The 144179-nt window shown below is 46.7% G+C and overlaps 2 protein-coding genes, 1 long non-coding RNA gene and 1 pseudogene across 3 annotated transcripts in view; all 4 read right to left on the bottom strand.

The window, feature by feature from the left end:
* The window catches only part of LOC146894176 (uncharacterized), a 14208-nt gene extending 8627 nt beyond the window's left edge, over positions 1-5581 (bottom strand). The window contains exons 1-2 of the long non-coding RNA XR_015002006.2: positions 5158-5581; positions 783-893 (exon numbers count right to left, since the gene is read on the bottom strand). This is a non-coding gene — a long non-coding RNA (uncharacterized LOC146894176). The remainder of the gene's footprint in view (positions 1-782; positions 894-5157) is intronic.
* A 12717-nt stretch (positions 5582-18298) lies between these two features.
* Pole4 (DNA polymerase epsilon 4, accessory subunit) lies at positions 18299-23605 on the bottom strand. Its single transcript, XM_048416577.3, has 4 exons — positions 23318-23605; positions 22786-22870; positions 22068-22109; positions 18299-18999 (listed from the first exon to the last, which is right to left on the bottom strand). Exons 1-4 carry the CDS (start codon positions 23531-23533, stop codon positions 18986-18988), a joined length of 357 nt encoding a protein of 118 aa, XP_048272534.2. The 5' UTR covers positions 23534-23605; the 3' UTR covers positions 18299-18985.
* A 38696-nt stretch (positions 23606-62301) lies between these two features.
* On the bottom strand, positions 62302-62523 carry LOC125388549 (large ribosomal subunit protein eL38 pseudogene; annotated as a pseudogene).
* Positions 62524-72796: 10273 nt separating this feature from the next.
* Hk2 (hexokinase 2) lies at positions 72797-124108 on the bottom strand. The gene is made up of 18 exons (XM_048416542.3): positions 123594-124108; positions 107313-107475; positions 95280-95428; positions 91035-91154; positions 90219-90314; positions 89585-89684; positions 89088-89271; positions 85584-85739; positions 83912-84145; positions 82698-83002; positions 81448-81596; positions 81060-81179; positions 79258-79353; positions 78672-78771; positions 78392-78575; positions 77267-77422; positions 76468-76701; positions 72797-75055 (listed from the first exon to the last, which is right to left on the bottom strand). Exons 1-18 carry the CDS (start codon positions 123654-123656, stop codon positions 74911-74913), a joined length of 2754 nt encoding a protein of 917 aa, XP_048272499.1. The 5' UTR covers positions 123657-124108; the 3' UTR covers positions 72797-74910.
* Positions 124109-144179: the final 20071 nt, after the last annotated feature.

The raw sequence follows: 144179 nt of genomic DNA, 5'->3' as shown, positions 1-144179 counted from the left end.
GAGTAAGGTAAAGGACTAGGGATGAGAGATAGATCTCCCTAAGAAGGGAACATAAAATAGATGGTTATAGATGGAGGGGGGACTGTAAAGGAAGGGTCAAATGAGGAGGGGGAGGGAAGAGGGGACAGGAGAGAGAGAGAATACAAAGAGGAGCAGCTAAAACTAAGGGTCTTTTGAGTGTTGTATGGAAACCTAACATAACAGAAGCTTCCTAAAATACAGACATATATGAAGTTGATCTAAATGAAATTGACAAATAAAAGGAAAGACAGGGCACCAGCAGGAAATCTCTCATTACCAAATGAAGTTTTCAATACTGAGAATGGTTTATTTCTAAACAAGTGTTGGCCAAAAGGGGACCCATGGAAACCCCGAAACAACTCGGGCTATTACCAAGGCTATTGGTTGCTCTCTACAAACTGCGGGTAAGGCCCTATTGCTGAAGACACCTACACAACTCATTGAATATGATGAAGTCCTGACTAACTAGTGTTCAGGGTCCTGGAAGATACTCTACATGCTACCTAAGGAGAAAGATAAATATCAACCCAGCTGCAAACCTTTAGATCTAGAGTGACTTGCCTGCACGATACCCTGATGCCACAGTGGGAGTAACCAACCAAAATCTGACTTGGCGTAAGGCCCACTCCATGAGATAGAATCCATACCTGACACTGACCTGAGACTAGATAGGCTACTGACCTGGAGGGAAACCAAACACTACTGTTCTGCTAGAGGAATGCAGCCATAAAATGACTCTTACAACATTCTGCTATACTCACAGACCAGTGATCATCAGACGCTTCCTCCTGCAGTGGATGAGAAGAGATCTAGAGACCCACAGCCAGACTGGGATGTCTCCTTTAACTCCTTCCCTCGGGGCTCAGGGAAGCCTGCAGAAGAACAGACAGAAAGATTTTAAGAGCCCAGGGGATGGAGGAGATCAAGAAAACTAAGCCTGCTAAACTCAGCAAGACTGACATATATATGAACTCACAGAGATGGAAGCAGCATGCTCAGATCTGCCCTGGGTGGGGTCCTAAAGCTCGGAGGAGAAGTGGACACAAGCCCCCACCTAGTCTAGAAGGTAGCTCCAACTGATAATCATTTGAAAATGAAAACTTCCTTTTCTCCAAGGGAGTCTCACTGGGAAAACAATCTCAAGTGTAAGGCCCCATGCCCAGTAGTAGACAGCCAATACAAAATGAACTCAATGGCGTCTTTGGAGTCTCTTTGTTGCATAATGTTGTATTAGAGCATTCTTTTTTTTTTCAATCTAACAGGTCCTTTGTGTATATGTTATGACTTAATATTGTTGTGTTTTTATGGGATTCCTGTGTGTACAAACCTGTGTGTCTCCGCATCTATGTGTTGCTCGGGCTTTTTCTTTGGCTCTCTTTCTGCCTGTTTTGTCCTATTCCAACTTGCTTGCTTTTTTTATCTTGTTTTATTTTATTTTATTTTATTATTATTCCTTAGATGTCTGTTTGTTATCTAATGAGAGACAAAAACGGTGTGGATCTCGGTGGGAGGGAAGAAACTGGGTAGAGCTGGGGAGGGAAAACTAATCAGAACATATTGTATGGGTGGAAAAAATCTATTTTTGATTAAAAGATAAAAGCAAAAACATAAGACATTCTTGGCATAATGGTGCTGAGCAAACCAAGGTGACTGGCAGCAGTGCCTGGTGGGAGAAACTAGGGATGGCTGTGCTTCTCTCCTGCTTTTGTTAGGGAAGTGAGGTCATGTAGATCAAAGGCTTTTCTTCTGTTTCTTGCAGCAGGATTTACTCTTATTTCAAATCTGAATGCTGAGTAGCCACCCCACTTCTCTCTGCTATTGTTGACAGTCTTCTGTAGTGAGGAACTGCGGGCAGGCCTGCTTTTTGTCCCGCATGGCTCCCACAGGGCTAGCTTAGCCCCGGAAATAACAACACACAAATTGTATTCATTTAAATACTGCCTGGCCCATTATCTCTAGAGAGTTAGTTACTGTACTGGCTAACTCTCACATCTTGATTAACTCATTTCTAATAATCTGTGTAGCACCACGAGTTGGTGGCTTACCGGGAAAGATTCAGCATGTCTGACCTGGTGGCTGGCTCCATGGCGTCTGCCTCATTGCCCTCTTCCCAGCATTCTGTTCTGTTTACTCCGCCTACGTAATTTTCTGTCCTATCAGAGGGCCAAGGCAGTCTCTTTATTAACCAATGAAAATAACACATAACAGAAGGCCCACCTACATCAGTCTTCAAAAGGTTTCTCAGGCTAATTTTGTTAGAATTATTCTATTGATCTTTCTGGTTTAAACTTTTTATCAAGAGGAAATGATGGCCAATGTGAGAACCATAAGAAGACAAACACATCAATATAGTAATTCAGGTTATTGTGGTATTAGAATTAGTGCCCGGACAAATGGATAGAACTAGAAAAAAATTATCCTGAATGAGGCAGCCCAGACACAAAAAGACAAACATGTACATACTCACTTGTAAGTGAATATTACCAACTGAGCAAATGATAACCGTAGGTCAGGGGCCATGAGTTACAGCAGGTGACAACTCGTATTCAGATGACCACCCACCAGAGAAATGATTACCCGGTGGAGGTTAGTCCTGTCCAGACAAGGTCTGCAGGGCCATTGACCCTGGAACTTGCTCACTTTTACTAAAGCAGCTTGGTGTCTCCCCAATACCTGCATTGTAATCTCATGTGATGCGGGCACATACATCTGTGGGTGATCAGGAAGATGGCTTTTCATTTGACTGTATATAATTTTGATATATAGAATGCACACTGGGACGTGTTTTATAACTGGATCTATTTGTCCCACAAAGACTGCTAACACTTAAAAGCTTGCCTCTTTCTTTTGCTTATTGGGAGGTTTCCCCTTTCTCTGTGAGACCCCTGGTGAGAGAATTTAGTCATGTTGTCAAAAACCTTGGTTCCCACAGTCAAATCTCTTCTCCATTCCCTGAGAAAAAACTTAGAAGCCAGCTCCCTACAATTATCTTTTGTTTAACAGGACATTTTGGTCAGGAGAGGAGTCTTTCAAAATAGACCACGTTCAGGACCTTCAAATATAGGGGTCTGGCACATCCGAGCTTGTTTGATTCATAGTCCTTCCTGATAAGGAGACCAGGTGTACCAAATTCACCGCACCCAATTTGGAAAAATGCTAACCTCAGTTGACCCCTGCGCTAGCCCTGAAAAAGCTATTAACTCCCTACACCTACCCTCACCTGGGTTTATTGACACAGGATTTTAACCTAGAAATGTAGTTGTTATGATATGGTGCAAGAATGACCTTGACCTCACCTGGGTGGGTGAGGTCCAAACCGTGGCAGGTGATGGAATACGCCATGCAGAGAGAGCCTGAGTGTGGAGTTTTATTAAAGAGGGAGAGAAGGAGCAAATGAGGGGAGAGCACAGGCGAGGGAGGGAGGGAGGCAGAGACCTGCCTGCCTCTTCAGAAGAAAAGCAGGGAAGGAGTGGGGAGAGCTGGTCTCTGAAAGGGACCTGTGCACCTGCATGCAGTCAGGGAACTGCTTGCCACATGCTGCGGGGTGACTGTGCCAGGTTCCCAGGTGTGCCTGAATACTAACAGTAGCATCATGCATTAACTCCCTTTCTCCCTTCTTAGAAAGCAAAGCCTCCTAAATCAGCTTTTTTGTCTCTCAGTACCTCCTGGGTGTCTTTCTAGCCATGCCTCCCAGGGCCATCAAGATGCTGATGGTGTCACTCAGGACAGCTGTTATCTGCTTTTTGACCCTCAGAAACTCAACTCTGTTACTTGCGATTACCAGAGAATTGCCTTCGTTTGTGGGTGTATAGATAAACTGAAAACCTTGCAGCATGGGGTGGCGGGGGAATAAAGAGCAAGATTTAAACAGCACTGTGTGAACTCACTCCATACTTCTTTTCTTGTTGTTGTTTTGTTTTTGTTTGTTTTTCAAGACAGGGTTTCACTGTGTAGCTTTGGAGCCTGTCCTGGCACTCACTCTGTAGACCAGGCTGGTGATGTGGGATTCTCCCCGTATGCTGTGAATATCATTGGTTAATAAAGGAACTACTTTGGGCCTATAGCAGAGCTGTAGGGGAACAGAGTTAGGCCAGGAAAACTAAACTGAATGCTGGGAGAAAGGAGGCAGTCAGAGAGAAGCCATGTACCCCCGCTGAACACAGACCCTGGATCTTTTCCTGGTAAGCCACAGCCTCGTGGTGATGTACAGATTAATGGAGATGGGTTAAATTAAGATGTAAGAGTTAGCAAATAAGAAGCTAGAGCTAATGGGCCAAGCAGTGATTTAATTAATACAGTTTCTGTGTGGCTATTTCAGCCAGAAATGAACAAGCAGCATTCTTACTACAGGCTGGCTTCAAACTCACAGACATCCACCTGCCTCAAATTTTCTAACTTTTTTGGCTATGCTGAGGCAACTGAACCTTGACAGGGAGTCAGTAGAGCTGGACTCTACGGGCTCCCAATAATCATGCTACAGTCCACAATCTGAGAAAGACTGAGTAACAAAGAGGTCTCCAGGAGAGATGCGTGGATCTCCTTAGAAGCTTTTTGTCCTTAGAAGTTTTCTATTTTTTTTTTTTTTTTTTTTTTTTTTTTGGCATTTCAAGACAGGGTTTCTCTGTAGCTTTGGAGCCTGTCCTGGAGCTAGCTCTTATAGACCAGACTGACCTCGAACTCACAGAGATCCACCTGCCTCTGCCCCCGAGTGCTGGAATTAAAGGTGTGTGCCACCACCGCCCAGCTGAAATAGAAGAGACTTTGAGGTGGACTGGGGACAGATGGGAATGGGAACAGGAGGGATCACTGCAGGGGGCAGGGATGGAGGGAGAGAGTACAGAGACACACACCTGGAACTGGAGGGCATTTGAGGGGTGATGTGGAAACCCAGTGCAGCAGAAACTCCCAGGAACCTACAAGGTGACCTAGTATTGACTCCCAGTAATAGAGGATACAGAGCCTGAACCGATCATCTTCTATAACCAGGCCAGGCTTCCAGTGGTCGGACTAGGACACCAATTCAGCCACAAAACCTTCAACCTACAATCTATCCAGCCTGCAAGATGTGTGGGGCAATGGAGACACAGAGCTTGTGGGAGTGGCCAACCAATGACTGGTCTAATTGGAAGCCCTTACCAGGGGAGGGAGCCCATGCTGGAGCCTGCCTGGATGAGCAGAAACCTGAGGCTGGGTAGCCCAGAGACTGTCGCGACCACTTCGACCAGCAAGGAAGACGCAACACCGGAGCTCTTCTTGCAAGCAGTTTAATCAGGACCTTGTTACAATCGCTTCTCTTCCCGGGCAAGCCCCTCCCAGCCCTTAAGTAGACCTGGGCCGCCAATCCTGGATTGCCACGTGGGCACTGTCAATAGGCCTCCTTATACGCAAGCAGCTTGCGATCACCGCGTGATTATCGCGATTATCGCATGATCCTGGCCTTAGCCAAATAAGGTATTGTTTACCACGGAGAGCACTCGCTTTCGGGATCGTGGAAGGCGGAAGCCGGCGCCATCTTTCAGGCGCTGCTCCACGCAGCTCTCTACAGGAGACGTAGGATAAATCAATAGAAAAAAAAAAGATCAATAAAATGATTCCTAATGATATTCTGCTACATCAGTGCCTAGCCCAGTCCTCATCAGAGAGGCCTACCCCAGCAGTTTATGAGCAAGAGCAGAGACCCACAGCCAAGCATTAGACAGAGAGAGAGTCCAAATTGGAGATCTCCATTGGTCCCTCCCCTTGGAGCTTGGGAAACCCTATGAAACAAAGGGAGGAAGAATTGTAGGAGCCAGAGTGGTTTACAACACCAGAAAAACAAGACCCAAAGAATCAACTAAGCTGGGCTCATTGGGGCTCACAGAGACAGAAACAACAACCACAGAGTCTGCATGAGTCTGTGCTAGGTCCTCTACATATATGTTATGGTTGTTAGCATGCTTCTTGTGTGTGGAACTCCTAACAGAAGTGGTAGGAGGGGTGATTCTTTCGTCTGCTCTTGGGACCCTTTCCTTCCTCCTGGGTTGCCTTGTCCAGCCTTGATGTGAGAGCTAGTGTCTAGTCCTATTGAATCTTGTTATGCTGCTGTGTTCAGCTGGTATCCCGAGGAGGCCTGCTCTTTTCTGAAAAGAAGTGGAGGAGGAGTGAATTGGGGGGAAACTGAGGTTGAGATGTATTGTGAAAACAAAAAAGAAAAAAAGAAATTAAAGCTGGAGAGAGATTTAGGAGAATAAACTGTAAAGATGCTGTTATGGGTCCCATAGAGAATTGTCAGAAGTGGCAGCTGGTAAGAAGATGGAATGGGAATGTCTGGGTAAGCTGTGGAAAACCTCCCGCATTCCTCTGTGGCGTTGGTCTCTTTCCTCTCCAGTTGTGAGAATTGACTTTAGGGCCTCACAGTCGGCAAACGCTGCCCTACTGAGCTATGTTCCCAACCCTCATCTGTGATTTTTGACCTAAAACAATAGTAGTGACCTTTAGTTCAAGAACAATATATCCTATTGCATGTTTCCAAATCAGTTTGGAAAAATAAATGAAAAGCAAACAGTTTTGATTAATAAATGTTTATTCATCTATTTTATAAAAAAGACACGATGCATAGAAATGATGCAAAGGGGAAGTGAGAGGACCCGAAGGAGAAGGAAATTTTCTTCCCATTGTATTCCTTTCTACATATTTTAATTATTTAATAGTGTCACGTATTACTTTTATAACCAAACTAAAACTAATTAATACATTTTAAGATCTGAGGGCAGTTTAAGCACATCAAGTTCAAAAGACTTCGCTGACATAATAGTTAATTAAAATGCCACAAAGCTCCAAAGCATATTAGATGGAATGGTTTTGTTCACAAGAGCAACTAGAGGGATACAATTCAAGACACAGGCAAAATCTACAAGAAATTCTACTGAGGAACATAAAAAAATAATTGGATAAATCGAAGAGCAGACCCCATTCTTGAGAAACTCAATAATTTTAAATTGTCGATTCTCCCTAAATTAAACTATAAATTTAATGCTGTCTCAATAAAAATGACAACAGAGTGGAGGGATGTGGCAAACTGTTTATAAAGCCCATACAAAAAAGAACGATGGAAAGCTCTTTATGTAAATATGATGGGGGGTGTGTATGTGTTTCTATAGATGTGTGCACATGTGCACAGCAGCTAGGAGCTGACCTCAAGTGTCTTCCTCAATCACTTTCCGTCTTCTTTTTTGAGACAGAGTCCTTAACTGAACTCATGGATTCAACTAGTCTAGCTGGCCACCGAGTTCCAGGGAAATATTTGTCTCTCCATCCCCTTGCTGGGGTTGCAAATGTATGCTATCCTCCTGGATTTTTATGTGGGTGCTGGGGATACAAACTCAGGCCCTTGCTTGCACTTGGTCCACTAAGCCATCTCCCTAGCCCTAGAAAAACGTTTAACCCTCTAGAGAGAGCACTTTGATACTACATGTAGTGGCTGGCCTCAAATTCACAAGGGTCTGCCTGCTTCTGCCTCCCAAGTGCTGGAATTAAAGTCACGTGCCACCGTATCTGGCTGACAGCTCCCATTATTTTATCTATTTGCTGAAATACTAAAAGTTCCTGCAGCGGGCTGGGGCTGCAGCTCATCTGAGTGTGAAGGTCAGGGCTGAATCCCCAGCACTGCCTAAAGCCAGGTGTGGTGGCACACACATGTAACTCAGCACTCCAGAAGTGAGAGCAAGACCAGGCGTTGAAGTCCATCCTCAGCTGCATATCAGTGTCAAGGCCAGGCTGGAAATTTTAATAAAATAAAGCAAAGTTTCTACAGTAATCATAGACTCACGTGCTACTCATTTGAATGATTTTTTCCCGTGTGTGTGTGTGTGTGTGTGTGTGTGTGTGCGTGTGTGTGTTCCTAGTGTGCAGGAAGACCAGAGTATCACCTTGCTAGTTGTGCCTCAGGCACAATCCACTTTATTTTTTTAAGATTCGTTTGCATTATTTGTAATTATGTATATTCATGTGTCTCTGAGTGTGGGTTTGTACACATGCGTGCAGGCGCCTGTGGAGACCAGAAGGGACGGATCTACTGGAGCTGGAGTTACAAGCAACTGTGAGCCATCTGACACGGACGCCGAGAACGGAACTTGGAACTTGAGTCCTTGGCAAGGGCAGTATGTGCTCTTAACTACTAGGCCATCTCTCAACAACTCCCCTTTCTGAGATAGGTCTCTCACTGGCCTGGAGCTCAGTCAGTCAAGCAGGCTGAGTAAGCCCCGGAATCCTCTTGTTACCACCACCTCCCCAGCTCTGGGATGACGAGTGATATATATATATTGCAGTTTTGGTTTTTTTTTGTTTTGTTTTGTTTTGTTTTGTTTTGTTTTTTGTTCAAGACAGGGCTTCTCTATGTAGTTTTGGCGTCTGCCTTGAAACTCTCCGTAGACCAGGCTGGCTTTGAACTCACAGAGCTCTGCCTGCCTCTGCCTCCCAAGCACTGGGATTGAAGACATGCACCACCACCACTCAGCTACATTGCAGTTTCTAAACTAACCCTCCACTTGTCTCCCACTCTATCTTAAGGGGAGCCATAACATGAGAATCACAAAGCAGACAAACTCATTGCTACCCTCATGAAAACAGCTGTGTGAAGAGAGAGAGAGACACATTATTGTACAAAAAGATGTGTACCAGTAAGGAAGTCAGACACACAGACCCATGATACAGCCGCCCTCCTCTAGAGGGACAGAGAGAGTTTCTGTGTGTCAGACTTAAGCTTGAGTATGAACAAGACAGTAGGTGGGGAAGTGGGTAAGACGGATCATACACTAGGTAGGGGTGTCTTCTGGGTAGACCAGCGCACTCTCAAGGAAAGAGTGGCTGGAGAGAGTGGGGAGGTGGGGGTGTACTAGTATAGAAAGGCAGACAGGGGGATGGGTTTACAGTAGGTGTAACTGAATAGAAAAAAAGGACTAGATACCCTCCAACACCTGGACAGTCTTACTGGGTAATTTCAGTCTGAGTCTCAAAGCAGCCACAGGACAACAAGCAAAGGCTTTTGACTTGTCCTTTAGAATAATGAATCAGTCACCATGTTCTCAGGATTACATTCAGTCTCCAACAACTGCCAAATCCTCTTCTTATCTTTTAGGACAGTTGGTAATGTGCTCCTGGGGAGCAGTCGAGGAGGAACCCATCCATCTGTGCCCAGCTATTGACTGCTGGCTCTCAGAAGATGCCTGCCCACTACCCTCATCCCAACGCAGACTGTATACTAGTTTTCTAAATTGCTACAAAACTCTGAGAATCAGCTAGGCACGGTGCCGCACACCTTAAATGTCTGCAAAGAGGCAGAGACAGGCAGAGCTCTGTGAATCCGAGGTCACCCTGGCGAGTGACTCACGATGTGGTGAGTTCCAGGTTAGCCAGGGCTACCGAGTGAGAATCTGTCTCAAACAAACCAACAAGGAGAATCAGACGCTGGAGAAGTGCAGTCCTTTCAAAAAGCCTAGCACAGGAGAGGGAAAGCCGCACTATCAGTAAGGTGCTCACAACACAAGTGGAGAAACCTGAGTTCAAGCCCAAAAACCCACATACAAAAAGCCGTTACAATGCCTGGAATCCCAGAGCTGGGGAGGCAGAGACAGGAGGGCTGTGGCTCCCTGGCCCACCAGCCTAGTCTACTTGGCCAGTCCCGGACCAATGAGAAAAGCAAGCCCTTGCGGAATGGCCCCCAAGGTTGTCCTTTGGCCTCCACATGTGCACTCCCACATGCACTTATGTTTACACACACACACACACACACACACATGCACATGTGCACAGGCACACATACACAGTGTTTGCTGAAGAGCCCTTGCAAAATTCTCCTAGGACTGATCTACTGAGACATTCCAGGCTCTGCTGGGCCATGAGTGCATATGGCTATCAGAACCCACTGGCCCTTGTTGCACACAGGAACCAATTTTCTCTCACCTGCTGACATGGTTGCTTCTTGGTCCTAACCCCAGTGTCACCCCAGTGAAGGGCTGCTTCCTACCTTGTGTCCAAGTACCTGTTTTGAAGGCTCGCCCGCCCGCCCTCTCCCCCCCCTCATCTCCCTCTCTCCCTCCCTCCTCCCTCAACTTTTTACTTTTACAGACTGCTTGATGAAATCACTGTTTTACGTCGCCAGTCATTAAGAGTGACCTTCAGGAAAAAGCTAATTTTGTATCTCTCTTTTGGCATGCAACCATGTCCTAACAGTACAAAAAGGAAGCCTCCAGAAATAATCCTTCAACACCTAGCCAGCATCCCCCTGGCATTTTACTATCCCAAAGCACAAAACACAGAGTCTCTCAGAGCAGGTGAGAGGAGTCAGGAATGCTGTCAGCAGCCTATTGTTTCGAAATAATTTTTCAGAATAATTTTCACTTGTCCTGCAGCGATGCGCATTTCCTGAAGACACCTTGAGCATCTTTCGAGAATTCATTATAGTGACTTGTGCTGTCTGAAAGGCTGGGTGTTGACCTCTGCTTCATGACACGTGGGTATGACAACCGTCAGAGGAGGACGGCGAGCCCAGAGCTCCCTGGTCAGTTTCTATTTATCTTCTCTAATGAGGTAGAGATGTGTTCATCACCAGCTCATTGGAACTATGCCATGAGCTGACCGGCATAGATGCCTCTTTAAAACCAAGTCTTTCTCTGTGACACTGGACGCTATTAGGAACAGGAAGTGAAAGGGACATGTTGTCTGTCTTAGGTAAAAGCTCTCCCGTTGTCTCCAAAGAGGCCCTTCAGGGTGACATTAATAATCTCTGAGAGTGCCTTTCAGGCTAAGAAACCTGGGGTTATTAGCACATCACAATGAGCCTTTTCTCAGGAAGGAACACTCGTTAGCTGACTTGGTATCTGACATGCCAACAAGTCTTCGCTCATGAATTTCCCTTCAGAGAGTTAGAAATCACCCTCATTTCTTATGTTACCACAGGCCACCCACATTCACAACGGGAGAGTCCGAAATACTCCGTAAATAAAGACAAGACCAAGCTAACAAAAGCCCATTACAGTGTTGCATTTGCTTTCTGTCCTAACAAATATCCATGATGTATTTCCTTTCCATTCCAAAATATACCATGCGATTCTGTAGTGACTACCTTGGTTGGCTGGTTCATTGCTTCGTTCATTCGTTTGTCTGAAACCCAGGCTACCCCCAGCTTGTTGTGTTGCTGAGGGTAACTTCAAACTCCTGACCATGCAGTTTCCATGCAGGGTGCTGGGATTACAGGCTTCCCCCACCACATCCGGTTTGATGCAGGGCCAGGAGTGAAGGACGGACACACACACACACACACACACACACACACACACACACGCTAGGCAAGCACATAACCTGGTGAACTACATCCCCAGCCTTCCACTGCCTTCTGAACTACGTGGCGCTGCGATCTGTTAGACTCATTTCATTACTGAAGCAGAATACTTCACTAATGAACACGAAACTAGAGGGAGGGAATTACCCAGTTTTAAAATAGGCATTAGAGAAAAGACCACAATGCATATCTCACACTCTTCTCAACCAAGCACAGTATTCGCTCCCGCAGATCAGCAGGCATTATTTATTTGTTTGTTTTGAGACAGGGCTTCACGTAGCCCAGGCTGGTCTCAGGCTCACTAGGTAGCCTAGGCTAGCCTAGCCTTCCTCATTCTCCAAACTCCACATTCCCAGTGCTGGGAAGACAGGTGAGTCTCACCTGGAGGCAGCAAGCTGTTCCTTGAAGAGCCCTATCTGTAAGCTTCAACACCTGGCTGGCATCCTGCACGAATAGATAATTCTGCTCTCAGAAGCCACAGGTCATTAAACAAAAATTCCAGGGCCTGCTGTGGGATACCTGCCTGAGAGCTGTTAGCCAGGGAGACATACAAGAACGAGATAAAAAGACCCCCATTGCTGAAGACACCACATACTCTGGAAACACAGACAAATCAAGTTGGAACTGCAGCTTCCTCCACGCCGACGAGCATTCATAGTACTGGAAGGTGTCACGCTGACTGCAGGGGAGAAAAGGCATTAGCAGACTTTCCCAGCTGTGGACCCTGGTACTAACAACACTGACCTGCCAGACAAGATGCCATAGTGGTATGCGTGTTTGGAGGACAGCCAGCCCCTTTCTAGTTGGCTATGAGGCCTTTTCCTTGGGGGTGAACACCTACCCAGTACTATCCACGGCAGGAGGAGGTCGTAGACCCTAGGGGAGAACTCACTATGCTGAGTAGACAGGCAGCCTAACTGTTTTCTACTTCTCAGATGGGAAAACTTCTTTCTGCGGTGGGAGACAGTTAATGCAGAGACCACTGCTCAAAGGACAGAACAAGGGACCCCTCAGTGCTCAGTCCTGCTGAGGACATTTATAGCAACCCTTCCAAGGCCCAGGAGACAACACAGAAGGGGGGTGGAAGGATTCTAAGACTTAAAGATTAGGAAAGAGTGATGTGAAATATTGTCTTCTGGATAAAACATGGACGATGTAGTCATGGACACACAGCAAGTGTGTGCACAAAAAATAGTCAGGCAGTGGGGGCTCATGACTTTAATCCAGAGGTTTCCCAACCTCGCTAATGCTATGGCCCTTTAGTAAAGTCGCTATGTTTTGGTGACCACCTGTCTTAGCTAGGGTTTCTATGGCTGTGAAGAGACACCATGACCATGGTAACTCTTAAAGAGGAAAACATTTCAATTGTGGCTGGCTTACAGTTTCAGAGATAACATCCAGTCCATTATCAGCATGGCAGGAAACATGGTGGCATGCAGGCAGACACAGTGCTGGAGAAGATGCTGAAAGTTCTACATTTTGATCCACAGGCAGCAGGAGAGACTGTGTCCCATAGTGGGTATAGCTTGAGTCTATGAGACCTAAAAGCCTGTCTCCACAGTGACAAATTTCCTCCAACAAGACCACGCCTACTCCAGGGACAATGTCACACCTCCTAATAGTGCCATGCTTTATGGGCCAAATATTCAAACACATGAGTCTATAGAGGCCATACCTATCCAAACCACCACACCAACCATAAAATTACTTTTTTTGCTACTTCGTAACAGTAAATATGCTACTGTTACAAATCATAATGTAAATATCTGATATGCAGATGGTCTTAGCCAACCCTCTGAAGGATCTTGCCCCGCTGGTTGAGAGCCCCTGCTTTAATCCCAGCAGAGGAAGAGGCAGGAGAATTCAAGGCCAGCCTGGTCCACAGAGCAAGTTCCGAGGCCAGACAGAGAAACCCTGTCTCAAAAAAACAAAACAAACAAATAAAAAAAAAACAAGACATTAAAATGGGTGGGGGATTACTTGGGAAAGGGGGAGCCGCGGCGGTGGAAGGAGAGGATAATGGGTATGAGCGTGTATATTGTATACTTAAATGAAACCATCAAAAATAAAATTTTTTAAACTTTAAAAATAACAAATTTTTTAAATGACTAAGACGGGCTAAACTTGCTTTGTAACTGTGTCCGTCTTTACAACATGAAGAGTCACATGTGTGCTAACGGATCTTGTCCTGGAGTCACATGTATGCTAACGGATCTTGTCCTGGTTAACCTGACTGTAACGTGACACACTCTAGGCTCATCAGAAGAAAGCCTCAAGTTGAGAAAATGCCAGGATCAGCTTGGTATACGGGCACATCTGTGGGAGAGGACTTTGATAATTAACTGATGGGGGGCTCAGCCCACTGCGGCAGGTTGGGACCTAGCTAAGCATGAGCCTGAAGCAAGCCTGCAAGCATTTGCTACAGGGTTTCAGGTCCCTTCCTTGACTATGATGGACTGGGACCTGGAAACATAAGATGAAATAAACCCTTTCTTCCTCCAAGTTGCTTGTGGTCAGGGTTTTATCACAGCAATAGAAAGCAAACAAGAATTGACCAAGAGAAATATTGCCTCTTTGAGAACGTAGAATTCTGCTAACATCCTTTCAAATACGAAACAAACATACTGCAGCTGACAAAATTAAAAGAATGGAACAAAAAGACCTCCTCGAGAAAAACAAGTTTCTATGAGAAAGGAGGGAAGAAATATAAAAGCCAAGATGAGACAGAGAACATTCTAAACCAATAATTAGAAAACATAAAAAGGAAAAAGCCTTACATTCGAGCTGCTCTGAGCTACTTAGCATGAAGTGGAAGCATCAGATACAAACGAAAAACAAGACTGCAAATTTTTCTAACCTTTGTTATGAGATGCTCTTTATACACTAGACCTCAGGGCTAAGGATGCACAAGGCACTGGGTCTAATCCCAGCACAGCATGAACATGGAGTAGCCCGTGATCCCAGCACTTGAGAAGGCAGGATTAGAACTTCAGGGTCACCGTCCTCTACACAGCAATTTCAAGGCCATCCTGGAACACTTGAGACCTTGTCTCAAAAAGCTATGTTGAGGTTGGAGAGATAGCTCTGTGGTTAAAAGAGCAAACTTCTCTCACAGAAGACAAGAGTTTGATTCCCAGAACCATGTCAGGCAGCTCACAACTGCCTATAACTCCAGCTCCATGGGGATCCAATTGACACCTCTGACCTCTTCAGACAAACATGCTTATGTGCACTAACATGCATATGCTGACAGGTAATAATTAGGCTTTATAATGTTAGCATCAGGTTTTAGTGACTCACGTTTTCCTCCATCTAGCTCCCAGAATAGCATGCCCAGACAGACAGACACACTGGAAATGCCCAACCCCTTCTGGTCCATTAGTCCATGACTGACACTGAGAACACAGGAGATCCTGACAAGGGAAGTCCTGCTGCTCCAGTCTTAAAAAGATAAGCAAAAACTCAGGGAGTCCTGGTAGTCCAAGAGCCTCATTTAAGTCAACTCGCCAACAGAGCGGAACACAAGTAAGAATTACTCCGCAGACATTAAAATATATATGTGGTGGGACTGGGACTAAGTATTTGCATAATGCATTTGATAAATGCAAATTAAAACCCCAGTGACATGCTGCTAGCCATGACAGTGACTGGATGTTTCTTTTATATTTCAAGAGCCCACTTACTTTTCTGCCAGTAATAGAACTTGGAAGCCACATGCAGCAGGGACAACAGTTCCCAGCAACAAAGCACTACCCAGAACATGAAGGCTGGGGTGGGTCAAGGGGCTGTAGCAAGCTCACTAGATTGAGATCAGGAGAGAAAGCCACCACCAAAGCTAGAGGCTGGGGCCACAGTGACCAGGATCATTTCCTGGAGAACTCGTGACTTGTCATCATGGCAGATCTGTGAGCGACTGAGTGAGAGTCTATCTATGCAGGGCACCAGTGATCTTAGTCTCAGGACACTGCCCACAGTTCTTGACTCATTGTCCCCCGTATCCGCAAAACCTGCAACAGTTAAGAAAAAGGCCTTTTCTCTCCTGCTTGACTTTGACATCCCTTTTACCCTTGGCCAAGAGAAAGCACAGCTGCTTTTCAGGGAACGTGTAATTTATTGGGGCCTCCTGAGGCACCCCAGGATAATCAACTTTAAAGTCAATTGACTAGTCAACATAAATTATATCTACACTTTTTGTTTTATTTTTTGCTTGTTTTGTTTTTGCCTGTAATATGACATCACAGGCATGTCACCAGGGGAAAGAGGTCTAAAGATCAGGAAATAAGACACTTGTTAGTCTACATGCACTTTACATGTAGATTTTACATGCATTTTACATGACCTGCACTCAAAAGAAGAAAGGAAACAAAAATTAAAATGTCCTAATTGAATTCAATACTAACTTTTTTATTTTTTTGAGACAGGGTCTCACTATGTAGACCAGGCTGACCTCACACTTGGAGATCTGCCTGCCTCTGCCTCACGAATGCTGGGAGTAAAGGCGTGCGCCACCATGCCTGGCTCGATACTACTTTCTAAAATAATGGACATTGCTTTTGTAACCTATTTTATATGTAAGAGTGTTTTGCCTGCAGGTGTGTAAGCACACCAGTCGGGTGCCTACAGAGGTCAGAAGAGCATGTCAGATCCCCTGGAACTAAAGTTAGGGATGGCTTTAAGTCATTATGTGGAAGTGGGAACCAATCCGTGTGCTCTGTAAGCGCAAGTGTTCTTAACCACGAACCAACTCTCTAGTCCCATATGGGATGGTTCTATCTACCTAATCTTGTTTATTTATCGATTTATTTATTTATTTGTTCATTCATTCATTTATTTCGAGACAGAGTTTCTCTGTGTAGCCTGAACTGTCCTGGAACTCATTCTGCAGAGCAGGCTGGCCTTGAACTCGGAGATCTGCCTGCCTCTGCCTCCTGAGTGCTGGGATCAAAGGCGTGCATCACTGTGCCCGGAAATTTCAAATGTATTAACTCATACCGTTCTAGTGACAGTATCTAATACCCTTTCTGTTTATATTTTTAGAGAGTTTGCCATCAATACGGAATTTTTATTTTTCAAGAATGTGGACAAAGCAGATGGCTCAGCAGGTAGAACTATTTGCTGCATCCAACAGGAGAAGCAGAGTTCAGACCCCCAGCACCCACATAAACGCTGGGTGTGCATGGCAACCCACCAATAAGCCCAACACAGAGGCAGGTCGGAGCTGCTGGGACCAGAGCTAGTTGGCTAGATTAATCAAACTAGCAAGTTGCAAGCTCGGAATTTAACTTAGAGACCCTGCCTCAATACATAAAGTGGAACGATTAAGGAAGACAGCCAAACTCTGACTTACACACATATGTGAACATACATGCACACACCACAACACATGCACACACACAAATGAAAATAAATACCCACATTAACCTTGCTATAGAAAGAAATGCTGATAACATACACTTATTAGTCTCTCCCACTATTGGCCAAAACCTGTCATTTTAATTTCCTCTTGAACAAAAGTGTGCCCTTTCAAATATTTGTAATAACAGGCCTATTGGTGGGTTTGTGTAACATTCAAAATTATATGCAGTTACAGGTTTAACTAGTCACAGAAAAAAAAAATACAAACCGGGCTGGGGAAGAGGCTACAGGGTTCTTGGCCAGCACTAGTCAAGGCTGTTAATGGAATAAAAAAGGGCCAGCAAGATGGCCCAACAACAAGAAGCACCTGTTGCAGGGCACCATGGAGCTGGCCTGGTCTAACTGCCTTGAGGCAGTCGTCAGAGGTTTTCAGGTTAGCGTCTGTGGCTCCTGAGCACTGTGTGCCTTCCAGTTCCTGAGAGACTGGTACACTCCCTCAGGCAGTAGAGCGTTCAGGCCACTCTGTGTTTCCCTGTATGTTCCCTCAGAAGCCAAGGAAGCATGGAAACTTGACAGGACAATTGGTCTTAGACATTAATCTTGTATACCCTGTATAGCTTGCAAATTTCATTGTATTCTGACAATACAACTGTACTGACCCTGGCATTGCCATTATGTTCTGTTTCTGATAAAAGTATACAAAGTCTGATTGCTCTCAATAAAATTGTCACTGCCTCAGTTGTGCTGCGGCCCCTCCAACCAGGCTGATTTAATTCCTCACAACCGTATCGGGTGACGTTGTCCAGGTAAGTAAATACTGGTACTTACAATCTGTTCCTGCTCCCATAGGCACAGGCACACACACTCACAGGTAAACAAAGAGACAGACAGACAGACAGACAGACAAGGAAACAGAGCTGGCAAGATGGAACAGCAGGTAAAGCAGACACTCACTGCCCAACCATTTGGGCCTGATGACCCGAATCTGATCCCTGGGACCCACACAACAGCAGACCTCTGCGTGTGCAACCACACACATATTAAAAACAAAACTAAGACTTGAAAGACTGGGGAGACAAAAGAAGCAAGAATAATTTAATACTCTGGATTAGCTCTCCAAACAAAGGATACTAATGGAAAAGTAGCAAAAATTCAAATAAAAACCTGAACTGAACAAACAGTAACCCATTAATGTCAGTTCCTGGTAACACTGAAATGTCCACCATGGGGACTCTGTAAGCAGGACCCAAACACACTTTTCTATAAACCTAGTATTTTTCTGAAAGTTTATTTTTAACATGTTACAAAACTGAGTTTATTATTCTGGAGAAAACAGCCTGCAAACTTGGTATTAAAAGATATCTACACTGTAGAATACTATAAGAAGCACCAGCCAAGGCTTTCTGTTGCCTTCCTGAACATTCTAAGTACTCCATACACACCACCCACACCTCACACAGGCACAGGAAGGGAAAGGGAAAGGGAGTCCCTGTTCCATGTACCTGATGTTCCAGGCTGAGAACGTTACTACAAAGCTCCGGAGGCGAAGGAGGACGACGGTTGACACTCTGATATAGTCAATGCCACCGAGCAACACACTGGAAAGCAGCTCAAATGGGAAGCTTTATATTATGTATATCTCACAACTTAAAGGAAACGGTACAAATACATACGATAGCATAGATAAAATTTAAATAACATAATCTAAATCTTGTCAAACAAAAGACTCATGTGAATCTGTTCACAAGATGTTCAAAATGTCACTATATATACCTATGAATATTAAAAAAACACTGAACTTTACAGTCGAAATTGTTTATGACACATGAATTACTGATTTGTACTCCTAAGAGTACAGTATCCCATAAATTATAGACCCACATTCCAATGATATGCTGAGAAAGAACAAAGTTAATAAAAACGTTGACTCAGGATGGTTGGTAGATGAGGAAAAGTCTGTGCCTGACCACAGGGTTCTCCGGTCACAGGGCAAGAGCAAAGGCAGGACCATAAAACACAGGAATGAAGCTGACCAAAGACCTTTATTCTGGTCTCCTCACTCACTGAGCCACACTTATGCGGAACAGTCCTCTCATGGCTGCCCCAAGCAGCATCAGCTACATCCAGGCTGTGGAAGACAGACTGAGGAAGGGAAGACTTTGTGGAGATCTCTGCAGCTTGGGGAAAGTAGAAGAAGATTGTGTGCACGCGCAGACTCTCTCCAAAGCTGAGGCTTGCACGGGGAAAGATGAAGGACGCAGCAAAGGCTCACCAGGTCATCCAGCTCCGTAATCAATCCAAGGTACCTAAAGCAGAAAGGGCAATGTGTGAAGCACAGTGTCTCAGTCTGGGGGGTCACACACTGGGGAAAGTTAAAGCACACAGGCATTCCTGGTAACGGCAGTTCCAATCTGAGGAATGAAGAACACCGGTCCAAAAGACCCACGGGGAGATGTCATTAGAGAAGGAAGCCATTTGGGACTAAGCTACCAATGCACAGAACTGGACTTGGAGCTGGAAAAGAGCTAAATAATTGATGCATTACTCAGTGAACATTAAAAACTGATAAAGATTCTCTAAGCAAAACATTTATAATTTGAAAAGATTCCCTTTTAATTACATGTATTTTTGTATGTGAGCATGTATATACAATGCCCATACAGACCAGAAGAAGGCATCAAGATGCCCTGCAGCTGGAGTTACAGGAGCTGTGAGACACATTGTGGGTACTGAAACCGAACTGGGATCCTCTGCTAAAGTAGTCTTAACTGCTGAGCCATCTCTCCAGTCCCTCTAATCTTTACACTGGGCACCTGAGCACACAGGTCTGCATACCCTCCAAGATTCTATTCAAAAGAGAAAAAGCTTTTAAAAAGACATAAATCCACAACAGAGAACCAAGATGCAATAGCAGCTGGACAAATTCAACAACAGAAAAAGAATGATCAACATCTCACTGAAGCGTATTTATAAATAGAGCAAAAAAGACTTGAGCCTAATAGAGAAGGGGATGCAAGAGAGAAGCACTAGCTCCCACCCCAGAAACAGAAGGCCCCAGACCAGTGGTTCTCAATTTATGGGTCACAACCCCCTTGGCAAATCTCTTATCTCCAAATATATTTAATTACAATTTATTACAGTACAAAGTTACAGTTATGAAGTCACAACAAAAATAATTTTATGTTTGGGGTCAGCACAGCTGAGGAACTGTCTTAAAGGGCTGCAGCATTAGGACGGCTGAGAACCACTGCGTTAGACCCAGTTACCAGGACTGACACAGAAGTGAGAGGAAAGGAGCTATGACCCACATGACACAGGCTTGCCTCCCCACACGCCTCTTACAGTCTTCCCTGTATGCAGAAGCTAGGGAGTTAAACATATATGGAAAAGAAGAAGAAAAAAAATTAACAGGAGTTTCATCAAAATAGTCAAGTGACCTGCCTATGTGGGGAAACATGCCAGGGAGCACTCTGCACTCTGGCTTGTAGGGCCTCAGCAGGACATCCACTGCCTCTTCTGTTCACCCTGAAGTAAGGCTGTAGAGCAATAACCACACCACTTTCCAGACACACAGCTTCCCAAGAAGCCTTATTATCCTCCCATGTTGGCACAGGAAAAGCACTGAAGGAGCCTACACAGTACAAGGAGAGGCCAAAGTTATTAATTATATAATAAAGCATAATTCAGGGAAATAAACATTAGAAAGATCAAAGCAGAGACACTTCTAACTAAAAATTTCATAACTTCCTTTGGGATTTTGTGTTGTTGTCTGAGGCAGCAAGTCACTGATCAGGATGGTCTGGGGTTCCTTTTGAAGCACAGGCTGGCCTCAAACTTAAAGTCCTCCTGCCTCAGTGTCCTAAGGTCTGGGATTTACAAGCATGAGCCACCATGCCTTGCAACTTTGGCAAATCTCTGCTGAGAACAAGGAACAAAGCTAAACTTTTTATAAAAGTAAAATTTTTTAATAGTTGAAAACGAATCATCACGCAAATCCACAACTTAGAGAGGGCCAAGTCACAAAGTTAGGTTGGCCTCCAAAGCTGTGGTGGCCCTGAAGGCATCTGCCAATCTGAGAGAGGGCTAAAGTGGCTGTTTGGCAGGCTGAGGGAATCAATAGTCAAACCTCAGAGTCTGTCCAAATGGAAGGTGGAATGACAACACCCTTTAAGCAGGAGTCTCAAAATCAGTACTAGAAACAACAACAGTCAATTTATAAATTAAATATTGTCACAAACAATATTGAACTTTTATAAACTTAACCACATGATCTTACATAAAAAACAGAAACAGAATTTTAAGTGAAAATAACCTGCATCTGTGACTGAAGAATTTAACAGGCAATTCTTACTTGGTAACCAATAAAACGAGTAAACAAAACAGAATACCTGCACAGTACCCCTTGGCCTTGCACCTAGCAACTAGAATACTCTCTTCAAGCGTATACAGAACACTGCCAAGGATGACCATACACTGAGTATGACCATTAACAGAAGTTATTTTTAAGACAAACCAGTGGAACAACAAAGATCTACAACTTAAAGAGAATTCTCAAAAAATCTAGACTTGAAGCAGACACTGGGAAGGGATCTTAGAAGACATGTGAAAAACATATATGAAAACATATAGAGTGTCAGGACATAGGCTGACACAGAGAGGCAGAACAGAGTGAAAAGTAAGCAAATATCATTAGATCATTATATTGTTGTTGTTGTTGTTAATATTATTATTATTATTTACTAGCACATGGGAGGTGATGAAGAAAAGGAATTCAAGGTTACTTGAAGCTGAGTTCAAGGTGCTGAGCTACAGAAGCCCCTGTCTTTAAAAGTTAGGAACTGGGGGTGGAGAGATCACTAGGTGATTGGAGTGCTTGCTGCTCCTCCAGAGGACTGGAGTTCAGTCCCAGCACCGTTTAGCAGCTCGCAATGACCTGTAACTCCAGCTCCAGGGGATTGGATGCAGGCTTCTGACCCTGTGGGTACCTGCACACATGTGGCATATCATATACGCAAACAAAAGCACAGACACATAAATAAAAATTAATCTTTAAAAAAAATCTACAAGTTGTTTCTAATTCCTAACAGTATGGCAAGGGACAAGACTGATATTTAGGGATGGAGATTTATGTAGGATTCAAACTCTAAATTCTGCTAACTCCGCCAGTGTTTTTATACTCCTCCCTTCTCCTTTTACGCTAGCAATTTCCCAGTAGAAACTCTAATTCCCAAGAATGGAAAATGTTTTTTTTCCCCTAAAAACAGGAAGCAGGGAGAACTGTTTCCATGTACAAAGGAGAAGCAGGCATCTGTTCCTGTAAGGTTTGAACTCACATCACCTGCAGGGAAATGATTTGTGCAGACAGTGAACTCACCTTCTAGAAAAGCAAACTCATCCACAGCTTCTATTGCATTATCTGAAACACAAGAAAAGCGGATATTGATTAGCTCTTGGCATTTGGACCTCAGACCCAAAACTGCACAGTCCACAATCTTTATTTGCATAAAGATATTGGGTTTTATGCAAATGACATCACTTTTAAGATATATCCCTTGATATTGTGAGATCCATTTTTACACTATTAATTCTCACATATTAATGTCTCTCTATAAAAGCCCACGCAAACGCTGTCTAGTAAGACCTCCTACAGTCCTGTTTAATACCTAAATCCACTTTTTTCTCCAAAGTTACTCTCTTTCTAAAAAAAGAAAAAAAAAGAGTTTGGCAAGATAGAAAGAAGCGAGAGATACAGTCTGTAAAAGCTGTAACAGCTGATGCATGTGCAAGGGTTTCCAGCTAGATGAATAAATCAAAAATCAAACTTCCCCAGGCCTGTGATGCCTTGTGAAGCAGGTGTAAGAAAGTCTAACCAGCAGGCAGTGGTGGCGCACGCCTTTAATCCCAGCACTCAGAGGCAGAGGCAGGTGGATCTCTGTGAGTTATAGACCAGCCTGGTCTACAGAGCAAAGTTCTAGCTAGGCGTTATTACACGGAGTCACCCTGTCTCGAAAAACCAAAACGAACGAATCAAGAAAAAAGCCAACCTAGCCCATGGTTCCCATGTCCACCCTGAGGAACCCCAGGGGCTTTACCCAAATCTCTCCTCTGGAGGGTTTTCCTCTTTCCTTGTTGAGCACAGCAGTAGGCATCCTTTGCGATGGTCTCCACGAACAGTTCCTGCGAAGCAAACAAGCAAAGGAAAGATTAGTTGATTCTGGGGGAGGGTGATCTTGTGTATAAGCGGAGCACAAGGGTGAGAGTGCTTCTATCATACAGGAAAGTTCTAGAAGCTAAGGTTGCCCTTAACTTCATGAAGATACTTCTGCTATTCCTTTCCCTAATAGGCTAGCCGGTTCATTCTCCTCCCGCTGATACTTATGAATGCACCCCACTCAATCACTGTGGACCCACTCGGGTTCGACGTGAGCCACCGGAGACGCGCACTAAAGTTGAGTGGGCCCTAGTTAAAACACAAGTGGCCGACAAACTCAAAGGGCCCTGCAGCAGCCTTCCCAGGCAACTTGACAAGTCAGGTCGGCACACCTGGGCCCGCCAGGCCACGCCCCTCGCCACGCCCCCGTAGTCACGCCCCCCGACCCCGGCGCCCTTGCTTTCCCGCCGCACCGCGGCACGCGCCAGGATAAAGATGGCTTCCTGTCCCGCGAGCGTTACGTCAGGGTCCGCCTTCACCAGAGCCTTCACTCTGGCCAGAGGCAGCCTGGAGAGCCGAGCCCCGGGCGCAGTCGTCGGGGCTTGGGCCTGCGTAGCCGCGGCCTCCCCTCCGGGAGCCTCCTCCTCTCTGGGCGTCCCGCTCCCAGCCGCCGCCGCCGCCGCCGCCATCCCCACCCCGGACGTGCTGCGCGCTATCGTCGGCTGAGCGCGCACACGCGGCGCCGGCCCCTTTCCCGCGCCGGCCGGAGCCCACGCCCCTCTGTGTGGGCGTGGCTGAGCCTTCCCACGCCGGAAACGCCCTCTCTGGGTCTTGGGTCTGGTGTGGCCTTCCGGGCGGTTGCTGCCTGGAAGCGGCCGGGTGTGGCCTGGCGGAGCCGGAAGTCCGGGTGCCTTCCCAGAGCCTCAGTCGGCGCTGGGAGGTTAACTCTGAGCTGGCCTGGGGTTACCATGGGAGTCACCACATGTTTTAGATGGACTGGGACGTTTGACGGGCAGAAACGGGAGAAGTTCAGTCCAGGGTGAGGTAACCACCGCAATAAAGGTGTGTGGACTTGGAGAGCAAGTTGTGTCTGTGATTGTTCAAATATGGATTGCATTGCATCAGAGTTGCATCAGAACAGCTATCGCCTTACGCCAAAAAAAAAAAAAAAAAAAAGGCTGAATGAATTTGTGTTTCCGTAGGGTATATCAACATTAATTGCATTGGATTTATGTCTAAATACATGACAAGTAACTTCAAAAAATTGAGTAAGAAAACTAATGTCTCCTTTTGAAAACCATTGGATCGTCTAGCTGCTTCTGAGTTTTGGTACTGTCTATTTTTGAATAGTTATGGACAGTCCCACCACACTTTGAGAGAATGAGAATAACCTCTGGGTATTAAGAAAATACTTTGGTGGGCTGTGGTGGTGCACACCTTTAATCCAGGCACTCACATAACAGAAGCAGATCAATCTCTGTGAGTTTGCGGCCAGCCTTGTCTACAGGGCGGAGTGCCAAGCCAGCGGGGACTACATAGGAAAACCCTATCTTTAACACAGGAAATAGCTTTGACCTCACAGACCTCCAGAAAGGATCTCCAAGAAGCATCTTCCTCCCACTTCCCCATGGGTTCTCACACCACACAGAGACCTGGCATGGAGGAGCAGTTAAAATTTGTAACAGGCAAGGGAGATGGCTCAGTCAGTAAAGGGCCTGCCATCATCAAGGAGCAGAGCTAAACACACCAGAACACAAGTCAGAGCCAAGGTGACAGCTAGCTCCTGTAACCTCTGCTCTGGGGAGTGGGATTGCTGAAGCCAGCTAGCCTATCCAGACAGTGAGCTTCTGGTTCTGTGTCAGACACTCTCAATAAAGGAGGACGGAGAGAAGACATCCATAGTACACCTTAAGCCTTTACACTAACAAATACATGCAACACAAATTTTTAATATAAGTCATAATAAAAATTCACTTTTGAAATACTGTGTGCCTAGTTGACTGCTTTGTATGAATATCATTAGCATTTAGTCATAATACTTGTACAAGTGAGGCAAGATTGAGCCACAGAATGCTCAGTTGTGTACCTGTGGAAGAGTGGGAAGCCACAGTCACAATGCATTGGGTAATAACCTGAAATAATTCACTTCCAAATTTAAGTAATAAACTTTGACTGGGCCTCACTAGAGCAGAATGAATCTTGGCCAGAATTAAAAGCTCCAGAGGAGAAGAGATGAATCCCACTCTACCGGAGGGGCCTTTGTCTTGAATCCTCCCTAGTTTGCATTTGAGAAAAGAGAAACCAACATACCAAGGAACTTCATTCTCCTTGCTTGACTGTTTGTAGAAATTGCCTAGATTTCTACTCTTTTCACCCCAAGTTTGAAATGATATAAATCCAGTGTAACCCACAATGACCTCTGCAGGTGGGCTCTCCTCCATTTTGTAACCCCTACCAGGTCTGCACCTGGACCACGCAGGTTGTGTCTTTAGTTCTGACCCGAAGTTTTTCTCAGTTTAAATGCCAGCCTCTCTTCCTTGGGGAAACTTCTCTTCCTGTGCATGGTTCCACAGTTGAAGTTAAATCACTCGTACCACTGAACATGTCCTTCAGAGTACAGGTCCCGGTAGTAGCACCCGGCCTCTTCCCTATTTGATTCTGTTTTTTTCTTTAAATCAGTATTCAGCGTCTCCAGCTCCATCTTCCCCAAACTGAAAACTGAAGGAAGGTGTCCCTATCTGGTTTTGTTCACTGAGTCTCCAGACTATGATAAAGTGCCTGAGGCTTAATAGGTATTCAGTAAGTATTCATGGAGTCAAAAAGTCATAATAGCTCATCTGAAATTGACATCTCAAAAAAGCAAGTTAGACTCTGAGGACAAAAGTTATTATTTGATAATGCCTGCTAAGGGTGTTTAGTCATTCCTGTAATTCCTGTCTGGGGCAATCATCAAGTGCTGGGTTACCAGCCCGAGCCTTCACACTCAGCTTCAAGGAATCAGTTTGACATTTGCTTATGTAATTTGTTTAACAAAAGGCAAATATACCTGATAACTTTAAACCTGAAAATCAGCTAAGAGAGTGTAACGACTCCTTTGGCTAATGCCTCCCTTTGTTTCTGTGAAACAGCGTTACACAGCGGCAGAAGTCAGGACTCAGCTGGTCCTGTGCTCTCATCTGTGGAATCTAGCTGCCCTTGGCATGGTTTATGAGTCACTCTGAGTAGCCATCATGAAGGACCAAAGGCTATCCTAACTCATTCCCAGCACATTCCTTTTCAGTTCAGTGATCTGGAATATTGGATTTTCTTACTCGCAAGACATAATGTGAAGAATGGAAACTGTATACATTCTATAAGAAGAGAAGAGAGTCTGAGATTCGAAGCCTTATCATAGACAATGAGAAGTAAAATAACATGCAGTCATAAGTTAAAGTGATATATAGAGCTGAGTGTGGTGGTACACACCTCTATTCCCAGCACTCAGAAGGCACAGGCCAGAGGATGGCCACAACTTTGAGGCTAATTTGATCTACCTGCACACTGAATTCCAGAGCAGCCAGTGCTATATAATGAGAACTGGCCTCAAACACAATAAACATAATGTTTGGAATTATTTACCAAATAATCATACTGTTAAGAATTATTTATTGCTGGGCGATGGTGACAACTTTAATCCCAGTACTCGGGAGGCAAAGGCAGGCGGATCTCCTGTGAGTTTGAGGCCAGCCTGGACTACACAGTAAGTTCCAAACCAGATAACCGCTGTCATGCAGAGAAACCCTGTCTCAAAAAAATCCAAAGAAAAAAAGATCATTTATTAGTCTTTTACTACTTGTAGTTAGAAGAATTTTTTAAAATATCTTCATTAATTCCTTGGGAATTCCATATAGCATATGAATATATTCACCCCCAACTCCTCCCTTTAGCTCTTCCCAGCTCCACCACACCTTCCCTATGCCCCAATTTCCTGTCCTCTTTTGTTTTTGAACCTTTTTTGTTGTTGTTGTTGTTGTTTGGTTTTTTGAGACAGGGTCTCTCTGTGTAACAGCCCTGGCTGTCCTGGAACTCACTTTGTAGACCTAGCTGGCCTTGAACTCACTGAGATGCCTCTGCCTCTACCTCCAAGTGCTGAGATTAAAGGTGTGCACCACCACCATCTGGCCGTTTATTTTTTAACCATTTTTTAATGCTAAGGTTCGTTCACAGTGAATATGTTGGTTGTGATGTGGTTTTTTTGCTTTTTTTTTTTTTACTTTTAGTACGTATATGTGTATGTGTGTGTGTAAGAGTTCAGAGGATTCGATCCCCTTAGAACCACCTAATATGAATTCTGGAGATTAGACCTGGGTCTTCCAGAGTAAGTGCTCTTAACCACTGAGCCATCTCTCTAGACCTACCCCCCCCTCTCTTTTCTCTCCTTTTTCTAGATCCCTCTTATGAGTATTTTTCATTAATATTAATGTTAACACTGTTCTCTTTTATGTTGTTTTGTTTTGCTTTAGTTTTTGACACAGAATTGGCCTGGAACTAGTGGCTATCCTCCTGCCCCAACCTTCTGAATACTGGGATTATAATTGTGGAGCCCAAAAAATGTGGGCCCATTTCCACTTTGTCTGATGGTCAGAGAGTTTGAAAATGACTCAAAGATTAACAAGCATAGTTGCATGTCCCAACTAAGGATGTGACTGCATGGTCCTCTTGACATTAAGATAACTCCAATAACTCCATTCAATCCTGACAGATGGTCAGGATATGCAAACATACTTCTGCTCCTTCTTTTGTAACTATGAGGTCACCTGGGGAAGGACGGTCTTCAGGATATGTGATCTAGAGCACCTTTGCTACCTAGACAACAGAATGCTAATGATTTGATATCTCGGAGTAATAAAAAGTTGACTGAGCTTTCCTTTGTATCATGTTAATGTATTATGTTAATAAAGTCTTTTATTACCCCCACCCTGGTTTATGTTGAGTATAAAAGCTGTGGAAAAATAAATGCGGGTGATTTCAGGATTTTGGTCACTGGAATGCCCTCCCGATACTTTCTATGGTTTCTGTCCTGTTATTTCTTTATGTGTCTTCATATTCTTTACTAATATTTCAAAAATTCCGACGCCCCTACCCTAGTTAAGAATGTTAAGTTTTTTTTCCAGCCCGACAATGATCCAAATCAGACCAAATTAGAAGAAGCCCAGATTGAGTGGACGCCAGTGCTCCCGGGTGCCCAATCCCCACCCCAGGGAAACATGGAGAGGAGGAAAAGAGAACTGAAAAGACCATGTGTTTGTTCTCTGGGGGCCAATTTAAATAGCCTGTGGGAGTGGTCTTGACCTTCTCTGGAGAGGGGTCATTGTTGGTGGGCTTCTCATAGATAGAGTTTGGACTGAGGCAACTCCCAGGGGAAGGGGCTTGAAATGGAACTTTCCACTCAAACATTCCAAAGTGAATGTCAGGTGATAAGGGATTTCCCACTTATGCTGTAATTACCACTAATGAATAAAGAAACTGCTTTGGACCTATAGCAGGGCAGAACTTTAGGTAGGTGGGGAAAGCTAAACTAAGTGCTGGGAGAAAGAAGGTAGAGACGGAGAGAAGCCATGTAGTCCCTCCAGAGACAGATGCCGGTTGGAATCTTGCCAGTAAGCCATAGTCACATGGCAATACACAGATTACTAATGGGTTAAATTAAGATGTAAGAGTTAGCCAATAAGAATCTAGAGCAAATGGGCCAAGCAATGATTTAATTAATACAGTTTCTGTGTGGTTATTTCAATTCTGGGTGGCCAGGACGAACAAGCACCCCCCTGCAACAGTCAGGAACTGGGGTGACACTTCCAACCAAAGAGGTGATTTTATTGAGACCAGTCCTTGACATATAATCCTATAACCTATAGGTGTTATAGTCCTATAACCTATGGGTGTACAGCATAACACCCAGCTGAGACTTCAGGTGGTTTCACCATTTTGAACTTGCTACCTATGTTGATACAGACTATGAAATTTAGGATCCTATGAGCTATATGATCACTTTGCCAGCATGGAAAATTCCCAGATAAGCTCAGATGAAGCTGGTAGCAAGCATCATCAGGAAGTCAGTTTTCATAACTGTCATTCTGTTCACTTGGAGAAAGAGCAATAAGAAGCTTTATCACTTGAAGAAGAAGCAAAATTTCCACCCTACTGTCAATATCACATGGATTTGGGTGAAGCAAAGAAGATCACTGCTGCTGAAATAGGACTAGCCGCCATCATTGATGAAGCAAATTGCCAACAGTTGTAGGGTGAGAAGAGCTCAGGAGGCAGCCAACAATCATGCAGGCCAAAACTCAGCAATAGACCTAAAGAGGAGATGAAAGATACGGAACAGCCAGCCTCCTGGGGACCAAATGGGAGTAGGATTATTGAACCTGTGTTTGCAGAAAGAAAAGGGGGTAGAGACTCTAGAAGAAAGGAGAGAAGGATGGGAACTATAAGCAGCAGCAAATCCACACCTGTTCTGAATAAGGCTTCATTACTTTACTCTCAGAAGTTGGTTTGGTTAGTCATTTTGAATTTTTTATAGGGTCAAGAAACCTGCTTCAAATTAGTTTCTCCTGATAGAGGCTGATAAGAAGTCATTCTGATCCAGGAAAGCATAGGGGATGACTTAACAATCTGGGACACCACTTGAGTTGGGCTATGCACTTACACCTCTGCTAGCAATGCATCTAGCAACCTAGGAGTCCAACCTGCATGTACACCCCACTTCAAAACAGAGAATAAGTTGCACCTTTCTAACAATTTGGTGATTACTTCCATTTTATTGTTGGTGTCTTAGTTATTTTTTTTTCTATTGCTGTGAAGAGACACAATGAGCAAGGAAATTTGTTGGCAGAAGTTTCTCCCCTGCCTGGTCCCACAGCCATTCAGTCCCAAAGAAATACACAGAGGTCTACATTAATCATAAACTGGTTGGCCTATTAGCTCAGGCTTCTTACTAACTCTTCCATCCTACATTAACCCATAATTCTTGTCTGTGTCAGCCACGTGAGTTGGTACCTTTTATCAGTGAGGCATTCTCATTTTGCTTCCTCCGCATTTGGGTGAGGGCTAAAGACTGAGTCTTTCTCTTCCCAGAATTCTCCTGTTCTCATCACCCTGCCTCTACTTCCTGCCTGGCTACTGGCCAATCAGCATTTTATTAAAGCAATACAACTGAGAATGATAAGGACTTTTGAAACTTCAAGGTCCCAGTGCCAGGAATGGGTTACGTCTAATCAAGTTGTTGGACAAAGGGTCCCCTTGGAAAGTAACTGAGCCAGATGGGGTCCCAGTGCTGAGAGAGGAGGTAGACACAAGCCCCCCATCCCAACCCAGAAGCTATCGCCAGTTGACAACTACTCAAAAGAGAAAATTGATTTCTCCGAAAGAATCTCATTGTGTATGCAAACCACACTTAAGAGCAGGCCCCATGCCAGCAGTAGATGACCAACCAAAAGTGAACTCATTGAGTTTTTGGAGAGTTTTTGTTTTATTTGGGCATTTGTTTAACCTTACAGGCCTTTTGCTTACTTATTATGGTTTCTGATTTTGTCTTTATGTGTTTTCTGTGTGTGTGTGTGAATGTGTCTGCAGGGTATGTGTTTCTAGTGCCTTTCCTTTGGCTCTTGTTTTCTGTTTGTTTATATTTTATCTTACTTGATTTTTGTAGATTTCTGTCAGTGTTTAATTGCTGTGAAGAGATGCCATGATCACGACAACTCTTATAAAAGAAAGTATTTAACTGGGGCTTGCTTACATTCAGAGGTTGAGTTCATTGTTGTCACAGCAGAAAGCAGCATGCAGACAGACATGGTGCTGGAGAGGTAGCTAAGAGTTCTATATCCAATTAGCAGGCAGCAGGAAGAAAGAGACACTGGACCTGACTTGAGCTTTGAAACCCTAAAGCCCACCCCAATGACACACTTCCTCTAACAAAGCCATACCTACTCCACCAAGGCCACATCTCATAATCTCTCTCAAGTAGCACTATTCCCTAATGATCAAGCATTCAAATATTTGAGCCTTTGGGGTCCATTCCTATTAAAAGTACCACAAGGCCTGTTCTCTACTGAGGGAGGGGAAGATTATGAATTTAGGTATGTGAGGAGGATCTGGGAGGAGTGGTCATAGGGGAAATAATAGATAGATAATAGAGTATTTTCTCTAATTGTGCCAAATACAAAGGAATATTGTAATTGTAATTTTTACTTGATAACTGTTTTTGTTGTATATAATTTTACTATGTTAAAGTTAAAACCTCCCTTTTAATTAGACAAAAGGGGGTAAATGCTGTGGAATAACCCTTCTGTATACTGTGTGAATATATGTCATTATGATTGGTTTAATAAATAAGCTGACTGGCCAATAGCTGGACAGGATAAAGTTAGGTAGGAAGTCAAACTGAGACTGATGAGATGAAGAAGGACAGAGTGAGAAGAGTCACCAGTCAGATAGAGAACAAATCTGACTCACAAAATGGGATAGAGATAAAAGTCACAAGCCTCAGGGCAGCATATAGATTAACAGAAATGGGTTAAGTTGTAAGAGCTAGTTAGTAGCAAGCCTGAACTATCAGCTGAGCATTTATAAGTAATCTTAAGTCTCTGTGTGGTTATTTGGGAGCAGGTGGTCAAGACAGGAAAACTCTGCCTACAATAGTGTCTCTTCACAGCAATAAAATCCCTATGACACCATCCTCTTATGCACATATGTGTTCCCAACAAGTCCAATGTGGTTGTGACCTGTTCACTTGGTCTAATCAGCATAATGTCATAAAGTGAACCAATGTGATATTTTGTGGAAGAGTGATGATCAAAATCACTTCAAATTAAATAATAACCCAGGGTTGAAGAGTTAAGATATTCATCTTTGAGGCAAAACTGTAAAGGTATACTGCTGGCCTTGCCAACTGAAAACAAACTGTTTCTGCTGGTTCTTAGGGACAGATACTGAGAAAAGGATTTACTATTGATTTACTAGATCAATAGCTGCATAATGTGTACTATGTATGAGTTGTGTTAATCTGCTCAAGTAAGGATGCCCCATCTGGTATAGCAGATGTAATTGGAGTCACTGCTTGATTGAGTTTCCAATAATCAACTGTCATTCTCCATGATCCATCTGTCTTCTGCACTGGCCAGACAGAGTTAAAGGGAGAGGTGGGTGGTGGTTCCTGCTGTAGCAGCTTTCAAATCCTTGATGGTGGCACTAATTTCTGAAGTTCCTCCAGTGATGAAATATTGTTTTTATATTTTTTCACTATTTTTCCTGGCAGTGCCAACTCTAAAGCCTTCCATTTAGCCTTTCCAATCATAATAGCCCATAATAGCCCTCACTCAACAGGTTAGGGAACCAATGTGAGAATTCTGCCAACTTCTAGGTATATCTATCCCAACTACACATTCTGGGACAGGATGAGTTCAAGGACTTACCAGGCCTACCAGACCAACTGTAAGTCTAACTTCAGCCAAATCTCCATTAATCACCTGACTCCTCTAAGTGCCTCATTTAGCTGGAGGGCCACAGTGTTTGCTGGAGTCTCCTGGAATCAGCATTATTCAGAACCAGTACCCAAAAGATCACAGAAAGTCTGATTGTTTTCTTTCCCCCAGCATAGTTATCCTTATAAAAGGCCTTAGGTCCCTCTGGAGAAAAACTAGAGAAAGCTAACTGTAAAACTCTTTAGGTTCTTCCTTGGGGAAACCTTTCTTCTTCTTCTTCTTCTTCTTCTTCTTCTTCTTCTTCTTCTTCTTCTTCTTCTTCTTCTTCTTCTTCTCCTTCTCCTCCTCCTCCTCCTCCTCCTCCTCCTCCTCCTCCTCCTCCTCCTCCTCCTCTTCCTCCTCCTCCTCCTCCTTCTTCTTTTAATAATCTTATTTTATATACCAATCCTAGTTCCCTTTCCTTTCTATCCTCTCACTCCTCCCACCTTCTCCCCACTCCACCCCCATCCACCCCTCAGAGAGTCTGTCATATCACTTGTCTTTTGCTGGTTCCCCAGCTCTCAGTTCAGGGTCAGTGAGTTCCCACTGGCTCAAGTCATTTGTTTCTGTGGGTTTCTCCATCATGGTCTTGGCCCCTTTGCTCATAATTCACTCCTCCCTCTCTATGACTGGTCGAGTGCTTAGCTGTGGATCTCTGCATCTGCTTTCATCAGTTATGGGATGAAGGTTCTATGATGACAATTAAGGTAATAATTAATCTGATTACAGGGGAAGTGAAGTTTAGGTACCCTCTCCACTATTGCTTAGATTCTTAGCTGGGATCATCCTTGTGTATTCCTGGGAATTTCCTGAGAGCCTGATTTCTTGCTAACTCCACAATGGCTCCCTCTATCAAGATAGCACTTTCCTTGCTCTCCCTTTCTGTCCATTACCTAATTCGATCTTCCCAATCCCTCATGTTCTCCTTCCCGCTCCCCTTCTCCTCTCCCCACTCCCCTATCACTGCCCCCAATACACACACACACACACACACACACACACACACACACTGCCAATGTATTAAGGAGATCTTTCAGGGGATTCTGGTCTGCAAACCAACTCAAGTCTAGAAATTGGTTCATGGGCTGAGATTTTCTTTTGTCAGGATTCAGCGGAGCCTTTATTTTGTTTATTTGAGTAATTTTTACTTATACAGATCAAACAAAAGTGCAGTGAGTTTCTTATCTATTCCGTGCCTGGAAATACATAGGACCCAGGGCAATTTGGTGCACACCTGCCAAGACAGGTCCTATAGACCAATAGGAAGGTGTAGGCCTGAGTCTCAGTTTACCCTAAAACAATACCTAGTTCCAAGAAAGACCACAAACTGAGACCACCCATGCTCCACCAATAAAGAGACCATCAAAATGTAAATCTTTTAAAAGATAAAATTAACTTGAAAAAGAATGAAATGTTTACAAGGTGAGATTTCAGAGAAAGACGGGATGATAAATAAAGAGCAGCAGGTACCTCAACAAGGCCCTGTGAGTAAAGGTACCTACATGCCACCAAGCCTGAGGAACCCACATGGCAGAAGGAGAGAACCGACTCCCAATGTTGTCAGATCTCCACACAGGCACTGTGGCACGTGCCTCCCTCTACAGAAAAACAATAAAGAAATGTGATGAGGACTGACAGGGCATCACTCTGCATTTGTGTACCCAAAGATACACCCAGGGAGTAGACATGCCCACACAGACCACAGACCGTGGAGACAAGACACATCCCCTTTCCTTCCAGACCGCACTAACACTGGAGGATGCTGAGAAGTCACACTGTCGCTGCAGGGGAAGCACGGCTGACCTTGCCCTGGGTGACTGAGAGGATAGTTACCTCACAGGAAGCAGTCTGTACAAATTCCACTGACCTGATGGCCTTAAGAACAGAAAATCTTCAAGGCAAATTATCTCAAGTCCCCTTGAAGATGCTTCTTGGTTTCCCAAGTCAGAGCCCATAGCACTGAATGGATTAGCCACTGAGTGAAGAGATGTATAATCATGTGTGGCAGAAACTTTATGATTAATATGAATATTGATATGGGAATTCCTTAGGCATTAATCTCACTGCAACCTCTCTCCTTAAGATCTCATTAGCAATTCTCATACCGCTTGAGAAGATAATATTTACCTTTAAAAAGTTTTCTTTAGGGACAAGAGAGATGGCTCAGTGGTTTAGAGCAATTGTTGCTCCTGCAAGAGGACCTGTATTTGGGTCCCAGCACCCACTGGTGGTTGTCAGCATGGGCACCAGGTATGCACATGGCACACGTACTTATGTGCAAGCAAATCATTCATACACAGAAACATAAAATATCCCTTTAAAGATGTTTCCATGGGAGTATAGAACAAATTATTCAAAATAACCAAGTTCTAATGAAAATTGGCCCCAGGACTGTGGGAACGGCTCAGCTGTGCTGTGCAAAGATGGGGAGCCAAGCTCCATCCGCAGAACCCATGTGAAGAAAAGCTGTCTGTGAGCTGCTAAACCACTGCTTCCCCTGTGGCAACTGCCTAAATTCTTGCTCTACCTGAGTCCTGCCCAGCCTACACCTCAGATGACTACCCCCTTGTCCTACATTGTGCATGCATGTGTGTGGATGCATGCACACCTGTAATCCCAGACCCAGGAAGACATAGAAAGTTGGAATCCCGGGACTCAGTGGTCAGCCAGCCTACCAGTGAGCTCCTGGCCAGGCCAGGGAGAGCCTCTGTCAAAAAATAAAAAGAGAGACACTTCAGTGATACCCAGGTTGCCTTCTGGCCTCCACACATGCACACATTTGTGCACTCACACAGACAGCACACACATGCATATACATGCATGCTCACACATACAACCACAAAAATAGCTTAAGTCATTACATAGCATAGTTGTCACCTGTCCTGACTAGTTTTCTGTCAACTCAACACATGCTAGAGCCATCTGGGAAGAGATGCTATGTCGATGAGAAAAGTGCCTCCATAAAATTTGCCTGGAGGCAAGTCTGTAGTGTGTTTTCTTTTTTCTTTTCTTTCCTTTTTTTCTTTTCTTTTCTTTTTTTTTTAATAAATTTTACTTATTTTGTGTGTAAGTGCTTTGTCTGCATGTATGCCTGCATGCCAGAAGAAGACATAAGATCTCATTATAGATGGTTGTGAGCCACCATGTGGTTGCTGGGAATTGAACTCAGGACCTCTGGAAGAGGAGCTAGTGCTCTTAACTGCTAAACCATCTCTTCAGTTCTGTATGCATTTTCATAATTACTGGCTGGTGTGAGAAGGTCCAGGCCATTGTGATGGGGCCACCCCTAGGTAGGTAGTTCTGGATGCTGTAAGAAAGCAGGCTGAGAAGTCAAGAGAGAGAAAACCAGTAAGTAACGTCCCTCCGTTATCTTCGCTTCAGTTTCCGCCTCCAGTTCCCATTGTGAATTCCTTCATTATGGACTATGATATGGAACTGTAAGCCAAATAAGCCCTTTCCTCCCCAAGTTTATTCTGGTCATGGTGTTTTTGTCACAGTAGTAGAAACCTAACCAAGACACACCTCTACCAGTGATAATTTGTCTGCTCTCAGAATACGAAGTCAAATCCAGACTAAGACCTAAGTTTCTCCTGAGCAGGAAGACTGAAGTTCCTAGTATTATATGGAGAAAAGGCTGCTGAAGCTGTGGAGGCTGCAACTATCAGAACCCTACAATACTTCTCATGAACACAGTCAGTGAGCAGAGCGGGAGAAATGAGGACCCTTGGCAGGTGAGAGGATAACTTGAGCGAATCAGTTCTCTCCTTCAACCATGTCGTTCCTAGGGCTCAAACTCAGGTCTTCAGGCAGCAAGTACCTTTACCTACTGAACCATCTCACAGGCCCCTAACACACTTTCCTGACCGCCATTTCAAGTATTTCAGCCATGGCTCCTACCTGGGTCTCGTTGCAGCTGGTCATCCCATTGCACTAGACCTTCATTGACTCAATCATCACTTCTGTGGCAACTGCCAAAGTTCTCACTTTACCTGATTTCCCTCCCAGTTAACACACCCTGATGACCCATTCCACTACCCTGCACATTGTGTGTGTGCAAATGGATATGCACAATGGGAGGGTCCAGCCCATCGTGAGTGTGGCTTCCTGGGCATTAAGTCTGAAGCATAGCCCCAGCCCCTGGCATTCATCCCAGCCCCCTGGCCTGGGAGTTGCATTAGTCTGGACTCCAAATCCCAGCATGCCAGGTCCTGACCCCTCCCACAGGGTATTTAAGTGGGCTCCCAGAGGAGAAACATGTAGTTCCGGGTTTACATGTGCTCCCTGCTTTACTGTCTCCCTGCCATGTGCTTGACCACCCGAGAGCACCATATTCAATAAAACAATGGGCATTTTAATTTGGTTTGATTTGACCTAATTGGATTTCTTTGAGTCGGTAGAGCTGCCCTTCTTAGGAATTTGTTTTCCTAACATTGGGTGCTGTAAGGAAGGTGGCTGAGCAAACTGGGAGAGAGAAAACCAGTAGAGAGTGCTCCTCTGTTACCTTTGCTTCTGTTTCACCGTTGTGTGTTGTTCTTGGGGCCATTTGCCTGTTTTATAAGTCATGATCCCTCACTGGGACCTAGAGTTTGCTGATGAGTTTGCCATTGGGCCCTAGGGAACTACCTGTCCCTGTCTCCCCAGTGCTGAGTTAACAAGAATGTGCCATCACATCTGGCTTTTTTATGTGAGTGCTGGGGCTCAGGACCTTCTGCTTGTACTGCTGACTAAGCCATCCCTCAAGTCCCTCTTCTGCTTTCTTTCTTTCTTTCTTTCTTTCTTTCTTTCTTTCTTTCTTTCTTTTTTCCTTTCTTTCTTTTTTTTTAAGATATCTAGATTTTAATAAGGTAAACAAGGCAATGAATCACACTGGTGAACAGGAATGGGAAAAAAATTGTTTTGTTCCCTCAGCTTTCTCCCAGTCACGTGACTTTGGGTCCTTTTTCTTTTTAGAAGTCATAGCAGACCCCAGGATCCTGTATAGTTTGGAGGTTGCTTTGTGTGTCTCACTTGGGTCTTCCCCAAACACAAAGTTCCTTGAGGCTGGAATGACATCCTGGCTCTGGTGTATGCTCCCAACAGAACCTAACAGATGGTGTCAAAGTCGCTTAATAGATGCTTTACTGGTTCCTTGGTTGGTTGAAGGGTTGATTGACTTAGAATTCAATTATTTTGTACTCACTAAGCATACCCACCAAGAACTTGAACACAGCATTTAAATATCACTGAGAAAACACAGAGGGATAGATTGTTTTGGGTCACGCCTGAATTATCTTGAAGAATGCCCCACATCCAGCATTAATTTGCATTTGCATAAGAACTATCCTGAGGGCTGGGGATTGGCTCAGCAGTGAGAGCACTTGCTTGTCTTTTAGAGAATTGGAATTTGGTTGAAAGCTTCTCACAATCACAGCTCCAGCTCCGGGGGATCCCATGCCCTCTTCTGTCTGTAACTCCAGCTCTGGGGATCCCATGCCCTCTTCTGCCTATAACTCCAGCTCTGGGGATCCCATGCCCTCTTCTGCCTGTAACTTCAGATCCAGAGGATTCAATGTCCTCTCTGGCCTTAGTGAGCACCTGCACACATATGTGCTTTTGCAAAGGGAGAGATAGAGATAAATAAATGAATCTAAAAAATATTTTAAAATATTACAAATATCCTTCACAACTATTCTTATTGTTTTTAAAACTTGATTCAAGCACAGGATGCCCATAGCAAAGTATATGCATTCTATGGGCTTGTGTTCATTTATTGACTGCATCAGGAAATGACCACAGTCCATGTAACCAACACTCATTTCGAGAAGCCTCCAGCAGCCTTGCAGCCTCTCCTTCTATGTAATCTCCACCCTGACTCTAACATCCCAGATGAGATCTCACTTGACATATATGGGATGGCAGGCATGTGTCCTTTGGCAACACACTGTGTTTTGGTCATTTGTGGTTCTGATATTCTTCCTACCTGGCTTCCCATCCCTTTCTTGATAAGGATCCACACTTCACTTGGTGTTGTATCTCTCAAGTGCCCAGAACAGCCCCTGGCTTCAACAACCTCTCTGTGTTTTCATTTAAGAACTGAACAAATGAAATTACACAGCTACACAAACTTTCCCTTCAGACATTCTTACTCTGAGCAATTCTGTCTTTTATTTCTATTAAAAAAAAAAAGTGTAACAACAGTCTCATTTGATCCATACAAGAACCCTTAGAGAATCTGGATGCTTTACCCTCAGACTAGTCAGAACAGAAAGGACATAAGTCTAGTTGGAGTGGTGTGGTAAGAGTTTGAACTCGGGCTTTATTGACGCATGGGAGGTGCAAATGTGAGCCCGGCAGGCCATAACTGAGGAAACGCCCCGATGAACAACTTAAAAAGAAGGAATGCTTGATTTCAGCTCACAGTTCCAACTGTTTCAGTCAAAGAACTTTTGGCCCTGTTGCTGTTGGCCAATGGTGTAGTCCGTTGGTTGGTAGCCTGACCATCATGGCATTGGTACATGGCAAAGGAAGCCTGGTCATGTCTAGGCAGCCATGAAGCAGAGAGAGAAATGAGAGGAGCAAGAGTCCCAATATCCTCCTTCAAGGGCGCATCCCCAGTGATCTAATTTCTTTCCAGTGGGCCCCACCTCAAGACTCCATCACCTCCCAGGAATATCACAGGCTGGGCAGTGTAGTTCTTAAATAGATGGGCAGTGCAAGGCATTCCAAATGCAAACTATCAGATGATCATCTACTGACTGTCCGGCCTCTCTTAAGAGAGTTAAGACAAGAGTCTAGAGGGATGGCTCAGTGGTGAAGAGCATTGGCTGCTCTTCCAAGGGACCTGGGCAATTCCCCGTACCTGGATGGCAGCTCACAGCTGTCTGTAACTCCAGTTCCAGGGAATCTGACACCCTCTTCTGACCTCCAAGGACGTCAGGCACACATGTGGTATACAAACATACATACAGGCAAAACACCCACACACATAAAATGAAATTAAATTTACAAATATTTTAAAGAGTTAAGACTTCACTAAGCTAGCTCCTTGAAGAAGTTCTGAGCTGAAGAGCTGGCTCAGTGGTAAAGAGCGCTGACCGCCATCAGAGGACCCACAGTGGGTGATTACCAAACTCTTGTTAATTCAACTCCAAGGGATCTGATAGCCCCTTCTAGCCTCTCTGGGCATCCTTATCCATACACACACAGAGACACACACTAAAATAAATCTGTAAAAAGAGAGACGGGCAGATGCTCTGAACAACTTCAGATCTAGAACCCGCTTCATGTGTGTATCAGTCCCCACCAGTACCTGATGATGAGATGGACTCATGGCCTCACTGAGCACAGCAGTGACTCCCTGACTGCACCTCTGCTGCTGGTGTGCATGCTAACTCCCCCATCCCACCTTTCAGTGAGGGAGCTGGAGTCCCGTGTTCTATTATGGTCAGGATCTCTCTACCATCTGAAGACGCATGATCATGATCATACCTATGTTCACCTATGTCTTAGGAACCAGGTGGGAAAATAGCACGCTTCCAGTCCCACTTCTGGAATGAGAAGTTTAATCCTCTGAAACTCAAGGCCAGTCTTGAGCACCTTAGTAAGAACCGGTACTTCACTGTGAAAGCTATGGAGAGCGGCCAGGTGACCGTAAGCATGGCAAAGACGTAGCTAGAGCTGTGTCCTAGGACGATCTCTCTGGTAAATAAGATGGGAGCAAAAAGGAAATCAGGGAGTTGAGTAAGGAGACCAGTAAAGTCTTCTAGGTGAGAGGTGAATGAAGACCTAGGGTAAGACACCCAAAACGATTAGGGTCACCAGGGTCATAGTTGGCCTTAGGTAGGGATGAAAGAGCATTCCAGGATACCTGGAATACTTACCTGGATAGGAGAGAACATATGGATAAATCCCATGACTTTTCCTTCTTAAAAAAAAGAATAGTGTTTGTGGTATGTGTGTATGCATGTTTGCAGACACACTCCCTTGTGTGTGTGTGTGTGTGTGTGCATGTAAAGGCCAACACAGAGTGTCTCCCTCCATCATCCTCCACCTTCGTTTCTGAGAGAGGGTCTCAGCAGATCTGATGCTCTTTGTCTGAGCTGGGCCAGCTAACCAAGCTGTGGGGTTTCCCCTGCCTGCACCTGCCAGCTCCAGGGCTGTGGGTACTCACTGCGATGTGTGGCTTTTATGTGGGTTCTGGGCATGCAAACTGAGGTCCTAATGTCTATATGGCAAGTACCCACCGGCTGAGACATTACCCCAAGAAAGAGAAAGCGATGGGAACTGAACTTACCGTCCAGTATTGGAATTTGACATGAGATTGGCGATCAGATGTACAAACCACCCCTGTGGTCAGATGAAGCCTGGGGAATGTGAGGTACAGGGCCCCCACCGAAGTGATCTCTATCTCAGGGACAGAAGACTGCCCAGCAAGGACAGGGAAACTGCCTCTTGAGGTGGCTTTTTTAGGCTCTGGGACACAGAATGATTTGGTTTCTTCAAACCTTGAACTAATGAAGTCGGGTTGTTTTAATTACCGATTTGCCTATTACTCCAGGCAAGGTTTCTCAAGAAGCCATGCAGAACAACTGTTCTCAGAACTCAAATATGCAGAAGACACAGTGCTGAAATTAAAGATTCAGCTGAGAGGCTGAGAAGAAAAAAGAAATAACAGTAAGGTTCAAGCTTGAATAGGACTAGGAACTCACGGGTAGATGTGCCAAAGGCCCTGAAGGCCACACATAAAAATGTCAGGGGCAGAGAGCTTGGGACATGGGTGGAAGGGTCGAGTGTGTTCACCTAGCATGTGTGAAACCCCAGCGCACTGCGTGAGCCACGTATACATGGCCTGTAATCCTTGCACTAAGAAGGTTGAGACTGGAGAATGAGAAAATCAAGGTCATCCTTGACTACACAGTGAATAATGAGGTAGCCTGAGCTATATAACGCCCAGTTCTTTGAAATAAGAAGGAAGAAATGGTGGCCATGAGCTAGCCTATGGTTTCCATTTCACCTCTCTGTACCCCAGACTCCTTTGCCATAAAATACTAACAGAGTTGAAGGGTTTTTCCTTCCCTGAAGCCTTGAGTAGAACCTTCCAGTGCTTCTGACTGAGGGAGGAAAAGCACTGTGCCTAGTGGTTACTGTTACTATGAGGGACATGGTACCAATAAAAAATGGTTTTGTCGGGCCCTCAAGCATTTTCACATCCTGGTTCTCTCCGTCTGGACTCTACATTCCCTAAGCGACTCTCTCCTATTGGCCTTCCTTAGAGGTCTGTCGTCGGGGGAAGAATGTGGGAGCCCAGACAAGGACTTCAGACACACGCAGTCCCAGGGCTCTTAGGAATCAAGAAATTGGCATGCTGGCTTCACACATCAGCTCTCATAGCTTAGTTAACTAGAGAGGAAGCTACAGGGGGATCCACACTCAGTGTGCTGACCGACTCAGTTCCTAAACTCAGAGGCCCAGACCCTGGGCAGAGCAGAGGGACCCTGGGAGGTCTCTCAGAGAAGCCAAATGCTCATCCCACTCATCCCGTGATGCTCGCCTGGCCTTTGGCAGCAAAGCTCCCTAGGTTTTCTGTCTTTCTGCTGACTCTGAGAACATTATAGCTGAGAACAGCAAATCTCTGGTCCTGATTAGAGAGAGTGAAAAGCCATAAATCAGGGGAAGCAGCTTCCCACTGGCTAGACTGACGGCTGTGGAGTCTGTGGCTGGAGATAGTCTTTGGTCCTGGTCCACTTTCAATTAACTCCGATCCTGGAAATGCCGTGTGTGTCCCCGGCTGACTAAGTGTGTGTTCAGAGTTGCCGTCTTCACCGCTTTACGGTGAGTGTAGTAGTCCCTTCCCAGCCATTGGCTGCTAATCACTCTTTCTGTTAGCAGATAATGATCGGACACTTGCCACGGGAGAGCCACCAAGATAAGCACATTGGTACCCGGGGACACAAAGATAACGAGTTTGTGCCCTTTAATAGGGAAAACAAAATTTAAATCAATTGCACGAGTGTGCTTTGCCAGTATGACAAAATGTCACATACTGGGACATATCAGCAATAGTTCTAGAGGCCAGCCAGTCTAGAATCAAGAGGGAAGCTGATTTCGTTCAAAGTGAGGACCTCTTCTTGTGTGTTTTCTGACTTTACCTTCACATGAGCTTTTCCTTATGCTTTCTCAGAGAAAATGAGAGAGACAGAGATAGAGAAAGCTCTTGGTTCGCCCTTCTGGAAGGCCACAATCCTGGTATAGGACTGAGGTCCTACCCATACAACGCCTCATCTAACCTTAATTACTAAAATATAGATCTTATCACAGAGTCTACTCACATTGAGGGGTGGCTGTTCAACACACGAACTGGAAGGAGAGGGCACACACGCTGCGGTGACCGCAAGAATTTCACTAGTTCACTCCAAGGTGCGCCAGTTGCAAAGGAGAAGCAAAGCAAACTCGTTTCTGGAAGGATTCTATGAGACTGCCTCCCTCCCTGTTCTCTGCCCACTGTAGTTCTTGGGGGGTCCATTTTTAAAACTCGGGCGATGCACAGAACGATCTCCCACCAACTTATTTAATTTGTTCTTCTCAACTTCTTACTCATTCCCACGAACTTAATTCCCAGCCAAACCTGAAAGAATAGCTCCCCGTTGGGATAAAAAATTTGATCCTAAGGGCTCCTGCAGTGTGAGCATCCGGTGGAGAAGCTCGTGAACTTCTAATTTGAGAACCCACGGGCCTCTGCTGTGTCCCAGCTGGCCCCTGAAAAGAGTAACCAGGGCAACCATGGCCACTGGAGCCTGCACACCTGCCACTCTTGCTGCCGCCCGAAGTCAGCAAGGTATTGCTCCTTTGGTGACAGCTCGGTGTGGGCTTTTTGTTTGTTTTAATTTATGTCTTTCTTATTTGGGGAACCTCAGAATAAATCCACTGGAGTCCTGGACAGAAAGATGTGCGGCTTTGTTCCACACAATGGGAGTTGATTATCTATTCAGAAGACGGTTCCATTCTGGTATTGGGAGCGTTGCTCCTCTCTCCTGGCTTCCCTGAAATAATAATCCGTGGGGTTGTGGACTGAATTGTGTCTCCCTATCCCCAAAAATATTCCGACTGAAGTTTATGTTGGAAGCATATAGTTTGCCTTTTTGTCTTAACAGCACACACAGTTAAGAAAAATCGCCCGGTGTCTCAGAAGAGACTTTGGGCTTTTAAAGGGAGCTGTGACTGTGAAAGACTACGCGGACTTGTAGAGTTGGAGTAGCTGCATTCACTACAGGGCCAAGGGGTGAGTGGAATGTGGTGGCTTGAATGAGATACAACCCCCAGAATCTCAGGCATTTGAATACTTGGTCCCCTGCTGGTATTGCTATTTGTTGAATTTTAGGAGGCCTTATCAGTGGAAGTGCGTCCATTCCAGGAGGGTTTTTAGAGTTTAAAGACTCAGTCAGGTCTAGTTTGCTCTCTCTGCTTTGTGCTTGCCGTTCTCACAAGCCATGAGCTGCTGCTCCAGCCTTCGGGCCTGTTGTCTGCTATCACCGCCCCTCCATCATGCATCATGGACCACAGATTCTAACTCTCTGGAACCATAAGTTGCTTTGGTCATGGTGTTTTATCACAGCAATATGGTTTTAACTTGACATCCCTCAACATGTGGCCTTATTTGGAAATGGGGGTACTTAGAGGGGAGATTAGGTTTAAACAAAGTCATTAAGGTGATCATAAAATAATTAGTGTCCCAATAAAAGGGAGAACCGTGGGGGCAGACGTGCAAGCACGAAGGCCACATGAACAAGATGATGGCCACATACAAACCAAAGGAATTCATCCCTCACAGCCTTCAGACACAGTCAACCCTACCAACACCTCCACTTCAGATGTTTAAATTCTAGAGCTCTTGGTCAACTCATTCCCGTGGTTTAAGTCACCAGGTTTGTGTTATGTTCTTACAGAGACCCTGGTAAGTGACTGTACCTGTGTTCTAAGCCCGACTTCCCCACCAGTGTCCAGTTACTTGCGTAACTAAGATTTCTGAATGACTCGCCTGATATGCCAGGACCCCTGGAATGTTCTTACGGGTTAAGCTTTCCTTTTTCCACGGTGTCCCTTCATAAAGAAAGTGTCCCAGTGTCTACAGAAAAGCCACTTTTTCCCGAGGGTCTAAGGACTGATTCTTTCTTAACTCTTCTTTTCCAAATCTTCACCCCATAATGCGCACCCTGGTCTCCCATCCCATAATACTCACAGCCCTGGTCTCCCATCCTATAATACTCACAGCCCTGGTCTCCCATCCCATAATACTCACAGCCCTGGTCTCCCATCCCATAATACTCACAGCCCTGGTAGACTCGTGTTGGGATAATCTTTTTGTACACTGTGTGAAGATGTGTCTCTGTTTAACCTCACCTTCCTAAGACACCTTCTGATTGGCTTAATATTGGCTAAATAAAGAGTTGAATGGCCAACAGCTAGGCAGGAGAGGATAGGCAGAACTTCTGGGAAGAAAGAGGAACGAACCCTGGGCAGAAATCAGAGGCAGGGGAAATTTGTCAGCCAGATGTGGAGGAAGTCAGACATATGGTACTGAGGAGAGGTAAGGAGTCACGTGGCAAAATGTAGATTAACATAAATGGGTTAATTTAAGTTTTAAGAACTAGTTGGGACCAAGTTTAAGCCAAGGCCAAGCTTTCATAATTAGTAAAAAGTCTCCGTGCCCTTAGTTAGGAGCTGGCAGTCCTGAGATAGACCTGCTACCGACTCAAAGTTTTACCTTGTGTGTCAAATCAGCGAGTTTTGCCCTCGCGCTCCTGTCACAGGATCAGCTGCCCTGTACACGCAGATGCTAGAACTGTTACCTTCCCAGTTCCCTGTCACATCCAGGCTGCCGGTGAGTCCTTCCATTTGTTCCCCCATGTCTCCAGCTGTCTTAGTCGGGGTTTATATCGCTGTGAGGAAACACTACGACCACAGCAACTCTTATAGAAGGAAATGTTTAATTAGGGCTGCCTTACAGTTCAGAGATTTAGTCCATTGTCATCACGGCAGGAAGTATGGCCACATGCAGGCAGACGTGGTGCTGGAGAAGGAATTCAGAATTCTGCATCTGTATTCAACAGCAGCAGGAACAGAAATTGACACTGGGCTTGACTTGCGCATCTGAAACCTCAGAGCCCACCCCCGTTGATGACACACTTCCTCCAACAAGGCCACACCTCCTAATAATGCCACTCCCTAAGAAGCCTATGAGGTCCATTTTCATTCAAACCACCACATTAGGACATCCTCTTCACTTTATCTCCAAGGCCAACATTCTCGCCCAAGCCATCACCATCTCTCCTTTGGAGCACTCCAATAGTGTCCTTATTGGGGCTCCTTCCTCATCTCAACTCAGTCTAAGCATAGCAGCTGGAACAATCCTACCAAGACATGAACAGAGGACTCAGGAAAAGGCTCAGGGACTAAGTGTTTGCCACCCAAGAACGAAGACCTAAGTTTGGAGCCCCAGAGTCTACATGAATGCTATATGGGTGTGGCAGCCCATCCACATTGCCAGCCTTGGAAGGAAGAGGCAGGGGATCCTGGAGCAAGTTAGCTAATGAGACAAGTCATATCAGTCAGCTTTGGGTTTGACTGAAAGACCCTGCCTCAATGAGTAAAACGGAAAAGCAACCAAGGACCATTCAGACATCAACCTTGGGCCTCCACATTTGAATATGGTCATGTGTTTCCACACACACGTGTTTCCACACACATGCAAAAACAAACACCAGGCATAATGCAAATAAAAATAGAAAGATAAATAGAAAATAAAAATAGAAATATAAGCATTAAATCTTGCAATGCCCCCTCAACACACACACTGCACACAAAATAAAATCCAGGCTTCTGTAACCGCCTGATACAACTTCCAACCACCTCTAACATCGTCTCAAATGTTCCTCTTCGCTTGCCGTACCCCTGCCTTGCTGCCCTTTCCTTACTCAAACACATCACTCGCCGTCTACCCTCAGAGACTTTATTTAGCAATCTCTTCCCGAAATGGTGTCCCCCCCAACTTCTTTATGTCAGAGGCAAAAGCAGCTTTAGAATATGTCCTCACGGTCCCTGGATTTATCTTATCAGAAAAGTAAACTCAAGTTCCTCTCCCCTTAAAGTTGTCCTGTCTTGAATGACTTTACAAATACAATGTTGTGTGATTCCTAGACTAAAAGCTGCTATGGTTTCTATCTGACTCTTTCTTGGAAGACGCAGGCCTACAACTCAGCCACCATTCTGTGGCATAGACAAGAAGCTGCCTGCCCGTGTCTCAGCTAACACTTCTCCTGAGACCCTCTCAATCAGTCACCATCAACTACTAAATATACAAGGGGGAGAGCCCTCAGTTATTTCCGGCTCCCCCTTTAGTTGACTGTGTGGACTAGAGACATGTCTCCCTTCCCCCTGCCTAAGTTGAAAATTCATAGAGGACATAAACACCATGGTCAAATGAAGTCATTAAACTTTGGGTTGGTTTGCTACACAGCAATAAATAACTGGAACACAGCCAATGAGTCCCCAGTTCAGAACTTCCCTCCCCTGCCATCCTATCTAATTACTCCTTGGCTTCAGCTACAACCAGTGAATTACTATCTCTCTTACTCTCAGCACTCAGCCGACTGCCTGGCAAACAGGAAGCACTCAGTGAATATTTGTAGACTGCACAAATGGATGAATCCTCTTGTCACATTAGAATCATTAATAGGCTGGGAATTTGCTTAATTTTTTTTAATGCAGTAATGGTAGCAGATGCCAGTTCAAGTCAACTATGGTAGTGCCTCCTATAATCTAGCACCTAGGGGATAAAGGCAGGAGAATCAGGAATTCAAGAGCACCTTTGGTTACAGAGCAAGTCTGACGCCAGCCACGTTACATGAGACCCTGTCTCAAAGAAACAAAATGGGGGGGGGGGGCTGGGGAGATGGCTTGGTACTTTAGAACTCAGACTGCTCTCACAAAGCACCCCACTTGAGTTTCCAGCACCCACGTCTGATGACTTACAACCCCCGTAACTCCATCCCCTGAGGACCCTCTTCCGGTCTCCTCAGAAACATACACACAGACACATTCATGTAGAATAAAATTAATGGTAATACTTTTTTTTAAAGATTCAAAACAGAGAGAGGCATGAGAGAGAGAAGTTGTGGGAGAAGAGGGAGGGAGGGAGGAAGGGAGAGAGAGAGAGAGAGAGAGAGAGAGAGAGAGAGAGAGAGGGGACCAATTTGGAGAAAAAGAAAGAAACAAGTAGTAACAATAATAATAAGTGATTATAAAACAAACTTCCTGATTATCAGCTCCCAGAGATGTTGTGTGGATTCCATGACACCGGTTAGAGGCCAGATGACCAGAAGACACTGGGACCTGGGTTGGTGTACCCTAAGATGCTAGACCCAGGGCCAACACAGCAGTCAGCCTGTCTTATTTGTCGGGAAGCAAGCAAGCACTCTTCCCGCTATTGGTCACGCCTGCCAGAACATGCCTCTCAGAAGCAAGCAGAGTTTTAGTGTGGGAAGCTGAAGATAGCAGGGGATTGGGCAGGAGAAGGTTGGAGAATTGTTCCTTCCACACTTGGGCCCAGTTGCTAATGACAGACTTGTCAGGCAGCTGAGTTTCTAGCTGGTTCCTGGGGGTCCTTTTCACTGATGCGTGGTTTCCTTGGTGACCGGATGGCTGCCATACACAAGCTTTTCTGGGGACACTTGACTGGTTCTGATGCTAACCAGCTCTGACAGCTTTGATTGGGATAAAAAGATAAAGGGTCTCCACTGGCTTTCTCAAATTAAACATTCCTTCCATGCTCATATACAGTTTTAGACTGGGGAACTGTCCTGGGCGAGGATTTTTTTTACCTTGTAAATTGATGTACTGGGAATTCCAGCAATGTTTCTGAGACTGGGTACCTTGAAACATCCCACGGAGGAAGCTGCATCCTGGCATGATTCTCAGGTGGTGACTTCAGGAGCATGCAGTGGTCTTAGATCTACTGGTTGACCAGGAGTAGCTAGGAAGACAAGGCCTGAGTTACTACAATAAAAGGATTTCATCTAGGCTGTTGGTTGAGCAGGCACTGGAAAGGCAAAGGGAAAATCAAGATAAACAGAGGCCTGCGAGATGCTCAACTGCTAAAGTGCTTTCCTTGCAAGAATGAGACTCTAAGTCAGATACCCAGGACCTGAAGAGGAACATGGCTCAGAACTGAGTAAAATAAAAGGGTTCTTTATATATGGGGAACTCACAGATCACGGCCCTCTGCATGAATGAGGAACAGGAACAGAATCCAGCATCTGAGTGTGAGAGCGGGGAGCAAGAGAGAAAGAGGGCAAACCTGTGTAAAGGGGGGCAGCAGCCACAGAGGGGCTCTCCCACAACAGACACTGCCTACCATACCACATGTTCCAGATGACTGTAACAGGGCAAGTTTTTGTCTGGGTGTTTTCTGTTCTGCCTGGTTTCTGTCCTCCCACCAGGTCCCACAGCCGTTTTGCCTCAAAGAAATCACACAGAGGTCTATATTAATGATAAACTGATTGGCCCATTAGCTCAGGCTTCTCATCAACTCTTATAACGTATATTAACCCATTGTTCTTATCTATATTAGCCACATGGCTCGGTATCTTTTTCAGTGAGGCAATCACATCTTCCTTCTTCTGTGGTGGGGACAGGACTCCAGAGAAAGTTTCCCTCTTCCCAGAATTTTCCAATCTCATTGACCCGCCTCTACTTCCTGTCTGGTTGTCTTGCCTATACTTCCTTCCTGGCTACTGGCCAATCAGTGTTTATTTAAAACATAATTGACAGAATATAGACAATTGTCCCGCACCAGCAGGTACTCCAGTCTTCCAGAAAGACTACAGACTACAGGCAAGACTGTGCAGAAAGCTAAGAGAGTTGAGAACAGCAAAGGTGACTGGCTCCTGGAGAGGACAAAAGGGTCCGCAGGTGATCAGATAGCGCTAGACACTGTGAAAAGATCATCTATGATCAGATACAAAGACTTCCTGGGTGTGTAACCTGTACTGTCACAGAGGATCTCACCTCAAGGGAGTTCTTAAAGTGTGTGTGTGTGTGTGTGTGTGTGTGTGTGTGTGTGTGTGTGTAGTAGGCATGTTTGTAGGCAGAGAGGCCAAAGCAGCTTCTTTATTAACCAATGGTAATAAAACATACTCACAGCATACAGAGGGGAATCCCATATCAATGTTCATGTGCACACGTGCAAGCACCTGACTGTGTGACTGTGAATGCCACAGATAAACCTCAGGTGTTCCCCATTTACTTGCTACCTTGTGCTTTATGTAATCTTTCTTTACATTTATTTATTGTGTGCACACGTGCTCAGAGGTCAGAGGACACCATGCAGGAGTCAGATCCCTCCCTCAACTGTGTGGGTTCTGGGAGTAGAACTCAGGACGTCAGGCTTGGGCAAGCACCTTTACCTGCTGAATCATTGTCAAGACCTCTCCTGCCCTTTTGAGATGGTCTCTCTCTGGTTTAGGGAACACCATTGGCTAGAGAAGCTAGCCTGTGAGAGCCCAGCATTCACCTGTCTCTACCTCCCGGGCCTGGGATTACATGCCACACCACATCAGGATGGAAGTTCTGTAGCATTTTTTAAAAGATTTGTTTTAGGGCTGGAAAGATGAGTCCGCAGTTACAAGCACTTGCTGTTCTTCTGGAGGGCTTGGGTTCATTTCCCGGAGGCCACATGGCAGATCACAACATCTGTAACTCCAGTGTCAGGGGATCTGACTCCCTCCTCTGACCTCTTTGTGAGCTACATGCCATGCATGCCATTGGTACACAAACGCACGTGCGTACGCGCACGCGCATACACACACACACACACACACACACACACAGGCAAACCACTCATACACACAAAAAAAAATTTTTTTAAAAAATAAATCTTTTTAAAAAGTGTGTGTGTGTGTGTGTGTGTGTGTGTGTGTGTGTGTGTGTGTGTGTTTGTGGTTACTGACAGACTCCAGAAGGTTTCGGGTCCTCTGGAGCTGGAGTTACAGGTGGTTATCACCCAGTGTGGGTGCTGGAAAGTGAACTTTGGTCTCATGCAAGAGAAGTAAGTGCTCTTAACCACTGAGCCATCACTCCAGCTCAAAATTTCTAAATGTTTTAATCAAGGAACCTGAGTGTTAGTTTCACATGGTCCGCTGTCCTCCTGGCGCCCCCTGCCGACTGTGAGCTTCTGCGGGCTTTCTGGGCGTGCCAAGAGAGGGCAGAGACAGATGACAGAGAGGTTGAGGGCTAGTAAGGAGGGTGTGAGGCTTTCCCCACAGTTATCCTCTGAAATTTAGCCACCCCATAAAGGGCGCCTGCAGGTGGCAGCACCACCCCACCTCCCCTCCCCGCCCAATTCCCAAGGAGCTATCCTAACACACCTGCAGAATACAGTAATAGGAGGTGTAACCCATCGTTAGTCGCTCATCAGTCAGTCAGTCACTGCTAGCCTGTGGTTCCCAAGACAGGGTTCCCAGCACTCTCTGCTGCACAGCAACAGGTGTGGCACACCACCCTCCCTAGCTCGGCAACGCCCTTTTACCTGGCTCTCAGCCTCTCTGAGTAGCAGGCATCACCTGGCAGCCACTCTGAAATAAATGGCGGTCATGTGCTCTTAAAGAGCAGGGGAGGGAAGGAAGCAGATTTAGCACTGGGAAGGTGTAGGCAGGAGGATCACGAGTGCAAGGCTAGCCTTGGCTACCTTGCAAGTTTGGGGCTAGTTTAAGCTGTGTAAGACCCTGTCTTAAAAAATAAATAAATAAATAAAAAAAAACCAAAAAAAAAAAAAAAAAACCAATGGCTAGGGAGAAGGCTCAGTGAGGAATGTGCGCAAGCATAAGGACCTGAGCTAAGATTCCCACACCTACATAAAAGCCAGACAGCCATGGCTGCCTACCTGCAAAGCCACTGGATCCCCAGAGCCACCTGGCTGGTCACGATAGCCTAACCAGCGCGCTCCAGCTTCAGCAAAAGACCCTGTCTCAATATACAAGACCTAGAGCAATTGAGGAAAGTTCCCAGGGCATATACACAGGCTTGTGCACCCAAACGAATGTGAGCACTCTTTCACACATGTAAATGCAAGCAAGCAAGAAAGAAAGAGAGAAAGAGCGAGAAGAGAAAGAGAGAGAGAGAGAGAGAGAGTGAAGAGAGAGAGAGTGATGAGAGAGAGAGAAGAGAGAAGAGAGAAGGAAAGGGAAGGGAAGGGAGGGGAAGGGAGGGGAGGGGAGGGAAAACAGGAAGAGGCAGAGTAAGAAGGCAATTATGCAACAGAGGTTGAAGTGGGGGTGGATATGGATGACCAGAATTCCTTCAGTTCTGGGTTTGGGCAGGAGGAGCAGCCCCATTTAAGAAGCACAAGGAAAGGGTAGCAATGGGGAAGTGGGAAAAGTGTCTGAGGTTCAAGGATCAGAGACCCCCTGGGGCACGGAGCAGGCAAGGAGTTGGGACCAGTAGAGAAGGGCTTTGTCTAACAGGTGAACAAATCTGCCCTATTGGGACTGGCTGAGGAGCTCAGAGAATGAAAGGTGAGTCTGACGACAAATACCCACCGTGCACATACATCGCACATGCACACACATAAATCAATGGAGTTTTATAATAGTTTATTTAATCTTGTTCACAAGCCCAGGAACGATACTAGGGGTTCTAGAGTAGAGACTTGAGACCCGTGTAGTGCTGAATACTTGATACTCACTTCATTTATTTTGAGACAGAATCTCTCTATATATCCCTGGCTGGTCTAGGACTCAAGATCAGGTTGAACTCAAACTCCCAAGTGCTGGGATTAAAGGGTCACACCTCCCTATAATTTTTTCCTTTTTTTTATTTTTTTATTTTTTTGGAAACAATGTCTTATGACATAAGGTTGTCCTTGAACTCAGTATGTATTCTCCTGACTCCACTTTCCAAAAGCCGGGGTTGCAGGCATGCTCCTCCTCACCCAGCAGTACCCACTATTATTTTAGTCCTCTAAGTGGGCCAAGGAGATAAGACATTATTAGCCCAGCTTTACCAAGAGATAGTACGGCTTAAGTCATTTACTTGCCACCTACGGAGCAGGCAGTCATTAAGTTCCCACCAGATCCTAGATAGGTCAGTCAGGGGCTCCGATGGTGCCTCCTGCAGGACAGAACCACTCACCCAGCAGTTAGGCAATCCTGACCAGAGGTAAGTCCCTGTTGGTCAGAAGTCCCTGTGACCTGATTCAGAAGAGTTGAGGACAAGAACACAAAGCAGGGCGATGGTGGCTGTACCACTCTCATCTGCTGAAGAAACTACAGTCAGGCCTCTGCCTGAAATCTGTGTGTGGACTTGACTTGATCACGACCTCTCTCATGGAACGCTGGGGAGCTGGGGCACTTGTCAGCAATGGTTTCATTCTCTGCTTTCCTCTCTCACCTTTTTCCTCCCTCCTATTCCTCCCTCCCCCCCCCCCATCCCTCTCTATCAGGCTCAGAATTTCTCCCATCTTGAAAAAAATAACTCCATTAGCTTCACAAACCTCCCCTGTCTCTCTCACTCGCAGCCTCTCCCCTCTGTCTTCCAGAACCTAGACCACTAGGGGTCCTCCCCTGGCCTACCCAAAAACTTTTGGCCCAGGTCATCAATGACCTACACTTAAGTCAAAGGCACCAGCTCTCAGCATAGGTACTTCTGATCCTATACAGTGTTATGCCCAAATCCGTGAAGTCCCCCCACCCCGAAAGCCAACAAGGAGACTGAATCCTGTATGTAAAAACAAAGTCTTTATTTTATGCAAGTTTGCAAACTTGGTCTCTCTGCATGTCCGGTGTACTGGAATAAACAGAGAGCCCCAGCTCAGTTAGAATAGAGTTGTTATAGTAATAAAGGTGGGGGTGAGGGATTTCTGAGGTTCAGGACTCCTGATTGACTGACATTTGTCTAGTGGTGTCCTGGTGAGTGTGCTGGCAAGTAGTCCTATCTACAGTGGTTGAAATATTAGGCATTTCCTTTGGATGGTCTGTTTTTGGATGGTGGTCCGGTAATCTCAGTTTGTGGTTCTTCCTGTAGCCAGGTATTGCTTCAGGGTAAACTACTGAGACTCAGGCCTCCATTAAACTTATCGATGGCTGAGTCCTACTGTGGCAGGTGATAATGGTTGGAAGTAAAGAACTCCCTTTGGGTGATCTGTTCTTATTTAGCTTATCATGGCTGGCTCCTACATACAGCCCTTGACAGGAGTGAGCGTGTCCCATCCAAGTGCCACACAGTCCCAAGTGCCAGCATGTCCCCAGAGTGCCAGCGTGTCCCCAGAGTGCCAGCGTGTCCCCAGAGTGCCGCTCTCTCCTCTTCCTCCTCTCACTTCCTGGAGACTGTGCGCCTTTTCTGCCTCCTCCTTCTGCTTTCTCTGTTTGGGGGATCTCTAAACTTAGTCTGTAAAATGCCAATTTTTCAATTATTATTAGCATATATTAATTATACATAATCATTCATTCATCGTGACATTTTCATACACGTAAATCGTGTGTTTTAATCGTATTCACCTCCTATTCTCCTCTGCAGGAAGGTGAGTTCCTCCAACCTCCTGGTGTGACACAGAGCAGTCCAGTCGTGGTTGTTTTGTGTTGTTTTGGCTTTTGAGGCAGGGTCTCATGGAAGCCAGGCTGGTCTCAAACTCACTGCACAGCCAAGAATGACTATATGGGTTTGAATGATAAATGTCCTCTCCTAGTCTCCAGTATTTGAAGACTTGCCCCCTTGATTACAGCACTGTTTGAACGGACTTAGGTGTGACCTTGAGGGAGGAAGTGTGTCACTGGTGGCAGGCTTTGAGAGGAAAAACCCTTGCCTGTTTCTGCTTTGCTCTCTCTGCTTCACGCTGGCAATTCAAGACATGCGCCCTCAGCTTCTGCTCCATGGGCTCATGCCTCCCCACCGTGATGAACTCTCATCCCTCTGGAATTGTAAGTCTAAAGAAACTTTTCTTCTCATCTGTCTTATTGTCCTAGCTCCAGATGTGGCCGAATGTGCCCTGGGGCCTCCTGTAGCCCATCCCACCCTCCTCTAAGTTACTGGCATGTTGATCTTTGGACTCTAGGTAGGGGCATAGTTTCCCATTGGGGGGAAACATGTACTCCTCTGTCATATTCAGCGCTCTTTCCGCTCCCTGCCTGAGCCCATTACTTCAGTAAGACTGCCAAATGGTGGCACCATCAAACTCCACCCTCATCTTACTCATTAGCTGGGTTACTGCTGTCCAGACCCTTGTCTGCTGTCTGCCCATGCGACCCCCGCCCTGGCATAGTACAAACAACAAAGACAAAATAAATGCTTACTCCTTCTCTCCACCATCGACCAGGTTTTGGAATAATGATTTTGCCTCCATAATTCTGCAACCGAGGCTCATTACAAGATCAATTTTAATATCATCAGAAACTCACTTGGTGACGGTGTGGTCCTACTGCTAAAGGTGCCACATCATGGCAGTCTTTAGCAAGCCAGGGGGCAGGACTGGGGAGGTGTGAGCATTCAAGTCGCCTGACTGTTCTTTGGACAGGACCTTAACCATCTTTGCTTTCTGGGCTGAGTGGACTAGCAAGCAGGCCTGCCTTCGGGTTCCTGCTTGAGTGCTTGCCCCCACTTCCCTCAGCAATAACTGCAACCTGCAAACTACGATCAGTCTTCCTACCTCTGAATGACTTTTGGCCAAGTGTGCCATCACGACAACGGACAGGAAATCAGACACCAGCTGTTCCCATGTTGTTCGGTTTCTGCCATTGCCATCACTGCTGGCCACCAGGACGCCCAGCAGAAGTGTGCCCACTTCATTCAGCACCGTATCCCAGAAGTTCTCATGGTTTCTCAACCAGTGTTTGCTGAATGAATGGGTGAGTTTGGGGAGGGAAAGGAAAGAACCAGGTGGAAAGGATGGATATCAGGTTTCCAAAACACCTGAGAAAATCCATTTCAAGACCAGGTTTTTTTTTTTTTAAAAGATTTATTTATTATGTATACAGCTACAGCATTTTGCCTCCAAGAGGGCGCCAGATCTTATTATAGATGGTTGTGAGCCACCATGTGGTTGCTGGGAATTAAACTGAGGACCTCTGGAAGAGCAGCCAGTGCTTTTAACCTCTGAGCTATCTCTCCAGCCCCCAAAGACCCGGTTCTTACATCTCACAGTTTCACAGGGCAGCCAAGCCTAAGGCAGGGAAGACTGAGAACTGGAGTTTGCAGAGCGAGAGAAAAGCCACACTCATGGCAAAGATTCCATAAAGCCGATGGATTAGAACTCTACAGTTGGGAGGAGCTGGAGTGCTCTAGGAGGTCTGGAGAGGAATTATCCTGGGACACATTTGATAAGCATCCGCTGGCCACTCTTGTATCCTACCTAACATCCTGGTGACCAGATAGGAACCTCTGGAATCATTTAAGCTACTACATTGTACCAAGTCACAAGCTAAGAACGCCCCAGACGGCATCTGTGGTCTGTGGCAGAGATCATTCCCCTTGGCTGTGACCCGCTGTTGCGATCTGAATGTGAAATGCACCCCCTCTCCAACTGTGTGGTTTAACGCTTGGTCCCCAGCTGGTGGTGCAGCTTTGGAAGGTTGTGGAAACTTCAGAAGGGAGACCTTAGGAACAAGTCTTGAGGTCATACAGCCTGGCCCTCTTCCTGTCCGATTTCTATTTCCTGTCTGCCAGAAAATGAACGGAGGCGTCTCAGCTGCAGGTTCCTGCAACCAGAGAGCCATTCACTGCTACGCTTTCCCCTCCGCGAGGTATCCTGTCCTAATTAGCTTTAGCAGTCAGCTTGACACAGCCTAGAGTCATTTGAGACGGGGTCTGAATCGAGTGACCAGTTGGCCTAGGTGAAAGTGGCCTATAGGCATGTCTGTGGGGATCATCTCATTGTTAATTGGTATAGGAGGGCCCAGCCTACTGTGGGCGGCACCATTCCCTGAGAAGGTGAAAAGCTGGCTAAGCCAGAACCCGTGAGCTGAGCGAGCTGGCAAGCAGTGTTCCTCCACAGCATCTGCCTTCAGTTCCTGCTTGACTTCCTGTCCTGACCGTCTCTCCTCCGCTTTGCCCTCCTCCCCCATTCCCTTCCTATTTTCAGTCTTTTTTCTTCCATTTTCTCTTTTTTATCCCTCTTCCCTTCAACTATTGTCTAGCCTTAGAAAGCACACATGACTTTAGCCTAGTCTATTTGTTTTAGGAATCTAATGGAAAAAAATCTCATCTAGTAATATCTAAGACGGTCTCCTGTCCTTCAGGGATCAGGGACAACGATGCAGTGTCCACAGAGGCCACTGGAGGGAGCCTCTGAGACAAAGTTACTGTGGACACTGGTAACTTTTGCCTTATGCAGTGTTGAGGTCCGCCTTCAGGGGTGCCATCTCTCCACATCTCTGGGCCAAGTGTTGCAGATGGGGTGGGTACCAACTCCTGATAAGTCCGAGAGGATGGGGCGCCAAGGCTGTCAGGAATGGTGAGTTCTCCGACATCCCGGCTTGGAAAGCGGGGGAGCTGTAATAAACTCTGGACTGGGACTGGAGAAATGGCTCAGCGGTTAAGAGCATTGACTGCTCTTCCAGAGGACCCAGGTTCAATTCCCAGCACCCACATGGCAGCTCACAACTGTCTGAAAATCCAGTTCCAGGGCATCTGACACCTTCACACCTATGCACATAAAATAAAGATAAATAAGTCATAAATTTAAAAAAAAAATAAATTCTGGACTGGAGCCCCTTTCTCAAATGCCTCTGGCCTATGTCATTTCTCGGGGGTTCCTACTCTGTCATGAGTAACGTGTTGGACATATCTTCTGTCTTGGTGAGGAAGGCTCAAAACTGGATTTAACCTGATCTCTTCACGGTCACATTTCTTGCGTCCAATTGTTTGTCTGCAACCTCATACTCACCTCGTGTGTAGTACATACAAGCTGAATAAAATCGGGCGCTTTTTCAATGCTTCCATTCTATGACCCACGGACAAATGCCTTCCAGGCAACACTGGGGCTAAGAAATGTGTTGACCAGGGGCTGGAGAGATGGCTCAGTGGTTAAGAGCATTGCCTGCTCTTCCAAAGGTCCTGAGTTCAAATCCCAGCAACCATATGGTGGCTCACAACCATCTGTAATGAGGTCTGGTGCCCTCTTCTGGCCTGCAGACATACACACAGACAGAATATTGTATACATAATAAAATAAATAAATACTTTTTTTAAAAAAAAAAGAAATGTGTAGACCACTTCCAAAGAAGGGGTCGGCTGATCCTGTTGGAAGTAGGGCCCTGCATGGTAGATGATAGAGCTGGTCTCCGCGGGCAACTCTGCAGCCTCAGGGCAAAACCATTTTGAGCACCATTGAGCAGTGGGGAAACAGACTATCCAGAGGTCCCACATGCCTGCCTTCCCAGTCCCCAAGGTTAGCAGGAAGCTGCTGCAAATGGTTCTGGCATTTCCTAGCGCTTATTAAGATGAAAAGCATTTAATAAAACACAATAGATGTTTGTCCTTCAGAGGACCCGAGGTCCAGGAACCGCAGGGGATTCAAAATTTCTATTTATTTCAACACTCTGATTGTGTTTCTTGCCTGCTTGCCCTGGAAATGGTCCCTCAGCCCCAAACACCAAGCCTGGAGTGAGAGCCGTGGTTATTGCTCAACAAAGGCAGTACAAGGCCTCCTCCGCTCTCATTTCCCACCTGCTCAGGCTTGGGCTGCCCCACGCACTGCATCTGAAGCCACCTTTGTGAGCGGTTCTGACTGCTGGCACCCAGCAGCTGGACCACATCCCAGACTTCCCCGATTTTCAGGTGAATACTCCGGCAGCAGATGAAGCTTACAAGCGACAGAAGAGAGGTAGCGATTCAAGCTAGGCCATTCAAACACCATCAGTTTTATAGCTCAGGATGGCAAACTTGGAAGGCAAGTGCCATGCTTTGGAGATGGTCAAAGGCCATTTGTTAGAAGTTTGGTCCCTCCCCGATGAAATGACACAGAAAAATGGGGGCATTTCAAGGGTGAGGTGGATTAGACGGCTGGAGATGCACCTCCAGCACAGATTGGTGCCCTCTGGGCTGGAGGGCTGGCGGAAAAGAGCATGCTCAGCTCCTCCCTGCCCCTTACTTCCGCTTTGCCCACCTGATCCTTCGTACATGCTCCTTACGGTGTCATTGCCACACTGTGACCCGGCAGAGCCCCTTGGCAACTCAATCTAGCAGCCAGAACTGTGTGTGAAATAAGCCTTTCTCTGTATAAGGTATCCAGACTCTGGTGTTTCATTACTACACGAAATCTGGACTAAGTCAGCCACCAGGGTGGTCTCCATGATGAATGTTAGCCCTGGTCCAAATCATTCCTCTTTCAAAATCTCCAAGATAGTTTTCAAGACTGTTTGCAGACATAGGTAAATGAAGACTGGGGAGATGGCTCAGTGGGTAAAGTGCTTGCCATGTAAACATGAGGATCCGAGTTCAAATCCCCAAGTCCATAAAAAAAAGTCAGGCACTGTGGCAGGTATCTGTAACCCAGTGCTGAGGAGTGGAGACAGGAGGGTCCTGGAGCTGGTAAGCCGGTTTAGCTGAGTCAGTAAACATCTGATCCCCGACATTAATCCAGGGTCTCCACAAGTGCTGCATAAACCCCCCAGCACGTGTACCCACACATGTGAACACATACACACCACACACAAAGACATACAACAAAAAACACTACTGCCATAAAAAATACAATAAATGTTTGTTTTATCTTAATATATTTTGTTATATTTTATTATTATCTCCTAGAGATCTGTTCTTTTCTAATAACAGAAAGGGGGCAGATCCAGATAGGAGGGAAAGAAGGGGAAATGGCAATCAGGATATATTATGTGATAAAAAGAATCTATCTTCAATAAAAGGAAAAAAATATAATAAATTACCTGGAATTCCATCATTAAGAAACTCAGAAATAACTTGTTAACATTCTAGAATATAGCCACAGTCACCCCGCCTCAGGGTTTGTCCCTTCCCCCTCTCTTTCTCTCGCTCAGTGCCTAACATGGTCTTCAAGTGCACACAGAAAGACTGCATCAAGGCCTGGAGCGAGCTCAGCACTTAGGAGCACTGGATGCTCTCAGAGCTCCTGGGTCTGGTTCCCAGCACCCGCGTGCGGTTCACAACTGCTCATAACAGAGCCAGAGAACCAAATGGTCTCTCTTGGACTTTACAGGTACCCACACAGACATGACACACATATGTGCGAGCACACATGCATGTGCACACACACACACACACACACACGCACGCGCGCGCACACAAATGTTGCATTTGTAAGCCATGTACCAACCTACAAAAAAGCACCTGACCAGTTCCCAGAGATCAAGGTGAGTTGTTTCCTTGGAACAAATGCCAGAGTGAAAAATGCAGAGCAAACCGTTAGTTAATAGAATACATTGTTGGAAACAAAATGGGAGAGTATCACACTTAAGAAAAGCAAAAAAGAAGACGAAGAAGGAGGTGACAACATGCAGCAAATCATATGTGTTTAGAGCATCACCAAATGACTGTGTATTACACAGAACAGGTGTGAATGAATCCATATTGCTAGAACTTAGAGACCAGCAGGGAGCCGGAAGTCTGTAACTTCAGAGATCGTGCTCAGTGTGAGTTTGAGAAAGTAAGACAAGAGCAAGGGAGCAAACAAGCAAAATACCAAGAAGGAAAAATAATGATAAACAAAGCTCGGCAGTGGTGGTGCTCACTTAATACCAGCACTAACGAGGGAGAGGCAGGCAGAACTCTGGGTTTCAGGCCAGCCTGGTCTACAGAGCAAGTTCCAGGACAGCCAGGACTACACAGAGGAACCCTGTCTCAAAAACAAAACAAAACAAAACAACAATAATATAATGAGAAAGAAAATGGAAACAAATTTTTAAAAAAGACAATCAAAACTTAGTTCTTCTGAAAGACTGATGAAATAATGTTCTGACCCAAAAGGGGCAGGGGAGAAAGAAATCCCGGCAAGATGGAATGTACAATAAAATGGGAGAAACAACAACAGACACAACACAGACGAAAGAACAACATAACCCAAACATCTTCGGGGATGTTGCTACTTGAACAAAATCTGAACTGGAACCCAGACTTGATGACCCACTTGTAGAAAGACAGGAGAGCAGGAAATGTCACTAAAGATGTCACCCAGGGCAACTCCAGGCAAATGACCCAGTTTCCTCCGAGGTAGAAAACAGCTGGAGGGGACCAGAGGTCAGGAGAGCTAAGAAGGCGCATCAGCCAAGCTGGACTCCAACTCGATCTGACAAGCTTTTTTAAGGGGACACTGTGAAGTGAGCGGAAGCTTAAACACCAGTGGGGGCTCTGGACGGCGAACAACAGTGCTCTAGAGGAGATTACGGCATGACGGACGGGCTGAAAACATAGGGGCTGCTCTGACAGTCCAGTATGGTTTCCCCATCAATGCAAGGGTTCACAAGAGGACAAAGAAAGATTCTGCATAAACCTAGAGAATAAAGAGGAAGGGCCTGCATTATTGCAATAAATGCAGATAAGCCACTTAGTAAAATCCAGTAACTCTGGAGAGTCTTTGATTAAAAATTCAGCAGCACCAAATGCTGTAGACTGGATGTGCCCCCATCACAGCCCCACTCCAGATTCATACATTGAACCCTAACTCCCAGTGTGATGGAGTTCAGGACCTGGACGCCTCCTCCATGGGACTGAAAGATCAGAGTTCCTTTCCCATAAAAGGACAAAAAGACGCTGCCTGGGAATCTGGGAGGGGGAGCCTTCACCAGACACCAATCCAAACAACATCTAGACCTTGGTTTTCTCACCAGGATGGTAAGGAATAAAGTTTGAGTATCCACTTAAAGCCCTCTGTGTGTAGTCTGAAGGGCCTCATACACAAGAACAGAAAAGAACCTTTCTGAGTTAGAGAGATGGCCCAGCAGTTAAGAGCGAATCCTGCTTTTGCAGAGGATCTGAGTTGGCTAACTCCAACTCTGGGAGAATCAGTGCCCTCTTCTGGCCTCCATGGGTACACATACACACATTCATAAAATTAAAAATATACACACGTAAAATTTAAAAATAACCACACAGACATATATATAAAATCAAAAGTAGTAAAATACAAGTCACAAAAGAGAAATTCCTTACATTGGTACCAAAAACCTGTAGCAGTTGTGTTTTGGGATGGAGTCAAAACAGGCCAGGCTGCCTTCAAACTCACAATACTTCTCTTGTTTTAGCCTCCTGAATGCTGGACTTTAACACCTGAGCCACCGCTCCCGGTTTGGCTGATAGTTCTCTCATAAAGGAGAGGGAGACACATTCCCTTCAAGATTAGGTATGACACAGTAGTATGTGTTACTACTGCTTCCATCTGACCTAGCACTAAAGACCCCAGCAAATGTGGTAAGCTAAGTGGGAAAGGCTGGGTTTAATGATTAAATGGAAGGAAAAGTGAAAATGTCACCCTCTATAGTACTATGACCACCTACATACAAAACCCAACAGAGCAAAGTACCTCTTGCAATACTCATGCTTGCAAAATTAACACTCGGGGGTCTGAGGCAGGAAGATTGCTAAGTCTGAGTCTAAGCTGTAACATCATGAGCGTCCAGCCTGCCTGGGATGCACAGCGATACCCTGTCTCCACCCAACCGATGACACAATATTTTGAAAATCAATTACAGCAAGCCTATGAGAAACAGAATCAGTTTGCAAAAATGTCTAATATTTTTCTCAATAGCAGAGTGATTTTGTCCCTAGAATATGTTTGACTAATTTAGTAAATAAAGGTGATAGATTGGGCTAGGTGGTGGTGGCTCATGCCTTTAACCCTAGCACTCGGGAGGCAGAGGCAGGTGGATCTCTGTGAGTTTGAGGCTAGCCTGATCTACAGAGTGAATTTCTGAACAGCCAGAGCTACACAGAATAAACCCTGCCCTTTTTTTTTAAGATAATCAAACACAGAGGTCTGCTTCATTTCAGCTCCTTTACTGCCAAACCAGGGGGCAGGGACTGTTTCAACTTCTAAACTTTCTCCTTGTCTGTGATGACCAGGGTGTAAAGGTACCTGCTACAGCAAACCTTGAACTTCACATTTTCCTTGTTCTTCTTGATCTTGACATATTTGGCATCCCCCCGGCCATGAGTAGGAAGTCCTTGATTTCCTCAATTTTCTGAGGCATGGTGAAGGGTGCTCATGCTGGAGACCCTACCTGTGGGGAGCAGTCCTCTGCGAGCCTGCCTCCCCACACTCCCTCCTCCTCCCTCACGAGCTCCCCTCAGACCTGAGCTCCCCAAACCCTCAACCCTGTCTTAAAAAACAAAAACAAAAAGAATGATGGGGGTGTTGTGGTGCTGGAGAAATGGAATCTTGCTAGCAGGCAAGTTCCTGGTAAATCTTTTATTCTGTTACAATTTCCTCTTGTGATGAAGTTCTTTGTCCAGCACATCATTAGAAAAAAGGGTGTAACATGAGGGCCGGTTTGTTGGGGTTTCTATCCCGCCCAATACCCCACAACCAGCAAGCCCCAAAGAAAATCACACAGAGTCTACATTAGGTTATAAACTGATTGGCCCATTAGCTCAGTCTTCTTATTAGCTCTTGTAGCTTATATTAATCCATTGTTCTTATCTATGCTAGCCACATGGTTTGGTGCCTTTCACAGCAGGGCAGGTCACATGTTGTTTCTTCAGTGATCTGGGCAGGAATGGCAGAGGAGCTTCCTGCTTCCCAGAATGCTCCTGTTCTCTTTGCTCCACCTCTACTTCCTGTCTGGTTGACCCGCCTATACTTCCTGCCTGGTCAATCAGCGTTTATTTAAAACATGATTGACAGAATACAGACAATTCTCTTGCACCAAAAGGGTTTCTCAAGGACTCCATCATGGTTCCAGGGACTGGAGTCCATCGTGAAAGGGACAGCATGGCAGCAAGCAGTCAAATCACAAGCTAAGAGATCACACCTCCAAAGACTACAGTCTGGGTGGCCCAACAGTGACTATCCCACAGCCAACAGGCCAGTTCTCTGACAGTTGTTCTGACCTCGGAACTAAATGTCTCAGTTGTCCCCTTCTGACAGTGGAGTCTTGGGGGATTCCTGGAAACCTACCGATCTGCAGTCTGCATCAGAATCCTGAGGAAGTTGATTTCATGCCGGCTATAGCAACAGTCCTGATGAACATGTTAGCGAAAGTGGCAAAAGCAGGCCAAAAGGAGAGCCTCCTGCTGGGGAGTCCTTTCACGTGGGCTGCATCGGAAGATGTCTTCTCGCTTCAAATAATCTGACCAAGAAACCCCCTCCCAAGTGTAGGTACACAGGTTCCCCATTTTTCCCCGAGGTGCTATGCAGGGCTGTTCTGCTTCCTGGTTCCACTGCATCAGCTTGAGGGTGTAGCATAGAACTGCCCTCTCCTGTTATGTTAATTTTGCCTACAGCCCAAGGGTGTAGCTTAGAGAGAACTCTCCCTTTACTGTTATGGTAATTCCACCTGCAAGCAAGGTTCTCGCCCACAGGCAAGGTTCCCGGGTCAGCTTTTCTCTGAGCCTGAGCACGCCCACCTGGCTTCCTCTTTTCTCTGTTCAGCTGCTCTCCGACCTTGGGTGCGGCCCCCTGACTTTTCTCTTTCCTTGTTCCTGATGGGGGGCTGGTGTCTTTCTGCCCCACAGTATATATTTCCGACTTATGCTTAATAAAGCTGCCATTTGCCACTTGCTCTTTGGCAGATGAGCCGGTCTCTTTGTATGTGTGTCGTCTGTTCAAACCCCTAGGACATGCGTCCGTTCTCGTGGGCTCGAGTCAGGAAAGCGCGCGCCTGTTTCGAGGTTCGGGTGTCCACAGAAAAGTGCGGAAGCTTACAGATGGCGTCCCTGGGTGGGCTTTGAATAAGGACTGAAGAACAGCGTTCTGCCGTCTGTGGATCTACCACGAGAAACCCAAAGAGGTAGGGGTTCCCCCACGATCCGGAATCTGGCCAGTGTTGTGATGTGCAGTTGTGCACATGTGATAAGGGGGTATTGAATGAGTTTGATTTTTAGAAGTATGGGTGCCGAAAGGTCTGATCCAGAGCTGAAGGCCAGTGGGCAAATCAGCTGCTAAAATTTCGTAAAGAGACTAGGTGCCAGGATTAAGATGACACACCTCAAGAGACTGTTTAGACTATTTTAAAACTCAGTCCCTGACTCTCACATGCAGGGAACTTTAATTTTTGCCAAGGAGGACAGGCTGGGCGCAGCTAGCTCCCGGCTAAAATCCGTTTCCAAGGTTACAGGACCCAGCTTAAGCAAGCACGCTAGCAATAGCCGATGGCCATGTAACTGCGGGCCTCAGGCTGAGAAAATATTCAAAGGTGTGTCTAACAATTCTATTAAAAGTTTCTGAGTAACTAAAGGCAAAAGAGCCAAAAAGAGAGAGAGTTTTGACAAAATAAAAGAGCGCAGCAGCCTTGAGCCCCAAGCCGTAGATGGAGTTGGGTATTACCCGCAGCTAATGAGCTACATGCTAGGCGGAATGTGATCCACCTGCGCGGAGGCCGACAGACCGTACAAGGTCCGTACACGGGACTCTGGCAGGCTGCACGACCGCGGCTGGCAACTCTAGGAGTCCCAGGAAACTGGCGGCCAAGGCGCGGAACGCTGCGGTGGCAAAAGGTGCCTGCCACAAATGGATGGGCTAAGGGCAGGTTTACGTTGGAGGCTGTATGTAACGTTATGTGAGGCTCGGAACAACGCCTACAGAGCAAAGGCTGCGCACGCCCATGACTAAGGCCGAGCCAGACACAAATGCCTTTAAGCTGACAGAGGCCACGAGCCTACGGTTTTCTGGCAGACAGTTGCTACCTTTGGGTTAGCTCAGAAAGCGTGCCATAGCTGGGGAGCTGCTTCAGCAGGTTGCCGCTTCAGCAGGTTGCCCATATCCTAGATAACAAAGGCAGACCTATAGCCTGGGGCAATGACAGACAACGTTAAGGTGTTAAGGCTGCTAGGTCAAGGATTTTCCATCTCAATAGAAAGCTAAGAAATGGGTTGAATCTAATCGTCAAAGCCACGGGTCTCCATATTGCTTAGTAAATTAAAGGCTTATGCAGTCAGAAAAAGGAAAATATACGGTAAAAAGAGATTCTAAGAGGGAAAAAACCTCTAACTGGGTTAAAAATATATGCAGGCTAAAAGTTAAAGTTCTTTAAGGAAAAGAGTAGTTGGGTGTGGTAGTACACACCTTTAATTCCAATGCCTGGGAGGCAGAGACAGACCTCTGTGCGTTAAAGTTGTTGTAGCACACGCCTTTAATCCCAGCATTGGGGAAACAGAGACTGTGGAACTCTATGAGTTCACGGACAGCCTGGTCTACAGAGTTATTCCAGGACAAAGATGTACGTTTGAGGAGCTTATCTACAAAGAATCATAACTTCCCTCTGCTTCTGGAGTTGGATGAGGAAGTTTGAGTGCAGGTAATTATTCCTTGATCCCTTCTGGGGTCAGGTGAGAGTCCCTCCGTGGCTCCCCATTTGGTGCCATGGTAAAAAGCTAGCCCCAGCAGAGCAATAAGCAAGCTGCTGTTTCTCCTCAACTTCATGCTCTAAGGATTTCATTCAACCTGGACACCCTCCGCCGAGACTCGTAGACGAGATCGGAAAGATGAGGATCGTGAACTGGGTCATCCTGTTGTGTGGCCAGGATGCATTGTGGATTGAGATATAATTAAATAAGAGATAATTAAAAAATGGGAATACCCCGGGTAAATCAGAGTTAAAGAGGTTGTTGTAAGAAACAGTTGTCTGGTTTTAAATCTAATGTTTTCCTTTCTAAGGAAAGGTTGCTTACACATTTTTAGAGGGCTCCAGGCTAGGAGCGGGAGAACGGGTTTCTCAAATTATATTTTTGGAGCAATAGCTCAACTATACCAGGTTTAAAACAATTTATTTAGGACTTAAGTCTAGACAGTTTTAAGTTAAGGATTACTATAGATTCAAAGGTTCCTTAATTATACAGGATTTTAAGTTTACATTTTTTTCGTAAGGGTAATAATTATTTTATTCAAAGTCTAAATTTTCATCATAAATTTGATGGACATTTACATTAAGTTCATGGATTAACTTTCAATAATATTGTTGATTTGGCTTATTTGATACTGTTTTCACGGATGAATAAAGATCTCTCCATTGTCTTATGGCTTATAACTCTTATAAGGTTTAAAGTCTTGTTATACAGGTTTTTTAATTTACATAATTAGAGTTATTCAAAAATGTTTTATAACATTTATGGCTATCTCATTTATCAGGCGTGTTAGAGAGATACATTTGGGTTGTTTTCAGATTCTATATTAATAAAGTAATTCTGCTATATACATGGTTAAACACATGTCCTTATGACATGGTTAAACATCTTTTATATTTAGGCCCTAAAGAGGTATAGCTAAATTTTGAGATGGTATGTTGCCTAATTTTCTAAAAATCCAGACTGTGCCAATTTACATTTCCACCAATCGTGGAAAGGTTTCTCTTAAGTATAAACTGTGAACAATGTTTGATCTTGGTCATGTCATTTAAAATAAGATAGTCTCAAAAGTTATTTTGATTCACATTTCTCCAATGATTAAAGATGTCATGCTTAAGGATTTTTCAAAATGTCTTTCAGTCATTTTTAAGTTTGTCCATTGAGAATTTTCAGTTTAGACTTGTTGCATATATTTTAATTTTATTAATTGCTCTTTGGAGGACTATTTCTGGAGTCCTTATGTTTTTTTTATATGGATTGATGACTGACAAAGATTTCCAAATCTATAGTCAGATATGTCGATCCTATTAATTATTTCTCAAAATGTTGGCGGGAGGCAATGTGCCCCCATAAAGATAACAATTTAAATAATTCTATCCAGTTATGTAAGTGCTCACATACTGGATCAGATAATTATTTTCTGCCCCTGGAAAAGTTCCAGGCGAAACTAATTCCAAAGGATGTTTTGGGGTTCGCTATGCAGCCCAATATTTAGGTCGGTTGCAATGGCACAGGCCAATGAAATTTGCTCTTTGGAGCAGAGACCTGTAGGTCTCTAAGTTCAAGACCAGCCAACGTCAATACTGGCTGAGCTAAGTTTTCTGAGTATTTGTTACTCCCAATATGTAATATGGTCCAGTTCATGTATTAATTTGGGGTAGAGGAATGGTTTGTGTGTTTCCACAGGATGCAAAGCAATCCATTTGGGTCCCTGAATGTCTGGTGTGGACCGTGGATTCCTCTATTCAGAGACCTGAGGAGAAGGCGAGATCAAGAGACCCCGCAGGCGCGGCAGAGGCGGCGAGGAAGATGACAGATTCCTGAGAGATGATCCAGCGCCTGCCTTTGCCCCTTTCCCAGCTTCCTATCTTTGCTCTGCCTTGATCTGCCTGTTTAGCCAAGACTGCTCTACCCCCTGAGGGGAAGCAGCTACTTCCCCTACCCTAGATTGCAGCGGCGAGAACCCTGCAGGTCAGACAGAAATACCATGGACATTCGAATTAATTTAAATTCTCGATTGGATGCTTTTGTTGATCTTTACAAACTGGATGTGGATTTTGACCTCTGTTGGTCGCTGGATAAGATTTTGCTGCTTTTCTCGGACCCCGGAATACAAAATTGCTAATTGGCTTTAATTTAGTATGGTTAGTCATTCCAGGGGTCCCATTTGCCGGTGCCGTAACCTTACTCAAAAGGGCTCTATTCAGAGCAAAACGTTTCAGACACTGTGCAAGCACAGTCTCTCCCAGGATTGCTCATGTGTATGCTAAAACATTTTCACCTGGCCAATGGCTTCAGGTCCGCCACGGCCTGGCCCTAGTAGGCATTCACCTCGGAGTATCTTTCAGCATAAATATGGCTGGATTCAATGTATGACTAGTAAGCAATGACGGGTTTATTGCACGGGGGGGGGGGCAGTCTTGCCTAAGACAAGGGGTGCGTTTGGACCTGAACACATTCCCGTAGACGGGTTTAGGGATCTGACCCAACGACCGACATGCCTAAGACAGCTGCTAGTCATCATATTTTATATATATTTAAAGGGAGACTTGTAGGTACACAGGTTCCCCATTTTTCCCGAGGTGCTATGCAGGGCTGTTCTGCTTCCTGGTTCCACTGCATCAGCTTGAGGGTGTAGCATAGAACTGCCCTCTCCTGTTATGTTAATTTTGCCTACAGCCCAAGGGTGTAGCTTAGAGAGAACTCTCCCTTTACTGTTATGGTAATTCCACCTGCAAGCAAGGTTCTCGCCCACAGGCAAGGTTCCCGGGTCAGCTTTTCTCTGAGCCTGAGCACGCCCACCTGGCTTCCTCTTTTCTCTGTTCAGCTGCTCTCCGACCTTGGGTGCGGCCCCCTGACTTTTCTCTTTCCTTGTTCCTGATGGGGGGCTGGTGTCTTTCTGCCCCACAGTATATATTTCCGACTTATGCTTAATAAAGCTGCCATTTGCCACTTGCTCTTTGGCAGATGAGCCGGTCTCTTTGTATGTGTGTCGTCTGTTCAAACCCCTAGGACATGCGTCCGTTCTCGTGGGCTCGAGTCAGGAAAGCGCGCGCCTGTTTCGAGGTTCGGGTGTCCACAGAAAAGTGCGGAAGCTTACACCCAAGAGCACCCAGAATCTTGGGTTTTAGTTGTTTCCAGATATTGCAGAGTTAGCCACCAAGATCAGCCATTCCAAGGGGCTCAAAGTCATTGTGTTTGTGTAGCCAGAGTTGAGTCATTGTGCTTGTCCACCCATGAGGAACCAGATGGGAGACAGGCTGGACACAGAATGAGACTTTTGTAGCTACTAGAAGCAGTGACGTAAACAGAACAATGTCCGTGGCCTTTGAGTGTGCTAGACCGGCCGGATGGCTCAGTGGGTAGAGATTCCTCACCTATGACTCTAATGACTTGAGTTTGATCGTGGGATCCACATGACGGAAGGAGGGTATTGACTCTAAGTTGTTCAGTGACCTCCACGTGTACACACACACACACAAGTTAATAAATAAATGTATAAGAATCATGTTTGAGGGGCAGAAAACAAAGAGGTTTTTTAGCTGACTGTGTTTTGTACATTTCTAAAGCAGCTCGAGGGACCAAGGACCTACAGTTCAGTGGTGGAACGCAGGCCTAGGCATTTGCAGGACCCTTATCATTAGAAAGAGAAATAAAGAAAACCAACGACTGCACGAAACAATGATGCTTCTTCCAGGCTTGTACAAGCAGGGTGCTAAGACTGCCGATTGGGAAGGGAGAGCAGAAAAGGAGAGGCTTAAAGGGGGTAAGAAAATAGAAAAGCAAGGCTAGAAAACACTCAGAGCAGGGGAAGTGCCTGTATGCCAGCCTTCCGCACCTGGGGCTCAGCTAAAGGAAACAAAACAACAAAGAGAAAGAAGGGGGGCTGGGTAGAGTTGATGGAGGCTGGGAGTGCAGCTTGAGTGCAGGCAGCCTGCTTGTTTGAAAGGAGGTCATTTTTCCTTGGGCGGGGGGGGGGGGGCGATGAAAGATGTGGGACAGGGCAGGGTAGGAGCCCGAAGGAAGGGGTGAGCATGTGCCATCTGGGACACCAAGAGCCTCAAGTGTGGAAATCTACCCGAAATTACTCTAACCCCCCTCCCTGATCATCCAGTGTCTGTCAGGGTCTGTGGGGGAGCTGTCTGCCCACTCTGGAGCCTCCCCAAGCCCCATGCAAAATAACACACATAGCTTTTCTCTCACACTGCCAGAGAGGCCAAAATGACCCGGGAAGAGAGGTGTCCACACTGAGCGGTAGGGCAGATTGCAGACAGCACCAAGCCAGCTGCAACACAGAGGCCCAGAGTGGGGAATCTGAGGGAATCTGCTCTGAAAAGCCAAATAGACCCAGGGGCTGAAGTGGTGGCACATGCGCAGAACTCCACACTGGAGGAGTGGAGGCAGGGGGTCAGTTCAAGGTCATCCTCAACTAAAGTTTGCTTCTCACTACTATTGAGTCAGGGGGATGCACTTCAACAAACAAGGCTGGAAGGGAAAACAGGATCCAAGTGTGCATAACGTAACTCTATCATCTCACCTCAGATTTTGGGTAGGATACAAAGGTCCCCTCCCGCATTTGTGTGTGTGTATGTGTCTGTGTAGATCAGAGGACACCTTGTGAGAATCAGTTCTCTTCTAAGGTGGGCTCCAGGCTTGCATATCAAGCTCTCTCTCTCTTTTTTTTTTAAAAAAATGTATTTATGAATGAGTACTCTGCCTACATGTAGGTCTGCACACCAGAAGAGACATCAGATCCCATTATGAGTGGTTGTTAGATGCCATGTGGTTGCTGGAACTTGAACTCAGGACCTCTGGAAGAGCGGCAGGTGCTCTTATTTACTGTGCCAGCTCTCCAGCTCCATATCAAGCTCTCCCATCTGAACTATCTTGTCAACTGTGGTGATATTTTATTTGTGTTGTAACAAATAAAACTTGCCTGAGGATCAGTGGGCAGAGCTAGCTGCTACTTAATCACAGAGGCAGTTCAGGGACACACACGGGAGGTGGAAGCAGGAAGATCAGGAGTTCAAGGCCACACTGTGCTACGTGAGATTTAACCACTCTAAAGAGAAATAGAGCTCACACCTTTGATCCCAGCACTTGGGGTCTCTCACAGCCCTAGAGAAGTGGAGACAGGAAGTGGTATGGCTGGGTGGAGAGAAGATTAAGGCAGGAGGAGACAGGAACTCAATCTTTTTAGGCTGAGGAGTTGGCAGGGTAAGAAGTGATTGTGGTTCGCTCCTTTGTCGTTCTGATCTTTCAGCTTTCACCCCGATATCTAACTCCGGGTCTTTATTATTTTTTTTAAATATTTATTTATTTATTATGTATACAATAGTCTGCCTGTGTGTATGTCTGCAGGCTAGAAGAGGGCACCAGATGTCATTACAGATGGTTGTGAGCCACCATGTGGTTGCCGGGACTTGAACTCAGGACCTTTGGAAGAGCAGGCAATGCTCTTAACCACTGAGCCATCTCTCCAGCCCCCCGGGTCTTTATTATTAACACCAATTGGAATTCACACTACGGTCAACCATATTACATTTTTAAGGCAATGTTTTCAGAAATGTAAAAGCTAAACACACATACACGCACGCACACACACACACAGAGAGAGAGAGAGAGAGAGAGAGAGAAAAGAGAGAGAGAGAGAGAGGTGATCTTAGATGTCTTTCCTCAACTGTCTGCCTTGTTTTCTGAGACAGAGTCTCTCAGTGGCCTGGGACTTGCTGAGTAAGCTAGGCTTGCTGGGCAGTGAACTCCAGGGATCCACCCGAGTCTGCCTCCCCAGCCCTGGGATTACACGTGCATACCACCTGGGTCCAGTCTCCCCGTTGCTCAGCTCCTCAGCTCCCTGTCACCTCTCTCTCTAATCAAGGTGCTTACAGCGGCTCAGTTGTCCCGCGAGTTCTTGGATGGATAAACAGGACGATGGCCACAGGTGTATTACCACCCGGACATAGCAAGGTGCAGGCCATCCTGGGGTACACAGTGAGACCGTCTCAAACAACAAAGGAAATCTATAAATACTCTTTACTCGGAGATTGAGACTGCAAGATCCAAAGCCTGCTTGGGCTAGAGGGAGTTAAGGTTACACTGAGCAATTTAGCAAGGACCCAAGTCTCAAATATAAAAAGACTGGGGCCAGGTGTGGTGGCACATGTCTGTCCTCCCAGCACTTGGGAAGCTAAAGCAGGACCAGGAGTTCAAGGTCAGCCTGGGCTACAGGAGATCCTACCTCAAAGAGGGGTTTGGAGGAAAACAAGAGATGTAGCTTAGTGACAGGGTTGCTTGGTTGGCCCTGGGATCAAGTGCTGGGGGTACTTAAAATTATGTACATATTTGAAATAGTTTAGAAAGAAACTAAATTTGCACCAAATATGTATAGACTTTTACTGTGTGTATAGTCTCTGAACCCCAGTGTAGGAACCACTGATCCAGCACCTCTAGGCAGTGTGAGGCACCCGGAGCCAGAGGATGTATGTTACAGGCTAATATGAGTTGCTTTACATAAGTGATTTGTGATGTTTTGAATGAGATGTGCCCCATAATCCCAGGCATTTCAATACTGGTTCCCATTTAGTGGTGCTGTCTGGAGTGGTTTAGGAGCTGTGGCCTTGTTGGAGGAAGTGTCACTGGGTGCAGGTTGAAAAGTTAAGGATTGACACCATTTCTAGTCCTTCCTTTCTGCTTCCAACTTGAACTTCAGCTTCTGCTCTTAGCATTGGGTTCCTGCAGCCGTTCCTGGCTTGTAGTGTTTATCACAGCAATGGAAGGTAACACAGTGTCCGACCACCTACAGGCTTTAGTATTCCAGAACCAATCTCCATGGATACTGAAAGATAACATCGTACTCCTAATGTATTTACTGATCCCATCAGTGATGGGCAAGTGCTAACTTGCCCCAAAGACGACCACACTCTAAAATAAGTGCCCATTTTTAAGATCCAATCACACACTAAATGTTTTGAAAAAAAAGTTAAAATTTATTAATAATAGTTAACATCACATGGTTAATCCGACTAGTTCTCTATTGTACATGGTGACAACACATTCATTAGACTGAGTGTCCAGGGATTTGAGATGAGCCAAAAGTTCACTGAACATCACACAAAGCAGCATTAGCAGAGGGCTGTCAACCCAGGGCGAGGAGCAGCTAGCCCAGTGCCAAGAACACAGCACACTGCCTCACGCTCTGGACTGGAAGCCAACACTTCCTCAAAAGCTAGTCACACGCCCATCTCCACCTAAAAAGTGTCCTCTCTCAGAGATGGTGCCTGATTTTACAGTGTAAAATTTAAGATTCAAAAATGTCGTCAAAATCCGCCTGCACTCTGGCTGCCCTCTAGTGGTTCCCACATGTATAGGTGGCTTTGGCTTTCAATGGTCTGGATCAGGTCGGGGCAGCGAGGGTGCCACACACCACACTGGCAGCGCCAGCCTGGTACAACCTCAGGAGGACCTGGCAGCCTTCAATCCTTTGTACCCCACCCTGTTCAGCTGTAACCAGGCTCTGCTCTGCACGACTGAAAAATGCGCACAACTTGGTGTACCAGCGGTGACTTTCTCTCGGTCTCTCTGTTTTGACCCCTGCACCCTGCTCATTAGCACTGCAAGGCTGTTCCCTCTTTATTCGGTCATAGCCAGGTTTAATGTTGGTGGTCAATCTAGTATTTTTAGAGTAGAAGTGAACTTTTGGAGTCAGAGCAGAGGACAGGCAGGGCTTTCGAGACCTCCTCCTCCTCCGACAGTCTGAAATAAATAGCATGTATAAAAAAGTGAGTCAGCAGCTCAGTGCAGCTCAGTCTGGGGGGCAGACGGACAGCAGAGGGCAAAGGTACAAACACCCCACAGCACCCCTGAGGTTTTGGTTGCTTCACTGCTTCATTTGGTTTGTTACGACAATCAGATAGAACTTCAAGGACTTTTTTTTTTTTTTTTTTGGGTGGTTTTCTATAGTTTGCTAAACCATTTTAAAACACTGACTGACCTACAGATGGAGACTGCAGTGAGTATTTGAACAAGTCCTTTTCGGTTTCCTTTAGCTAACATCCCAGGAGATATCACTCAGGAAAGCGGTCAGAGCAGCCGGCTGCTGCGGTTTCCTCCGTCCGGGGGCCGGCCTCAGTCTCCATCCTGCCCTGCACTCGCTCCTCAGACTGCAGGAAAAGGCTGGTACTCTGCCGCCTGCCCACCACATCTCTCCTCTGCCCGCGGGTGAATGAGGTGTTTCTAGGAGTCAGTCAGTGTCTCCACCTCATATCCTGAACTACACGGATTTACTACCGAGGCCGAGTCACGAGACCCTGGCCAGCTATGTACAGAACAAAGGAACATATAAATACATTACTTACAATTAACCATTACACAATGAAGGAGAGAACTTGTTTCACAAACTAAATAAATTCCAAACATAAATTAAGAAACAAAATAAAACAGTGTTTCCACTTCTGCAGGGGGGAAGAAACTTAAAAAGCTACCAAAAGTCACCCCCAACCAAGGTCTGCTGTTCATGGATGATGCATTCAGCCATGTGAGGTAAAGCCACAAACACTTGGAGGAGGTGGCAACTCTTGGCTTTGGTTTGGATTCTCTATTCCAGGACAGCAAATGTTAGAACCAGCAGGGAGATGCTTATGGTTGAATCGAAGAGGGTCAGCCATAAGGCCACCATGTGGGGGGTGTCCCTCTACTCTGCCTCCCTCCCAACGTCCAATCTGACAACAAAAGAAGCAAGCACCCTTTTGGTGAGATGCTGTCCACCTACGAATGTCACATTCACATCCAAGATGAGGCAGCCATGTCTTTAAGACTACCTCCATCCCATAGGATTGTACCGGAAGTAGAACGGGAGAGAAATGATCTCAGGAGGTAACAGGAGCAACTGAACAATTCCATACTTCTGATTCTCAGGAAGGCCAAGGATCGGGTGTCAAACTCTACAGTGAATATACAGAGACAAAGTCTCAGTCTCACAGGGTCCTCTCTGTGCAGGAAATGACAAGGGGTCCATCCATCCTCATAACTTAAAGCAGGAAGTGGCCGCGCAGCAGAGAAGTCCCGTCTGGTCTCCGACTCTACCTCTGCCCCGCCTCCCGGATGCGGCAGGCCACCGCAGTGATAAGAGCCGCTCCCTTCCCACTGCCATCCTCGGATTCCAGGAAAGACACATCACATTTCGGAGCCAGATCTCTCACGGTCTCATGCATGACTTTGGCAAAGCTGGAAAGAGAGAAAGAACGGATGTGACTGGTTCGTGTCCTCAAAGGACGCTGGAAACAAGAATGAAGATGAGAAGCAAGACACCTACAAAACAGCAAACACTGACTGGGGACTGGGTGCCAGACAACAGAGTCTCGGGGGCCACAATCTAGTCTTACAATAGAGTGGCCAGTCAAGTTTGGCACAAATATGTCTTGAGATGCTGATGAACTTTTTTTCAAAATAAATCAGCTGTTTCTGGGATGTAGCTCAGTTGATGCTTGCCTAGCAACACAAACAAGGCCCTTGGGTTTTATCAACTGAGTGTGGTAGCACTTGTCTGTAATCCCAGCAAACAGGAAGCAGAGACAAAAGAATCAAAAGTTCAAGGTTATCCTTGGCTACAGAGAAAGTTAGAGGCTGGAATACAAGAGATCAGCTTTAAAAACAGATGTAACAGCTGCCTCACACAAGCACTGCACACAACTCTTGACACAACTCTTGGTTCCGTTCCTAGCACCCATGTGGTGGTTTACAGTGGCCTGTAACTCCAGCTCCAATGCCATCTTCTGGCCTCTGTAGGCACTGTACCCAAGTACACAATTGCCCCACACTCCCCACCTCTACCCATATACAAATAATTACAGGGTCAGTTATGGGTTAGAGAGATGGCTCTGTGGTTAGAGCGTCTACTCATCCACTGTTCTTTCAAGAGACAAATGCAATTGGCAGCATGTCAGGCTGCTCACAGCTGCCTGTAGCTCCAGTCCCAGGGAATCAATCCGTCTCCAAGGACACCTAACCCTGTGTGCACACCCCTACATAGACACATGCACATACATGCTTCAGTGTTGTGGGTTATGTGTCCTCTCATGACTATTCTGCCCTCTGAGCATGAATAAAGTCTCTGTCAGCACATAGACACAGGCATGGCTGTGCGCCTCCAAAACCTTTATTAGCACAAGCCCCGAGTGGTACTGTGCGATAATCCCTGGATCACAGGGAAAATCTCTCTGGAATTGTAGAGTGAGGCAACCAGAGTATTCCCAGCAGCACTGTTCACAACAGCTAAAATGTCAAAACGATTAAACAACACAGAACAGCAGTGATCACATCACACCTGCCATCCCACCTTGTGAGGTGGAGAGGTCAGAGGGTTAGGAGTTCGAGGCCAGCCTTCGCTACATAATGTGGTCAAGGCCAATGCAGCTTACACAAGTCTCTGCCTCAAAAACCAAAAAAGCTGCTGCCCAGCCTTGAAAACGATCAAACCACAACTGCACAAAGACTCTCAAGCCAGCAAAGGGGCCATGATCATTAATCTCCAAACTAACTCCAAACTAAGCACTAGACACTCTTTGGAGTGGCTGAGTCAAGGATAGAAGTGCACCAGGAAGGGAGGACAGGGAAGGCCTCCAGGGGCAGGTACTCACTGAGGATGGAGCTTGTAGAGAGTCCCATCTACACCCACTGTCACTTTGAGGCTGTCCAGTCCTCGGTTTTCTCGTATCTTGTCCACCACAGCAGCCATGCCTGCGCCGCAAAGCTGAGCGGCGCGCCGGGCGACCACGGTGCACACCTCCTTCACGATGATGCTGTCATCGCAGGTGCTCTCCAGCCCTAGGTGGCGCAGGATGGCGCGGACTTGCAGCAGGGCCAGGCAGTCGCTGCGTGCGAGGGAGACAATGGATGGTCAGGTGTGCCCAGGAAGGCAGGTTCTGGGGGGTGGCTTGGGGGAGGGTTCGTTATCCGACTCTTGAGCAGTACTCATCTGCTCGTTCTTCCCACGGGCGACCGAGCTATTAACAAATGGCCCTCGTTCTATCTGACACCCATGGCAGATCATGGATACCACAAAACTGATCCTCACGGGCAAACTGACCTGTAATCCCAGCTTTCAGGAGGCTGAAGCAGGAGATTGCCAAGTGCAAGGGCAACCTTGGTTGCATAGTGAGACCTACCTCAAGAAAACCAAAACCAAACTACACTAAAGACAAAGGAAACTCATGCCCTACAAGCAGACTAGCCCTGATATTCAGTTTAAACTCAGCAATACCACTTTTCATGACCTTTTTCCATGTTCAGCATGGTTCTCTGGGGGAGTGTCAGTCAGGAAGGGGTCACTCACTGTCAGCAGACCTCACAAGAGCCGGGGAAACCCATGAGCCTGTCCATTCATGAGGAGAAAAACGAGCACACGATCCTACCTTCTTCCCAAGTCCCCTCCCTTACCTCTCGATCTGAGACAGGAACTTGGTTTCAAAGATCCCCCTCGTCTTGAGGCGCTCTGAGATGCGGCCGCGGAAGAGCAACCCCCTCTTAGTGAAGTCGATGAGGATGTTGCGCACGATCTCGCCCAGGTACATGCCGCTGATCATCTTCTCGAATCTGCAGTGCGACAGCGCCCACAGGAGTCAGAGGGGCAAATGTGTCCAGGCAAAAAAGAAAGCAGGGAGTTGACAAACTCCTCTTGCGGGAAAAGAACGGCTCTTGAGTCGTGTGAGCCACATCTAGGAATCTTCTCGAACATTCACCAAAACTCACCACCTGGTGGTTGACAGCTCCTTAGCAAGAAACATACTCACAAACCCGATACCACTTTCAGGATCGGGAGAGGATGGCTGAGTCTTCATCCTTAATTCCACTGGACAGCTTACTTGCTTCCCTTGGACCTCAAATAACTGGTGTCGACACACACTTTTGGAGCCAGCCATGACTATGACTATGCACAACGCCTTTTCAAACAGCTAAAGCCCAAGGGTCAATGGCGACACTACTGCTGGCCTACCTCATTTGGTAGCCTGCTTCAGTCATTAATGGTGCTTGCCTGGCTTGCACAGGTATTTTAGTCTGAGCCCTCTAATTTAACTAATCATTTGCGAAGTGTTGTTTAAAGGACCAAGATCTTTGACTAATTCAGTCTAGACACTGCAGATGGCATCTTCCTAATGGGAAGGGTGGCAGACCTTAGGACTCAGCTCGGTTCTAAGCCTCCACACTGCATGAGGCTCTGTAACACTGGGGATGCTCGTCCATTTTGACAATAGAGGCACTAGATGCTAAGTAGCCGGAGAAAGGCTTCCTTCCTGTCAGGGCCACGCCAACACCACTTCTTCACCTGGGAGCTATAAAAGCTAGCTGCTAGTTCCCACTGGCTTTCCTCAGTCTCAGACCTAGCTTCCAGTGCACTCTCTCAGACCTTGTTGGTGTGTTTAAGAAGCTCTTTGAAGGAGAAACCCACTAGGGTCCTCAAGAAAACAGGTGTCTGGTGGTGGGGGGGGAATGCTGTGGTGGAGAGAGCCCAGCCCACCGAGGTCTCATTCAGGATGTATGTTCCCAACACAGGTGAGTGCTTACCTCTGCCTGCCAGGGTTGAGAGAGAGCTCATCCACAGCAACATCAAACTCTGTGCGGAAGTCATCCAGGCAGCCATTGTCCCCAAAGGCTCCCCACTCCATGTTGACGCACATCCGTCCCTCCTCTCCATCCACCAGCTCCACATTGCGCATCTCTTCCATGTAGCAGGCATTGCTTCCAGTGCCTGTCAATCAGAGGACACCGGCTCTCCCTTAGCACCAGTCTTCCATCCACCCGAGGCCATGCATCCCCATTCGGGAAGGAGAATCAGTGTCCTTACCAACAATGAGGCCAACTTCACAGTGAGGGTCTTCGTAGCCGCAGGTCATCATGGTCCCAACTGTGTCATTCACGACAGCAACCACGTCCAGGTCAAACTCCTGATGGCAGAAGCAGATGTCTGTCTAGTCCACAAATTCCAATATCCTCTGCTTAGGCACTTTAAGACACACACACACACACACACACACACACACACACACGCGCGCGCGCATGCACGCAGCCACTTATCTGCTCACACCTCTGCTCTCTCCCCATTCAACTTCACTTTTCCTCAAAGCCTCACAGCAGCACTTGCCACTGGATCAGGGGCTTCTGTTTATAGAGTAAGACTGTTGTAGTCAGCCCTGAGTCCCCACGCCCAGTAGTTAATCAACCATTGCTGAGTGATGAAGCCGATTTCCCGCCAGCAAAGTAATAGCATGTGATATTGCCCTGACTCTGAATACTGCGGTCACCTTGGGCACTGGGGGACCAACACATCAGGATCTGTACTATGTCTCCTCCGGGGGTACCAATGCATCGGGACTTGCACTATGTCTCCTCCGGGGGTACCAATGCATCAGGACTTGTACTATGGCTCTCACCTCTCGCCGGTGAATTGCTTCCTTCAGCAACGTGACCACATCCTCGCCCTCACAGCCAGATGCCTTGAAGCCTTTTGTCCACTTGAGGAGGATGCTCTGGAAGAAAACAAACAAATAAATAATGCACAGGTACACAAAGAGGAACATCAGAAAGGGGATACTGGTCATTCCTGGAGCCCCACTTTGCAAACAGATTACCCACAAGTGACCCTGTGCTTGTATCTATGGTACTGACTTGGTTGTATCATTGAATTCTCACCACCGCTTGTGCGTATGTCTTAATTTCCAGACTTAGTGAACAGTGAGCTGGGGAACAACAGGGAGAAGTCACCAAGCTCCCCAGAGTCTCTACAGACTCGTAGACAGAGAAAGAACCAGATTGGGGGTGGAGGAGATGAAGTGCTTCTGTTCATGTCTGTGTGCACAAAGCTGTGCAGGTGGCAGGCATATGGAGGCCGGGGGCCGATATCTGACGTCTCCCCCATTTGCTGTCCACCTTATTGTTTTCAGGAACTTGTCATTATACCTGGAACTCACTAATTCAGTTAGATTGGCTGGTCAATGAGTGCCCGGATCTGCCTGGCTCTGCTTCCCCATGGATGGGGTGACAGGCATATTATTGCACCCAGCTTTTATATGGGTGCTGGAGATCTGAACTTAGATCCTCATTCTTACAAGGCAAGCACTGTACCATCTGAGCCATCTCTCTCCCCTTAGAACCCCTTTAACGTGCCCTTCATTGTGTGGGGGCCATCTGAACAGATACCCATTGGCTTTGCATGTGGGAGAAAGGTTTGTTCCCTATTGCTCTTGATACTGTAGCCGCCATCACAAACCAGCGCCCTCAAATCCCTTTCCCAAAAGGCTGGAACCACGGCCACCCATACACACGGTGTCTCCGAGCCTTGCTCATGGGATGTGCCCATCACTTACATATTCTCTAAACCTGGATGTGTCACCCTGTGATCAGATCCTAAGAGACTGCAAACAAAACAGCCCCGTGAAGACCTGGTTTCACCCACACACAGACAAAGGCGTGTTTGTCTCCTCTACCCATCTCTCATCTACTGGTGAGTTTTGTGCCTCTGGCAAAAGTGTTTCTAACCGCATTTCAGATGATCATTACAATCAGACAATGCTGGGCTTCAGCAGCCAGGGAGACTTGCCCAAAGTCAGTGGTGAATAAATGTGGCCAGAGATCTCCAGGTCTCCAGGTCTCCTTAATGTCTACTGAAGCTCATTCAAAAGGTGATGTCAGAGCCAATGGCCACAGCTGGCTCCTGCTGTGTGCACTCTTTATTTTTACAGTTCTAGACTTAATACACAGGTCTCACAGAAACAGACAGGAAAATTCAGCAAGTATCTAAGATGTTACAGTCCTGATAGGAACAGTCAACAGTGTCAGGTTTCCCTGATGAATGCACAAAGATTACACAGGTGTTGGCGTGAAAAGATAGTGTCTATCTGGGTGCACGAGGACCTGAGTCTGATATCCAGTACCCACATAAAAACCTGGGAAGGTGGAGACTGCAGAATCTCTAGGGTTTGGTGTCTAGACAGCCTTGCAAAATTAGTGAGCTCCAGGCTAATGCGAGACCTTGTCTCAAAAACAGGGTGGACACCCCTACTAGAACATACATGTGGCACCCCAACACACACAAATAAATTAAATTTTAAAATACAAGTTCCCACTAAGGTCCCCAACTAAGGTCACTCATACCCTCTTTCCCTCTTTGAAGAGCAACTCTCCCCCCCCTGTAAATTGAAGCCCACAGGAGAGTCTTCCCAGAAGGCAACGCTACCTGGTCCAAGCTGTTCTGCTGGCAGGGGAAGGAGAAGGTGAAGCCCAGAGGTAGAGACACGCCTTTCATGCCCATGTACTCAAGGAAGTCTGCGATGCACTGGACAATGTGGTCAAAGAGCTGTAGGAAGAATGGGCATTGAGGGAAGGACCCGGGCCAAAGGGGGATGCCCCCAAACATTCAACCCAGGAGAAATGCAAGCTGGTATCACCTGAGGAGCAACACTGCCAGGGCCCTGAACCCTTGAGCCCTCCCCAAGCCAGTAGGGAAAGGCACGGGGAGGAGGGTATCTTTGAAGTTGGGAAGGCCGCTGGATCCTCCCAGAAGCTCATGACCTTCCCTCCTCCCCGGCATGTCACCTTCTTTTCTCTCCTGTCCCAAGCCTCACCTCTTCCCCAGTGCCATGCATGACATCCTGTGGGATGGAGTAGATCTTGTTATGCATCTCCACGCCCTTCCGCTTTCCGTTCCGCACGCGCACCAGCAGGACCCGGAAATTTGTTCCTCCAAGATCCAAGGCCAGAAAGTCTCCTTTCTCTGGAAAATCAACCCAGGGTGGTAATGAGTTGTGGTTGACAGAGAGTCAGAGTTTATACACCTGCCCTTTGTTAGGAAAGACGGAGCGTGAGCTCCACCTAGCAGTTAATGAAGGAAGAGCCTCAGGACCAGACCAAATGGTCCTACCTGACTCCAGAAGTCAGCTCTTTAGAACATCGGATATACCAATACAGTATGCTTAAAACTGTCAGATGTACCATCTGAGCCAAGACAAATGCTACAGAGATTCTGTAAGAGAGAAGGAACAGTCGAGGGACTCTTCAAAGGAAACTAAAGTCAGGCAATGTGGCAAACCTGCAAACCTAGCATTTGGGAGGTGGAGGCAGGAGGATCAGACATTCAAGGCCAGCCTCAGCTACACTGTAAAATTAAAGTCAATCTTGGGCTATACGACCCCGAGGCAACCCAACCCATTTTGTTCCCCCATATAGATGATCTTGAAGGTATGACTGAATGGGACAAGGCCACATCACTAGGAGGTGACCAGCGACCAAACCTTATTTAGTTTCTTCCTCTGGAGCCCATGCCAACTATGAAAGACCACCATGGATCAGAAAGTTTTTGTGGGGCCAGGTAGGAGTTACATATAGACCCAAACTAACACAGTGTTTGAGAGCTGACTCTTGACCCCAGATCCCTAGGTCTGAATGTCGCTGACACTGTCTGATTGTATGACCCTGAGCAAGATTCTTAACTTCTCTCAGCTGCAGTTCTCTGCCAAACAGCAGATTTTTAACAAAATTGGTCCAAGTGTTGGCTACACCAATAATCGTAGGACAAGTATTTAAGGTCACATCAAGCTACACGAGACCCACACCAAAAAGCAAAACAAATGGGGCCGGAGAGATAATTTCAGAGCAGACATTTTTCTTGCAGGTCATGAGTTCATTCCCTAGCACCCACATCACAGCTGCCTGCATCTCCACCTCCAGAAGACTGGACACCCTCTCGTGGATTCAACCAGCTTACGCATACTGACAGGCACGAAACTTCACATAAATCTTTTAAGAAAGGGCCACGACAAATGTCGGCAGCAGAACAAACCCCACAGGCCGAGCTGAGGGCACCCGTACTCTGTACCTGTCCCATCCGGGGTGGCGCACACGTAAGTGGGCAGCATCTTCACAGGGGCTACCGCATGTGTGTCCTTGCTCAGACCTTGCTCCATTTCCACCTTCATCCTCCTTTTGACCTCCAGCAGCTGCTCCCGGCTCAGCTTCAGAGCCTCCAGGGTCTTCTGGCGGGCACGGTGTTGGTCAGCCAGCCGGTAGGCCACCGCTGTCACCATAGCCGCCCCTTTGCCGCTGCCATCCTCGGACCGGAGGAAGCGAACATCGCAGTCAGGCACCAGCCTCCTCACTGCCTTGTGAAGACGCTTGGCAAAACTGCAGCGGCACAGAGTAAGAGACAGGTGGCCACGGTTACAGTGGTACAAACGGTCGCAGAGTAGCTTCCACCTCAGAACCGAGCCAGCGGCCCCAAATCCATGCCTCCTCTCTCCATTCTTCCATCTTACTGTATAAGAGCTGGGATGCGATTGTGACGGCCCTAGCTGCTTCTTCTAAGGCTACCACCCGCTGTATGCAGCCACGACCCGCTCTTTCTCATGGAACACATCACAGCTTCTCTGCTTAGCAGATGGAGCCATCCTCTGCTAGGGCAATCTGCTAGAATCAAGTGTTTCCGATGCTGCCTGCTCCTGGAGGTTTGTCTCGTTTCATCCAATGCCCAGGGAATACCCAACAGGAACAGTTGGTACTGCACGTCTTTAATCCCAGTATTCAGGTGGATCTCTGTGAGTTCAAGGCCAGCCTGGTCTATAGAGCGAGTTCCAGGACAGGCTCCAGAGCTACAGAGAAGAAATCTTCTCTTGAAAAAACAAAACTAAAAGATGGAGACAGCTGGGGACGATGTCTAGCTGGCAACAACGTGCTGGCCTACAATGCACGGAGCACTCAATCCGACACTACATAAAGGTGGCACAAGCCTGTAATCTGAGAACTTGGGAGGCAGAGAAAAGAGGATCAGAAATTTAAGCTCCTTCATGGCCACATATTGAGGCCAATCTAGAGCTACACGACAGCCTATCTCAAAACAGCAAAAACCAGAGAGTAGAGGAGGAGACAAGCCAAGCCAAGGACGCAGCAGCCAGGACCTCTGGACAGAGGGCAAAGCACCAGCTGCCTTCAGAAATCAACCCCACCCAGACCGACAGTGCCTGCCGGGAAACACAGAGCTGGCTCATGGAGTCTCCAAGGGGCTCCATTGCTCCCACGCCCAGGCTGCTCACTCACTGGGGATGTTTCTTGTAGACGGAGCCATCAACACCGATGGTGGAGCGAAGTCGCTCCTCGCCCTTGTTCTCTTTGATGCGCCACAGGACCGCAGCCAGGGTGGCTGCGCACAGGCTGGCCGAGCGCGTGGACACAATCTGGCAGATTCGTTGTGTGGCCACGCAGTCCTCCTGCAACGGACTCAGACCCAGACGCACCAGGATCTGGTAGGCCTTCCGTAGTCCATCCTTATCACTAGGAAACAGATAGGGTGTGAGATAGGGTGTCTAACTCGCTGTGACCAGTGGGAGGGGCTGTGGGCTGGCTAGGGAGCCCCCTTCAAGGGAGGGTTAACTCCTTCAGCAGTAGGGAGTAGAGCCCAACACAGCAATTCCGAGGCTCCTCTCCCAGAGCCCCGCTCCCCCTACATACACACAGGAAAATACTAGTAACTCCTCTACGTGTGCTTTATAAAGACAAGACCCTGTTTTTGCTGCTGCACAGGCTACACGAACAAGTGTGCGGGTTCCTCTTCTGTTCCCCTCAAAGCAGATGAATGGTGGGTCAGCTGCCAGCCACCTCTGAGTGCTTGAGTTCAGTGTGCGGCCCACCTATCGCTCTCTAGAACAGCAATAGTCAGACTGTGCCTGCAGCTAGGGTCAAGGAAACTCGAATGGGCACATGCCTCTCATGTCCCTGAAACTGTAAGAACCCTTCAACCACGTAGAAATCTCAAGCACAGAACAGTAGAGTTAAATCTTGTGGCATTGTTATAAACGATAAAAACCAGGATGTCCTTGCTCCCATCTCTGCCAAGCTTTGAGTGGGTACGTGTAGCTATGGGAACCTGTCCTGGTTAGCCTTAATGGTCAGCTTGAAACAGTCCAGAGTCATCTGAGGGCAAGCCTCAGTGGAGGAACTGCCTGGATCAGGTTGGCCTGCGGACATGTCTGTAGGGGACTGTCTTGATGCTGACTTCCCTTAGTGACGACTGTGACCCAGAAGTATAAGCCAAACCAACCCTTTCCTCTCCAAGTGGCCTTTGGTCAGAATGTGTCATTGCAGCAAAAAGAAAACAGAGTAGCATCCAAAGACCACTTTCTTTTCCTGTTGTAAAACTGGGGTCAGCACAGAATCTTTCCTCCAACATCAAGCCCAGAGCAGCATCCCAAGTCCCTACATTTGGAGACCAACTGTTTCTAGCATCCTGAGTCACCTTGGTAGTGTCATTCTCAAGTTAGCAGGAGCAGAGACGAGTAAATGAAGTTGTAGGGCAACCCAAAGACACCTGTATCCTACTTGTGATCCTACTTCAGACCTTAAAGCCCTGGCTGAGGGGACACTCAGAGGGTAAAGTGCTTGCTTTGCAAGTATGAGGACCCGAGTTCAATCCCCACAGCTCATGTAGAAGTCAGATGATATGATGTGTGTCTGATCCCAGCACTGAGGAGGGGGAGACAAGGAGAGATCTTGGGGGCTCCCTGGCCAATCAGTCTAGCCTACTTGGTAAATCTAGGCCTGTGAGAAAAATCTATCTTAAAGATAGGCAGCCTGTAGAACATAAAGTCTGACCTATAGCACACACATTCACACACATAGTTCAAAGCCAACCCCCTCATTTCTCCTCCACCCCAGTTCCCACCCAAATCACAGAAACTGGGTGAACAGGGGGGCAGAGGGTTCAGCAGCTTACTCTTCAATATCTGATACATCTTTGGTCTCAAAGGAGCCGGTGGTAAGGAGTTCCGGGCTGAGCTTCCCCTGGAACAACAGCTCTTCCTTAGCCATCTTCACCAGGATGAGTCTGACCAGCTCCCCCATGTACATCCCGCTGATCATCTTCTCAAACCTGCAGAGACAGACCAGTGACATTCCAGCAACAGACGGACGCCATCCCTCCTCTAGACGCCGGCGATGGAGGATTCGCTTAGACTCACAGAACACAGCGGTTCTGTTAGGAGACGTAAGATACAGCACTGGCCAAGCACCCATAAAAGTGAGTGGGTTCATTAAGCATCCCAAAGAAACATAGGGAGCATGAAATAGTCTGGAACAAAATCTGGGGTAACTTAAGTTTCCCAGAGAGTGATTATTTAAAATCCAACTCAGAGCTAGGCATGGTGGTCCACACTTGCAATGGCAGCACTTGGGAGATGGAAGTAGGAAGGTCAGAAGTTCAAGGCCACACTAGGCTACAAGAGACCCCACAAAAAGTCTAAAGCAGAAGAACAACAAAAGTATTTACTGTTACTCTACCCCACAACAAAACAAACAACAACAACAACAAAATGCTTTTGTCTGTGGTACAGTTTCTCCTGCGACTGCTTTGCCATTCTGAGACAGGGTCTCCAGGCTGGCCTCGAACCCAGGCAACCTCCCAAGTACACGTGCACTACACTACACCAAGCAGGAAAATGCTCTTCTAAAATAAAACCTTAAAGCCAGTCATGGTGGCTCACACTGGTCACACTGAGGGGCTGAGACAGGAGTGCTATGGTTTGAGGTCACTATAGGGCATGCAGCAAGTTTCAACCCAGCCTGGTGAGATGCTGTCTCAAGAAAAAAAAAATAATAGTAACAATATTTTTTTTAAAACTAGCCTTATATCGAGCCCCAACAGAAAACTGAAGTAGCTCTAATTAGATCTAGGTACAGGTCTTCCCGCTCATCTACAGATACTGCCTTCCAAAGTTTGTGGACTCAAGAAAATGGGTGATAATAGCTCGGGCAAGTAGAGAGCTCAAGAATCTGGGGGTGAACCCTGAGAGCTTCTGGGGTACAATAGACAAAGGAAGGCGTGACAACGGGAGAAATCAGCTCCGGAATCGAGTCCAGTAATTTGACTTCCCACCACTAGGTGTCACTGTTTTCTTTAGTGATGGTTTTTAGCCTAGGATCCTGGGATCACGTGACAGAAGAAACCAAGCCTTGTGGATTATCTTTTTGGTAAAGAAAGCCCATTGACGTCTCAGAAAGGAAGCATAAAGTGTACTAACTAGGAGGGGCCATATCCCAGCAGGGGTGTGACAGCAACACTTAGCAGAAGTTGAAAGCCAGGTTCTCAAGCAGCAAGATGTGACTTGCTAAAACAGGATAAAGCTAAAAGGAGAGCTGGCAGCTTGGCTTCAGACACCAACGGTGCATTTGAGAGGCTGAGGCAAAGGCATCAAAATTTCAGGCCAGCCTAGGCTACACAGTGATCCTGTCTCAAAAATAAGAAAATTAGAGCTAGAGAAACAGTTCTATAGTTAACAATGGGTACTGCTCTAAGTGAAAATCTAAGATAGATTCCCAGCACCCATAACTGCATGGAATTCTAGTTTCAGGGGCTCCAGCACTCTCTCTTCTTTCTGGCTTCTTCAGCACAGGCACGTGTGCACACAGTGAGGTCAATATATGCAAAAAAATTACTCATGCACATGAAATAAAAATCAATCTTAAAAAGAAAAAAAAATCATGCCAGACAGTGAGTTCAAAGCCAGCTTGGGCTGCATGAGACTGTCTCAAAAATGAATAACCCAAAGCTCCAACACGGGGACCAGCCCGAGTAGCAGCCTGGCCTCAATTCAACGCTGTAAAATTCAAATGTCTACATCACACTATCAACTAATAGGGTACCACTCCTCCATCAGTGGCTCTTCACAACATGACGTTGTCTAGCATGACTTAGGGCCACCCCAGCTGACAATTTGGAAGATGCCCTCCCAGTCTTTGTCAGCCATCTATGGATAAGGCAGTACTTCTGAAGACACACAGCTCCTCAGTGACAAGGGTATGCCCCAAGAATGTAAGCAGGGACCGAGTTAGTGGCTTTTCAGCGAATAAACCTCTCAGCACCCACAACAGACACAACCAGAAGTTCCTAAGAGTCCAAGTGTACAGACTGCCATTTCAACATGGAGAGAAGCCTGTGACTAAAGGCTCGCCACCTCTGCCCTAGTTCAGAGCTGGGCTTTCTGGGCTTCCTTTCCACATAGAGGTCAGAACTAACAACAGTTTTTCTAAAACACAGCACCAAGAAGACCACAGAGATGGTGCATTGCTCAAAACGGTTTTGCAACCACCTTTCAGCCCTTGCAGCAGCCAACCCTGTTTCAAGATCCTCAACAGAGAAGTTTAGCAAATTCAACAACAAAATAAGGTTGTGTAAGAGTCAAAGAGAGACGGCTCAGCAGTTAAGAGCACCGGCTGCTTGCTCTGCAGAGGACCCAGATTTGATTTCCAGCACCCACATGGTGGTAACTCCAGTTCCAGGGGATCCAATGCCCTCTTCTGATCTCCTCCGGTCACCAAGTATGAATGTGGTACAATACACACGCGCTTGCAGGCAAAACACCCACACCCACAAACAAAACAAAATGAATCCATCTTATTCAGACTTCTTAAAAAAGTCAAAAGTAACAGAAAGCTCAAACTGGAGCATAGAGGACTCAGGATCTAAATGCTGAACCTCCGATTTCCCCAGGACACAGCTGAACCAGAGGCCTAGTATGAACGAAGGCTGAAAGACCTGGGACTCTGAGCAAACAACAACAACAAAAAGAACCAACACCGGGCAGCACACACCCTTAATCCCTTAAGAAGCAGAGGCAAGTGGGCTGGTTTGTGAACTTGTGGCCAGCCAGCTTGGGTCCATATAGTCAGCCAAGGACTAAACAGTGAGAAACCACACCACGTCTCTAACAAAAACAAATCAAGGCCAGGGATGTAGCTCGGTTGGTGGAGTATTTGCCTGGGTTCAATTCTCCTCATCAAATAAAGCAGGTGCTGCAGTCTTGTCCCCCAGCAGTGACGTACTGAAGGTCACAAACGGTGCCTTTAAGGACTTCATCTCATTGTCGCTGTGCCTTTTCTAAGGGGGCTCACTGTCTATAGGCAAAGGCAAGTATGTGGAATGTGACCTCCTAAGATAACCTTTCTGCTCAGCACACCTCTGATCCCGGCACGTGGGGGAGGCTGAGGTAGGGCTTTTGCTCATCAAGATTCGGTCTCGGAAAGAACCCAAGACAGAAAAAGTGACCATCCTGAAGGGCAGCAGTGTGTTTTTATTTGGTGACTTATGACCTTGAGCATCCCCATAACTGGTGTGTGCCACCACAACTCTTTGGGGACAACGCAAAAGCATGGAAACAACAACCCTTCCCTGTGGCAGTGCCCACCTCAGCCCCACACCCACCCACAGGAAGGCCCCACTTACAGCTGCTTCCCAGGGTTCAGTGAGCCCATGTCGATTTCTCGGTCAAACTCGGTGCGGATGTCATTGAGCGTGCCATCGTCCCCGAAGGCCCCCCACTCCATGTTGATGCACATCCGTCCCTCGTCGCCCTCTACCATGTCAATGTGACGCATCTCCTCCATGTAGCAGGCATTACTGCCAGTACCTGGTCAAAGGAAGGAACTGTTCGTCCTCTGCCTACTTGCTCCCACCCACCTCCCTCCTCACCGCTGTTTGTCTGCCTAGGGGCTGAGATTCCTCACTGCAGCCTCCTGGGACAATGCACAGGCGCACAGGCGGGCCAGGCCGCTAGTACACTACACTGCTTAGCTGCACAGGTCCTGGCTTGGCCCAAAGTAGCTGCACCATTATCTTTACAAAGCAGGAGAAAACGCCAGGGCTAAGAATTCCCTCCTCACTCTCAGTGCCCATCGCCACCCGCTGATTGGCACCAGCTTCCATACCAGGGGCTCACTCACCCACAATGAGACCAATCTCACAGTTCTGATCATCATAGCCACAGGTCATCATGGTCCCAACCGTGTCATTCACTACGGCCACAATGTCAATGTCAAAGTCCTACAGAGGAACAAAGGAACTTCATCATCACAAGGTGGAGACAGGCAGGAAGATGGAGAAAGCAAGATGCAGGTGTGTTATGAGGTAGAGATCGCCCCATCTGTCTTCAGTAAGGACAGTTTCCCAGACAGCAGCAAGAATTGAGTCCATCTTGTCTTGTTCCTCCTATGCACAATTGAGTCCATCTTGTCTTGTTCCTCCTATGCACAATCAATAGACCTAGCCTGTCACCTCTCTGCTCCATTCTTCCCTCTTGTCAACCATGTCAACATTTCTACTTGACCACAAGTCTTCAGGTTAAGGATTGAAGGGTGTTTCTTGCCACCTTCAAGGCCAGAGTTACTATTCATCAAGCAAATCTCAAAACCCCAAAGGCATCACATACAAAAGTCCCTGAGAAGCATGGCAGGAATGCTCAACACTTATCCTTGAGTCCTACAAAACCATCTCATGCTGAGCCCAAGAGCAGACAGGGAAAGATTCAGAGTGCAGCTGACAGAGCGGGCAGCCCGAGAGCTCCCACCGGCTACTCACCCCTCTGCGCCGGATAGCCTGCCGGATCAGATTCACCACATCTCTGCCTTCCACGCCGCTGGACTTGAACCCCTTGGTCCACGAGACCAAGAAACTCTAGAAGAAGACCAAAGAATGATTTCCCACAACTGAAACAGTGACAACAGCGCTCAGCAGAGCCCTGTACACCTCAGGGCTAAAGCCATGGCTAAATCTGTACACTGTCTCCGGACTAGCCCGGGAGAGTCAGCTCCCCAAAACACACCAGAAGAGAAGTGTGCATACACGAGCATGCCATGATTCCCTGTCTCTGAGCAGTGGAAAGTGGTGTCAAACAGGACACACGGCCCTCACATTTCTGATCCTCTTGAGGGCTGGGATTATAGCATCCGCTGCCGTGGCCAGTTTATGCAGTTCTGGAGATGGCACCCAGGGCACTGTGTCCGCGAGGCAAGCATTCTACCAGGTGAGCGCATCCCCAGCCTCCCAGGTGTGTTTGTTTCGTTCACAGGTCTTTCTCAAGGCCCTTTAGACCCAAAAGAGATCTTAATTTCTCATTACTGCTAACCTGGACAGGATACGGATACCACAAAGTATGTCCTGGGGTGTAGAGGAGAGTAACAGAACACCCCGTCTTTCGTATGGCATTACTGTCCTCTGCACTGACACATAACGCATACTCACAGGTTCCCAGAAGGACCAAAGTCTCAATACTGAAAGCTCATATGCAAAATGCCTCAGCGCCACTGCGACCACAGCTGCAGAGGGCTCAGGAGTCCTCCCCCGCCCTCACAACCCCAAGCCCGATGCCACTGCAAGCATCTCAGGCTGCCATACCTCATCTAGTTTCGTCTGGTGGCAGGGGAACGAGAAGGTGAAACCCAGGGGTAGCTTCTTCGCTTTGATTTGTAGCTTGTCCATGAAGTTGGCCAGGCACTCGGCAATGTGGTCAAACAGCTGAGGACACAAACAGGAAGTGAGCAGGGAAGCAGGATAACACAGAGGGAAAGAGACTTGGTGTGGTGGTTTTACACTAATTGCCAATTTGAATCTGACGTGACCTAGAAGACAAACTCTAAGCATGCCTGTGAGGGTGTTTCTGAATTAGGTTCGTTGCCGTGGGAAGATCTACCCCAAACATGGTGGCACCCTTGCAACAGGCTGGGGTTCTGGATTAAATAAAAAGGAGTAATTGAGCTGAGCACCTATATCCATCTCTCTGCTTCCCGACTATGGACACAATGTGACCAGGCTCCTGACGAAAACAGACTGTATCCTCTAACCTCAAGGCAAAATAAACCCTGACTTTCTAATGTAACTTGTTACAGTAACGAGTAACTTATACAAAGACAAACTACTAGAACTTAAGCCATCCACTCTCCTGTTAAAAGGATATGATATCTGCACTCAGTCTCCATGTGCACAAAGGTATAACGCTAATTAGTGCTCATCAGATGGAGTCTTCCACTGAAGGCTTTTATGTGACTCTCAGTCAGAAGAGCCCATAAGTCAGGGGAAGTAGCAATCAGAAAGTCCGAATATTCCCCGAGGACAGAGTATCCCCCACTGGCCATCATGGAAGTCCGACTTATCTTCCCCAAATAGAATGCCAACCTCACTGCCAAGAGTGCTTTGGCACCCCTGACTCTTGACGGAGGAGGGACAGAATACTTCCTGCTGGCTCTCGATGAACCAACTCAACAAAAATAAGCAACCTTTATATTTCCCTCTGTAATAGAAAACTAATTCCTTGGGTGCAATTCAAACAAGTTATTTTTGGTTTTGCTGTTATCTTACTCTAATTTATTTTCTATCTGTGTATGGATGTGTGTTTGTCTGCCCGGGAGGCCAGAAGAGAGTGACCCCTTAGAACTCGAGTTATAGGTGTGGTCGGAGGCCTGCTGTGGATTCTGGGGTCCACACTCTTGTCTCCTGATAAAGCAGCAATGGCTCTTAACCACTAAGTCACTTCCCACAGTCCCTATGCTTGTTTTCTGGTTTAAAAATGAAAGCCAGGGCAGTGAGAGCAGAGCGTGGCCCACACATCATTGAGCCTCGCAGAGCTGCGCTCCTGACAAGTCAGGCCTCCAGCAGGCTAGAGCTCACCACCAAGCAGGCCCCTTCTCACCCACTCAGAAGAGAAGCTGGTAACTCTCCAAATGTTGAGAGACCAGGGGCCATGTGATATAAAAAGGAAGCAGAAGCCAAAGAGGCTGAACAGAGTCCAAGGGCCAAGAGGCCAGGTGGCAAAAACCTAAAAGCCAAGGAAGCAAAGTGGCTGGTGAGATGGCTCAGAGTTAAGGCACTTGGCGCCCAGCATGTGGTCTGAGTTCAATCCCTGGGACCCACATGATGGAGCGAAAGTGGGACTACCCTATGATATCCTCTAGCCTCCACACACCCCTCTGGGAGACTTAAGTTCACTGTGGAATCCTGAAGCAGTAAGGGATGGGGGTTAAAAGGCCACTGGTTCCCTGAAGTCTGGGGTGATGAGCAGGTGTGGAGTCAGGAAGGAAGCCAGCCTAATCTAGGAGGAGCAAGCCCGCATTGAACTCCCACGTGGATCCTGTCCATCTGTTTCATCCTGCCCAAGGGTAACCACAGCTGATGCTGAACTTTGAACCTCCAACCCAAGGCAAGCACGCGGACAAAGCTCTGTCACCAAGAGGGTCATCGGCAAAGACAGGCCATCGTCCCTTGAAAGTTTAATATACAGACAGGGCGGGGGGGCGGGGGGGAGGGAGCATGCAGCAAGCTCTGCCCATGCTGAAACAAACATGGGGCATATTACACATATTCATAGAACCCTATTCTGATGCTCATTACACTTTTTCCCTCTGCTGAAGACAGAACTAAGACCTCGTGCATGCTGTGTGTGTGCTCCGCCACAGCTCCAGCCCCAGCCTTTAGGGTGAGAACCTTTATCCAAAGAGAAGTCACAGAAAAACCAAGCAATCATGGGGATTGGAGGGACTTTTATCTGGGGTGGGGAGCAAGATGTCTGCCCAGTTCTCAGCCCTGACCGCTGTTCCTTCCCCAGCAGCCTTCCCTACAAAAAGCAAGGAAAAAAAAAAAAGTCCCTACACTCAGGGGCCTGAGACAGGAGAATGGAGAAATTTGGGCCTGCCCAGGCTCTCTCTCTCTCTCTCGAGCCTGTCATGAAGTTAAACTAAATCCAGCTTGTCAGTCCCATCTTAAGTTTGCCATGCTTCAGGTGACTCATGGCTTTGCAATACGGCAAGTCTGTTGCAAAGAGTTCTGAGTTGGTGTCAAGATCAAACACCTACAGGCTTTCTAGAAGGAAAAGGAGACAACTGCTCCCTTGGACTGGAAGACTAACTCTCTCTTCCTGCTGTCTGAGGATCAGGATAGGATGCTGGGAAAGTCAACACTTTGCTGCCATAAAAAGGCTCAAAGGGCACAAGCCTGCTAGCCTGTGCTCCAAACTTTTCCTTCTTCTTATTGACAGAGGACCAGCTCACTCCTCTTCCCAAGAGCTACACCTCATAAACCCCAGCGGGGTGTGGCAGAAGGCTGAAGAGGAAGGGGTTATCAAGATTGCTCTGAACGGGAAGTCAGTGACCAGAAGACAGGCGTCACACCCTGGACAGGTAGATTCACAGTTATTTGGGGACCTTTGCAAGTTTGAAGATCTACTTTTTATCTAATTAAACTGCATTTTCTTAAAAAAAAAATTCATTACTTTTTTTTTTTCCTTTACTTAAATTACTTAAATTGGGCTGGTTAGATGACACTTGCTAAGCCTGACAAGCTGAGTTTGAACCCCTACGTGGTGGAGAGAACTGATTCCCACAAACTGTCCTCTGATCTTTACATGACACACACACACAATAAATAAATACAGCTAAAAAGGAAAAAAAAAGAATAGAAATGAGTTTCTTCATGCCTTCTAACTCAGTAGTTTGAGATTTTTTTTATTAGATGTCATATTTTAATTATTTTCATTTGGAAACAATGTCAAACTATATATAGCCCAGACTGGCTTTGAATTCTCACTCCTCCAGGCTCAGCTTCTCAAAGCTAGGATTACAGACGAGTACCTGGCTCTGCCAGTCTGAGCAATTTCAAAGTCAATTTTAACTTCTTGGATCCTGAAACAGATTCTTTCTAGGTTGACAGACACAGTGCAACTGTCACCTCGCATCCCAAGCCCTAGCCAGGCTCCTGGGGGGAAAGCTGCCAGGACCATGGGGTACCTGGGCACTTCATGTGGTTAAAGAGTAAGTAGCCATCTACGGAGATGGGAGAATCATCCAGCCCATTGTTAGGACATTGAAAAGTCTTTCTCACCACCACAGTCAAACTTCTGGTACAGTTTTGACTTTGTCTTATTTGGTTCTCAAATATTTATCATCTGGGAGCAGGGCCCAGAATGAGAGACAAACTACACGAAGAAAAGGTGATCACATTCTTCATGAAGGGGAACAACGCCAGTGCTGGCCAGAGACTAAGGCCAGGAAGGAAATGTGAAAAAGAGAAAAACTCCCATGGAGAAACAGCAAACACCAGTGTGCCCGCCACTTGTGGCACTAACTACACCCCTGCCCTCTGAGCAGCCGCATGACCTAACTATTACCCCACCATCTCTCTCTACAGACTGGGGCACCATGAGGTGTTATCATTTGCCCAGAACACGCAGCAAGACTGTCCCACTGCAGGACCTAATCTTCCTGACATCGCACAACAGCCACGTGACGCCTTCAGCAGAACCAAAATGCCCACAATCCCAAGTATCCAGCTGCCAAAGGATTCAGGCTGACCCTCAGAGCCACGACCAGAGACAAACAAAAGACAAACATCTCCTTGCTTCCTCAGTTCTCCATCAGCACGCCTTCCCCAGGAGTGGTCCGGTTGGAGAAGAAGCCCAATTAGCCAGCTGAGGGTCCCAGCCAAGTGCCCTCTGGGCACAAAACATGGCAATGATAGTCAGGGCTCTCACCATGTTCCTTACAGCTGGAACAGTATCCAGGATGTCCTAGGGACTGTCCTGTGGTGGGAGAGGGTGCAGGGTGTTCCATGGGTATTGGTAGCTCAGCTGCCGTCCCAATAGGAAGACTGTACCTGGGTTCCACTGCCCCTCATGATGTCCTCAGGGATGGCATAGATCTGGTTCTCCATCTCCACCCTCTGGAGGCCATTGTCTGTCACCCTTACTCGAAGCACACGGAAGTTGGTTCCTCCAAGGTCCAGAGCCAGGAATTCTCCATGTTCTGTAGACAAAGGAGGGGCCACTGTCAATATGGGGAAAGACAAGAGCAAACAGCCTCCAGGAGACCAGTCAAGGCTTCAACCCTCGAATCCTCCATGAGCATGGGTGAGAGCGGTCAATTGGTTCACTTTTTCCGGACACATATATCTCTTTCTTTCTTTGAGACAGTCTCATAGAGTAATTCAGGCTTGCCTCCAGAGCCCTAGGATTATGGGCATGTCCCATCACACCCAGTTTCATGCTTGGCTTGCTTTCTCTCTCTCTCTCTCTCTCTCTCTCTCTCTCTCTCTCTCTCTCTCTCTCTCTCTTTTCCTTCCTTCCTTCCTTTCTTTCTTTTTTCCTTCCTTCCTTCCCTCCCTCCCTCCCTCCCTCCCTCCCTTCTTTTCCAAGACAGGATTTTTCTGTGCAGCTTTGGAGCCTGCCCTGGAACTCACTCTGTAGACCAGGATGACCTCAAACTCACAGACATCTGCCTGCCTCTGCCTCCTGAGTGCTAGCATTAAAGGCGTGCGCCACCACCACCCGGCTATGTTTGGCTTTCTTAATGATAAGATATTTTTTATTGCTTTGCAATTCACACAAACAAAGAAACAATTTCATACTCCAGTTGGCCTGACTGGCTTGTCAATGAGTTAAAACTGGAGTTGTCTGGGAAGAAGAACCTCCATTGAAAAAGCAGATTGGCCTATAGGCTTTATCCCACCAGACACTAGCAGAAGGGAGAGGAAGCACCCCAGAGGCAGGTCATGACACAGGGAGCCGCTGGGAGGCAGGGCAGTAGGCACAGCATGAAAGTGTGGAAGAGGTCTGGAGGCCACAGGAGAGCCAGAAGAGAGAACACTCACCCTCTGTAGCCTCTCCCGGCCACCTGCCTCACCTCTGCAGGGATAGGGTTTGTTCTCGGTGGGGGAGGGGAGACTCACTTAGTGTGCTGGTCAACACTGATCTTGTCTGGTTGGGGGGTCAAAGACATGTTCTGACTAAACAAACCAAAGGATTTCGTCTGTATTCTGGTTCCCTGGGCTCTCTAAGCACCTTGCCTCCCTCCCCCAAATGGTTACCCCCTTCCCCCCAGAATAGCCACATCTTACCAGCTCCCTCAATACAATGTCTATAGTCTCTAAAATGCAAAGCAGAGAGCAGTCACTTGGGGTAAGTGTCAGCCACCTGAGATTCCTCAGGACTCACACACACACACACACACACACACACACACACACACACACACAAGGTCGGGCTTAGAGCTAGTGAAACCCACATCACATGTGAGAAGCCACACCTGACTACATTTTAGCCTAGAGCCTCTTTTACTCCAGGCACACAGAATTTGGGTCCTTGGCCTCTGTTCTGTAAAATAGGAGTATCACACCTCCCACGGTTGTCTTGAGAGAATTAGGTAATGTTCTTGAATCATCCAGAACTATAGCAAGATCTTAAAAGACACAGTAAGCACCAAGCTCGTGGCAAAGCTGGTCTCACACCTATTAGGATAAGTCTCCCAGACCCCGATTGGTAAGAGAGACGACAGACAACTTTCCGGGGAAGGCCACTGGAGTCAGAGGTGTTCTTCCTGCAGGTACCAATTTTCCATTCACTACTGGGCTTCGGAGGGCATCGCCACACTGCTCATACCAGGTGCCAATTCCTTTGGCTTACTAAAGCAATGCCAGCCTTGTCTGATGGTGGGACACATTCTATCCACCCACTCCTCGTGGCCTCGGATGACTTTTCTAGACACTCGAGTACTAAACCACCACCAGCCATGGGGCCTCAGCCAGAGTCTAGGAAACACTATGTGGTGGTTGTCAGGGGAATGAAAGAGAAAATCAAGGGTGAGCTGCCCCATCAGCACTTTGAGGTCTGGGATACACATGATCCGCTGAATCAGTGACCGCGGAGAACGGTTGGTTATGAAGACCGGCCCAGCTGGATTCAGCCCAGCATGGCTCCATCAGGAATGTGATTCAGCTGTATTTTCTGGTGGACTAAAGAGGGACACCCTCCTCTTCCCTCCTCTCCTCTCCTCTCCCCTCTCCTCTCTTCAGCACATGCTCCTCACACACTCGCGACCAAGGACTGGATCCTCTCAGTTCAGAGCATGAAGCAGTGACTCCAGAAACCACATGATGACCCCAAAGGGCAACAGAGGGACCCAATCTCCGTATGGCTCATGACCGTTCCTCACAGGGCAGAGATTAAGTGACAAACTTTACACCTGGTGACCAGGATTCACGAAATCTCGCTCAGCAGTGGCCTGGGCACTGCCTGGGGCCCTCTGGGTATGTTCCTCACCTATAGAACTCACAGCTTATAATGCTGACTTCCCACAGCGCTCGTGAGGTTTTGATGAAATACGAACTAGGTTATATATGAATGTATGGGTACACAGATAGCCATCGGGAAAGTGCCAGGGTCCTTGTCATCCATTATCACCCTTGGTCTGAAAGGTCTTCTCCTAACTCTTCTTGGTCACTCTGAATACTACTAGTTATAGCTCAAGCCCGACCTCCACTGGGATCCTTCCAAGACATTCCAGCATCCCAGAATAGCGTTCGTGGGAGCATGTGACAGGCTGTGAATGTGAAGGGCAAACACGTCAGTGGGACATGGTAGGGAAGGAGAAGGTTCTGATGCAAGGAAACACACCAAGAGCAGGTTTCCTAGCCCAGCATGGTGGTATACTCCTGAAACCCAATACTTAAGACGTGGGAGCCAGAGTTAGTCTCAGCTACATGAAACACAATTAATAAAAACCCAAGGTCAGAAATTGGGGTCCAACATGAAGACCCGAAAAGCAAAGCAGCCAGTCACTGGCTCTTACCCCAACCTCAGTCCAAAATAGCGATCCTGCCTCCAGGAATCTCAGAATGAGATTGTGTGTCATTGTGGCAACTGGGATTCAAGGTGTGTGTTACCATAACCTGATGTGTAAGGCTGACCAGTGGGACTGTCTTACTCTCTGGTCTTCAGGCAGTCTTGACTTATCTAAAAAACATTTGAAATGCCATCACAGCTACAAACTGAGTCTCAGTTCAGTGGGGGAAGAGATTCTTTAAGAAATCACAGCCAGGGTTGAAGAGATGGCTTGTAGGTTAAGAAGGGCACTGATTGGGGCTGGAGAGATGGCTCAGTGGTTAAAAGCACTGGTTGCTCTTCCAGAGGTTGTGAGTTCAATTTCCAGCAACCACATGGTGGCTCACAACTGTCTGTAATGAGATCTGATGCCCTCTTCAGGCATGTGGGCATACATGGAAGCGGAATGTTGTATACACAATAAATAAAATCTTGAAAAAAAAAAAAAGAATACCGATCTTCCAGAAAACCTGAGGTTGGCTCCCAGCACCCACATTGGGTTGCTCCCCACCATCTAAAATTCCTGTTCTGAAGGATCAGACACCCTCTTCTAGTATCCACAGGCATACAAGCAGGCATACATACATACATACGAATAAAAATAAATTTTAAGACCGGCATAGTGATGCAGAACTCTAATCTGGAGGCAGAGGCAGGCAGATCTCTGTGAGTTTGAGGACTGTCTGGTCTAAATAGTGCATTCTGGGACAGGATAACTGAGACTCTATCTCAAAATAAGAAAATAAAATTTAAAAAAACCCCAGTAGGCTCACCAGAGAATACCAAGTAACTGCAGTTGGTTTCTGAGGCGACTCACTGCGTACAATACTACCTCACACTGAATTCGTTCACTAATGGCTCACTCCTTCAGAAAGACGTTTGTCTGCAACTACAAGGGTTTTATGAGATCTGGTCCGGTGACTTCTCATACTGTTAAGCAAGCTGTTATCACTAGATCTTAACTTTCACTTTTTAAAAACTAAAACATGAGAGCCGATGAGTTGGCTTACTGGGTAAAGGTGACTGCCACCAAGTCAGACAACCCGAGTTTGATTCCCGGAACCCACATGATGGAAAGAGAGAACGCATTCCTGCAATCTCTCCTCTGACCTCCATATTCACTCTGGCACTGTGTGGCATTCCAGCACACACAGGTGCGCACACACACCAAACAAGCAAATAAGTGTAATAAAACATTGAATACGCTGGGAGTAGTTAGTGGCGGATGCCTTTGATCACGGCCAATATTCAGGTCCAGAGCTGCCGAGCCAAAGGATTTCTCGACGATGAGTAACAAGGCTGCTTACTGGAAAGCTATAAACCCTCAAACAGGGAATTCTTCACTTACAATGCCAAAAGTATAAAACCTGGAGGCAACAGCATCCCCGAGTTGGACTGTGTGTCAGGAAGTGATGCCTCTAAAATTGAGTCATTTGGCTAAGGTCACAAAAGGGTGAAAGAGAGGTAGGGTTTGATGCCAAGGCTTCCAACTCTAAAACCCGTGCCTGTTCTTCAGGTCTACACCCTCCTCTTTCGTGACTCTCATTCCTGGAAGCCATAGAGTAGCAAGAAAGAGAAACAAGGACTCCGCCATCTACCAGGAGCCTAGCTGATCCGCTGGAGTGATCTTCCGTACTGAGTGGAGGGATGAAGGCAAGCGAGACGGTGAAGAGAGGTAGGCCCTTCCCTAAGCAGGATCTGCGGAAGCACGCTGATGTGGGGTCGCCTGTCTATGCACAGGATAAACTGGACCTCTTTTGTACCATACCAAAGCTCTGTACCCACCTCACAGGCCTCTCTGAGGAAGATGCTCTTTTTTTTTTTTTTTAATTATGTACACAGTGTTCTGCTTGCATGTTTGCCTGCAGGCCAGAAGAGGGCATCAGATCTCATTACAGATGGTTGTGAGCCACCATGTAGATGCTGGGAATTGAACTCAGGACCGCTGGAAAAACAGCTAGTGCGCTTAACCTCTGAGCTATCTCTCCAGCCCAATACTCTTCATTTAAAAACACCCGCACACATAATACATAAAATATAAATCAGAAAATAGTTCCACCCACAGTACAGGTACTGGTGACAGGGAAGGGTGGCACCACCTCCATCCAATTGCGGGGTGGGAGAAGGGCGAAGCTGCTCCCTCCAGCCTCTCACTTGCTGACACACTTCCCAGCCCACACAACCAACAGTCCACTTCCGGTTTGGCTCTTATCAGATTCATAAGGTCAGTGAGATAAAGGATTCCAGCTTCTCCTGGGAACTCACCTGTCACCAGGAAGGCCAGGCACTGAAATGGCAGTTGGCTAGCCATCTGAAACAGGTAGTCAATGTCACCTTAGGTACCATGACATCCGTAATTGATTTGGGCCATTCATCACTCCAGGGTTGTTTAAAAACTTCTACCAGGTGATCTGGTACCCAATGACCTCTGGGTTCTTGTTTCGTTTGTGCTTTGTTTTATTTTGTTTGTAAGGTTGAGGGACAGAGGCCAGTTGAATGTTCCAACAGGGTCTATTTTCAACCATTAGGTACTTGCCACTAATTAAAATAGATCGCCACCTGCTTCTCCCATCAGGCACAAACCACAGAAGGCCCAGTCAGAGCTCTTTAAGAGTGCCTTGCAATAAAAAGGTGATCGGCCTCATGGTCTGAAGCCATAGTGTCCTGGGTCAGGGTTGGGGCTGGCGTGTGGCTCCTAAGCCCCAACAGCAGGTGATTAAACAGGCTACTTAGAAATGGTGGATTCTGGGAGCCCCTTCTAAACAAGGGGTATCCCACTCAGTTCCCATGGTTCGAGGCATGCTTCAAAGTGACAAGGTCTGCCTGTAGCAAGGGTGAAGGAGAGACTAACTAGTAGCTCACTCTACCCCATCTCCAGTTTTATTTCTCCTCACTGCTTCTGTTTCTTCTGTGGGGTTTTGCACCATAAGATTTCATTCAATTAAATTTAGAACTAAGATATATTCTCCAAAACTAGAGGCGGGGTCACTTAATGAAGTATTTGCTTTGGTTTTGTTTTGTATGTACTTATGTATGGACAGCTGTCTGTCACCTCCTTCACCGTGCTGGCCCCTGGAACCAAACTCAGGTTGTTGAGTTACCTTTACCCACCGAGCCATCTCACTGGCCTTTGTTTTGAGTTTATGAAGCCTCATTCTGTAGCCCAGGCTGGCCTCAAAATCACGCAACCCTCCTGCTTTGGCACCTCCCCCAAGCCCCAAAGCACTGTAATTACAGGTATGAGCCACCATACCCAGCTGAAAGTCACTACTTTAGTGGTGGTGGCTGATCACTTAGGCCCCAGTTTCACACTGGACCCTGCCCATCTTCAATAGTCTATTTATGATGCCTTGGCCTGTTTCTAGACCCACCCCCCTCTTTGTCTTTGTCACTGATGTGGGGCAATGGACAATCATTAAAAGGCATCAACTTTATGTTTTCGACTTTTCACTCTATTAAAATGGCTGGTCAAAAGCGTATGATTAAAACTTATCTTGAAAATTAAAAAACAAAAACCGGGGGGTTAGAGAGATGACTCAGAGGTTAAGGGCATGTACTGTTCTTCCAAAGGGCTTGAGTTTGGTTCCTAGCACCCACACACAATTACTTTAACTTCAGCTCTGGGCAATTGGACACCCTCGTGGCCTCCCAGGGCACCGACTCACGTCACACTCTAAAGATATATATACTTTAAAATAAATAGAAGGAATGGGAGTCATGGCACACATCTTTAATCCCAGTACTCAAGAGGCAGAGGCAGATCTCTGTGAGTTCAAGACCAGCATGATCTACATAGCATATTCCAGGCTGGCCAGGACTACTTGGTCTTAAAAATAAACACAAAATGAAACTTTAAGAGAGAGAGAGAGAGAGAGAGAGAGAGAGAGAGAGAGAGAGAGAGAGAGAAAGTGTGTCTCATGTTAGAGCAAACTGTGCCTTCTAACCATTGCCCCGCCCCTGTGCCTATAGGCTGCGGCCACTGAAGTGGGACACACAGTAGAGGAAAAAAACCTGAATCCACCATGAGTCTGTGGCTCATCAGTTGCTTCAACAGTGAGATTGAAGACAGCTCCTCAAAGCTCCACAGTTGTTCTGACTGGAACCCAGCCTCTGATTGCAACCCAGCCAGGAGAAAGGGTAATAGTATAGATGAGCACTTCTGCCCATACAAGGATACCGTTCAGGCACAGGCAGCAAGACTTAGCATGAAGAAAATGGGTGAGCACACGTGAAGCTCAAGGTATGGCGGTGTCAGCACGTCAGGACACGGGTCTGGTATAACTGTATAACGCCAAAATACGTCGTGGCGAAAGCAGTTACAGGCTCATCCGGGGCTGCCAGGACCTCCAAATGTCACTGTCAAAGACTCTTGTTCCCAAACAGGCCAATCGTGTCGTCGCAAGGCTGGAGTGTGAACAGCACTGCAGAGGATGGTCCTCGAGGGTGCATGGCAGCCCAGCCAAGCAGCAGCGGGCGGCGGTGTTCTAGGGCATTGGACTACCCAAGTGGTGAAGCTGGGAAACCTAGACAACTGGATTGCATCGGCTTCACGAAACACAGGGCCATTCCTGGCCACCCAGTGCCAGAAGCATCTAGCCATGAACTTCCAAGGTCCCTCACTCAGTCCCCAAGTAGACGTCTACATTCAGTTTCTGAACCGGCCTTATAACAAATTCTACACTCCCAGAAAGGGACCTGCTCCAACCTGTCCTATAGTACTCAACACCAGCGGCCTCTGGGGACTGCTATACACGGGCTATATATGGCCCTTTCTAAAAAAACAACAACAACAAAAAAATCAATACAACAAATGAGCAGGTGTTTGACCCAGTACCCAACATATGTAAATGCCACCCACTATGCAGAGGCTATCAGCACAATCTTTGCTTAGATTGGCGGCACCACAGAAACCCACTTATTAACTGGCTTGTGCGCCCGCTGTTGACTCAGGCCTCCATGGCATAGATGTTGGTATAATACACAGCAACCAAGATAAGGGGCTCCGGCAGCTTCCACGCAGCCTATTGCCAAGCCGGTCTCCCCTTATCGCACCTGTGCTTGCATTTATATGGCCCGGTATCACTCTCTAATTGTCTCCTCTGCGTAAGCTTTATCTCCCCGAGGACAATTTTCACTCTTCAAAGGCATGACACGGGAGTGTGGCACACCACTGCCTCACAGGTGACGGGACCATGGAGGACTTTGTGGATCCAGCTGAACCGGGGTTCCCAAAAGAAGAATGAAGGCACTGTTGTGCTAGGCGTGTGGGAGGTAGATGGAGAATAAAGCATGTCATTGGTGGTGTGCTTCAGGGCTGGGCATTGGCGCTGAGCTGGCCAAATGGAAATCCCAAGGCTACCACCTGCCCGCTACGGCATTATTATTCCCTGCAAATCAATTTTCCTTCTCTGGAGTACCTGTCACTGAGGCTCAGAGAGTGCCTTATCATGGGACTATCTGCTGTCCGGTACACACAGTACAGTTTCTGTCTCAGTGACTTCAGGATGGATGTGACCGTACCTCGTGCAAGGATGCTTTGAAGCATTTGCGTTTTATTTGTATCCAATGACTAGGGGGTTATGTGTCTTCTGACAACTCATTACGTTGTGAGCTCTGTACGTAGGCATGCTCATTTACATAAGGTAAATGTTATGCATTGTTCCTTCGGGCAAAGATACACTTTCAGTACGGTAGCATTATAAACAACATGGCTAGGAACATAGCAGCTTACTCAAGGAACAGAGTTGAGCTGTCCTATATACCACTTGTCACCTGCCTGTCATACCACCTAAACCACCAGCACAATCTTATTTCAAAAGCTTGAGCTGAGCACTTGCTATCCACACAGACACAGACACACACACACACACACACACACACACACACACACACACACACGCACCTGGTAACTCTGGCATATTCATTGTTTGATTCCTGGCTCAGCCTGTATTAGTGGTGTGAACTTGGGCAAAGTATTTGACCATCCAAACCTCATATTCTAAAACCGAGGATAAAAATCCCCTTTAGGGGCTGGTATGATGGCTCTGATGGTAAAGGTACTTGTTGCCAAGCGTGACAACCTAAGTTCCATCCCCAGGACCCATATGGTAGGAGAGAACCTACTTCAGCAAGTTGTCCTCGATACTCACTCAAGTGCCCCCAAACACTAAATAAACATACATGAAAATAAAATAAACATACCTTATAGAATTTTTGTTCAAGTAAACGAATTGGAGTTAGAGAGGTGGCTCAGCAATTCTGAGCACTTACTGCTCTTATAGAGGATCCAGATTCGGTGCCCACACGATGGCACAGTCTGTAACCCCAGTTCCAGTGGACCCAGTGCCCTCTTCTAACCTCTCGACAGAACACCTGGCAGACAGGTGTGCAAACACAACACTCATACACACAAAAATAAATACATCTCTCTTTTTTTGGTTTTTCGAGACAGGGTTTCTCTGTAGCTTTGGAGCCTTGAACTCACAGAGATCCATCCACCTGCCTCTGCATCCCAGTGCTGGGATTAAAGACGTGTGCCAACACTACCCCGCTAAAAAATAAATAAATCTTAACACGTGTAGATGCTCAGGATTAGTCCCTAGCTCATAAAAGGTATTTCAGTTTCTTAGCGAAATACTTCTGTCCTTCAGAAGTCAATCCATTCATCAGAAGGTCACATTGAACCATAGATAGGGGCAGAGTTTCCCATCAGAATGAGGACTGGTAAACATACCAATCTAGAGGGCACAGGACAGCAGAGCTCCCAGCCCCCTACCCCCAACACTTCAAGGGGCTCCTTGCAGGCCTGGAAAAGACCCACATTCATTCAGACAATGACCCTGAATTCATGCTCACTGCTGGGGCCAGGCTGGGTCAAAGGCTTTTAGGAATTGTACAAAATCTTGTTAAACCAGATCTCAGAGATTCTCAAAAGGTGTTCCTCAAGGACACAAAGCCAGTCAAGATCAGGTACAAACACAGAGCAGGCTTCCACTGCCTGATCCCTGCATAGCCCGGGGAACTACAAGTGGACCAGTCACGGACCCTGCACAGCCTGGGGAACTACGAGTGAACTGGCCACAGCTCACTTCTTAGAGTTGGCTCCTCCCTCAGGTTCTGAGTCCATTTCTTGATTCTTCCAATGGCTTGGCGCTCTCCCCACACCCCCAGACAAAGAACTCACAGAGCACCCTACCTTTCGTGAACCTCAGAAGTACTAGTCTAGAACATAGATAGTTCCGGGGACAAATAAGTAAGGTCTCTCTGCCAATGCTCAATCCCACCTCTACCTCCAGGGACACTGCCACCAAAACCAAGGTGTGGGTTCAACCTCCTGGCACTGGCTTTGAATCTTCTCTTCCCTATCCATCACGTCGACCCCCGAGGCCATTGACTATGTCTCCCAGACACCCCAACCTGTGCTGATGAGCTAACATGGGCCTGAAGATTCTGTTCACAGCCCTCCAAAACTTCCATCACCTCCACCATATCAACAGAAGGAAAACTCTACATTTCAGGGGCCCACATGCAAGGCCCTCTGGGATCTAGCCTCACCCAACTGTCATGCAGCCATTTCCTGTCATTGGAAGGTTCCCACCTGGATGAAGTTGGTAAGACTCAGGAGGCTGGTAGATACAAAGGGTTCAGGAAGTTAACTAAACTTAGGAAGACCAGGAAGCCACAAATGCAAAAGGCCTCTCCCCTAAGGCTGTACCAACAGTAGCACGTGCTGTGGTGAGGAGACCGCGGAGCTGCCGGCAAGTTGGGCAGGGAGCTGTAGGGCTGCAGCTTTTCTAAGTGGTCACCTATGCTGGGGTGGGCTTTGCTGGTCACCCATGCTCCCAGAAGTGACCCCAATAAACTCATTTGCTCAGCAGGCTGGACTTCGGTGAGGTGGTTTCTTTGGTTTGTGTCGGGGCGCCTGAGTAGATGGATGTTTGTCTACTTCTCCCCAGAAAGTCAAATAACACTATCTTTTCCATATCAGTCTCCATCAGGGTAATAAAAACCTCATTGCTTTGTGGCATCATAAAAGAGATTATCCAAACAGGGCATGAAACAACAGCTCCTTATTTCCACCTTAGGGACTAGAGAGACAGATGCCTCAGCAGTTAAAAGCACTGGCTGCTCTTCCAGGACCAGATTTGATTCCCAGCACCACATGGTAGCTCCCAACCATCTGTAAATCCAGTTCCAGGGGATCTGATGCCCTCTTCTGGCCTCTGCAGGCAGACACACATGTGGTGTACAGATATACATGCAGGCATAACGCTCATTCACATTTAAGAATATTGGGCCGAGTGGAGGTGGTGCACACCTTTAGTCCCAGCACTTGGGAGGTAGAGGTAGGTGGGTCTCTGTGAATTTGAGGGCAGACTGGTCTACAGAGAGAGTTCAGGATAGCCAGAACTGTTTCGCAGAAAAACCCCATCTTAAAAAACCAAACACACACACACACACACACACACACACACACACACACACACACAACTGGGACATATACGATGGCTCTTCACATTTTTTTTTCCAGTTTGCTTGAACTTATAGCACTTTTTTTGTGGAGCTCATAGACAATCTAAACGCTGTGACTGGAACTAGGTACAGGCTGGACAGACAGTGGCTTCTATAGCCCACCGCTGTGCCCCTCACCCCATGGTTGTCATGGCTAACCACCAGCACGGTGTACTATCTACGGTGGGACTGGGAAAACTAAACTGAGCCAAGAAGATTTGCTCAACTCATGAGCAGAAAACCAATGGCTGTCAGCAGGCTGACAAAGAAGAGTTCTGACCCCGGCTGTCCAAGCTGTTGGATGGCCATCCCATTCCCACAGCAGCCTTCCACTCAGCCCCTGGTGTTTGCGTCAGCCTGCGTTGACTTCTAAGGGTAAAACCAAGGTCTTGGCTGAGACTAGTTCTCTGTGTCCCTGAACAAAGCCAACCAAGTTGACTCCTCCAGGGATTTTTCGAGTGATCACCCCTCCCGCTCTCTCTCTCTCACACACACACACACACACCGCATACACACAGTACCTGTCCCATCCGGAGTTGACCTCACAAAGGTGGGTAGCATTTTCACAGCTGCAGTAGGGTGCGTGGTGGCTCCCAGCCCTTTCTCCATCTCCTTCCGGAACCGCCTAGATATCTCCAGAAGGGTCTCATCTGAGAGACGCATGTGGTACAGATATTGGTCAACCTGGAGTGGGGACAATAGACCAATGGGGTAAATGAACTATATATAATATAGCCATAAATAGTACAGTATTGTATGTCATGAGATATCACCTAGCCTTTCAAAAACAACCAAACTTAGGCTTGTAATTCAAGCATTCAGGAGCTGAGGTGGAGGCAGGAGAACTGCAGTTCCACGGCAGCCTGAGCAACACACTAAAGCCTGTGTGTGTGTGTGTGTGTGTGTGTGTGTGTGTGTGTGTGTGTGTTCTCTGGAGCTGACGGTTGAACTCCAGTTAAAGACACGTGTTGAAGCACTTCCTAGCATGTACAAGACTCCAGCTAAATACCAACACTGCAAGAAACAAGGCAACGCAACAAAACCTATCAGGCCTGGTGGGTCCCCAAATTCTAACACTTTGGAGGCAGAGGTAGTGGGATCAGTTCAAAGTCATCCTGTGACACACAAGCCACTTAGGCTACACATGACTCATCAAAATGAACCGAAAAAAACAAAAAACAAAACAAAACAATTAACAACTTAATTTCTAGGGAATAGAGAACTAGAAGGAGACAGCTGGGAAAGAGAAGTCATTTTCAAACAAATCAAATGAAAGCAATAACATCCTGTGGCAGAGACTTGTGGCCTCCCTCTTCTCTTGCTGCCCAAACTGGCCTCACCTCACATGACCAGTCCCGTCAATCAGATCACCCCTCACGCCAGCAGCCGTCACCTCCTCCCTGGTTTTTACACAATCCCTGGTTCTATTTTTAACCTTTCCATCAGCCTTCCAACCCCCACCCAGACGCTTCTGTACCTGTGTTTAATTTCTGCGAGGGGTATCCCACTGCGGTGGTTTAGATAAGGATGGCCCCCATAGGGTCATCTATTGGAATGCTTAGTCAAAGGGAGGGGAGCTGCTTCAAAAGATTAGAAGGATTATGAAGTATAGCATTGCTGAAATAGGTGAGGTCTTGTGGGAGGAAGTCTGTCACTGGGGGTGAGCTGAGGTTTCAGAAGTCCATATCTGGACCATGTTTCTCCTCTCTCCACCTCGCCCTCTTCCCCCCACCCCTCTTATCAGGGTGGAGCTCTCAGTTACTGCTCCTGCAGCAATGCCTGTCTGATTTGACCATGATGATAATGGCTAAACCTCTGAAACTGTAAGCAAGTCCCCAGCTAAATGCTTCCTTTAGTAGGAATTTCCTTGGTCGTGGTGTCTCTTCTGAACAATAGAACCATGACTAAGAAAGTCAAACATCCTAAGCCCCACATAAGCTAGCCTCTGTCCACTTCCTAATCATAGGGCGTCTCCGCTCTTCACCCACATTCTATCTGTGCTGTCCAAGCTGTCCTCCGCGGCATTGAAGATCCTGAAACTACATGCATATCCCATCATCTCCTGCCAGCCCTGACCCCTCTCCTCCAGAGCCTGCACTGGCCTCCTGAAGACAACACTCAGGCCTCCCAGCTATTCCAAGGACTTGAGCTTTCGCTTGCCCCATACCCAACCCATAATTTGGAAATAATGCTCCTGGTCTTCCAATTTAGTTACACCCTGATTAACCCACCCAACGGACATTTAACCCTAATTTCCTGAACACCATAGCTAGAAGGCACCATGCTGAAGGACACTAGCGATTTACTCTTGTGAAGGAGGGGCAGCCTAGGGGCTAACTTCCAAGAAGGGCGAGAATAGATAACCCAAGAATCCCCAACACAGGGCAGTGGTTCCTTCTCCAGAGAAGGCACTGCCTCAAATGTGAAACATGGCAGAATTAGAGGCCCTACTTTACTGTTTCCAAGAGAGGAGAGAACACTCCCTCTCCACCGTTTGCCAGGGAGGTAGATGAAATCCCACATGGCAGAGCTGAGTCCTTGTGATGGGCCTCTCTGCCGCTTCCTAAGTGTGAAGTTGTGTCTACAAGAGTAAATCCACAGCAATCTCTCTTGGCTTATCTTCAAACTTCCTGAGTTTTTTTTAGTGTGTGTGTGTGTGTGTGTGTGTGTGTGAGAGAGAGAGAGAGAGAGAGAGAGAGAGAGAGAGAAGGAAACCATGCAATTTGGGGACAGAGCTCAGGTCCTCCTGCTCCTAAGATAAGTACTTTACTAACTGAGCCATCCCCAGCCCCACCTTCAGGGTTTTAACTGCTAATTGTTCTCATTCTTAACTCCAAGAATGAGTTAAAAGGCTGCCCTTTCTTAGAGCCCTCTTACCCTTTGCTCAGGAGATCTTATCACCTTGCAGTAGCAGACAATGATAACGGCACTGTGGCCACTAGCAGAGGGTAAACATTCCCAGGCTGCTTACTAACCTAAGGCCCCCCCTGACCTGACCACTGTAGCCTTTGAAAGAACTTTTCCAGACCTGTGTTACAGATCCTAGCACCATAGCTTCCTAAATATGCCACCGGTGCCCATTCATCCCTCCGTGGGTGCACTGCACTGGATGAATGGCAGCCAAGGGCCACCCCCAGAAGTGAATGAAAGCAGTTTCCAGAACCCTTTCATTTGTCCCCAGGAGGACACATGCCTGCAGTCATGAAATATCCCTTTGGAGGGGGGGTGCGGGACTAGTTTTTACTTTCACACAGTAGGGGGACACCAACCAATCAAAACACAAGTACTCTTAGAAAAGGGAGCTCTAGGGCAGCTAACTTAAGAGTGGAGTAATGTCTATGTTTGATCACTGCATTTACCCGACTTCAGGCTGAGTGTTTTCAAATGTGCGGCTACTTCCCTCAGTTCCCCAGAGGTTAGAGCCCCCTCACCCCAGTCTTTAGTCACAGCTAAATGAGCCTGGGATAACTCCTGCAGGGTCTCCAAATGGCCTCTTGGGATAAGGGTTTCCAATCTGGGCTGCAATTGGACTTCACAGGAGGCGTTTGCAGAGCCTCCTCCGTGTTGAGGGAGTTGTGTTTCAGTTTGTGTGTTTGTTTATTTTTTTTCTTATTGATTTTGTGTTTGTTTGTTTGTTTTGATTTTGATTTTCTGGGGAAGGGTAGAGCTGGGTAGGTAGGGAGTTGGGGAGGATCTGGGAGGAGCTGAGGAATGGGAAAAGACATAATCAAAATGAAAAAAAAATCAATGATATTTTGATTGATATGAAAAAATTAATAGAAATTACTAATAAGCCCTAACTGCAGGTGGTCAGGCCTGTGCCCCCTGCACAGGTATAGGCAGGACAAACAAGAGTTCAAGGTCATCCTTGGCTACACTGAAAATTTGAGGATGGCCTAGACTCTAAACATTCATTCCAGGCTGACCAAATGGGCACTGCTGGGGTTAAGGAGTCTGAGTGCCTCACCCCGCTCTGGAGCAGGGTTCCACGGCGTTAATAATGTGTTTATAACTGGCCAGGTTCTTGGAGTCTTGCTGCCTTAGGTCTGTCATTTTCTTCTATTCTGCCAAGTCTTTCAGGCGAGTGAAGCAAGCCTGTGAGCCTAGTACTCAAACAGGAAGATTGCAGGAAACTGAAAGCTAGCTCCAGCTACAGAGTAAGTTCTAGGCCACCCTGAACTATAGAATGAGAATTTGCTTTTAAAAAGAGCAGGCAATGGGGCTAGGGAAAACTCAGCTAGCAAAGTTACCTTGAAAACATGAGAACCTGAATTCCACCCCAAGAACTCATTTTAAAAAGCCAGGGAGCTAGAGAGATGGCTCAGTGGTTAAGAGCATCGCTTTAGCCTAATTGGCAAGTCCCAAACCAGTGGAAGAGTGCCTCAAATAAATAAATAAATAAAATTGAAAAAGTGGGTTGCAATGAAAAAATAACACCCAAGAATGTCCTATGGCCTCCCACACACCTGCACAGACATTCACAAGATGGGACATTAGGTCAAGGGTGAAATAATCCAGTGTTGACTGATCCAGGCTTGTGGACTTGGAAAGACAATGTTCGCACGTTCTGGGAGGAGATTTAAGTCATTGGGCCTAGCAAAGAGAACCACTCTGGCCAATTTTCCCTGAAGTGAAATCAGCAAATCCTAGCTGCACCGCACACACGGGTTCACAAGACAGGAGAGGCGGGACAGCGTCTTCACTATAAAATGGGGTGAAAAGTCCAAAATTGATGTGCCAAGCATAAAGCTCTCCCCTTTCTTCCTCTTCTAGAATTCTCTCTACCAGCTGGCACCCACAGAGGACCAAGGACGAGTCTCAACCCTACTTAAGCACACTCAAGGTTTAACAAGGCAGAACCCATTTCCCCAGATAGTCCTCTTCCCTTTCTGTGTTGGTTCCTGGCCTATGGGTGTTTCGGGGAGGGGGAGGCCTTCCCTGTAGGTCTCTATCTGAATAAGAAGCGGAAAACAGACTGGGGAGTCATAGGCAGACCTGAGCAAAGCTGGCTGGGGTCAGAGAAGAGAAGGCTGCCAGGCTACCCAAGGCAAGGGCACATTAGAGAGCTCTTCTAGCTGATAGCCTTGGAGATGCTGGAGAGATTAGAACTTCCTCATTGGGCAATTGGGGTCAGTTTCATTTCTCCTACAGCACCAGTCTGACGGTGACTCTTCCTCCAGAGTTGGAGGTGGAGACAGGACAAGCTATAAAGAAAAGCAAACACAGCCAGGTGGTGGTAGTCCATGCCTTTAATCCCAGCAATGGATTATCAAAGATAGGCGAGTCTCAGAGTTCGAGGCCAGCCTGATTTACAGAGCAAGTTCCAGGATGCCCAGTGAGGGAGGAAGCACATAGCAGGCACAGTGGCTCAAATCTATAATCCCAGCACTAAGGAAGCTAAGCCAGGAGAATCAAAAGTTTGAGGCCAGCCTTGGCTACATAGCAAGACCTTGTCTCGTCAAAACAAAACAGATATCTCGAGAAGAAACAAAGACCACTTGCGTATTTTAAAGTAGCCACGTTGTTGCCTGGTTCTCCCTTGGCCAGTCAATGCCCTGCAGGATTTTTTGGCAGGACATTTGGGTGACAGAGTCACCATACTTCCTGCTATTGGCCAATGAGATGAAAATCCTGATTCCAGAAGAGCCCCGTCCTTTCGCCTTGACTGTAAGGAAGGACAAAGATCTGCGTTCAGCTCCTGTTAAGGCCTTGGTCAAGAAATCCTGTGACCGAAGCTGACCTAAATCACCAAGTTGTTTCAGGAAGCAGATGGAACATAAATAATACATGAACGACCAAATGATCAGTCATTTCTATAAGACACACCCTCCTGGCAGAAACAGGGTAAAAAAGTGACCGCACCAGCTTCACCACTGCAGAGCAAAGCCATGAAGGGAGCCGGACACACAGCTGACCCCTTGTCTCCAGTCTTTGGGTATCCTTATTAATATTCAGGTTTTCTCCAGTGGTCCTGGAGGAACATTAGCCAATCTTACTATTTAGGTTCGAGTTCAAGGCCTGCCTGATTGACGAGAAAGTGAGTTCAGGGTCAGTCTGGGCAACCTAGCAAAGCCTGTTCCAAAACCAACAGGCTGAGCTTCAGCTTTCTTAACACTTAGGTTCTTGTCCTAAAGAAACGACTACGTCAACCATCTCAGGCCTCGGCTCAGCCTGACCTCCTACAGGACAGTCAGGAATGCGGGGCAACTGTCACACAGCATGAGGACATGCCCCTGCCACCATCTACCAAGACACAAATGTGAGAGAAGCAGGCACAGTAGGAACAACCCACCCAGGGCATCCATTCACACGAATCAAGTCGCGAGGGTTCCAGGGTCAGGGATGCATGCCTGCAATCCCCGAACTAAGAGGGGAAGGCAGGAGGATCCTTGGCTTAGGCTTGCCTAAGAATAAGAATTTTAAGAAGTCACCACAGTGAAAGCCCTTCAGGGGAGAACTGGTACCAGAAAGTGGGGGTGACTGGTGATACAGGATGGGTGGCGCTGTTAGCCCACACTTATTTAGTTTCTTACGTGCATCACACTTCAATTCAGAAAGCTAGGAAGCCTGGACCTGATGGCATAGGCCTGTAATCCCAGTAATTCACGAGGCCCTGGGTTTGATTCCCAGTAGTACAGAAATAATTTAAAATACACCAGGCCGGTGAGATGGCTTAGTGGGTGAAGGAGCTTGCTGCCAAGCCCAACGACCAGGGTATGATCCCAGGAACCCATAGGTGCAAGTTGTCCTCTGACTTCCGCAAATGTGTGTGCGAGTACACGCACAAAAGCATACACATACACAAAACAGACAACCATAACTAAAATTTAAAATACGTACCCGATATAGACATTAACTGTATATACCACTGATATTACTTTACATGGCACACATCTGTAATCCCAGCACTCAGGAGGCTTAAGACAGGGAGAGTTCAAGTACTGGGCCAGCCTGGGCTACATAGAAAGACCCCCCCCCCCCCGTATAAGAAAGTAGGAGCAACAAAAGGCAAGGATCAAGAGCTTGTCGCCAGCCTACATTACTATGTGTGTGCAGTCAAAGCACCCAGATCAGAGAGATCAGGAGGGCAGGTGAGAGAGGACACTCTGCTTTAAACCTGGTCACACGCTGCCTTCTAAGGACCATGTGCTGACACAGGCTTGCAGCACAGTTTCAAAAGAATTTCACATATGTATATATTTTTTTGCATTATTCCTTTGCCAATGTTTTACCACCAGCCTTTGACAAGGAAACCAAGGCTTGGAGAAGCTTTCCCAGACCACAAGCCTAATCCTTGGCAAGGGCCCACAACGTCAGGTGGTCGGTTCACTGGGCACCCCTACCTGGGGCACAGGTGTGTCCATCCTGGGAAAGCTAGCAAATGCTCTCTGTGTCCTCATTAATTATAATGCTCTCGGACTCCTCCCGGCAAGACCAAGGCTGAGCGGAGAACAGCAAATTTATGCTCTGAAGTTGTCAAGGGAAGACCAGGTATGTCCTAAAGGAGGAAGGGGACGAGCCAAGGAAGAAGACACAGGATGAGCTACAACCTCTGCTATCTGACCCCAACTGATGGAAAATACCAGATCTGCTGAGTGCTTTCTTCAAATAGGAGAGGAGGCTCTTTGCTGGGGCGGCCCTGCCATCTTGGGGAGCCTCCAGCTCTGACACACAGCGTGTTCACAAGCCCGAGGCAGTGTGGTGAATGTGGAAGAGGAGGAAGCATGCAGGCCACTCCCCCAAGATCCTCCTGCACCGTGGTGAATCACGGGCCTTCCTGTTCGGCCAGTTCTCACTCTCAGCCACAGGGAATGAGACAGACCAGGAGACAGCACTTGCCAGTGGCCAGGAGGTGTGCAGTGGGGATACCCAGCCTGGGCCCTCCAGTTCCAAGTTTAGTTATTCCATCCCAGAGGAGGCAGTGGTGCAGCAAATAACAGGCCCCAGGTGTACGGGACCCCGGCTTGCTCCATTTACCCATGAACTGATCGAGCGTGCCAGGGCTGGGCACCAAAGACACCAGGGTAAAGGAGACAACAGACTCTGCCAGCAAGAGGCAAATATGCCAGGAAATACTTACAAAGCAAAGGTGCGGACAGACAACTGTAGCATTGCTATTAGAAAGGCTTAGAACCACTTTCTGTTTGCACTTTGCTTGTGTTTTTGAGAATTGTGTTTTTGAGAATTTTGCCCAGGCAATCCCAGTGCCCTGGTCTCCCAGGCGCTGGAACGCAAGGCGGATGGCGCCACACTTAGCGTTTCTCTTTGCTTTTTGGAAGAATTTTTTTTTCTTTGTTTCTTTTTCTTTTTCTGCTAGGAGGTGGTGGTGAACACTTTTAATCCTGGCACTTGGGAGGTAGACCGATCTCTGAGTTTAAGGCCAGCCTGGTCTACAAAATGAGCTCCAGGACAGCCAGGATTGTTATACAGAGAAACCATGTCTCCAAAAAAAAAAAAAATTTAATCAGTCTATTCAAACATTTTAAAAAATGATGGGTTAGGGAGAAATCTCAAGGGGCCTCAACCCTAGAAGAACTACAGAAACTAAGGAATGCTTCAAGTGGGAAATACGGTCTTCCCTGAAGAAGAGCACACTGAATGGTTATCCAGTACCAAGCGGTCAGCCTCGAAAACATACGTGTGTACATGTTTATATACACACATTCACATTCAAACACACTATATATACACATGCATATACAAGTATATGCAACAAGGAAAAAGTCATGAATTTTAAAAAAAAAAGCTAGGGGAGATAGAAAAGGGTTTCGAGGGGGAAAAAAAATCAAAGGAGGAAATGATAATCTCCATTATAATCTCCAAACAGAAACACCATGTCCTTCGTTCAACCCCATCCCATCTCCTGCCCATCCCACTTCTGCTGGTTCCCTTCCTGTCCCTAAATAGTTCCCCTTATCCTTCCTTTTTTTGTTGTTTTATTTTGGTTTTGTTTTTCAAGATAGGGTTTCTCTGTGTAGCCCTGGCTGCCCTGTAAACTCTCTGTAGACCAGGCTGGCCTCGAACTCAGAGATCCAACTGCTTCGACCTCCCGAGCGCTAAGATCAAAGGTGTGCACCACCACAGTCCAGTTTCATTTTTCTTTTCATCAAGATTCTGCGTATGAGAGAATATGACATTTATCTTTCTAAGTCTGGCGTATTTCAAGCCAAATGATCTCCAGTTCCATCCATTCCCCTGCATGAACATAACTTCACTACTCTTCATTGCAGAATAAGATTTCATGTGTATACACCACATTTTCTTTAGCCATTCATCTATTGATGGACATCTATTGACAGTCAATAAACTGACTCTCATGAGTGGCTGCTGCATGCAGTGACCATGGATGTGCAGACACCTTGGTTCCAGGCTGCCTAGACATGTCCCTCCCATTCTCACTGGTCCCAGAAGACTACAAGCACCAACTAAGTCTTTGGCATATTTGTGATGCCAGCCATTCACAGTATTCAAGATGAGTTAGTACTGGGTTATGGTTACCAACATGGAGCTATGACAACAACAGAAATACGAAGAGCTAGTTACTCCAGACTGACAGGTGCTCATGCCTGACCCTGCTCTTCAGGCCACTACTCTCACTGTGGGATGCTGACACCATTTCCTCCACGGTCATCTATCTATCTGCCTGTCCTGCCTGTTATGCTTGGTTCCCTAGGGCCCTTCGCCTTCTCTAGGCAGCCCCAGGCCAGGGACTGCACAACCTGCCTTACAGCTTCCTGACCCACAGGAGCATCTTCTCTCATTCTTTCTATAGCCACTGTCCACCTGCTGAATCAACTCTCCGGGTCTGTCTCTCTGCCTCACCTACAGCCCAGAACTCCCCCCTCAACCCAAGACTACACCTATGTGCTCATCCGCCCAGGGCCACCTCGGCTGCCACCTGTGGAAAGGGCAAAGCTATCCACAAGTGCCGGCTTTTACTCTCGAAGGTGGCCACAGTGACAGACAGCCCACAAAGGCAATCAGACTTTGCTCTAGAGGAACCCACACCCAAGGATGACACGGAAGGAAACAGGTCCAGGACAGTGAGCCGGAAACTTAGTTTCAGATTTGGGACTTTCTGGGAGAGATTGGACCAATCCCCTTGTACACCGCAGCTGGTTTCTTTACCGTAAAAGGGCTTGGATGACATCATCCCTAAGGTCCCTTTCCAACTGACACCTGACTCATAACCCAGTAAAACAGCCAACCTTCTCCAGTTGTCCCAGGTTGCTTTGTGTTGGGGGTGGTGAGGTGCATGGGCTCCAGAGTGAGGCCGCCTGCCGGGGTTTGGATTCTGTCTCGCCCTTGGCTGACCTGCTGTCCTTACCTGAATGGCATTAACAGAGCCTTCTCTGCAATACAACTAGAGGGTGGTCTGAGATACCAGCTCCTAAGCACAAGGGATGTTTATCTTTAAGATCTTTATAGGAGATTCAGCGCAGGTGGCTCACACAAACAATAGCCCAGGTATCCGGAGGGAGGCTGGGGCAGGAGGGTGCTGCAAGTTTAATGGAGCCTGAACAACATCCTGAGTTCCGGACAAGCCGGGCTACGGTGTGAGACCCTGTCTCAACCCTCTCTCCACCTTTACAGCCAGAGGATCAGATGAGTCTAGAAAGCTCCATGAAAAGCACCAACAGGAAAAACATAGTAAGTAGGAAGGAAGAGCCCCTCAACTGGGAAAGGAAAGCAGTGGCAAATGCCCTTGCTGAACCCCAGATGTTGGATCTGTCCTCATCCCTTCCTTTACCAGACATTAGAAAGGTCAAAGAGAAAGTCGGGTGCAAGGGCTTTTCACAATGTGAACTGCTCCCACACCTCCAGGGACAGGGACACGGACACCCAGGCAGGGACGATGAGGGAAGGTTGCGGATGGCCTGGTCCCCTTACTTCTAGGACTTCTGGGACAGGTTCTGAGATAAAGCTTCAGGAAGCCGCCCTGGAGAAGGAGTCTCGACATCTACAGACAGAAGCACTAAGCACTCAGGACCACCATGAAATGATTCTCTACTCCTCCAGCCAAGACTCCCAGGTCCTAACGAAAGAATACAAAACCTATTTCAAGATATACAAGAGGCAGAGTGGGGTGGGTCACACCCATCACTCGAAGGTCTGAAAACTCATGAGTTTGGGACTAACCTGGACTACATAGTGAGTCCCAGCCCAGCCTGGACTACAATATGAGAACCTGATGTCCTCCCCCTGCCACACACACAAAGAAGGCAGGGACAGAGAACCTGTCTAGGCCCTGAGTTTAACCCTTGACACCTCAGAAAGTAATAAAGGAATGTCAGGGTGAAGACTGTGGGTTCCCTACAGAGACTATTACACTGTGACTCAAGAAGGCCCCATCTAATGAACCAAAAGAATGAGGGCATAACTGTCACCTTCAGGCCCTAAGGGAATAAGCTCCATGAACCCAGGCAGCCACACCTCCCCTGGCCGGGTGCTATGACTTCAGCACAGGTCAGCTCCAGGACTTTCCCCAGGGAAGCCAGCGTCTGGAGCAGACGACAGGAAGTCTATGCCAGTCCCCAGAGGTGCAGGCTTACTAACCGCCCTGAGCACCCTCTGCCCTTTGGTTCCTGAAAGAGTTACTGCAAGGCGGGTGGGTGCAGGGTCCCCCAAAGAGCACATGCTTCAAAGTGGGGCGCACCAGCAGACACCTAAAGCCTAAGTAGAGGTGCCACTTCCCCCAGGGAACCGGAAAGAATGCAAGTTAGAAAGTTTCCTAACTGGCCCTAACTGCTGATGCTTGTTGGGTGGATAACTGGGATTCAATCCCACAAGCCGACTCCATCCTGTAACCAAGAACCTGCTGCTTTCAGGAGTTACCAGCCTTTCGCCCCAGCTCAAACGCGTGGAAAGCTAACAAGAAACTCCCACAGGGCCAGAAGGAGATTCTCCCGGAGGAGATCATGATTCTTCCCCAGCGGCTTCCTGGAACCAGGGCACAGCCCACAGCTTTCTAGCTGGCCCAGCCCTGTGAGCCTGCCCTTCAGTGAGGGGTGGGGGCTTCTGTTTAAGGCCGTGGTCTCACAACTTTCTCAAATTCCCACGTGACGTACTGTTGGAAGGTGAGGGCTAGCAGGCTCAATCCCAGCTATTCCAGCATTTGAGAAGCTGAGATAGGAAGATCACTAAGATCTAGATCAGCTCGGGTTGCAGTGAGACTGTCAAGGAAGGAAGGAAACTGGGTCTGGGGGTGTACACCTTTAACCCTAGCACCCAGGAGGCAGAGATAAGTGGATCTTTTTGTGAGTTCCAGACCTGCCTGGCCTTCATAGCAGTTTTAGGCAAGCCAGGCATACCTACAGTGAGACCCTACCAGAAAGAGAGAGAGAGAGAGAGAGAGAGAGAGAGAGAGAGAGAGAGAGAGAGAGAAATTGGGTATGCAAGTCAATCTGTAGAGGGCTTTCCTGCATGAAGTCCTGAGGTTGATTCTAACACAGAGAAAACAAAGATGGCGGCAGGAGTGTAGCAGCCGAATCAAGTTTCAAGGTCATCCTCAACTGCGTAGAGAGTTGGAAGTCAGCCTGAGCGATAGTCGCAAAAAGGAAATAAAACTCAATGATAGAAGGGGATAGCCCCCATACAGGAAATTTTCTACCTCCAAATGTCTGAGAACCCCAGCTGGAAAGCCGCTAAGACCACCACCAAGCCAAGCAAGCCCTGCTGGGGCCGGTACAGCCAATAAAATCCAGGTGACTTGCCATGCCCCATTCCCGATGCTTTGAAATGGCAGTGACTGACTACACAGTGTCCAAAACCAAACCAACCCGGCTGACTTCAGAACTCCAGGATAAAGGGATGAACCCTCTCATCAAGAGCAGGTCTTCAGAAGCCCCGGGGTGGGGGTGGGGGTGGGGTCTTGGCTTTGGTGTCTTGTTTCGGGTAGTAGAGCTTACTCTGGCTATGACTTTTTAAAACTCTGGTCTGTGTTGTTCTGTTTCTCCCCAGAAAACAGCTGAATGAGTTGCCAGCTCCTCAAAAAGAAAAGTTCGGCTCTGAAAATCATGTTATCTGTTCTTTCCTGCCTTTGGGAGGTAGGAACAGGGAGCTCAAGAGTCTGAGGCGATCCTCCCTTACAGGGTTAGCCTGGGCTCCTAAGATCCTTGCTTCCATGGGGGATGGAGGTAATCTTCCTACTGCCTCCTGTCCAGAGCTGAAGTCCACCCTTTCTCATACAAGGAGGGTGTATGAGCCTATTTATTATAGGAGTGGAGTTAAATGTCACCTTTCTGGGTAGTGAGACAGTTTGACCATGGCTAAATTAACTCTGATTCTCACCCCCTAAGAAACAAACCTTCTGTTTCTCCATAGACAGGACACAAGGCCTTGACACAGGAAACAAAACCGCTCCCTGTCTCCTCTCCCAGCCAGCAGCCTCAGGTGAAGGAATAGCTGACAGCTATGCTTCCTCTAAAGCTTCACACACCCCGGTGCCTCTCACTGACTCTTCCCCCTGTGCCCTTCCCCCATTCCCACACTAACTCTAAGCACTCCATCCATGATCAGAAACCGTGATGATCAACTGAAGCAGCCCGGATTCTCCCTGCCTGAGGAAGGATTCCAACTGAAACCCATCAGCCTTACCGCAGGGTGTAACTAAGCCAGTGCCACCAAGCGCAGTGATGTAGGCACGGAGCGGGTGGAAGACAGAAAGCAGGAACGAGGAGGCAGGCATGCAGACAGGAGAGGCACAGAGAGAAAAGCCCGACTTCATTCATGATCAGGGCCCCAAGAGCGCAAGGGCAGAAAGACCTAGAGGGAGCCGGTGGTTTCCAACTTTGGGAAATAAAACTGGAATGGGGGGGTGGGGGGTGGTCGGTAGAGCTGGAGAAGGCTCCTCCTGAAATATGCCAGTCTAGCTCCGAGACTAGGATCTGGAAAACTTACGGTGTCTGGAAGGAACCCAGCCAACTGACAGTGTTGTAGCTTTCAGAAGGTAAAAAGAAATCCAGGACCTAGGAAGACCCAGTAGGCACCAATGCCGTTGCTCAAACCAACCCCAGGAGTCGGCTATACCAGTGCCCCCACCCCACGCCCGCTGGTTCAAAGCATTCCCAGCACCACAAGTGAAGGCTCCACTCTACTGTTCCCATAGCAGCCCAGTGTGTGGTCAAGAACAAGATGTTCCTACCAAAAAGAGCAGAAACCACTCTATAGTGTTCTAAAGTGATCTTGAACAACTTTATCTTGACCTCAGCTCCTTGCCAATAAAACAAGGAACACTCAAACTAATCACGCTTATCTCTAGAAGTTATTTGACTCTCCGTGAGCGAACAGCCGGTGTCAGAAGCTTAGAATAGAGCTCTGTTCACAGCAGATGTTCCGTGCGGAATTCCATTTTCAGTTAGCAGCGGTGAGCAGAGACGCTGCACTTGTTCACTAGGACATGAGTGGGGCTAGCTGTGGCCAGTGAGTCTCTTCGCCTCTCAGACCCTGAGACTAGAATGAGATCGTCTCTGAGGGGTCCCAGAGAAGTCCAAATCAAAAGCCAGGCATGGTGGCCACGGACTTTAATCCAGAGACAGAGGTAGGCAGATCTCTGTAAGATATTTACCTGGTCTACAGGTAAGTGCCAGGCCTCCAGGGATAGTAAAACCCTGTCAAAAGAAAGAAAAAAAGAAAGAAAGAAAGAAAGAAAGAAAGAAAAAAGAAAAAGGAAGGAAGAAGTTCAAGGTCAAGGTCCAGAGTGGCACACTCCTTTAATCGCAGTTTTGGAAGGCAGAGGCAGACAGATCTCTTGAGTTCAAAGCCAGTCTGATCTACATAGGACAGCCAGGACTCTGTAGAGAGATCCTGTGTCAAACCCAAAAAAAACTCTCAAAGACTCCAAAATTAAACCGGAGTTTCATCTTTCCTAATTCCTCCTCAGCTCAGAGACACTCAAGATACTCTGTGCCTTTTCTCAAACTGCAGGGGGATCAAACAGGTTTGCACACCTAAGCCAGATCAGAGTCTAAACTGGGATGCTAAATCCCAGGGAACACCTGGTTTAAATTACAGGCCTGATTTGATTCTGCCCCCACTGGTAACTTAGAGGAAATACATCCAAGTGTTCTGGGGTGAGGAACATAAAAAGCCAGGGCCCAGGCAAGTCACCATAAAGCCAGGCGGGCACAGCCACCTGCAGCTTGTAGGAAGCAATAAGCCTCCCAAGAGGCTCAGGGTCCTGGTGAATAAACCACACTTCCAGACACCCTAGTCAATCCTCTTTCCACTCCCGGGAACAGTAACTCCATGACATGCCCCTTAGGGTGTGTGTTATGCGCCCACAGTCCCACAATCCGAGAGAAAGTTCGTAAAAAGAATTCAGGTAGGGAAATTCACTCTCCCTACGATTAAGGGGCCTCCCTTCACTGTATGTTTCAGGAACTGCCAAGAGATTGTGGTATCTTGAACAGGAAAGACCAGAGGAATCGGCAAAATCGTGCCAGCTAAAAGACCTCACTCATCCCAAGAGATTAGAGAGTACCAACCAACAGAGAAAAATCTCAACTAAATCAGGTTCCTCTCTCCAGTCTAAGCTACACTTGCCAGGGCCCTGGACACATCAAGAGCAATCTATTATCTTGTCCTACGCACTCAGGACCGGGGGGGGGGGGGGGACGCGTTGCGTCCTAGAACGTGCTGAAGGCACTTCCCTAAAAATCTGTTCCCACGAGACACTGAAATTTCAAGTGAGTAACTGAGCAACGGCTCAAAGCTCTAACACAACCCTCTGGACAGCACCCCCCTCCCCAATACTAGACCATTCCCTGCCTCAAATCTTGGACTAGGGCCCAGGACAGGAACCAATCCCGTAATCCTGGGCATTTTAGAAATTCAATTCTCCCGGGAGTTAGAGCACTCGGAGCTTGGCTCTGGTCCACCCCCACCTCCCTACCCCGAGGTGGAGAGGGAGGCTACAGGCAGGGCCCGAGGCTCTTTCTTATGTAAATGACTCGCCGCACTACCAAGAGCTCGGATTCGCCAGGGCTGCAGAGAGTGAGGTGGGCACAGGAGGGTCTGAGCGCTGAAAGGTTCGCTTTCAGAGGCCAAAATATACAAAAGAACTCAGGAAATCCTGGGGTGGAAGGTGAGTTCACTTCGTGTAACTTTTAGCAGCAAACCAGAAAGTACTATCCAAAATCCGCCAACTCAGAGGCCGGACGCGGGGACTAAAGGCGGGGCGGTCCCCAGGAAGATCTGCTGTGAGGGGGCGCCCCTTTCGAGCCTCAGTTCCGGGCAGTTCAGTTCCGGGGAGGGGGCGCGGCGGGCCACTCTTTCTGCGCCCTTTCCCGCTCCTTCCTGGGTGGCTTCTTTTATTTTTTTTTTTCCCGAGCCACCTCCAAGGGGCGCCACGAGGAACCCATAGCCTCTCCAACGCGTCCTTAAGAGCCAGAGGGCCGGGCCCCGGCTGCTACACACTGCCACCGCGCCTCCTCCCCTACATTGGATTCTTCCCCACGTGCTCTTGCCGGAACTCGGGCTGTAGAAGGGGGCTCCTCCCACGTGGGCGCAGCAGACTTTGACTACGTGCAGGGCGACCCGCCCCTCAAGGAACCCGGGATCTAAGTGTGGGGAGAGCGCGCGCGGGTCGCGGGGAGGTGGTTATCTCGGTGGTGCGCGCCCTGGCCCAGATGGTGCCTAGCAGACGTGGCTTCTCATGCCTAGGACTTTCCCAGCTACCCAGACTGGTTCCACGTCCCCAGCCCCGAAGGAGGAGGAAACAGATCCCCTACGCGGTCCAGATTCCCGGAGAGCACGCAACTTGGTCCAAAGCGAGCCAGCCTCCTCCGCTCGTGCTGACTTACCTTCTGCACTTGGTTTTGATTGAGCTCGGTGAATAAGCAGGCTATCATATGCGAGGCGATCATCTTGCTGCGACCAGACGGGGCCCGCGTAGAGAAACCGAGACTCGAGCGCTAGCGGGGGAGCGCAACGCTTTGTACGCAGGCACGGGTGTTCGGTTGGGATTGAGGACTCCAGGAGTCACACAAAGAAGGTTAACCACGGTGGCTCACCAGCTGGGAGCCTCGAGTCTCCAGAAACAAGTTTCTTTTTTCGTTTAGTCTCAATACGAAAAGTGCCTAAAGTCTCGCTCTTGGCGACGTGTCTAGCTGCCCAGAGTCCAGTCACTAACTTCAGTCACAGGGTCACTAAGGCTTAACTTGGGAGGAATGACAGTGCTGCTCCACTCCGACGATCGAGCTTCTCAGAGTCACTGGCGTGATGCTCCCGCCCTTGGATCTCCTTAGCTGGGTAGCGCGGAGTAGCCTGTGGTGTCCTGGGACTCCAGCACTGGAGTTTGCTGCAACAATGTGGCTTATTGAGGGGCTGCCGGCTCTTTGGGCCGCCCCGAACAGTGACGTGCGCGCGCTCATTGGCTGAGGGAAGAGGGTGTGTGAGCGCCCCGGCTGCCCGCCCGCGATCCATAGCCAATCAGTGCCCAGAGCCCGCGGGTGCGGCCGCTCAGACACCGGAGCAGGCGTCCAGAGAGGCGCGCCGGAGGCTAGGGGCGGAGCCCTGCGCCGGGGATGGGACGTGTGTTCCGTGGCAAGGGCCTGGGACTCCAGGGCGCATGAGCCACCGCCGCGTCAGGCACGGCTTCGGGTGGGGGGCGCGTGATCGCGGACCCAAGAGATGTTGGGCGACTGGAAAGACAAGTGATTAACACGAACACACGCCCTGGGCGGACAGGGACACAGTCTGGTATCTGCGGATCATGTGAGGGGCTGCCACTGCTCTGTCACAAGTATGAAGCATCTTAATTCTCATCTTGATTTTGGCTCACTCAGCGGATCCCTGCATGCCTGAAGCGAAGTAAACCAGCCCTTACAAAAGTCAGCCCCTCTTGACCGTCATACCAATAGCGTAAAGGTTTTACTAACCCCGGTTTACAGATTAGGGAACTGGGCGCTGTGCTGTTAATGAGATTTGCCCAAGGTCACATCGCTAACAAGTGGTAGACAGGAACCCGTCTCACTCTGAAACGGAATTCTTTTCCCCATTGTATTATCCAGCCTTTCAGGAAACCAGGAAAGTAAACGGCTGGGGAGAAACCTTGTCAGTAGCTGGGTCATATAAGTGGGAAGGGAAAGTGAGTAGATGGTGAGTGTGTAGCTGCTTGATGCTAGACTCCCGTGGTGTGGAGTGTTTTATAAACGCCAAGAAGAACCCAAGCCTCCGCCTCAGCTCAAGCCTCAAGCCGGACTCCAAGTTTGCATATGAGTAGAAGCCAGCAATATTGAAATAGCGCCTCAGGTGACCTGAGGCTGGTGCTGGTGGAGAATGGCAAGCCTGGAGTTTATAGACCACATGGAGGGACAGGAAACTCGAGTTCCAGCTAGCCTCACTTCCCAAGCTCTCTCTCCACCTCGAGTGACCGAGTGGCATGTGCCGGGGTTGGGGATTAAATCTAGGACTTTGTGAATGCTAGAAGAGCACTCTGCCAACTGAGGTACACCCAGCCCGTTTTTCTCTGCTGAGCTGCCTTCCTCCACAGTCTCTGATGTGGTTCATTTATTTCCTCTATGAATGTTTTGTCCCAGCACTGCCAGTAGCAGTTACACGATCGACATACAGGTAATTCACAAACCTAAATCTACAAGCAAGGACTTTCCCCAGGGATTCTGGCTTTCTTCGCCAACTGTCATTTGTCACCCCTGCTCTGGTGACTAGTATCTCACACTTAACATGTACAAGGCTGCACTTAACTCTTCTTCCCAATTTTTTCCCCTTTGCCATTTGTCTCCAAAAATGGCATCCATCCATGATTCTTTCCTGCCACTCTCTCTCACATATCCACACCATCAGTGAGCAAATGGTCTAACGTAGCAATGAGGCCAGACCCTCGTGGTCAAGCTACCAAGCTCCACCAGGGCCCATTTTATATTGCTTAACTTCCATGTTTAACTGCCTCTAACTTGACCACTGTGATCGCTCCTTCACTCCGGAGCTAAAGAAGCTTGTTTCAAATACAAACCAGTGCTGGGTTTGATGGCAAACACCTGGAGTCCCAGCCCCAGGGAGGTGGGAGGGGGAGGCAGAAGAGTCAGGAATTCAAGGCCAACTTGGGTCGCTTGAGACCCTGGGCAGACAGAAGGGTAGGCGGACAGATGGACCGATAGATAGATGATAGATAAGATTATACACATATATACCAGTTGATCTTTTTTTTCTGTCTTAAAACCATTGGTTTCCAGTCTTAAAATAAAATTCAAAATCCTAATGACCACTAGAAATAATTTTTACAGCCAGGCATGGTGGTTCACACCTTTAATCCCAGAGCCAAGTTCCAGGACAGTCAAGGATACACAGAGAAACCCTGTCTCGAAAACAAACAAATAAAATACAGTTTTTTTCTGTCTCAGTCCTCACACCCAAGTAGTGAACTATTAGATATGTGCCACCACACCCAGCGTATTCTCTAAGTGTATATCCATCCTGTCTTCCCTAGTCCAAACATCAAGAGTCTGGGTCCAGCCCTTATACTTTCAGGGCCTAGAATGGAGGTGCTCTAACATAAGGTAAGTATGTTGTGTAAATTAGCAGATGATTTATAGTGATGATTATTATGTCATATATAAGACACGAGAGACTTAGTTCTCCAATCCTTCCCACCGACCTACCCATCACAATTCATCAGTATCTTTCACCCAACGGCAATGGCCTCAAAACTCAGCTTCCCCCTTTAGACACAGATAAACTGGAGGTGTCTGACATGGACTTGGATTCCCAAGAGAGAGAAACTTAAAGCAGAAGCAGTGGTCTGTCAGATTTGTTTTGTAGGACAATAGCTGCCTTCCACTTGAATGGGAGGAAGGGATCAGAGAGAGGCTGAAGCCAGAAGAGACAGGAACTCTCGGATAAGATAAAAGTCGGGCCAAGACGCGGGCGAGGCAGGGAGTCTGATTACGGCTGGCTTTAGGTGTTCAGAAGTCTGAAGCAGAATTAATGGCATAGGTTAAAGATGGACAGCAAAGAGAAAGAAAAAAACCTGCTTCCTAGAAACACTCAGAGGCTGGTAAGATGGCTCAGTGGATAAAATGTGCTTGTTGCCAAACCTTAACAACCTGAATTTAATCCCTAGAGCCCATGTAATAAAAGGAGAGAATGAACTCCAGAAAATTGCCCTCTGACCTTCACACACACGCTATGGCAAATATGCACCAACATACGTAAGCACACAAAGTCAATAAATGTAATAAAAAATTCTAGAGACACTTCAAAACCAATAGCTAGCTCAGTGTGTAAAATCCATTTTCCTCCAAAAACTAAGATCAAAGTTAGTAGGGTCAGGTCAGCTATGATCCCCTCTTTATGGACTAATTCTATTTATTTATTTATTTTAGAGACAGAGACTCATAGAGCCCAAAATCTGCAGCCAAGGAGAATCTTGAACTCCCCACACTCCTGCCTCCACTCTCCCCCACCCAGTGCTGTGGTTATAGGCGCTGACCACTACACCTAGTTCATTCAGCTCTGGAGATCAGAGTCACTCCCAAGGATTCGTGCATGCTAGGCAAGAATTGCATCAACTGACTTGTCCATCACACACATGTTCGCACAGACACCCACTTCAGTGCTCTCTCCAGTCTCTTCTGTGAGGACGAAGTCATGGTCACAGGGTGCCCGTGTGCCCTCTGGCAGAGTTCCCAGTAACTGGGAGGTTGGCTGGAATAAGTGCTGTGTTAGTTCCCAACCCACATGGATGTGACACATCAGAGGACAGACACCCACACGAGATCGGGGTCTGCAGCTGTGTTCCCACCTCAGCGTTCTCCCTCTGCCTGTGAGCATGCACAGGCACAGATGCTGAAGACTGGTAGAACAGCCATACGGTTTACACTCCACATTCCAAGAGAGAAATCAGGCGGCACGTGTTTATTAAGCCCTTCCAGCATACAGGAGGCTCACAGAGAAACACTGAAGGAAACAGGTGGTTCTTGTCCCTAAAGGATTACTGTTTAGTTAAAGACATAAAATGAGCCCATGGAACAAATATTATAGATTAGGAAAATGGATCATAGAAGCCAAATGTGTCTGTGTCTTTAGATGTGGTAGAGCCTGCGAATCCAGTGAGTGTGAATCCCAGTTTTCTGATTTCACACCTGGTTGGTTCAGCTCTGGGATCTGGCCTTGGCTCTGCATGGGACTGACCTGAGTCTATGTAGGCTTCAGAAAACTCTATGGGAGCAATTCTATTTCGCTAAAAGGGATCAATCTGCAAAATATCCCTATGTAAAAATTAAGGTTTAAGCTGGGCAGTGGTGGAGCACGCCTTTAATCCCAGCACTTGGGAGGCAGAAACAGGCAGATCTCTGTGAGTTCGAGGCCAGTCTGGTCTACAAGAGCTAGTTCCAGGACAGGCTCCAAAAGCTTCAGAGAAACCCTGCCTTGAAAAACAAAACAAAACAAAACAAAATAAAAATTTAGGATGGTAGTAGCACAGGACTTCAATCCCAGCTCTTGGAAGTGGATCTCTGTGAGTTTGAGGCCAGCCTGATCTACAGAGAGAATGCCAGGACAGCCAGGGTTACACAGAGAAACCCTGTCTCAAATAAATAAATAAAATAAAATCCACATTGCGGGGGGAAGGGGTGGAGAGAGAGAACCATTTTTTTTTTTAAAGCCCAGGTATAGAAACACATGCCTTTAATCTCCACACTCAGGAAGCAGGAGGATTGCTGTGAGTTCTAGGCCAGTTTTGGTCTTCACGGCAAGTTCCAGGTTAGCCAGAGCTATATAGTGAGACCCTGTGTGCTGGTTAGTTTTATGTTCACTTGAAACAAGCTAGAGTCATCTGAGAGGAGGGAACCTTGATTGGAAAATACCTCTTTAAAATCATATCAGACTGTAGGCAGCATGTGGGGCATTTTCTTAATTAGTGATTGATGTGGAAGGGTGAGACCCATTGTGAGTGGCCTAGGTTCTATTTTTTTATTTTACTTTATTTTTTGGTCTTTTGAGACAGGGTTTCTCTGAGTAACCCTGGTTGTCCTGGTTGCTCTGTAGACCAAACTGGCCTCAAACTTAGAGACCCACCTGCCTCTGCCTCCCAAGTGCTGGTATTAAAGGCGTGCCCCACCACCACCTATCTGACCCTGGGTTCTGTAGAAAAACAGGTTGAGCAGGCCTTGTCAAGTCAAGTCAAGAAGCAGCCTCCTCCACGGCCTCTGCATCAGCTCCTGCATCCAGGTTCCTGCCCAGTCTGAGTTGCCTTAGCTTCACTAATGGACTGCGATTCAGGATATACAAGCCAAATAAACCCTTGCCTCCCCAAGTTACTTTTGATCATGGTGTTTCATCACAGCAATAATACTAACTAACTAAGATAATGTGTCTCAAAAGAAACAAAAAAGAAAATAAAATAAAAAGGAGAGAAGAGTAAAGAACAGATTTTTTTATTCTTTTTTCTCCTAAATTTTATTTTGTTTTATTTTGGGGAAGGACATGGAATTGGAAAGAATAATGTGAAAGTCACAAAGAATAAAATAAAAATAAAGTTTAAAATAAAAGAAAAAAGAACTCAGGTCACAACACACACCTTTAATCCCAGCTCTCAGGAGGCAGAGGCAGGTAGATCTCAAGAATTCAAGGCCTGGCTGATCTACAGAGTGAGTTCCAGGACAGCCAGGGCTACACAGAGAACCCCTGTCTCTAAACAACCCCCCCCTCGAAAGAGAGAAAAAAAGAAAAGAAGAAACCTGGCATAGGGACGTGGACCTTTAATCCTAGCACTTGGGAAGCAGAGGCAAGAGGATCTCTGTGAGTTTGAGGTCAGCCTGGTATATTAGTGAGTTCCAGCACAGCCAGAGCTGTAGAGTCAGACCCTGTCTCAAAAAAAGGAAGGGAGAGAAGGAGCTAACTATTGCCAAGTTTGAGGTATAAGTGGTGGGATTATGTAAATAATATGTAAGCAACTATCCACAGTTCCTTATAGCTTGTGATCTCTGGAGAGAAACAAGAGAGGGAGGCTGTTTCAAAACCAGTGCTCATTCAGCAACCCAGACTGGCCTAGCATTCACTGTGTAGCCCAGACTGGCCTGGAACTCACAGAAATCCTCCTGAGTCAGCCTCCTTAGTGCTGGATTAAAGCTTGTCCACTATGCCCAGCAATATCCTGTTGTCTTTAATATTAAAGCCTTAATGATCTAGAAATTCTCTTATATTACATAGTTTAATTTTAATGTATGAAGTTGAGGACCTGATAAGAGACATCTGAAGTGGTTAAAATAGTGGATGTAGTGTTATATACACCTGTAACTCCAGCACTTGGAGAGGTGGAGACAGAAAACTGAGTTCAAAGTCATCCTCTGCTATTTACAGAGGATAAGGCCTGACTGTGATGTGAGACAGACAGACAGACAGACAGACAGGTGTGGTGGCACATGCCTTTAATCCCAGCACTTAGAGAGGCACAGGCAGGCGGATCTCTGTGAGTTCTAGGCCAGCCTGGTCTACAGAACGAGTTCTAGGACAGGCTCCAAAGCTACACAGAAAAAATCCTGTCTCAAAATAAATAAATAAATAAATAAATAAATAAATAAATAAATAAATAAATAGAAAGAAACGAAGGAAGAAAGAAAGAGAGAAAGGACACGATAGTTAAAATATAAAAAATGGAAGTCATATCCCATCTTAAGATAGAGTTGCAAACAAAAAGCACTTAGATAATTTAGTCAGAGAAGGAGTTTATCAAAGAATACAAAGTTCCTTGCTTTATCTTCAAGGGAACCCTGCTTGGGGACTAGCCAGTTGCCAACCTGGGTTATGTCATTTGGCTCTGCCAGTGGAAATGCTACTGCCATGGCCCTGCTCTTAGCATCTCTCCCATACTCTTGATGATGTACATGGGATTCAACAGCTGGGACATGACATGGTCACCCTTAACAGCCGGGTGATTGCTTCTTGGCTTTTCTGATAAGATTTCAGGATAGCACCCCTTTTTGGTACTTACTTCTAAACTGACCTCTTTCAGCCGGTTACCAGAGTCTGAGTCACATGCCCGAACCTTAGCTGCAAGGGAAGCTGGAAAAGCAGGCCAGAGTCACAATGTAGAGATATCCCAAAACATAAGGCAGATATTCAGAAGGCTGTAAGTCCCCCACTCCTGAGTCCCTGACTGTGCCACACTGTGAAGTTTGAAATGCCCTTGGACAAATTGGCTTTCTAAAATCCAAAATACATCAAAGGAACTGACAAACAGGACATCTGTGCTCAATGAGAGTTAAATTAGGGAGGCCATAGTCAGCAGGCAACTTGTCATCAGGGAACCTGACTATAAATGAGTTGACTTTAAACTGCATGACTTGTCCTTTCCACACAAGGTGTCACACAGCATCTGCCTACAGACACACACGGTGTCATGGCAGATGTGAAAAACGGTGAGTCTGAGGACTAATGTCTGACTGTCCTCTCATCCTGATGGGCACAGGGTCTGAGAAGAGAATTTGCCAGGGAAGGCTGGCATGGGACAGGGTGTGGTCCTGGGTCTTTCTGGGCCCCAGCTTCCTCCTCTGCAAAGTGAAGATCCTAAGTTGTAATGTGCAGAGCCTATGGTTGGTACCCAAGAGAGGCTGAGCATAACTCTCCCAAGCGCATCGTTCACAAGATCAAGTCCTCCATGCAATAAGACCTCAAGGACTTAAAAAAATGCAGACAAGGCAGCAGTCTCAGGAATATGGGGAAGACTAATGGAATTGCAATGGTCTGGATGATTCCAGAGAGAAAGACAGGCAGGTTACATGGCTTGGCTGAGTGGAAGAGAGTGGACACAGTATTTGGCGATGAATGCAGAAGCTCAACAGGACCCAGAATCACCTAGGAGACAAACCTTAGGGCATGTCTGTTAAGTGGGTTGTGTCAACTTGATACAAGCGTGATTCATCTGGGAAGAGGGAACCCCAACTGAGAAAAATTCCTCTATCATATTCACCTATAAGCAAGTTTATGGGGCCATTTTCTTGATTAATGATTGATATAGAAGGACCCAGATCACTGTGGTCAGTGCCAACCTGGTCACATGGTCCTGAGTTGTATAAAAAGGCAAAGCGAGGAAGCCATGGAGAGCAAGTCAGTAAACAGCCCTCCGTCATGGCCTCTGCTTCAGTGCCTGCCTTCAGGTTCCTCCTGCCCTGCATCCGTGCGCTGACTTCCCCTTATGATGGACTATAAGCTGTAAGTAGAATAAATGCCTTCCTCTTCCAGCTGCTTTTCCAGTCTTGGTGTTTATCACAACAAGAGAAAGCAAACTAAGACAAGACTCTCTGGATCGGGGCAGTTGTGGTGGGAAGACCCATTCTATCTGTGGTGGGCACCATGCCATGGCCTTCATCCTTCTCTACTTCCCGACTGTGGATGCCATGTGACCAGTGGCCCCAGCGCCCTGCCACCATGCCTGTGCCACCATCATACACCCTCAGCTTGAGAGCCACAGTGAACCCATCCTTCCTTACGCTGCTTTCGCTGTGTATTTTGCCACAACAGCAAGAAGAGTAACTGAGACACAGTGCCTAAGTTGGAAGCAGTGTGGAGGACAGAGCAGTGGGGAAGAAGGCCAGAGCTCTCGGGAAAGGCAGAAGGTCCATGTTCGACTCACAGCAGAAGGAGTCAGGGTGCTGGAAGCAGTTAATAAAGAGTACAAGTCTGACAAGGACTTGCTGAAGGAAGGGATGTGAGGAGGGAGGGAGGAGCTTCCAAGGCAGGGCTCTTCAGCTTTGACTGTTCTGTGGAAGAAGATGCACCAAGGATCAGGACCCCGTGGAGAGCAGTGAGGATGCGGAAGCCACAGGAAAACCTGTAGTCGGTTGGTGTTTGCCTTATTGTCATTGTCACTGGTAATTCTAAACAGTCACTGTGATAAATACTCCCTTCTCAATGACGGCCAACACGGTCCCTTCCTGCCCTTGTAGGCGCTGTGACAGCATCACCTGGTGAGCTAGCAGCAGAGGGTCGCAGCATCTCTTCTTCCATTGTAGTATGGGGCAAAAACCAATGTTCCTAGGCACAGGGGCAGTTCTAGGACCTCAGAGACTGGGACAAGCGGTGGCCTAACAGTACCTCAGGAATTTCACTTCCTCTTAGGCTCATCGGTGCCTTTCAAAGCAGTATTACCTCAAGACAATTTCAAGCAAATGGCCAACTCTATCAGTTACGTGAAAAATAAATAAACATTCCCTCAAATAGTCAGCAAATCATGAGAAGAAAGGCTTTTGTTGTTGTATGTATGTATGTATGTGTGTGTATGTATGTGTGTATGTATATATGTATGTGTGTATGTATGTGTGTATGTATGTATGTGTGTATGTATGTATGTATGTGTGTATGTATGTGTGCATGTGTGTATGTATGTATGTGTGTATGTATATATGCTGTAGGCCCACGTTATATAGGCCCATATTTCTACATTGTATGGCGGCCAGACTTTCAGGCCACAGCTTGCACCTGGCCACACAGAAGGTGGTCACCCGGCCTTTCCAGACAGACTGCCGCCATCCTAAAGAAAGGGTCAGGATCTGCTAATGTCGCTCTGCTCCCTCTTTGTAATTATGGGAGATCACCTAGGGAAGAGGTGTTAATTCAGTCTCCGTGGTAGAGCAGCCATAGTTACAGACATGACCTCCTAAGTCCCGCTACCCTGGAAACAGAATGCTAGTGAAGTTCCTGCTCAGTTTACCTTTTGATATAAAAGCTGTTTGGATAATAAACACGGGGGTGATCTTCAGGATTTGAATGAACCCTGAGACGCCCTCCTGATATTGCTGTGTGAACTGTGCCTCAATTATTCCCATCCTCTACATTGGTCCAAGAGATAATTTATGTCGGGGCTGGACCTTGACAATATGCATACATGCTTGTGTGTGTGTGTGTGTGTGTGTGTGTGTGTGTGTATGTGCATATGTGTGTATGTATGTATTTTGATTTTTTGTTTGTGTTTTGAAACAGGGTTTCTTTGTGTAATAGAGCTAGCTGTCCTTGGACAAGCTTTTGCAGACCAGGCTGGTCTTGAACTCACAGAGATCCACCTGCCTCTGCCTCCTGAGTTCTGGGATTAAAGGTGTACACCACCACTGCCCGGTGTATTTTGATTTTTTGATTTTTTTTTTTTTTTGGTTTTTCGAGACAGGGTTTCTCTGTAGCTTTGGACCTGCCCTAGAACTAGGTCTTGCAGACCAGGCTGGTCTTGAACTCACAGAGATCCACCAGCCTCTGCCTCCTGAGTGCTGGGATTAAAGGCGTGGGCCACCCCCCAACCCCCTCCCATGTTCTTGTTACTTTTGTTTGTTTATTCGTTTGAGACAATGTTTCGCTCTGTAGCCCAGGCTAGTCTCCAACTAGTGACCCTCCTTCAACCTCAACCCCCAAGTGGTAGGACTGGAGATGGGAGCTTTGCACCTGCTCTATTTGTTTGTCATTATATTATTACTAGTGCTGGTGGTGGTGGTGGTGGTGGTGGCAGTGGGTGACTGTGTGTGTAAGTCACAGGACAATTTTCAGGAAGTAGCTGTCTTCCCCCATGTGGGTCTTGAGGCTCAAAAGTAGGTTGTCAGCCTTGTCCGGCAAGAGCTTTTACCCACTGAACCATCTCACCGACTTATTGACCACATGATGTCTCACAATTGTCTAGTTCTAGGGGACCCAATTCCTCTTCTGATCTCCAAGGGATCCTGAACGTATGTGGTACATGTACATACAGTCAGGCACACACAGACACACAAAATAAACAATTTACAAAAGGAAATGCAAAATTAGAGCCAGGTGGAAGGGCTCCCACCTAATATCCTAGATTTTAGGAGGCTGAAGCAAGAAGATGGTCATGAGTTCAAAGTCAGCCTGGACTAGAATGAGATTTTTGTCTCAAAAACTGAAAAAAAAAAAGGAGAGGGGGAAGGGAGGGAAAGAAAGGAAGGAAGTTAAACTATATTGCTATATCCCCTGGTTTTGTCCCTCTACTCACTGGGCAAATATCAAATAAGTGAACTACATTTACCATGAGGCGAGAGGCCCTCTTCAAAGTGAACAGACTTCTCAGTGCAGAAATGAAACTCAAAGCTCTATAAAGCCGCTCTTCTGGCTCTAGTCTCTGAGCTCCACAGAACAAGTCCGTTCCTAGGCATTCTTTTTGCTCAGAATTGTCAAAGGATGCATTTTTGAAGGAAGACAACAGCCCCCATTAGACAGCACTGGAGGTACACCTGTCCCCTGGCCCTGAGATCCTGTTATGCATACAGGGGTATACACACACACACACACACACACACACACACAGAGAGAGAGAGAGAGAGAGAGAGAGAGAGAGAGAGAGAGAGAGAGAGGCTGTGGGAGAGTCTACACTGCAGAGCGATTTTTCAGAGGAAAGCAGGGACCAGCGCTTGGGGAGAACACATTTACCCAATGGGATTCTTTGGTCACCATATGAAAAGTACAAGGTATTCTCTAAGTATTTGTAAGGAATGATGTGTGATGTTCAGTTAAGTCAGAAAGCAAGACAGGAACAATGTGTATGGACAGGTATTAATGGTAGACTGGGAACAATAGCACATGCCTGCGGTCTGAGCACTCAGGCTGGCCATGAATCCAAGAGAAGCTACATAGGACAGCTAGGGTTACTTAGAAAGCGGTGGCAGGGGTGGGGTGGGGGGTGAGTCCTCCCTGACTGGTCTCCCGGGTGCTGAGGTTACAGGAGTGTGCCACCACACCTGCTTGGACGTTCTTGTACCGAATGCAAGTATATCTACTCACCCAAAACAGAAATTCAACTGGGAAAAGTGTTTACTGGTAGGAAGGCCCACAATCAAGTCGAAAGAATTTGAGTTGGGATTAAGGACATTAAGTTTAAAATGTTTTCCATATTAAAAACAAAAAAGCTAACCCCAAAACTCCCCAGTCCAGTTTCATCAAAATCTGTGGGACTAAACTCCAAGGGATTCCCAACTGCCTGTCAAAGGGGAAAATCATAGATCCAATGAGACTCTGGGTGTTTGGGCCCCTGTGCCCAGCAGTTCGGGCAAATTTGCTGGTCTTACCATCCACATGCAACTCTGGACTCGGGGCTTCGCTCAGTGTGTAGAGTGCTTGTCGAGCAAGAGTAAATAAAGCCCCAGCTCTGCACAAACTGGGTTTGAGCACACCTGTAATTCAAGCAGAGATGAAGTTCAAGGTCATCACTCAAGGTTATCTTTGGATACACAAAAAGTTCAAGGCCAGCCTGAAAGACAATGAGACTCTGTCTCAAAATCATAACATTAAATAATAACTAGATACAAAAATAAATAAATCTGACTCCTGTGACCCTTCAGTGCCACATTTGACCCCTCTGTCAGCTGACCTTTGTTTCTCTTGCAGACCTAGCAGCACAACTGGTCCTTGCTTCCACTGCTGCCCCGTTTCTACCTTCCGCCAGCAGGAGCTCAGGATTCTTCTTATGAAGCAGCAGAAACCCCCAAGTAACCCTGTTCACTCCTGTCGCTTCAATGATGGGAAATATGCTGTCTATAATGAGGAAGGCTCTTGTTCCAGCAGGCATGAGCTGGCCCTGTTCTTGGTGGTTCCTGCAGCCCAGTGGTGTGTCTCTGTGTACCACACTCTCCCAGTATCTTCCTCAGGATGGTTTCAGATACAAGTAACAAAATACCCTTCCCTCCAACAATAAGGAGATTTGTTGTTTGAATTCAAAAGCTCCCCAGTGGTGGGCCGGGAGCCAGGCCCATGCCTTAGGACTGTGCCCGACTTCCCTGAGAATCTCTTGGCTCTACTTTGACCCCTGAGTTGGCTGTATCCTAAAAGTTGTGGTAAGCTGACTACAGTACGTCTGGGTTCTGTCCACAAATGAGATTCAGGGTAAAAGAAAAGAAATATCTCTCATGTTAGGTATAGGAGTGTATGTAATGCTTGATATGTCTTTGCGTCTATGAAGGCCAGAGTTCAGCCTCCTCGGGTGTGTTTCCACCCTCCCTCCACTTTCTTTTTTAAGATAGGGTCTCATTCTGTAAGATTGGCTGTCCTAGAACACCAGACTGGCCTCGAACTCACAGAGATCCGCCTGCCTCTGCCACCTGAAAGGTAAAGTCACATTCCAACATGATTAGCAGCTGTCCTTTTGCTTGTTTTAGTTTCTTTCTTTTTTTTTTTTTTTTTTTTTTTTTTTTTTTTTTTTTTTTTTTGACGTTGTCTCTCACTCTTCGATCCCTGGGAGTGGAGTTAAGGATGGCTGTGAGCCACCATGTGGACACTGGAAACCAAGCTCACGTCCTCCACAAATACAGTAAGTTCTCTTACCTGCTGAACCATTTCTCTAGCCCCACCCTGTCTTGTTTGGTTTTGTTTGTTTGTGTTTGTTTCCGAAGCAGGGTGCCCGTATAAAGCCCAGACTCCTGTCAAACTTGTGGCTTTTCCTACTCCCATAGCCCATCTGCTAGGATAAGTCTACAGGGCCCCGTGTCTAGTTCTTCTGACATCAAAAGGAAAAGATATTTCCTGGAACTACTTCATATCTTTCTTCTTGATCTCACTGGCCATGAGATTACATATCCGTCCCTAAACAAGTTCTCTAGATTAAGGAAAGGGATTGCCACAGTTGCTTCACATAAACTGGGGTAGAGTTGCTTCGCAAGAGTCATTTGCCAGTATCTTGAGACATCCGGGGGTTTTGATACAGAGCTTGGGACTCTGCTAAACAGCCTGAAACAGGAACACTGGGCCCCTCAACAAGGAACTATTCAGCCCAGGTTCTCGTTTGATTTTCTGTTCCTGTGACAAAATACACTGACTAAAAGCAACTCGGTGAGGTGATATTTCCTCTTACAGGTTATGGTCCAGCATCAAGGGAAGCCAAAGTAGGGACTCAAGAAAAGAGGAACCCGGGGACAGAAATCTGGAAGAAAGCTGCTTACCTGTTTGTTTCTAGGCTTATGTTGACGCTCCATTTCTGACGCAACCCAGGCCCACCTGCCTAGGGATCAGACTGCCTATAGTGGGTTTGATCCTTCTACATTACCAATCAAGAAAATGCCCCACAGACATACCCACAGTCTAATCTGCTGGAAGCAGTTCTTCAACAGAGACCCTCCTCCCAAGCATATCAAGTTGCCAATCCAGATTTGTAGGTAGAATTTTCCTGTCCCACAAGTCAGCTCTGTCCTACCAGCTAGCTCCCCAAATAACACACTTATTATTAATTATAAATGCTCAGCCGATAGCTTAACCTTGTTGCTAATTAGTTCTTCTATTTTAAATTAACCCATTTCTAGTCTTTTTCTTGCCTCCATGTGGCTCAAGGTTACCTCATTTTGTACACATCATGCTTCCTCTGTATCTGGCTGGCAACTCCTGAGACTCTGCCTTTTTTCTTCCCAGAGTCCTCCTTGTCTGGCTCTCTGACTCAGACTCTTCCTGTCTAGCTATTGGCCAATCAGCTCTTTATTAACCAATGAGACTAATACATATTTACAGTGTACAAAGACCGTTCCACAGCATTTCCCCCTTTTTGTTTAATTAAAAAGCAAGGTTTTTAACTTTAACATAGTAAAATTATATACAACAAAAGAGTTATCGGTAAGAATTATAGTAACATTTTTCAATCTATTTGTATTTGGCAAAATTGAGAAAAAAACTCTATTGTTTATCTTTGTGAGTCTAAAGTTTTATACCTAATTTACCTTTTATCATAACTAAGGAAAACTTCAAGTGTAATTAGTTCATCTTTAACTCCACTGAGGATCCCAGAAGGGTGTAATGTACCCCGGAAGAGTGTAATTTTACCTAACAACAGGGACGTCTGGCTTCCTGCACAGTCACCCAAAGTTCTTCTGCAATGTTGGGCATCCAGCTTTGGCCTCCAGGCCTAGTATATCTGACAGACATTTTTGAGAAGCAGGGAATTTTGAAGGACTGTCCTACCCTGTCTTGGCAAAGTTTAATAGTCACTTTCTTTTGTGTCCTGCTGGTTCAGTTTGGACAATACACTGTCAGTAACTGAAGCAAGAGCAGTTTCTTTGCCCGCATGGCTAGTCTTTGCCATAAAGAAAGAAAACTCTATATGAAGTTCCTTTGATGCCCATCATCTCTGAAGTAGATTGGTTCTGCCAGGAGCAGATATGCCTCACTGTCATGAAAAGTCTTAGGTTATTAAACACCTTAAATGCCATATTCTGTTTGTCTTTGAAGTGTTTGAAGACCATCTATCTAAATATATCTGTTCAATTTTGAAAACATACCTAACACAAATATAAGTTTGATTATTATAAATGACTGATAACTTATATTTTAATTATAAATCACATTTCAAAATGAGCTGCATAAGCACAATACCCCAAGCAAGAGTAGAAACATATATATCATATAGCAAAAATAACTTTAAATTTGTAGCAATAAACCAAAATCCATACCAGTGTTAAATATTTTGAGGTTAATAGTTATTTTTTTAGATTAAAGTAGATTCATTAATCTATCCTTTTTTCTATTATTCCTATATGATATCCCCCTTTTTTCCTTTAGAAAGAGATCTTTGAATTTAACTCTTTCGTTTAGTTTTTTTTTTCATGACTATGATCAATAACAATTTGTAACCAACCCCCTTAAATGATAACAAACATATATTTTGGAAATGTGAGTTTTGGTTTTTCTAGACTGTTTCCAGTTTTCTGGGGGCACTGGCATCTTAGGGGAATCATTGAGAAAATCAGGATAATTGTTAAGTCCTGATTAGAGTAGTCTGTGTGACTGAACCATTTCAGTCAGCAGCCTGGATGTGGAACTCTGAGAAAACTGCTACATAGATGTTCGAAGATATTGGAACATCTGGGCTATCCATTCTTGTTGGTGTCTGGTCCCCTTGTTTTGAAAATACGTAAACTTTTAAAGGTAACATACATATCTGTATTGATACAAGTACAGACTGTGTATTGTAAACAAGTTAGTCAAAGATGGTTTCTTGTTTTATGCTAGAGCACATAAAATATACAATACATGCTTTTGGTTTTTCTAGGTTTTTTTTTTTTTTGGCTGTAGCCAGGATTTTCAGGATGCCTTTCCTGATCAAGCCTGATCCATATCAACCTGGAATGAATCCATCGCCTCTCACTTCCTGTAGAAATAAAGGCATAACCTGTTCCCCAAAGCAACACAAGTTTTGACTTCCATTTTGAAGACAACATATTTTAAAAATATGTAGGTTGGTTTAATCTAGCAACTTTCATAATCCAGTGTTTCTTAGCAACTATTCCTCCTTCATCAGCAGTCAAAACTCTCAGAGACAACACAGTAACACACAGGATCCAAATTATCTGTTTATTTCCCATCTTTACATGGCTTATTATATTTTTTATTCCTGTGTTCTTTTTAAAAATCTTTACTTCATTATTTTTAAAGATTTTTTTAAAAATCTATGACTACATATATCCTTTTTCTTTTCTCTCCCAAGCCTATGTATTTTTTTTACATATTTAGAGATCTTTTTTTCATCTGAACCTGTCTTTACTGAGCATCTGTATTGTTTCTGATTGCGTGAGACAAATCTCAAATTATTATGTCAGCCATCGGCACTGCTCAGCTTAGTGAATGATGCTAGCACATGGCAGTTGGAGACTGGCTTCATCCTGCAGGCAGCTGCCGGGAGATACATCTCTGTACTGCAGGCATGAGAGACACAAGACTAGAAAGCCGAGTTTGGCTCCATTTGTGTGTTTAGATGCTTTTTAAGCTTTCTTAGGTCTTATGTGGAGTTTTTTCTGTCTTGCCAATCAGCTCTGTCCTGCCAGCCAGTTCTTCAAATAACAAGGCAGTAGCTTAGGTTTGTTACTAACTGGCTCTTACAACTTCAATTAACCCATTTCTATTCCTTTACTTGCTGACTCATGGCTCAAGGCTTATTACCTCATTTTATACATGACCTGCTTCCTCTGCATCTGGTTGCAGATACAGAGATTCCTCTGAGATTCCTCCCTTCTTCTTCCCAGCATCATCCTAGTCTGGCTCTCCTGTCCAGTCTCTTCCTCCCCAGCTATAGACCAGTCATCTCTTTATGAACTAGTGAGAGTGATACATATTTACAACATACAAAGACTGTTCCACAGCGCAAATTAGCCATCACAGTCCAGTGTCCCAATAGTGCTGTGTCTGAGACACTTTGGCTTAAAACTAAGTAGAGCTCTCCTCTAGAGCTGATAATGGGGACCTCTCTGCAGTCGTTGGATGGAAGTTAAACACTATCAGGTTTTGGAGAGAGAAAAATGCAGTAGGCAGTCACCATATCTATTGTGTTACTGCTTCACCCTCGATGGGGGCAAGCACCTGCCTGCTGCAGTTAGCCCAGCAATTTAGTAATTGTTGATCTAGCTGAATGTGATGGGTCATGCTTTGGGAAGCATGAGACAGAAGGATTGTTGTGAACTCAAAGTCAGTCTGGGCTACAAAGTAAGAAAATAAATCACTGACATAACCACATGGGCTTTCTGAACTTGTTCCGGAGGCCTGTAAAGCTGATAGTCTTTATTTAAAATGTACTGTTCCTCAGTCAAGCTGTTACTCAAAAGGGCTACAAGAAACTTACTGGTTGGCTCATCTGAAAGGCTCAATGTTTCCTTGGCCTACTTCAGAGGGGAATACATGCCAACACATTGCTAGGGGCCCAGCCAGGTGGGAGAATGTGGTCTTGGCTGTACCCCATTTGCAAGACTGGCTGGTATCTCAGGACATGGAGGAGTTCACACTGAGTCAAGATTAAAGTATTGGCTGGAAAATCCAAAGGAACAATGTGTCTCTGTTATTTGTTTTACTGAGACAGATATTTATGCCATATCTCTTTGGAACAATGAGAGAGAGAAAGGGGGCGGGGAGAAAGAAAAAAACACTAGTTAGGCCAGATTTTTAGTGCCAAGGCCAGGGTTGATGTGTCATCCTAGGAACTGAAGCATTCTGATGACAGAGCCCTTGAAAAAAGTGTGGGAGTTCAGTTAGACCTACAGTGCAGGTGTGGGCATCAGACATTTATGAACCAATGTAGCTCTACCTACAAGTTCTGCTATTTATTTATTTATTTATTTACTTACTTACTTACTTACTTATTTTGAGGCAAGGTCTCCTGTAGCCCATGTGGCCTCAGACTTGCTATGTAACTGAGGTTGACCTTGGAATTCTGATCCCCCTGCCTCTATTTCTCTCCCTAGACCCCCAGTGCTGGGTTACTGGCATTCACCACCATGCCCAGCCCTATGTAAAGCTGGGTGTGGAACCTAAGACCGTATGCATGTTAGGCAAGCAGTCTGCCAGCTGAGCTTCATCCCTGTGCTGTTGAGGTTTATTTTATTTTATTTTTGCCAGATTAACACAAACTAGTATCACCTGGGAAAGGGTCTGTCCGATGAGAAAATGACTGTCAAATTGGCCTGTAGGCAAGTCTGTGGGGTATTTTCTTGATTAATGAATCGTGTGAGAAGGCCAGGTTGGCTGTGGGTACTGCCACCCCTGGGCAGAGGGTCCTGGGAAGTATAAAAATGGTTGCCAATGTTGAGCCTGTAGAGCAAGCCAGTGCAACAGTGGCATGGATGTCACAGGAACAACAAACCACTTTCTGGATGGATTTAGGGACCACTTCACCAGTTGAAATCTGTGCCTGACACCATTACACGGGCCAGGAACCTGGGCTAGATAAGTCATGGGCCCTAGGGGAGAATTTACTACTATGACTTTGCAAAAATGAACATAGCATAAGTTGAGTCCAATGACTTATCATTACACCCACAGACAAGTGCATCTCTCAGCCCTCACCAGAGAATCTTGTTTTCTCCTGGAAGATTAACAGAGATCCACTGCTTGTGCAGAGGATGAGAGACTACGGGATGCTCGGCCCTAAGAAGAATATCTATAGCACATCCTCTCCTCCCAAGACTCAGAAATCTTATCTGAAGAAAAGGTAGAAAGGTTGTAGGAGCCAGAGGAGTTGGAGAACTTCAAGGAAACAGTGTTTGGGGGACACCACAGAGCAGCTGCACATATGAACCTAGAGCCATTATCACAGCAGGCTCAAGACCAGTGTGAGCTCGAACCAGACAAAATCCCAGTATGGAGGGGAGCGGCGGTCGTGAGGTCTCACCCAAAGCTAAGAAACTATCAGCAATTGATAGCTTCTGGGAAAAGGAAAGTCAGTTTTCTTTAAGAGTGCGGTCTTTCATAGGTCAACCAAACTCCAGTGAAAGACATACATATTTCCAAGAGTATATGGATTTATTAGATTTAATAAAAAGGACACAAAGTTGGGTAGGTAGGGAAGCAGAGGTGAATCTGAGGAGAATTTGAGCAAGGGGTAAATATAGTAAAAAATATTATATGAAATTAAACACAAAGAACAAATTAAATGGTAGACAATATTAAGATGAACTTTAACAGTCACGCAATCACAGAGGCAAAGATTCTTTTCGTTTGGATCCTAAAGAAAGGACAACATGCTGGACGGGGTGGCTCACACCTTTAATCCCAGCACTCAGGAGTCAGAGGCAAACGAATTTCTGTGAGTTCAAGGCCAGTCTGGTCTACAAAGTGAGTTCCAGCACAGCCAGGGAGGATACAGAGAACTGTGTCAAAAAAAAAATAGCAGAAGAAAGAAAGAACGAAAGAAAGAAAGAAAGAAAGAAAGAAAGAAAGAGAAAAAAGGAAGAGAGAGAAAGAGAGAAGGAAAGAAGGAAAGAAAGGACGGCCAACATGAAGCAGAGTTCCATCAGTCTCTAATGGACAAGCCATAAAGAAATGGCCTTTTAGTGTTAAGCACTGAGATGGGAGGATTCTTTGCCACTAGCTTTCCTCCTGTATCTCTCCAGTATTGTTCCAGGCTTGCTTTTCTCCACCTAACTTCCTACTTGATGCTTCTCAAGTCTTATATTCTGATGATAAGGATTGTTTTCTTTCCTGTGGCAGGATGTCAGGTAGCCCAGGTTTCCTTAGAACTTGAAGTGTAGCTGAGAATGGCCTTGAACTTCTCATTGCTCCTGCTCAGCCTCCTGAGAGCTGAGAGCACAAATGCACCACCACACCCAGTTTTATGTGGTTCTGGGGATGGAACCTAGGGCTTTACAATGCTAGACAAACACTCTACCGAGTGAGCTACACCCCAGCCCTTGATTTACGTATATACTCTGTGTGTGTGTGTGTGTGACGTATGTGTGCAAGTATGTGTGGCATGTGTGTGCAAGTGTGTGTGATGTGTGTGCGTGAGTACTGAGGCATGTATGTAGAAGTCAGAGGACAACTTTCAACGAGGTGAGCCTTTTCTTTCCTTCCACTATGGGTTCCAGAGATCGAACTCAAGTCATCAGCCTTGACTGGCAAGCACTATGGCTGGCTGAACCATCTCGCTATCTGCCTGTCCCTGGTGTTTAATTCGTAAAACACCCCAATGTAAGTGA

The sequence above is a fragment of the Myodes glareolus genome, chromosome 6, assembly GCF_982192425.1.
Source record: "Myodes glareolus chromosome 6, mMyoGla1.1, whole genome shotgun sequence".
In the NCBI taxonomy this organism is placed as follows: Eukaryota; Metazoa; Chordata; class Mammalia; order Rodentia; family Cricetidae; genus Myodes; species Myodes glareolus.
Note: the sequence above shows the minus strand (reverse complement) of the source record. Positions and strands in the feature narration are given on the sequence as shown.

Bases quoted from the DNA above. Each gene is read 5' to 3' on its own strand.
- Pole4 (XM_048416577.3), bottom strand. From the start codon at position 23,533: ATGGCGGCGGCGGCGGCGGCGGCTGGGAGCGGGACGCCCAGAGAGGAG. The intron at 22,871-23,317 runs GTGCGGCGGGAA...TTTGCTTCGCAG, and splicing joins TTATCCTGGCGCGTGCCGCG to GAACTGTTCGTGGAGACCAT. The intron at 22,110-22,785 runs GTAAAGCCCCTG...CTTGTGTTTCAG, and splicing joins CCTCCAGAGGAGAGATTTGG to ATAATGCAATAGAAGCTGTG.
- Hk2 (XM_048416542.3), bottom strand. From the start codon at position 123,656: ATGATCGCCTCGCATATGATAGCCTGCTTATTCACCGAGCTCAATCAA. The intron at 107,476-123,593 runs GTAAGTCAGCAC...TCCCCACTCCAG, and splicing joins ATCAAAACCAAGTGCAGAAG to GTTGACCAATATCTGTACCA. The intron at 95,429-107,312 runs GTACTGTGTGTA...CTTTGTCTACAG, and splicing joins GTCAACTCCGGATGGGACAG to AACATGGAGAATTCCTGGCT.